The sequence below is a fragment of the Hippopotamus amphibius genome, chromosome X (assembly GCF_030028045.1).
Source record: "Hippopotamus amphibius kiboko isolate mHipAmp2 chromosome X, mHipAmp2.hap2, whole genome shotgun sequence".
Lineage (NCBI taxonomy): Eukaryota > Metazoa > Chordata > Mammalia > Artiodactyla > Hippopotamidae > Hippopotamus > Hippopotamus amphibius.
In genome coordinates, this window is record NC_080203.1 from 58,632,919 (window position 1) to 58,777,097 (window position 144,179).

The window sequence follows — 144,179 nt, forward strand, 5'->3', positions numbered from 1 at the left end:
CTTGGAAAGGGGACTGTTTGCTACAGTCCGGAAGAATATGTTATTGGAAAACCTGATTTAAAACTCTGGTCTCTTGGTCACCATCAAACACATTTCATTTTGATTCAGTAGTTACTCAATCTAAGGTTTGGGATTAAATAAATATTCTTTTTCTTATTTTTTCTGACACCAACTATGACCAGTACATTTTTGGATGAAAAAAATGTCTGCAAATTTTTAGATAAATCAGCAGCATAGAATTATGATTTTTAACCTAGGGGTGGAATTAATATTATTGATGTGTTAATAAAACCCATGCAAGGTTTTTATTCAAGGTTTTTTTTTTTAATATATACTGAAATTATGGGACACAAACAATAGTAGGGCAACAATATATTTGAATAGCATGTACATGATTTAATAATAAATATCATAATTTGAAAAACAGAGCTGACCTTTGAAATAAAAATATTTTGTTACTGATTTTCATTGTTCTTCTTTTTCTTATTCCTTTAGGTGTTAGGTTAGGTTGTTTGAGATTTTTCTTGTATCTTCAGAAAGGCCTGTATCTCTATGAACTTCCCTCTTAGAACTGCTTTTGCTGCTTTATGTATATTTTGGAAAGTTGTGTTTTCATTTTCATTCATCTTGAGGTATTTTCTGTTTTCCTCTTTGATTTCATTATTGACCCATTGGTTTTTTAGTAGCATGATTTTTGGTCTCCATGTTTTTTTTCTTTTCCAGTTTTTCTTTCTGTAGTTGATTTCTAGTTTTACACCATTATTCTTGATATAATTGCTATCCTCTTAAATTTTGTGAGGCTTGTTTTGTGACCTAGTATATTACCTGTCCAGGAGAACTTTCCATGTGCACTTGAAAAGAATGTGTATTCTGCTGCTTTGGGGTGTAATTTCTTATAAATATCAACTAAGTCCAACTGGTTTATTATTTACATTAGATCACTGTTGCCTTATTGTTTTTCTGTCTGGATGATCTGCCCATTGATGGCAGTAGGTTGTTAAAGTCTCCTACTATTTTTGTATTATTGTCAATTTCTCCCAATTTTGTCTGTTAGTATTTGCTTTATATATTTAGGTGCTCCTGTAGTGGGTGCACATATGTTAATGAGTGTAATATCCTCTTATTGCATTTATCACTCCCTCTGGCATTATATAATGCCCTTTTTTGTCTTCTCCTTATAGGCCTTGTTTAAATGTTTATTTCTTCTGTTATGAGTATTGCTATCCCCACTTTCTTGTTGATTCAGTTTGCATGAAATGTATTTTTGCATTAACTCACTTTCAGTCTATGTGTGTCTTTAGCTCTGAAGTGAGACTCTTGTGGGCAGCACAATGAGGTCTTGGATTTTTATCCAATCAACCACCTTGTCTTTTTATTGGAGCATTTAGTCCATTGGCATTTAAGGTAGTTATTGATAGGTATGTACTTACTGTCATTTTATTACTTCTTCTCCAGGTGTTTTTGTAGTTCTCTATTCATTACTACGTTTTGTTTTTCCCATTGTGGTTTGATGATTTTCTTCTGTACTATGCTTAGGTTCCTTTCTGTGTGATTTTTTGTGTATCTACTGTAGGTTTTTGACTTGTAGTTACCATGAGGTTCATATATTTTGCCCAATAAATATAACAACTTGATTTAAATTGTCATTTAAGTTCAAACATATTCTAAAAAATCTACATAATTTTTACTCCCATCCCCTACATTTTGTGTTTTTAATGTTATATTTTACATATTCACGCTTAGCCTTTTACTATTTATTATAGTTATAGCTATTTTTATATTATTTATGTCTTTTAATCTCTGTACTGAATTATTTAAATGGTTTTCAATCGTTATCATATATATACTTTTCCTATTGGGATTTCTCTTTCCCTGTATATTCTTTTGTCCACTTAGAGGTGACCCTTCAACATTTCTTTAAGATAGGCTTAGTATTGATGAAATCTGTTAATTTTTGTTTGCCTGAGAAGTTATCTTACTCTGCTTTAATTCTAAATGATAAGCTTGCTAAGTTTAGTATCCTAGGTCACAGGTTTTTCCCTTTCAGCACTTTCAACATATCTTGCCACTCCTTTATGGCCTGCAAAGTTTCTTCAGCAAAATCAGCCATAGCCTTCTGGGAATTCCCTTGTATATGACTCTGTTTTTCTCCTGCTGCCTTTAGAATTATCCCTTTATATTTAACTTTTGCCATTGTTTTTTGTATTTTAAAATATTTTATTATAAAGTTCTGGGATATTATTTTTCAGTGCAGTTTTTTATTATTATTATTATTATTTTGGGGGTACACCAAGTTCAATCATCTGTTTTTATACACATATCCCCATATTCCCTCCCTCCCTTGACTCCCCCCCCTCGAGTCCCCCCCAACGTCCCTGCCCCAGTCCTCTAAGGCATCTTCCATCCTCGAGTTGGACTCCATTTGTTATATAACAACTTCCCACTGACTATCTATTTTACAGTTGGTAGTATGTATATGTCTATGCTACTCTCTCGCTTCATCTCAGTTTCCCCTTCACCCCCCGACCCCTCCCATACCTCGAGTTCTACAGTCCATTCCCTGTATCTGCATCCTTGTTCTTGTCACTGAGTTCATCAGTACCATTTTTAGATTCCGTATATGTGAGTTAGCATACAATATTTGTCCTTCTCTTTCTGGCTTACTTCACTCTGTATGACAGATTGTAGTTCTATCCACCTCATTACATATAGCTCCATCTCATCCCTTTTTATAGCTGAGTAATATTCCATTGTGTATATATGCCACATCTTCTTTATCCATTCATTTGTTGATGGGCATTTAGGTTGCTTCCATGTCTTGGCTATTGTAAATAGTGTTGCAATAAACATTATGGTACATGTTTCTTTCTGGATTATGGTTTTCTTTGGGTATATGACCAGGAGTGGGATTACTGGATCATATGGTAGTTCTATTTGTAGGTTTTTAAGGAACCTCCAAATTGTTTTCCATAGTGGCTGTACCAACTTACAGTCCCACCAACAGTGCAGGAGAGTTCCCTTTTCTCCATGCCCTCTCCAACATTTGTTGTTTCCAGATTTTGTGATGATGGCCATTCTGATTGGTGTGAGGTGATCCCTCATTGTGGCTTTGACTTGCATTTCTCTGATGATGAGTGATGTTGAGCATCTTTTCATGTGTTTATTGGCCATCTGTATGTCTTCTTTTGAGAAATGTCTATTTAGGTCTTCTGCCCATTTGTGGATTGGGTTATTTGCTTTTTTGGTATTAAGCTTCATGAGCTGCTTGTATATTTTGGAGGTTAATCCTTTGCCCGTTGTTTCATAGGCAATTATTTTCTCCCATTCTGAACTTTTGCAATTTTAATTATGGTATATCTTGGCGTCAGTCTTTTGAGGTTCATCTTGTTTGGAACCTCTGTGCATTCTGTATCTGGATATCTGTTTCCTTCTTTAATTTTGGTAAGTTTTCAGCCATAATTTATTCATATACACTTTTGATACCTTTATTTATCTCTCCTTCTTCTGGAATCAATACAATGCTAATGTTGGCATATTTAATGTTATTACATAGATCTTGTATGTTGATTTTTTTTTTTTTTTTGGCTTGTCTTCCATCTGCTGTTCTGATTGGGTGGTTTTCATTATTCTATTTTCCAGATCACTTATGCTTTATTCTTTGTCATTTACTCTGCTATTCATTACTTCTATGGTTCTCTTTATCTCAGATACTGAATTATCTATTTTTGATTTGGTCTTCTTTATATTTTCTAGTTTCTTTTTAAATTTATGTGTTTAGACCAATTATCTTCCTTATTTCAGTTAGCATTTTTATTACCAATATTTAAATTCTTCGGTAGACTGTTTATTATTTTTATTCTTTATTTTTAATGGTTTTCTCTTTCAATTGAGAGTACTTCCTCTGCATTTTCATTTTAATTAACTTTCTCTGTGTCTATGAATGTAGGTGAAACTGTGACCTATTGTAGTCTTGAAGTGGTGCTCTCTTGTGGGAGCATCTGGACATAGACTGCATGTGCCCAATGCCTTTTTTTGGGAAGTCTGGATTTGATATGGATACCAGTCCCATTTTTAGTCAGGGTTTGGTGGCCAGTATCACCTTAGTAGGGTGTTTGGATGGTTATGGAGAAACTAGAGCCTGTGCTGTGTGTGAGGCAGGATTTCCTCTCTGCTCAGTGTTCATTACTGCCCTGTCAAGGATGGGGTCTGCTCCCAAGTTGCTGGAGTAGAAGCCCTGAGTGTCAGACTTGAGCTGGTTCTGTTCCCCTTAAGTGTGTGCTTTTCCTTCTCCCTGTACCCGGGCCTTTGCCCCAAAGGAGGGGTGCCCTGAAGCAAGTGGGGCTCATGTGCTTACAGATATACTGCCTGAGTAGCTATCTGTAGCTTTGCTCAGATACAGCCTACACTCCCATCTTTTCCCCCTGTTGTGAATGTCCCTGATCTATTTTCAGGATATTGCATGGAGTGGGCTGAGCTGGACCTTTCACTCCACTTGTACTGGGGGACATATTGAGGCAGTCACAGGAATTTCAACAGCCACACTGTTGTCGGACGTCTAGGCTGCTTCTGGTACACTCTTTGAGCAAGCACCAACAATGGCCACTGCTGCTTCACCTGGGCTACACTGTGATCCCCTGGATCTCCTCTGCCTCTTTAGATTGAGTCTTTTTCCAGATCCTGGCCACCCTAGATCCAGTGCTGTGGCATGGAGTCAGCAGGTCCAGGGTTTTTGCTCAGCTTGGACTGGGGAGTGCAACAAGGTGATGGCTGCTAGGTGGCTCTCTTCACCCTGCCTGGGGGCAAAGCAGCAACTGAACACTCCTCACAAACAGGGTATTGGCTTTTCTAGCCTTTCTATCTGTCCCAACAGTTATCCAAGCAGCCAGGGAGGCTTATCTCTTGTGTGTAGAACTCCAGAACTGGAATGCCCAATTTGTGGCTCAGCCTGTTCACTCTGCAGTGTGAGTGTCCACATGTGCAATCTCCCTTTTCCTCTTAGTTCTCTTCTAGCAGCACAAGGTCCTACTTGATGCTTTTCTTCCTGTGTTACCTGATTATGTATGTGTCTTTCTTATAGCCTTAGTTGTATAGGAGTCCTTCTGCAAGTTTCCAGTTAGTTGTTCCACATGTAGATGTAGCTTTATGTGTTAATGGGGGGAGGTTCGTTCTATGTCCTCTTACTCTACCATCTTGATCTCCCTCTTCAGAATAGACTTTTTTTTTCCAAAGAAGACATATAGAAGGCCAATGGGCACATGAACAGCTGTTCAACATTACTAATTATTTGAGAAACACAAATCAAAACCACAATGAGTTATAACCTCACACCTGTTACAATGGCTATTATCAAAAAAGCAAGATGGCAAGGATGTGGAGAAAAGGGGACCTTCATACACTGTTGGTGGGAATGTAAGTTGGTGCAGCCACTATGGAAAAAAAACATATTGAGAATCTTCAAAAACGTAAGAATGGAATGACCATATGGTGCAGGGATTCCACTTCTGGGCAATCATACAAAGAATCAAAAAAAAAACTAATTTAAAAATATGCACCCCTATGTTCATCACAGAATTATTTACAATAACCAAGTTATGAAACAATGTATGTACTCACCAATGAATTAATGGATAAAGAGGAAGTGGTATATGTATTCAGTGGAATACTACACAGCCATAAAAAACAGTGAAATCTTGTAATTTGCAACAACATACATGGACATTGAGGGTATTATGCTAAGTGAAATAAATTAGATGGAGAAACACAAATACCATATGATTTCACTCACCTGTGGCATATAAAAAACAAAAATAAATCAACAAACTAAATGAACCAAAAACAAACATGTAGATACCAAGTACAGAGTAGTGATTATTAGGGAAAAAGGGCAGAGATGGAAGAAGGGTGAAATGGGTAAATGGAGTCAATAGTATAGTGAGGAATGGCAACTACATTTTTGGTGATGAGCACACTGTAATGTATACAAAAGTAGAAATATAATGTTGTACACATGAAACATATAATGTTATAATCCAATGTTTCCTTAATGAGAAAAAGTAACCAGTGATGATTTTTTAAAAGGTGCTTAACACCACTAATCATTCGGAAAATGAGTATTGAAACCACTATGAGATATTACCTCACACCTGTAAGAATGGCAATCATCAAGAAAAGAATAGATACATTTTTGCAAGGATGTGGATAGAGGAAATCCTTGTGCATTGCTGGTGTGATTGTAAACTTGTTCATCCAGTAGAGTGAACAGTATGGAGGTTCCCCAAAAATTGAAAATAGAGCTACTGTATGATCATTTTTTGTTTGTTTTTGCTTGTGGATATCTAGTTATAACTCTTCATTCCTTCACTGTGGGCTGTACATGGTGATTTTCGTGCAAAGAATACAGTGTGTAAAGAAGTAACATGTGAATTTTATGAATGAGAAATCTGACACTTATTTTGACAAGTGATCAAGGTTAAATCATCAGTAGTAAGTTGTGTCGATAGCATGTACACTTGGTTTGATGTAATGATACGCACTTTACCACCATAGTCTTCTGAAAAATCAGTAACAGAATCTAATCATGAGAAGAACTTTAGACAAATCCCAATTAAAGGGCATTCTTCAAAATATCTGATTAGTACTCTGCAAGCCTGTCAAGGTCATCAAAAATAAAGAAAGTCTGAGAATCTCTCATAGGCAAGATATGTCTAAGGAGATGTGATTACTAAATGTAATATGCTATCTTGGATGAAGCTCTGTAACAGAAAAAAGACAACAGGTAAATATTAAAGAAATCTAAAAAAAAGAATGAATCTTAGTTAATATTAATGTATCAATACTGACTCATTATTTTTGACAACGGTACCATACTGATATATTAACATAAGGGGAAACTGAGTTTTGATTATTTGGAAATATTATATTATCTTTGCAACTTTTCTGCAAATGCAAATCTATTCTTTAAAAAAGTGATTAAAAATAGGTTATTATCAATGTCATCTTCTCTCTAGATTCGTTTCTTTTTTTAAATTTCTTCTTCCCTAAAGCTATCTGATTATTCTTCGATAAATCACCTGCTGTCAGAACCCTCTTGGTGTAATCCCGCCTCATAGTATATTTTCTATATATTTAGAGAACACATTATTTCTTTTTATATCTTAGATCTTGCCTGTTGTGTTCAATTATACCATAAGTTATATAATTCCTGTTTAGGTTTACTCTTTTCTATATTTTCCTTAGAGCTTACATAGTTTATACTTTCAAAGATCTTTCACTTAAATATACTTGCTGGGTACCTAATATATATGGAGACATATGAAGGTACATATATATATCCAATACTTTGTTAGATGTTAGGGAGAGAATAATGAAGAAAATAGATATATTCCTAATGTAAAAAAGAGGATAAGCTAGAAGATGCAGTGTGTGAATTTATTAAGAATCTAGCTTAGTATCTCTCTCTCGCTCTCTCTCTCCATATATATATATATATATCAGGTTAGGTTTAAATGCTGACTTTATAATTTATTAGTTAATTTATCGTGACTAAGAGACACAATCTCCATAAACCTCAATTTCCCTATCTCTTATATTAGTAAACAATCCCTGCCTTATGTGGTTGTATTGCATTTTAATACGATAATTCATACAAAAGACTTACATGCAGGTTAACAATGCTTAAGAAAATTTGGCAGATATTTTCAATATATGGCTTACCCCAGGCAAATTTGCTTTTTAAATAAATGCTTAGAGGGCAGAGTTCTTATTTTGCTATTTTCCATTAAGTTCTGCCTGGTCAATTATCAACATTTATATTATTTTTTTGCATATGTGTTTCTTGTTTCCTATGCTAGAGCAATGTTTTCATCCTCATTTTTATACCCTACTTAGCACAGTGCCATGAACATATTGATGCTGTTGATTACATGTATGTAATTAGTAGCTCTAATGTTTTCGTAAAAATAATCTATGGGGCTATTTATTCAGCTAAATACCACCACTCCTAGTAATAAATCCCTATGGAAAGGACTGTGCCAATGCACTGAAAAGGTGCCATATGTATTCTTAATTCCACTAATATTTATTTTCCTTACCATCTATCAGTCAGAGGAATTGGTTTTCATTCCACTAAAGTCAAAGTTCTTAAAGGACCCCCATTATTTTTATTTTTAAAAGTGGACATGGTATAGAAAGAGAGAGGACAATATCAGATATTAATTCAAAACGAAGAAAAAGTTGTGTATTATTCTGTAGAGAATGAGAGAATTATATTCTCAAGAAATTCAATTTTCTTTAATAATAAAAGATTAATTTAAGATAATAGAAAGAAACTTAGTTTCTTTTGAAATTGAAGAGGCTGCCATGGTCAGTGTTAAGCAAACTTGATGGTCAATATTTTATATCTGAGCTGTCATTAGACAGTATTACCAAGTCCCTGGTTATAGATGGTATTTTTATTTGGTGCTGATTGAACTATTCTGTTTAACATGGATATTGTGAAGGACCTTTTTTTTGTTAACCATTTGTTTCAAAACATCATTGACAAAGGTTTTCAACTTACATTTCTTGTTCCTGAGAAGAAAATAAAGAGGCATGGTTACTACTTATGAAAAAAACAAAATATTACTTGCAATACTGCCTGAGAACTCTATGTTATGTCAGTTCTGACACATTTATATGTTTTCTCTCAAATCATGTCAGTTGTCTTATTGTTATATACAAAGCTGTTTTTTATTCATTTTTGAAAATTAGCCTGCTTTTGTTTTAAGCAATAATAACATTTATCATATAATTTATTATGGTAAATTAAAATAAACTCCATGCTTTTCAGACAAAATATCATAGCCTACATTGAAGTCAGTTTGTGCACATTCATGACAAAATTATGTCTACTTTCATGTATAGTTAAAAAAAAACTGCAAAAAATGTCATAGTTTCTGCTTCCTCACCTGTAAAATAGAGTTGTATGAGATTTTCTCTAAGATGCCTTAAAATTCAGACATTTTGTACAGAATAGAGAACTCAGAAGTAAGCCCAAAAACATATGGGCACCTTATCTTTGACAGAGGAGGCATGAACATACAATGGAAAAAAGACAGCCTCTTCAATAAGTGGCGCTGGGAAAATTTTACAGCTACATGTAAAAGAATGAAATTAGAACACTTCCTAACACCATACACAAAAATAAACTCCAAATGGATTAAAGACCTACATGTAAGGCCAGACACTATAAAACTCCTAGAGGAAAACATAGGCAGAACACTCTATGACATACACCAAAGCAAGATCCTTTTTGACCCATCTCTTAGAATCATGGAAATAAAATCAAGAATAAAGAAATGGGACCTCATGAATCTTAAAAGCTTTTGCACAGCAAAAGAAACCATAAACAAGACTAGAAGACAACCCTCAGAATGGGGAAAAAATAGTTGCCAACGAAACAATGGACAAAGGATTAACCTCCAAAATATACAAGCAATTCATGCAGCTTAATACCAAAAAGCAAGTAACCCAATCCACACATGGGCAGAAGACCTAAATAGACGTTTCTCCAAAGAGGACATACAGATGGCCAACAAACACATGAAAAGATGCTCAACATCACTCATCATCAGAGAAATGCGAGTCAAAGCCACAATGAGGGATCACCTCACACCAATCAGAATGGCCATCATCACAAAATCTGGAAACAACAAATGTTGGAGAGGGTGTGTAGAAAAGGGAACTCTCCTGCACTGTTGGTGAGAATGTAAGTTGGCACAGCCACTATGGAAAACAATTTGGAGGTTCCTTAAAAAACTACAAATAGAACTACCATATGATCCAGTAATCCCACGCCTGGGCATATACCCAAAGAAAACCATAATCCAGAAAGAAACATGTACCATAATGTTTATTGCAACACTATTTACAATAGCCAGGACATGGAAGCAACCTAAATGCCCATCAACAAACGAATGGATAAAGAAGATGTGGCATATATATATACAATGGAATATTACTCAGCTATAAAAAGGGATGAGATGGAGCTATATGTAATGAGGTGGATAGAACTACAATCTGTCATACAGAGTGAAGTAAGTCAGAATGAGAAAGACAAATACTGTATGCTAACTCACATATACGGAATCTAAAAATGGTACTGATGAACTCAGTGACAAGAACAAGGATGCAGATGCAGAGAATGGACTGGAGAACTCGAGGTTTGGAAGGGGGTGGGGGGTGAAGGGGAAGCTGAGACGAAGCGAGAGAGTAGCACCGACATATATATACTACCAACTATAAAATAGATAGCCAGTGGGAAGTTGTTGTATAACAAAGGGAGTTCAACTCGAGGATGGAAGATGTCTTAGAGGACTGGGACGGGGAGGGTGGGGGGGACTCGAGGGAGGGTGGGGGGAAGTCAAGGGAGGGAGGGAATACGGGGATATGTGTTTAAAAACAGATGATTGAATTGGGTGTACCCCTAAAAAATAGTAAATAAATAAATAAAATTTAAAAAAAAATTGTGACATTTTGTAATCTATGAAAGATGGAATTAGAATAAGAAGTTTCCAAAGAGTTCAAGAATTGTACTAATGCTTCAAGAAAAAAAAAATCTTCAGGTACTTTGGAGGTTAGCCAGGTAGGTTACACATCCTGTAATAATACATATTGTACTTTCTAAGGAACATATTTAAAATACACGCAGGACCTGTTAAGTTGTATGTTCTTGCTTGAAATTCAAAATTTTTTCATGCTTATGAGCAACTCTTTGCAGACTACTTTTGAGTCTATTTCTTTATCCAACTTGAACAGAGAGCTACTAATACATAACCAATTTTTTTCTTGCCAACATTTGCTTTAACCTGTGACTTTGAGATAATCATTATGATGGAGTGTAGGGAAATGTTCTGATATAGTTATTCTAATTAAAAAGTATGCTTCTAAATTATACCAAGTCAAAAAAGTGAACTTGGTCACTGTTAAATCTTTTTGTGTCCAGAGAGTGCTAGCTTGTTTAAAGTGTTTAATTTTTAGAAATTCTAACTTTTCTAAAGATTCTCTTTCTGCCCACTTGGAAATAGTGAGGATGAGTTGCTTGGCCTCACCAGAAATTTTATCCTTACCCAAGGTCACATTTTACCTAAGTTTAGCAGTCATTCTTTTACATAAGGTGCTTGATTCATTTGGAGTGGGTGTGTGTGTGTTTTTTTTTTTCCTCTTAGCTTTTATCATTTTACCAACCATTTGCTTTTGTGTTGAAATCAAATGTCCCAGGAGCCAGATTGTGCACTATAGGAGATGACCAAGAATAGATGGTGCTTCCACTCTACACATATTGCTAAAATGCTCTGATACAGAGGTATAAAAATTCCTAATTAGTGCATGAAGCCTGCAAATTTATTATAGATTTATTATGGATTATTATAAATTTATTATAGATTATTATCCTTATGTCTTATTTACTTCAACTTTCTTAAAATATTCTTAAAACTTATTGTGGCCTCAATGAGAGAAGACAATAGTTCTATCACACAATTATTGATAAATCATTAATTTTTATCCCTAATATAGAGCTACTGATATTTTAAAATTTAATTTCCCAAGATGATATATATTAAATTGTACATATATACAATATGTATATATATGTATATAGGTACATATATATGTGTATATGCATATACACAAGGGTGAGTCAAAAATTATCTTTGCTCTGGTTGTAGAATTTATTTTAATTAACTTTTAGAAAGGACAAATACATCATTTTTTGACATAATTGCATTGCTTTTCAATACACTTTGTCCATCTGTCAACAAGATTTCGTATTCCCTCATTAAAAAATGTTTTAGGCTGAGCTGCGAGACATGAATGCACTGCTGTCTTCACTTCTTCATCAGAAGTGAATGCTCATCCTTGTAAGGCTGCTTTCAGGGGACCAAACAGGTGAAATTCTGATGGATCAAGATCAGGACTATAGGGAGGATGCTTTAACACCTCAAAACGAAGTAATCCAGGACAGACTTAGGTTCCAGGACAGACTGAGGTTTCAAAAAATTTATGCAAGATTGCCAAAACAACTCACAGAAGAGCAGAAGCAGAAGCATTTGGATATCTGCAAACAAAATTTGGACTTTAAGGAAGGTGAAAGTTTCTTCAAGAGAATAATTACTGGTAATGAAATATGGATTGGTCACTACAAGCCTGAGAGTAAATGGCAGAGTATGGAATGGAAACATCCTCAATCACTGAACAAGAAATAATTCAAAAGTCAACCTTCAGCTTGAAAATTGATGCTTATAGTTTTCTGGGATTCTCAAGGGCCAGTATTGGAAAATTAACAGGAAAAAAATAAACAATCAACAGTGCTCAGTACAGTGAGATGTTTAATGAAGTGATGAAGCCTAAACTTTGTATTAAATGCAGAGGACTGCTAGCCAAGTGCGATGTGATCTTTCATGACAACACACCTCCGCACATTTCTGCCCACACTGTTGACACCCTGCAAAAAATTCATTTTGAGGTGTTAAAACATCCTCCCTATAGTCCTGATCTTGCTCCATTGGCCTTTCACCTGTTTGATTCCCTGAAAGCAGCACTACAAGGATAGAGATTTACTTGTGATGAAGAAGTGAACACAGCAGTGCATTTGTGGTTTGCAGCTCAGCCTAAAACATTTTTTAATGAGGAAATACAAAAGCTTGTTGACAGATGGACAAAGTATAATGAAAAGCAATGCAATTATGTCAAAAAATGATGTATTTGTCTTTTCTAAAAGTTAATTAAAATAAATTTTACAGCCAGAGTACAGATAGTTTTTGACTCACCCTCATACAAATATTCATATATATTACATGTATGTAATTGTGTTTATATATACAATTATATATTTATACACAACTATATATATGTATAACTCATGCTTCTCAGTAAATTAGATTGTAAATTATTAATGTATATATATATACACACACACACATATATATATACTTATATATAAGTGAAATGAATGAATGACAGCAATGGGAGGGAAGAATTAGTAGTATTTGTTATTATAAGATATTTATTTTCATTTGAGTTTTTTACAAGCTCTTTATTGGAGTATAATTGCTTTACACTTTTGTGACAGTTTCTACTGTACAGCAAAGTGAAACAGCTGTATTATTTTAAATGTACAGATCCTTCTGACTTTGAATGTACCTAGAAGTTGAGATAAACCTCAAAGTATACAGCATGAGCAACACATAGATCCTTAATTATGTGGGTAGGAAATAAACTCAACCAGGTCATCAGTTAATCTGCAAATTTGAGATATCTACTGTATAGTCAAGAAATATGAGAAGGAAAATCCTCTATCTCAGGCAACATGTGGGATCCTTGAAGATCTGAAGTATGACAGAAAAAGACCCGAGAGTTACCTATTTTATTCTTTTTAGGATATTTTTGTAGATTTTAAGAATTGTACTTGAAAAAATGATAAATGTAAGCATTAAAGGTACAAAGTAAATTTTTACAAAAAAAAAAGATTATCAGATGTTAATTTTGAGATGACAGAAATTACAGAATTATCAAAAACTTTAAAATATTTCCTATAAGTAATGTTCCAACAGGTTAAGGTAAAACAGCTTGAATGGAAAGATAGATGTTCTCAGAAACTAAACTGAAACTCTGAACTAACTGGAAATATTATGACTAAGTAATACAATATCTTAAATGAAAAATTCACTGAGTGGACCTACTAAAATAATGGGGAGAACAGAGAAAAGAGTCAGCGAACATGAAGATAGATCAATAGAAATTACACAATCTGAAGAACAGAGAGGAAGTTTGATTAAAGGATGAAGACAGATTCAGGGAACAGTGCAACATTATATAAATATTTACTATATGTGTCATTGGAGTTACAGAAGGAGAGAAGATATTGGGGCAGAAAGTAAATATTGAAGAAATAATGACAGCAAACCTCCCAAAAGTGGACAGAAAATGCAAATTTAAAGATTCAACAATTTCAACCTCAGCAAACCCCAGATGACCTCAAAGACAACCATACCTAAATGCATAATAACAAAACTGCTAAATATATAATGATAAAGAAATAAAACTATTGAAAACAGATGCAGGGCTTCCCGGGTGCTGCAGTGGTTAAGAACCAATCTGTCAATGAAGGGGACATAGGTTTGATCCCTGGTCCAGGAAGATCCCACATGCCACAGAGCAAACTAAGCCCATGTGCCACAACTACTGAGCCTGTGCTCTAGAGCTCACAAGCCACAACTGTTGAGCCCATGTGCTGCAACTACCAAAGCCTGCACATCTATAGCCTGTGCTATGCAAGAAGAGAAGCCACCACAATGAGGATCCTGTGCACCATAATGAAGAGTAGTCACTACTCTGTGCAACTAGAGAAAGCCCACATGCAACAATGAAGACCCAACACAGCAAATAAATTAATTAAAAAGAAAAAGAAAACAGATGCAGAAAACCAATATATATTACACACAAGGGAGAAATCATTCAAATGTTTCTATATTTCTCACCAGAAACCACAGAAATAAGAAACAAAACAATATCTTTCATGTACATAGAAAATATCAAGTGAAAATATTCTTCAGGAATGAAGTTTTTTTTTTTTTTTCTTTTCTTAAAAGGCATTATCAACTAAAGGAAAATTCATAAAATCAGTCTCCAGCAGAACTGCTGGCCATGAACATTTAAAGGAAACCATTAAGGATGGAAGATGATATCAAATAGGAACTTGAAAGCAAAATAACTAGAAATGGTAAATAATAGTATATGTTTTCTTTATTTCTCTATGGATAGATGCAAGTACCATATTGTTTTGAATATCATAGGTTTATAGTATAGTTTTAAATCAGAATGTGTGATGGCTCTAGCATTGTTCTACTTTTTCAAGATTGCTTTGACTGTTCAGGGTCTTTTCTGAGTCTGTATGAATTTTAGTATAGATTTTTCTATTTCTGTAAAAAAATGGGATATTTTATTGGAATATAATTGCATTACAATCTTGTACCAGTTTTTGAGGTACACCAATGTCAATCATCTGTATTTACACACATACCCCCATATGCCCTCCCTCCCGGTTCTAGTCCTCTAAGGAATCAACCATCATTGAGTTGTACTCCCTTTGTTATACAACAACTTCCCACTGGCTATCTATTTTACAGTTGGTAGTACATATATATATATGTCTATGCTACTCTCTCACTTTGTCTCAGCTTCCCATTCACCCCACGCCACCTCAAACCTGCAGTTCTCCAGTTCATTCTCTGCATCTGTGTCCTTATTCTTGTCTTCTCACTGAGTTAATCAGTAATATTTTTAGATTCCATATATATGAGTTAGCATACAATATTTGTCTTTCTCTTTCTGACTTACTTCACTCTGTATGACAGATTCTAGGTCTATCCACCTCATTATATATAGCTCTATCTCATTCCTTTTTATAGCTGAGTAATATTCCATTGTATATATATGCCACATCTTCTTTATCCATTCATTTGTTGATGGGCATTTAGGTTGCTTCCATGTCCTGGCTATTGGAAATAGTGCTGCAATAAACATTACAGTACATGTTTCTTTTTGGATCATGGTTTTCTTTGGGTATATGACCAGGAGTGGGATTACTGGATCATATGATAGTCCTATTTGTAGTTTTTTAAGGAACTTCCATACTGTTTTCCATAGTGGCTGTACCAACTTACATGCCCACCAACAGTGCAGGACAGTTCCCTTTTCTACACACCCTCTCCAACATTTGTTGTTTCCAGATTTTGTGATGATGGCCATTCTGATTGGTGTGAGGTGATCCCTCATTGTGGCTTTGACTTGCATTTCTCTGATGATTAGTGATATTGAGCATCCTTTCATGCTTTTTGTTGGCCATCTATATGTCTTCTTTGGAGAAATGTCTCTTTAGATCTTCTGCCCATTTGTGGATTGAGTTATTTGCTTTTTTGGTATTAAGCTGCATGAGCTGCTTGTATATTTTGGAGATTAATCCTTTGTCTGTTGCTTCATTGGCAAGTATTTTCTCCCATTCTGAGGGTTGCCTTCTTGTCTTGTTTATGGTTTCTTTCACTGTGCAAAAGCTTTTAAGTTTCATGAGGTCCCATTTGATTATTCTTGATTTTATTTCCATGATTGTAGGAGGTGGGTCAAAAAGGATCTTGATTTGATGTATGTCATAGAGTGTTTTGCCTATGTTTTCTTCTAGGAGATTTATCGTGTCTTGCCTTACATGTAGGTCTTTAATCCATTTGGAGTTTATTTTTGTGTAGGGTGTTAGGAAGTGTTCTAATTTCATTCTTTTACATGTAGCTGTCCAATTTTCCCAGCACCACTTATTGAAGAGGCTGTCTTTTTTCCATTGTATATTCTTGCCTCCTTTGTCAAATATAAGGTCCCCATATGTGTTTGGGCTTACCTCTGAGTTCTCTGTTCTATTCCATTGATCTTCCTTACTATTTTTGTGCCAGTACCATACTGTCTTAATCACTATGGCCTTGTAGTATACTTTGAAGTCAGGAAGCCTGATTCCACCAACTCCATTTTTCCTTCTCAAGATTGCTTTGGCTATTCGGGGTCTTTTGCGTTTCCAGCCAAATCATAAGATTTCTTGCTCTAGTTCTGTGATAAATGCCTTTGATAATTTGATCAGGATTGCATTGAATCTGTAAATTGCTTTGGGTAGTACAGTCATTTTCACTATGTTGATTCTTCAAATCCAGGAATATGTATGTCCCTCCATCTGTTTGTGTCGTCTTTGATTTCTTTCATTGATGTCTTAAAGTTTTCTGCATACAGATCTTTTGCCTCCTTAGGCAGGTTTATTCCTAGGTGTTTTATTCTTTTTGTTGCATTGGTGAATTTGAGAGTTTCCTTAGTTTCTACTTCTGCTCTTCCATTGTTATTGTATAGGAATGCAAGAGATTTCTGTGCATTAATTTTGTATCCTGCTACTTTACTAAACTCATCCAATAGTACTAGCAATTTTCTGGTAGAGTCTTTAGGATTTTCTATATATAATATCATGTCATCTGCAAAGAGTGACAATTTTACTTCTTCTTTTCCAATTTTGATTCCTTTTATTTCTTTTTCTTCTCTGATTGCTGTGGCTAAAACTTCCAAAACTATGTTGAATAATAGTGGTGAGAGTGGACACCCTTGTCTTGTTCCTGTTCTTAGAGGGAGTTCTTCCAGTTTTTCCCCATTGAGAACAATGTTGGCCTTTGGTTTTTCATATATGGTCTTTATTATGTTGAGGTAATTTCCTTCTATGCCCATTTTCTGGAGAGCTTTTATCATAAATGGATGTTGAACTATGACAAAAGCTTTTTCTGCATCTATTGAGATGATCATATGCTTTTTATCCTTCAATTTGTTGATATGATGTATCATGTTGATTGATTTGCATATATTGAAGAATCCTTGCATCCCAGGGATAAACCCCACTTGATCATGGTGTATGATTTTTTTAATGTGCTGTTGGAGTCTGTTAGCTAGTATTTTGTTGAGGATTTTTGCATCTATATTCATCAGTGATATTGGTGTGTAGTTTTCTTTTTTTGTGACATCTTTGCCTGGTTTTGGTATCAGGGTGATGGTAGCCTCGCAGAATGAGTTTGGGAGTGTTCCGCCTTCTGTGATATTTTGGAAGAGTTTGAGAAGGATAGGTGTTAACTCTTCTCGAAATGTTTGATAGAATTCGCCCGTGAACTCATCTGGTCCTGAGCTTTTGTGTGTTGGGAGGTTTTTAATCACTGCCTCAATTTCCATGCTTGTGATTGGTCTGTTCATGGTTTCTATTTCTTCCTGGTTTAGTCTTGGAAGATTGTATTTTTCTAAGAATGTATCCATTTCTTCCAGGTTATCCAATTGATTGGCATATAGTTGCTTGTAGTAGTCTCTCATGGTCTTTTGTATTTCTGAGGTGTCCGTTGTTACTTCTCCTTTTTCATTTCTAATTCTGTTGATTTGCATCTTCTCCCTTTTTTTCTTGATGAGTCTGGCTAATGGTTTATCAATTTTGTTCATCTTCTCAAAGAACCAGCTATTAGCTTCATTAATTTTTGCTATGGTTTCCTTCCTTTCTTTTTCATTTATTTCTGCTCTGATCTTTATGATTTCTTTCCTTCTGCTCCCTTTGGGGTTTCTTTGTTCTTCTTTCTCTAGTTGTTTTAGGTGTAAGGTTAGGTTGTTTATTCGAGCATTTTCTTGTTTCTTAAGGTAGGACTGTATTGCGATAAACTTCCCTCTTAGAACTGCTTTTGCTGCATCCCATAGGATTTGGGTTGTTTTTTTTTTTTCATTGTCGTTTGTTTCTAGATATTTTTTTGATTTCCTCTTTGATTTCTTTAGTGATTCCTTGGCTGTTTAAGAGTGAATTGTTTAGCCTCCATGTGTTTGTATTTTTTTGCAGTTTTCTTTCCTGTAATTGATATCTAGTCTCATGGCATTGTAGTCTGAGAAGATGCTTGATATGATTTCAATTTTCTTGAATTTGCCGAGGTTTGATTTGTGACCCAACATGTGATCTATCCTGGAAAATGTTCCATGTGCACTTGAGAAGAACGTGTATTCTGTCGTTTTTGGATGGAATGTCCTATATTATCAATTAAGTCGAGATGGTCTAATATGTCATTTAAAGCTTGTGTGTCTTTATTTTCTGTTTGGATGATCTGTCCATTGATGTAAGTGGGGTGTTCAAGTCTCCCACTATTATTGTGTTACTGTCGATGTCCCCTTTTATGGCTGTTAGCATATGCCTTATGTATTGAGGTGCTCCTATGTTGGGGGCATAGATACTTAACATTGTGATATCTTCTTCTTGAATGGATCTCTTGATCATTATGTAGTGTCCTTCCTTGTCTCTTGTAATAGTCTTTACTTTCAAGTCTAATTTGTCTGATATGAGTATTGCTACTCCAGCTTTCTTTTGACTTCCATTTGCATGGAATATCTTTTTCCATCTCTTTACTTTCAGTCTGTATGTATCCCTTGGTCTGAAGTGGGTTTCTTGTAGGCAGCATATAGAAGGGTCTTGTTTTTGTATCCATTCAGCCAGTCTGTGTCTTTTGGTTGGAGCATTTAATCCATTTACATTTAAAGTGATTATTGACATGTGTGTTCCAATTGCCATTTTCTTAATTGTTTTGGGTTTGTATTTGTAGGTGTTTTCCTTTTCTTGTGTTTCCTACTTAGAGAAGTTCCTTTAGCACTTGTTGTAAGGCTGGTTTGGTGGTGCTGAATTCTCTTCACTTTTGCTTGTCTGGAAAGCTTTTGATTTCTCCCTCAAATCTGAATGAGATTCTTGCTGGGTAGAGTATTCTTGGCTGTTGGTTTCTCTCTTTCAGGACTTTCAGTATATCCTGCCATTCCCTCTGGCCTGCAGAGTTTCTGTAGAAAGGTCAGCTGTTATCCTTATGGGTTTTCCCTTATATGTTGTTTGTTGCTTTTCTCTTGCTGCTTTTAATATTTTTTCTTTGTGTTTAATTGTTGTTAGTTTGATTAATATGTGTCTTTGTGTATTTCTCCTTGGGTTTATTCTGTATGGGACTCTCTGTGATTCTTGGAGTTGGTTAACTATTTCCTTTCCCATGTTGGGGAAGTTTTCCACTCTAACTTCTTCAAATATTTTCTCAGACCCTTTCTTTTATTCTTCTTCTTCTGGGATGCCTATAATTCGAATGTTGGTACACTTCATGTTATCACTGACGTCTCTGAGACTGTCTTCAATTTTTTTTATTCTTTTTTCTTTTTCCTGCTCTGTGGCATTTATTTCCCCCATTCTATCTTCCAACTCACTTATTCGTTCTTCTGCCTCAGTCATTCTGCTGGTTATAGCATCTAGAGTATTTTTAATTTCAGTTATTTTGTTATCCATTGCTCTTTGTTTTTCTGAGTTCTTATGAACTGTTTCTTGTACTTTCTCTATTTTGTTATTGAGATTTTGTATCATTTACTCTCTTTACTCTAAATTCTTTTTCAGGCATTCTTCCTATTTCCTCCTCATTTATTTGGTCTTGTGGGTTTTTTTCCTGCTCCTTTGCCTGCATGGTGTTTCTTGGTTTCCTCATGGTTGTCCAAACTTTTGAGGTTGCTTGTCCTGGTGATAGAGGTGTTTATAGAAGACTGTCCAAGCCTCAGACTAATGTCCAAGTATTGGATTAAACGAATATTAAGTCTAGGAAACACATACATGTATAAGACACGCAATTACTGATTCCGTTAGGACCTAAGACTCTAGAAAGACCTAACAGAACCCCAGTGTGCTCTCAGATATTCAAAGAGATACCCAACAGAAATTGACAACTGTAACAGAACAAATCAGAGACAAAAGCAAAAGCAAACAAACAAACAAATAACACCTTACACATACAAACATTAATCCAGGGAGATTTTGTAAGCTAGGATCAAATATATAAAAGAACCAGAGTACCACCAGAGAGAATGGAGATTCTCAGAATGTAATTAGACAACTGTACTAAGAACTAAGATATAGATGAAAACCTAGTATTAAATACCAAGGCAGTGTGTCATCTGGAGAATAGAGCAAGGTGTCTGAGCAGACTGATAGTGTTGCTTATAAGTATGTTAAGATAAAATAAACTTAAAATGGCTGGAAGTGAGGGGAACAGAAGAGTGTAATGTGGTTGGAAATATGCAAATAAAAAGAAAGAATAGAAATGTATAAAAGACAGGGATGAAAGGAAAGTATGAGAGATATATTGTCCGTACTACCAAAAACTTAGCTAGATATAGAAGTATATAAAAAGGCAAAAAAAAAAGAATAAAAAATATCATTAAAAAATTATGTCATAAAACTTGTAGATCCCTTAGTGCTAAGATTGTATTTAATAAAGAAAAAAAGAAAAAAAAAAAAAAAGACAGGGAGAAGAAGAAAAAAAAAATCCAGAACTGATCCCAGAATGGACCACTTCAATAAGTGTTGATACTACTCTTTCCGTTTCCTTAGCGTCTCAGCTGTAAGTGTCCTTCTCCTTGCCTTGGGTTTTTTTGCATTATTCTGTGACCATCAGAGGTTCCTTTATTGTTCATATGTAAGCATTGGTGTGTGGGGAGGTAGAGGGTACAATAGTGGCTCCTTCTCCTGGGAGTGAGTGAGCAGTGGTGCACTGTTGTTTCAGTTGGGCTTGGAGGTGCCTGTTGCAGAGGGATGCCGGTGGCTCAGGTGTAAACAGAAAGTCTTAGAGTTGGGCCTCTCTCAGGTTTTTTTTTTGTTGTTGCAGTTGTTGTTTTTTGTTTTTTTTTCTCTCGGCAGCATCCCTGCTGCTGGCGTTGCAAGGGGTTTTAATCTAGCCTGGCCCGAGCACCTGAGGGTGCTTGTTATTCCTGAGCGCGTTAGGTGGCCCAAGGGTGTCTCTCCACTGCCTGTTGCAGAGGCACTAATAGAGAGAGAGAGAGATGCTACGTGCGCAGCTCCTCCCCCCAGCCTGTTATCCTGCAGCCTGCAGCCGCCATCATGTCCGGGCAGCTCTCAGGGATGGGCACTCCTCTCCGCGGACCTCCTCCCTCCAATCCTCTCGGTCTGTCACCCCACTGGCAACAATGTTTCTCACCCTGAACCAGCTCTCCGGTTCCCACGCTCCCACTCCTGGACTCTCCGTTCAGCCGTGGATTGATGTCTTGGTCCGGGAACGCTGAGCTGCGCTGCGGACCCTCCATATGTTTCTCACTCCCTCCCATCTCTACCATTTTCTTAATTGTTTTGTTTTTGTTTCTGTATGTCCTCTTCTCTTATGTTTCTCGCTTAGAGAATATCCTTTAGCATTTGTTGTAGGGCTGGTTTGGTGGTGCTGAAGTCTCTTAGCTGTTGCTTATCTGTAAAGCTTTGGATTTCTCCATTGAATCTGAATGAGATCCTTGCTGGGTAGAGTATTCTTGGTTGTAGGTTCTTCCCTGTCATCACTTGAAATATATCATGCCACTCCCTTCTGGCCTGCAGAGTTTCTGCTGAGAAATCAGCTGTTATCCTTATGGGAGTTCCCTTGTATGTTATTTGTCATTTTTCCCTTGTTGCTTTTAATAACATTTCTCTGTCTTTAATTTTTGTCAGCTTGATTACTATATGTCTTGGCATGTTTCTGCTTGGGTTTGTCCTGCCTGGGACTCTCTGTGCTTCCTGGATTTGTGTTGATATTTCCTTTCCCATGTTAGGGAATTTTTCAACTAGAATCTCTTCCAATATTTTCTTGGGTCCTTTCTCTCTCTCTTCTCCTTCTGGGACCCCTATAATGTGAATGTTCGTGCATTTAGCATTGTCCCAGAGGTCTCTTAGGCTGCCTTCAGTTCTTTTCATGCTTTTTTCTTTATTCTTTTCCACATCAGTGATTTTCACCATTCTGTCTTCCAGGTCACTTATTCACCCTTCTGCCTCAGTTAATCTGCTATGGGTTCCTTCTAGTGTATTTTTCACTTCAGTTATTGTGTTGCATATCTCTGTTTGTTTGCTCTTTAATTCTTCTAGTTTTTTGGTAAACTTTTCTATATTTGCATCCAGTCTTTTTGCAAAGTCTTGGATCATCTTCACTATCATTATTCTGAATTCTTTTCCTGGAAGGGTACCTATCTCCTCTTCATTTAGTTGTTTTTCTGGGGTTTTAGTTTGTCCCTTCATCTGGTACAAAGTCCTCTGCTTTTTCATTATCTCTATCTTTCTGTGGCTTTGGTTTTCAGTTCTGCAAGATGAAATACTGCTGATAGTGCTTGATACTGCTGTCTGCCCTCTTGTGGAGGAAGCTATCTAGGAGCCTCTGGTGTGCTTCCTGATGGGAGGGACTGATGGTGGGTAGGACTGGGTGGGTGGAGCTCAGTAAAGCTTTAATCTGATTTGGTGGCTGGAGCTCAGTAAAACTTTAATCTGCTTTTCTGCTAATGGATAGGACTGTGTTCACACTTTGTTGGTTGTTTGGCCTGAGGCCACCTAGTGCTGGGGCCAACAGGCTCTTTGGTGGGGCTAATGGCAGACTCTGGGAGGGCTCACACCAATAAGCACTTCCCCAAGCCCCTGCTGCCAGTGCCCCTGCCTCCTCAGTGAGCAACAGATGCCCCCCACCTCTGCAAGCAACCCTCCAACACCAGCAGGCAGGTCTGGTTCAGTCTCCTATGGGGTCTCTGCTCCTTCCCCCTGGGTCCTGGTGAACACATTTTTTTTTTTGGTGTGCGCTCCAAGAGTGGAGTCTCTGTTTCCACCAGTCCTGTGGAGGTCCTGCAATCAAATCCCGCTGGCTTTCAGGGTCTGTTTCTCTAGGGATTCCTCCTTCCATTGCTGGACTCCCAGGTTGGGAAGCCTGATGTGGGGCTCAGAACCCTCACTTTAGTGGATGCACTTCTGCAGTATAACTGTTCTCCAGTTTGTGAGTCACCCTCCTAGCATTTATGGGATTTGGTTGTAACACAATTGCGCCCCTTCTACCATCTCATTGTGGCTTCTCCTTTGTCTCTCAATGAAGGTGTCTTTTTTGATGAGCTCCAGTGTCTTTCTGTCTATGATTGTTCAGCAGTTAGTTGTAATTCCGGTGCTCTTGCAAGAGGGAGTGAGCACAGGTCCTCCTACTCTGCCATCTTAATCCTATCTCTCCTGAAATTCTGTTTTTGTTTTCCTTTTTAACTTTTAATTTTATTTAAGAAACATTTATTAAGTACCTATTTGTACAAGTAACTTTACTAGGTACTATAGGGAATATAATTCACAACACACACATACACATACAAGGCAATACAGATTAGAGATTAACAAATACATTGTATAGAGCTGTTAGTGAGGAAGACACTAATTCTTCTAAAGGGATTCTCAGAGATTTCATGAAGGAAATGGGGCTTCAACTGATTTTACAAAAGAAGCATAAGATTTTCAGAGTTGATGCATTCTATAGCCAGAAGATTTTAAACAAATTCTAGTCTATGTAAGATAAAAAATAAATATCTTGGAAGTGAATGTCGACATGCATAAGAAAATGCACAGTGATGTTGAAGAATGATATTCGTTTGGTAAAAAAAGAAAACATGATGTAAAGATATGGAACTGGGAAACAAAAAAAGTATGTTTGGAGAAGAGTGAAGATCAAGACAATTGGAATACAATTTTCTAGGTACTTTATATGTAGGATGTTAATGGTAAACTGAATAAAATGGTAAACATTTTATTTCTTCATCAACATTGTGACATTAACTTGGAACATTTCTTGTATAGCTAGTTGTATTTTCCTGAATGTGCTTATTCTTTGACTTTCCTCAAGAAACATGGATTTTTTTTAACTCTACAATGAACAAGAAACACTTATCCTTTAAATACTCCCTTAGGTTACTAATAATGGAGAAAGGATGTAATTGTGCCTACACTGAGCAAATTGCTAAGTAAAGTGACATTTTATAGCAGGACAATCACAGACTTTATCCCATTTCTTTCCTCAGTGTGAAGAGAAGCACCACCAAACATTTGATTGCCTCCCATATCTTAAGACATAGGCTTCCATTTATTTTTTAGCATATTGAAAACTGTTTGCTCTTGTGTTCTTGATCTGTTCAACCACTGTTATGGCAGCACTATCAAAACTTGACAGTTTGTGTTAGAGAGATACTTATTTCCCAAGAGTAAGTCTAGTGATTTAAACCTCAACATTAGCAAACTGCTAACTAAAGACACAAAATGTCTCTAAATTGTTTTCTTTCATTATAAGAGTATCTATGCCTAGTTCCCTCAATTCCATGGACAATGTGTCCTTCCCATTTCTTTCCAATTCTCAGGAGTTCCTAAGCACTTATTCACAACTAATTTTGCTAAATTTATTTCCTCAACAGTGAGTAACCTCTGTTTTTCTTAATGATGTTTTCTCATTTTTAGCTTTTAGCTTGGCTACCTACTGTCACCCCTCAACCAGTTTATATCACTTATTTGTCAAAGGTTGTGCTGAAGATCTCTTAGGCTGTTATGTGGTTTCCTTTTACCTTTAGATATGTGTGTAGCTTGAAAGTTTTATTACAATTCAGGGAGTTTATGATGCTTCCCCATATCCAGGCAGTGACTAGTAGCGTGGAGTTTCTCTCTCTGATAGCTTTTGGGAGCGTACTTCCTTAGGCAGGAAGGACTATGATATTGCTTTTAAACCTGGCATCCTAGGAGTTTTTCCTGGGTCAAAATAGCTTGTTTTATTATAGAAATAAAACATGATAAATTGTCTTATGCCTGCCTTGCTATTGTGTTCCTTCAAATAAGTAGGGATTTCTAAAGTGTGATGTAGTTATTAAATTGATTTGGCAAATTTCAGTTCATGTAATCTGAAGAACAGAAAGAAAGAGGAATAAAGAAAAATGAGCAATGTCAGAAAAATATGGGACGCAGTTAAACATATCGATATACGTATATTGGATGTACACGAGGGCAAGAAGAGAGAGAGAAAGAGACAGAAAAGATCTTTAAAGAAATAATGGCTGACAACTTTCCTAAATATTGATGATAAACACTCAATTTAGACATCCAAGAAATTCAACAAGTTCCAAGTATGATAAACTCTAAAAGATCAACACCCAGACACTTTATAGTAAAAATGTTGAAAGACAAAAAGAGAAAATCGAGAAAATCTTCAAAAGTGAAAAAGAAAAATAAACTATCATGCACAAGGATAGAAGAACAACTGACTTCTCTTCAGAAATAACAGAAGCCAGAAGGCAGTAGGATGACATATTCAATGTACTAAAAGTGGAAAAAAAAAAAAAAAGGAAAGAAAGAAAAAGAAAAGAATGGCAATCTATCAACAAATAATTTTATATCAAGCAAGACTATATTCCAAAATTGAAGACAACGAAACTATACTCTAATAAGCAAAAACTGAAAGAATTAATTCCTAACCAAAAGTACTGGTAAAGATAATCATGTCATTAATTATAAAACAGTATAACTGAATATTTTTCTTTCTTTTAACTGATTTCAAAAGCAACTACATGTCTTATGCTTAAGTCTTTAAGCCATTGTGAGGTTATTTTTGTACATGGTGTGAGGGTGTGTTCTAACTTCACTGATTTACATGCACTTGTCCAACTTTCCCAGAACCACTTGCTGAAGAGACATTTTCCTGTTTTATATTCTTGCCTCCTTTTTTGAATATTAATTGACCATAGGTGTGTGGATTTATTTCTGGGCTCTTTATTCTGTTCCATTGACCAATATGTCTATTTTGTATCAATATCACAATGTTTTGATTACTGTAGCTTTGAAGTATTATCTGAAATCTGTGAGAGTTATACATCTTGCTTTGTTTTTGTTCCTCAGGATTGCTTTTGCAGTTCTTGGTCTTTTATGGTTTCATATAAATTTTTAGATTTTTTTTTGTTTTAGTTCTGTGAAAAATGTCATGGGTAATTTGATAGGGATCACATTAAATTTGTAGATTGCTTTGGATAGTATTACCATTTTAACAAAATTAACTCTTCCAATCCAAGACCATAGGGTATGTTTCCATTTCTTTGAATACTTTTTAATTTCCTTTACTAATGACATAGTTCTCAGCTTATAAGTCTTTCACCTCTTTGGTCAGGTTTATTCCTAGGTATTTTTCAGTGCAATTTTAAAAGATATTGTTTTTTACATTCCCTCTCTTATATTTCATTGTTAGTGTAAAAAAGTACAACCAATTTCTGAATGTTAATCTTGTGTCCTGCTACTTTGCTGAATTCATGTATTAGATCTAGTAGTTTTTGTGTGGCGTCCTTATGGTTTTCCAAATATAGTATCATGTCATCTGCATATACTGACAATTTTACCTCTTCCCTTTCAATTTGGATACCTTTTATTTATTTACATTATCTGATTGCTCTGGCTGGGACTTCCAACATGAAACTCAAAATGGCTTAAAGACTTAAACATAAAACATGACACCATAAAGCTCCTAGAAGAGGGCATAGGCAAAACATTCTCTGACATAAATCATATCAATATTTTCTTAGGTCAGTCTCTCAAGGCAATAGAAATAAAAGCAAAAATAAACAAATGGGAACTAATTAAACTTATAAGCTTTTGCACAGCAAAGAAAATCATAAACAAAATGAAAGGCAACCTACAGAATGGGAGAAAATGTTTGCAAGTGATGCAACGGATAAGGGCTTAATCTCCAAAATGTACAAACAGCTTATTCAGCTTAATTTCAAAACAACCCAATCTAGGCAAATGATCTAAATAGACATTTCTCCAAAGACGACATACAGATGGCCAACAGGTACTGGAAATGATGATCAATATTGCTATTAGAGAAATACAAATCAAAACTACAGTGAGGTACCACCTCACACTGGTCAGAATGGCCATCATTAAAAAGATCAACTCTGATGATTGATGATGACTTAGAGGGGTTGGAGAGGAATGGTGGGAAGGAGTCGCGGGAGAGAGGGGATATCGGGATATATGTATACATACAGCTGATTCACTTTGTTGTACAGCAGAATGTGGCACAACAGTGTAAAACAATCATACTCCAATAAAGAGCTTAAAAAAGAGAGAGAAAAAAAAGTCTACAAATAACAAATGCTGGAGATGAAGTAGAGAAAAAGGAACCCTCCTACACTGTGGGTAGGAAAGTAAGTTGGTGCAGCCACTATGGAAAACAGTATGAAGGATCCTTAGAAAATTAAAAATATAATGATTGTATGATCCAGCAATCCTCCTGGGCATATACCTGGACAAAACTATAATTAAAAAATATACATGCACCCCTATGTTCACAGCAGCACTATTCATAATAGCCAAAGCATGGAGGCAACCTAAATGTCCATTGACAGATATATGGATAAAGAAGATGTGGTACATATATGCAATGGAACATGATGCAGCCATAAAAAAAGGTCATTTTCAGTAACATGGATGCAATGAGAGATTATCATACTAAATTAAGTCAGAAAGAGAAAAACAAATACCATATGTATCACATATGTGGAATCTAAAATATGGCATAAATGAACCTATCTACAAAATAGAAACAGACTCACTACCTAGAGATCAGACTTGTGTTTACCATGGGAGAAAGGGAAAGGGAGAGGGATGGATTGGGACTTTGTGGTTGGTAGATGCAAACTATTACATTTAGATTGGGTAAACAACAAAGTCCTACTGTATAGCACAGGGAACAACATCTAATCTCCATAATGGAAAATAATATTAAAAAAAGAATGCATATATGTGTAAAAGTGAGTCACTTTGCTTTACAGAAGAGATTGGCACTACATTGTAAATCAACTACAATTTAAAAAAAAAGCACTACATAAAAACAGGTATATGATTGTATTGTTGGAACTATAGTATATAGAAATGTAACCTACTTGATAATAATAATACAGGGAAGCATATGGGAAAAAAGCTGTGTTTTATTAAGAACAAGACAAGAAGTGATAACTCATATCCAGAGGAAGAAATGAAGATAACTAGAAAGAAGAAATAAGAAGTTCAATATAACAAATTCTGAGTATGCATTAGTTTTCCTGTTTTCTCTAAGATTTTTAAAAATATAAGATTATATAAAATAATATACTTTATAATCAATTCAAAAATAACAGTTGTATGAGTCAATCTATATAGTGTTCAGAATAGGTAAATATATAGAGACAAAAAAATAGATAAGTGGTTTTGGAAGTTATGTCTAAGAGGTGGGAATTTCTTTATGAGTTCATGAAAGCATGCTAAAATGGACTGTGGGGCTGGTTGCACACAACCATGAATATATTAAAAATAATTGAATTGTACACTTTAAGGAGGTACATTGTGTAGTTTGTGAATTATATCTCAATAAACCTGTTAAAATAAAAATAGAAATGAAGTATGGTATGGTCAGTAAGACTTTATTAACCAAAGACACTATGTAAACTTTGGTTGAATTATGATTCAAATAAACCAGTTATGTATATAAAAAGCGCAATATCACAAAAATAATGTGAGACAATGCTGTTACATAGGAGTAAGTTTTCTGTATTTCAACCTATATTTCAATGGAATTGATTTAGTGTATATCCAAAGTAGATTCTGATAAATTAAGATTCTAGACATATTTATATAGCATAGAGCAATCATAAGTAATATAACTAAAACCTGTAGTTAAAAATCATTAACGGAATTAAAATTTACACAAGGAAATTGCACTAAATTCAAAAAAGGTAATTAAATAGTGTTGAAAAAACAAAAATGTATAGGTCATACAGAAAACTAAAAGCAAAATGGCATATGAAAACCTAGCCAAATCAATAATAATACTAAGTGGGAATATTTTACATAATTCTATCAAAAGACAAAGATTGTGAGACTGGTGAAAACAAATAGTTTAAACCATATACAGTCTACGTTAGACATTATTTAGAATTAAAGATATAGATTAGTTGGACATACAAGGAAGAAAAAAGATATACCTTCTAGACAACAGTTATAAAAGAGCAAGAGTAGCTATATTAATAATCGCACAAAATTTATTTAAAATAAAATGTTATTAGATATAAAGCAGACATTTCATAAGTATAAAAGGGTCAATGAATTAAGAAGATATTATGATTATAAATAAATATGCAGTTAGCATCAGAACCCTTCAGATACGTGAAGCAAATACTGATAGAACTAAAAAAGAAATATGCAATTCTGCAATAGTAATTTTAAACTAAACACTTCATTTTCAAGAATGGATAGAACATAAAAACAGAAAATCAACAAGGAAAAAAGGCAGATTGAAGAACATTATAAAATAATTAAGACCTAATATCAGACAAATACACTCTCTTTTTATGTACATATGGAAGTATCTCTAGGATAGATTAGGCCATTAAACAAACATCATAACTTCAAAATTACTGAAATAATACAAAATATGTTTTCTGACTACAAAGAAATTAAATTAGGAATGAATAATAGAAGGAAGTTTTGGAATTACACAAATATGTAGAAATTAAATAACACAGTTCTAAATAACCAAGGAGCCAAAGAGGAAATAGTACAACCAATTAGAAAACAGTTTGAGATGAATGAAATTACAAACACAACATACCAGACCTATGGGAGGCACATAGAGAAGTGCTCAGAAGAAAACAAATAAACAAATAAAAAACATCCAGTTTGGAAAGTTAGAATTAAAACTATTTTCAGATAGCAGTAACTTATATGTAGAAAATCCCAAGGACCTCACTATAAACTTGATTGAAATAATAAACTAGACATTTTTGCACAGCAAAGAAAAAAAAATCAATAGAATTAAATGACAACCTCAAAGAATTAGAGAAAATATCTGCAAGCCAGATACATGATAAGGGGTTAATTTCCAAAATATATAAGGGAGCCCTACACTCAATAGCAAAAACAAAACAAATAATGGAATTAAAAACTGGGCAAAAGACTTAGACATTTCTCCAAAGGAGACATACAAGTAAAAAAAAAAGGTGTTCAAGCTTATTAATTATCCGGAAAATGCAAATCAAAACCACAATGATATTTCACCTCACAGCTGTTAGAATAGCTATTATAAATTTTAAAAAAAGGAGGTGGGGAGGTGTTTGTGAGGCTGTGAAAAAAATTGGAACCCTTGTGCACTGTGGATGGGAATGTAAAATGGTGCAGCCCCTGTGGAAAAGAGTATGGAAGTGACTCAAGAAATTAAAAATAGAACTATTATATAATCCAGTAATCCTATTTGTGGATAATAGTGAAAATAATCAAAATCTCGATCTTGAAGGAATATCTGCCCTCCTATTGTTATTGTCTGAATGTTCGTGCCCCACCAAAATCCAAATTTTGAAATCCTAATGCCCAATGTGATCGTGTTAGGAGGTAGGGACTTTGGGAATTGATGAGGTCATGAAGAAAGAATCCCCATGAATAAAATAAATGCCCTAAAAAAAAGAGTCCCAAGAATGTGCCTTTGTCCCTTCTGCCAGGTGAAGATATAACAAGAAGTCTGCAACCTGGTAAAAGGACCTCGCCCCACTCTACTGGCATCCTGATCTCAGACTTTCTGCCATCAGAACTGTGAAAAATAAATGTTTCTTTTTTATAAGCCACCCAGTCTGTGGTATTTTGTTAGCCTGAATGGACTAAGATATCCATGTTCATTGTAACACTATTCACAATATCCAAGGATGGAAACAACCCAAGTACCCACTGACAGATAATGGATTAAAAAAATGTGGTATATACATTTAATGGAGTATTGTTCAGCCTTAAAAAAAGGAAAGCCTGCCATTTGCAACAACATTGATAAACCTTTAGGAATTTGTGCTAAGAGATATAAGCCAATCACAAAAAGACAAATAATGCATGATTCCACTAATATGAAGTATCTAAAATAGTCAAACTCATAGAAGCAGGGAATACAATAGTGGTTTCATGGAACTAGGGAAAGGCAAAAATGGGGGGAGTTGTTATTCACTAAGTAGAACATTTCAGTTATGTTAGATGAATAAGTCTTAGATATCTGCTGTACAACACTGACTACAGTTAACAAACTGTAGCATGCAGTAGAAAATTTGTTAATGGGGTAGATTTCATGTTAAGTGTTCTCACCACACATAAGCAAAAGGGGGGGAGGGGGGAGGTGAAGCTGGGACAAAGTGAGAGAGTAGCACTGACATATGCATACTACCAAATATGAAATAGATGGCCAGTGGGAAGCTGCTGCATAACACAGAGAGATCAACTTGATGATTAGTGATGACCTAGAGGTGCGGGATAAGGAGGATGGGAGGGAGGCTCAAGAGGGAGGGGATATGGGGATATATGTATAAATTCAGCCGATTCACTTTGTTATACAGCAGAAACTGGCACAACAGTATAAAGCAATTATACTCCAATAAAGATCTAGAAAAAAAAGAAAAGGACACAAGGAAACTTTGGGTAGTGTAGAATAGACATTCCCTTAATTATGGTGATGATATCCTAGATGTTGCCTATGTTCAGACTCAGCAAATTTATATATTAAATATGAGACATTCTTTGTATATGAATTATACCTCAGTAAAACTTTTAAAAAAGTAACAAAAACGTGCACACACACAAAGTACTAAGATCATAAAAGACAAATAACTGAGGAATTGTCCTAGATTGGAGGAGAGACTAATATACATGGTAATTCATGTAATGTTTAATTCTGGATAGGATTCTGAACCAGAAATAGTAGATTAAGGGGACCATTAGTAAAATCTGCTTAAGATCTGTAGATTATGTAATAGTACTCTACAAATGTCAATCTCTTGATTTTGAAAGCTGTACTGAGATTTTGAAAAGTGTTAACAAAGAGAAAAGGTTGGTAAAGATAAAGGGACATTCTTTGGATTAGTTTTACAACTTTTTGTAAGTTTAAAATTATTTCAAAATATTTTTTAAAAAACAATCAATATACCATCATCAATTATATTTCTATATATCCTCACTAAGCAATCAGAAAATAAAATTTAAAAATAATGATTTTTACATAACATCAAAAATAAAATGCTTATGTATAAATTTAGCAGTATAAGTGCAAGACTTGATTACTAAAAACTAAAAAATAAAGTCATACCATATTCATGGGTCAGAATACAATTTTGTTTTGGTGGCAACATTCCCTAAATTGATCTACAAATTAAACTCAATCCTAATCAAAATCACATCTGACTTCTTTGTAGAAATTTTCAAGATGATTCTAAAATTCATATGAAATTTCAGAGAACGAAAACAGTCAAAACAATCTTGAAAATAAAAACAACATTGGAGTATTAGACTTCTTGGATTCATAACTTACCACAGAGAACAGTCACAAAGAATTTGTGGTACAGGCATAAATGTATACATATAGATCAATAGGTTAGAATTTACAGTACAAACCCAAATCCTTATATATATGGTCAATTAATTTTTGACAAGTGTGCTAAGAAAACTCAATTTGAAAATGGAGTCTTTTCAACACATTGTGCTGAAACTACTGCATATCCACCTGCAAAATAATGAATTTGAACCCTTGCCTCACACCACAACAATTAACTTGAAATGAATCATAGACCTAAGTGGAAGAGCTAAAATATAAGACTTTTAGAAGTAACATATGCATAAATCTCTATGACCTTGGGTTAGTTAATGCTTTCTTAGATACAGCCTCAAAAGAAAAAACAACAAAAAATAAAATGAAAGAAAAGAAAAAAAAAGTTTAACTTCATCAAAATGAATAACTTTTGTTCTGCAAGCAAAGTAAAAGAAGACGCCCCACAGAAGATGAGGTAATATTAACAAACCACATATCTGAAGCATTTATATGTATATATATATATATATATATATATATATACCCTTTTACAAATGTATAATAAAAAGCCAGATAACCTAAGTAAAAGAGACTATGGATTTGAATAGCTTCTGCAAAAATGATATACAAATGGAAATAAGCAGGTGAAAAGATGTTCAATATCATTAATCATTAGGTAAATGTAAATTAGAAACACAAGGAAATACCACTTCACATGCACTAGGATGACTTGAATTAAAAAGATGTACAATAAAAAGGGTTGGCAAGGATGCAGAAAAATTGTGACCTTCTTATATTGCTTGTAGGAATGTAAAATGGTACAGCTTTTTGGAAAACAATTTTGCAGTTCCAAAAAAATTTAAACATATAATTAATTACCATATTACCTAGCTATTCCTCTCCTCAATATATATCCAAGTTAAAAAAAAAAAATCCCAACAAAAACCTCTAAAATAATATTCACAGCAATCTTATTCATAATAGCCAAAAAGTGGAAACAATCCAAATGGCCATCACTTGATAAATGGATAAATAAAATATAGAGCACTCATTTAATGGACTATCATTTGGCATTAGAAAGTAATAAAGTATTGATGCATGCAATAAAATGGATAAAACTTGAAAACATTATGCTAAGTGAAAGAAGCCAAACCCAAAGACCACATATTATATAATTTCGTGTATATGAAATGTCCAGAATAGACAAATCCATAGAGACAAATGTATATTAGTGGTTTGCCAAGTGATGAGGGGAAAGGGGGCAATTGGAAATGAGTACTTAATGGTACAGAGTTTCCTTTACGGATGAGGAAAATGATCTAAAATTGATTGTGTTGATAGTTGCACAACTCTACAAATACATAAAAATAACTGAATCTTCTCTTTAAATCAATAAATTGTATGGTATGTAAATTATTTCTCACAAAAAGCTGTTAAAATACATGTGCTCAGAAAAGAATGTAGAACTCTCAAAATCAGAAATAATTTTTAATAAAGGTGATCATAAGAGAAAGAAATAATTTACCCAATAGAGCTCATCAGGAAATTCCATTTCATTTTAATTAAACATCATTTTTGTTTTCTAAATATTTTACTTCCCATTTAAAATTCTATCTTAGGGATGATTTCAACATTTGAGATTCAGCATGTCAACTTAGTACACTGCAGAGAGAAAGGCCATTTATATAACTTGAAATTCACAGCCTTCTGAAGGGAGAAGTGATGGAAAAATGTGTGCTTACCTAAGGAAGAGTTAAGAAAATAAATCAACTAAATTAACACTTTAATCGTTTAACTTTTTATAGTTTCACTTCCACATCACTAAGCTGGCCTAGACAATGCACACATTGACTAAATGAAATAAAGACTAAACAATGTATACTATTTTTCAAAGAAATAAAACTGGATTTTGATGCCTGACATTTGCAGACAAAGGAAAATAAAAATGAAATCAAAATTGTTTCTATGTCTGTAAATCCCATTCTCTTTCCTGAACAATGATCTTCTTTACTATTCCAGCACATAAGATACTGCAATGCAGCTGTTGACTTTTGAAGACTCAAAACTTCTGAGAAATATATCCATGATTAGGATTTATCTTGCTTAAGGAGAAAAATGAGCATTACCATATTCCCTACAATTTGGAACTATTTTTTCACTTATACAAGTCATGTTTTGACTCCCATTGTCCTAATAAAATGCTAATGGAAAGAGGAAAAAAATAAAATTATAACCCAGAAAATGTAAACTAAAGAAAGTAAAATGCTGAAAGCTCAAATTGATGGATATTTCTTTATGACTGAGATGATTGAGTTGCAGTCAGATCCTTTTGCTGCTAGAAAGAATCCTTGCAGATACTTTTCTGGAGTCAGTGTCAGTCAGCACAAAGGGCTGATTTAACACTGCTATCAGCTCTTCACCAGAAACTCAACCCATCTTCATGATCTCTTTCAATGTAGGTCACAGCCGTGTACTCAATAACAATGCAGATTGTTGCTGATCTGAGAAAAGAAAACTGTATTCAGGGGCATTCAAAGGTATTCTCAAGGTATTATACATTCACAGTGATCCTTTTTCTCAAGTATCTCATTCATAAAAAAATTGGTGTACTTTATAAAGACAGTCACCCCAATAATAAAACTTTCCTTCCTTCCTGAGTTGACTGGCATATTACTTTGAGACTGCCAATTTGATTACAGTTGTACCTGTTGTAAATCATACCTCCAGCAGCTGGTAAGTCAGGCAGACAGAACATAGATTTTAACACCAGGATTAAAAGAGATGTTACCATTGATCTTCATGACACTTGATTTTAGTAATTGATTTTCTCCCTTTCTAAGTTATACATATGAAGTGATAACATAATCATCAATATTATTCCACCTCCCAGCCAAAGAATATATATCCCTGCAGAAGGTATTCACCCAAGCATTGGATCTCTTGATAAGAGATGCTGCATTGTAGTGTCCTAGATAAGGAATGTAATATCAAATGCATTCAATTTCTGGTTTGAGAAAATTGAGTTAAATTGAGAAAGTATGGCTGTCTTTTACTTCCTTTAATTTCAGGGTAGTCATAAAAAAGTTTTTTTTTTTTTTTTTTCTCCTTCTGACACCAGGAATTGGCATTACAATTTCTCTCAGAAGCCCCTTTCCACCTGGCATAAGAACACACAATACAATTTGATAACATAACTAGTAAATGTAGACTATTATTTTAACTACTCATTTGCCTTATGTCAACATGTGGTTTGCTAAATAAACTTGGATTATTTTATTATTATTAAATAAGTAGTCTAGGGCAAGACAAATTCACTTGTTGAAAGATGTAAAAAATTGATATCAGGAAAATCTTTGCATTTTAGGGGGAAGAAACAAGATGGTGGAATAGGAGGAAGTGTGCTCACTCCCTCTTGCAAGAGCACCAGAATTACAACTAACTGCTGAATAACCATCAACAGAAAGACACTGGAACTCACCAAAAATAAGCACCTCACATCCAGAGACAAAGGAGAAGCTGGAATGAGATGGTAGGAGGGGTGCAATTCCATTAAAATTAAATCCCATAAATGCTGGGTGGGTGACTCACAAGCTGCAGAACACCTATCCTGCAGAATTCCTGAGGGTTCTGAGCCCCACGTCAGGCTTCCCAACCTGGGGGTCCAGCAACGGGAGTAGGAATCCCCAGAGAATCAGACTTTGAAAGACAGAGGGATTTGGTTGCAGGACCTCCATAGGACTGGGGGAAATGGAGACACCATTCTTGGAGGGCACACAAAAAAGTGTGCTCACCAGGACTCAGGAGGAAGGAGCAGTGACCCCATAGGAGACTGAACCAGACCTCCCTGCTGGTGTTGAAGGGTTGCCTGCAGAGGTGGGGGGCAGCTGTGGCTCACCAAGGAGACAGGGGCACTGGCAGCAGAGCTTCTGAGAAGTGCTTATTGGCATGAGCCCTTCCAGAGTTGACCATTAGCTCCACCAAAGAGCCTGTAAGCTCCAATGCTGAGTCACCTCAGGCCAAAGGACCACCAGGGTGGGATCACAGCCCCACCCATTGGCAGACAAGCAGATTAAAGTGCCACTGAGCTCCACCCACCAAATCAGATTAAAGATTTACTGAGCTCCACCCACCCAGCCAAACCCAACTTCAGTCCCTCCCATCAGGAAGCACCCACGAGCTTCCTAGACAGCTTGCTCCACAAAAGGGCAGCCAGCAGAATCAAGCAGTATCAGTAGTATTTCAAATTGTGAAACTGAAAATCAAAGCCACAGAAAGACAGAGAAAATGAAAAGACAAAAGACTTTGTACCAGTTGAAGGGACAAGATTAGACACCAGAAAAAACAACTAAACGAAGAGGAGATAGGCACTTTTCTGGAAAAAGAATTCAGAATAATGATGGTGAAGATGATACAGGACTTTGAGAAAAGATTGGATACAAAGATCAAAAAGTTGCAAGAAAAGTTTACCAAAGACCTAGAAGAATTAAAGACCAAACAAACAGAGATATGCAACACAATAACTGAAGTGAAATATACACTAGAAGGAACCCATAGCAGATTAACTGAGGCAGAAGGGCGAATAAGTGACCTGGAAGACAGAATGGTGAAAATCACAGATGTGGAAAAGAATAAAGAAAAAAGAATGAAAAGAACTGAAGGCAGCCTAAGAGACCTCTGGGACAATATTAAATGCACCAACATTCGCATTATAGGGGTCCCAGAAGGAGAAGAGAGAGAGAAAGGACCTGAGAAAATACTGGAAGAGATTATAGTTGAAAACTTCCCTACCATGGGAAAGGAAATAGCAACCCAAGTCCAGGAAATGCAGAGAGTCCCATGCAGGATAAACCCAAGGAGAAACACACCAAGACATATAGTAGTCAAACTGACAAAAATTAAGGACAGAGAAATGTTATTAAAAGCAACAAGGGAAAAAAGACAACATACAAGGGAACTCCCATTAGGATAACAGCTGATTTCTCAGCAGAAACTCTGCAGGCCAGAAAGGAGTGGCATGATGTATTTCAAATGATGACAGGGAAGAACCTACAACCAAGAATACTCTACCCAGCAAGGATCTCATTCAGATTCGATGGAGAAATCAAAAGCTTTACAGACAAGCAACAGCTAAGAGAATTCAGCACCACCAAACCAGCCTTACAACAAATGCTAAAGGAACATCTCTAAGAGGGAAACATAACAGAAGAAAAGGATCTACAGAAACAAAAACAAAACAATTAAGAAAATGGTAATAGGAACATACATATTGATAATTACCTTGAATGTTAATGGACTAAATGCACCAACCAAAAGACTGGCTGAATGGATACAAAAACAAGACCCATATGTATTCTGTCTACAAGAGACCCACTTCAGACCTAGGGACACATACAGACTGAAAGTGAGGGGATGGAAAAAGATATTCCATGCAAATGGAAATCAAACGAAAGCTGGAGTAGCAATACTCATATCAGATAGAATAGACTTTAAAATAAAAAATATTACAAGATTCAAAAAAGGACACTACATAAAGATTGAAGGAAGAATCCAAGAAGAAGAGATAACAATTATTAATATATATTCACCCAATATAGGAGCACCTCAATACATAAGGCAAATGTTAACAACTAGGAAAGAGGAAATCAACAGTAACACAATCAGAGTGGGGGACTTTAACACCCCACTTACACCAATGGACAGATCATCCACACAGAAAATTAATAAGGAAACACAAGCTTTAAATGACACAATAAAGCAGCTGGATTTAATAGATATCTATAGGACATTACACCCAAAAACAGCAGATTACACATTCTTCTCAAGTGCACATGAAACATTCTCCAGGATAGATCACATTTTGGGTCATAAATCAAGCCCTGGTAAATTCAAGAAAATTGAAATCATATCAAGCATCTTTTCCGAGCACAACTCTATGAGATTAGAAATCAATTACAGGGCAAAATATGTAAAAAAAACACAAACACATGGAGGCTAAACAGTACGGTACTAAATAACCAACAGATAACTGAAGAAATCAAAGAGGAAATCAAAAAATACCTAGAGATAAATGACAATGAAAACACAATGATCCAAAACCTATGGAATGCAGAAAAGGCAGTTCAAAGAGAGAAATTTATAGCAAAACAATCCTACCTCTAGAGAAAAGAAAAACCCCAAATAAACAATCTAACCTTACATGTAAAGAAACTAGAGAAAGAAGAGCACACAAAACCCAAAGTTAGTAGATGGTGAAAAGTCATAAAGATCAGAGCAGAAATAAATGAAATTGAGACAAAGAAAACAATAGCAAAAATCAATAAAACTAAAAGCTGGTTCTTTGAGAAGATAAATAAAATTGATAAACCTCAAGCAAGACTCATCAAGAAAAAGAGGGAGAGGGCTCAAATCAATAAAAATACAAATGAAACAGGAGAAGTTACAACAGACAACACAGAAATAAAAAGCACCATAAGAGATTACTACAAGCAACTATATGACCATAAAATGGACAACCTGGATGAAATGGACAGATTATTAGAAAGGTATAACCTTCCAAGACTGAATCAGGAAGACACAGAAAATATGAACAGACCAATCACAAGTAATGAAATGGAAACTGTGATTAAAAATCTCCCAACAAACAAGAGTCCAGGACCAGACGGCTTCACAGGTGAAATTTATCAAACATTTAGAGAAGAACTAACACCCATCCTTCTGAAACTCTTCCAAAAAATAGCAGAGGAAGGAACAATCCCAAACTCATTTAATGAAGCCACCATCACCCTGATACCAAAACCAGAGAAAGATACTCCAAAAAAAAAAAAAAAAAAAAGAATATTACAGACCAATATCACTGATGAGTTTAGATGCAAAAATGCTCAACAAAATACTAGCCAACAGAATCCAACAACACATTAAAAGGATCATACACCATGATCAAGTGGGGTTTATGCCTGGAATGCAAGGATTCTTCAATATACACAAATCAATCAATGTGATACACCATATTAAGAAACTGTAGGATAAAAACCATGTGATCATCTCAACAGATGCAGAAAAAGCTTTTGACAGAATTCAACACCCATTTATGATAAAACCTCTCCAGAAGGTGGGCATAGAGGCAACCTACCTCAACATAATAAAGGCCATATATGACAAACGCACAGCAAACATCATTCTCAATGGTGAAAAAACACAAGCATTCCCTCTAAGATCAGGAACAAGACAAGGATGTCCCCTCTCTCCACTACTATTCAACATAGTTTTGAAAGTCCTTGTCACAGTAATCAGAGAAGGAAAAGAAATAAAAGGAATCCAAATTGGAAAAGAAGTAAAACTGTCAGTGTTCGCAGATGACATGATACTATACATTGAAAATCCTAAAGATGCCACCAGAAAACTAGTTGAGCTAATCAATGAATTTGGTAAAGTTACAGGATACAAAATTAACAAACAGAAATCTCTTGCATTTCTATACACCAACAATGAAAGGTCAGAAAGAGAAATTAAGGAAACAATCCCATTCACCATTGCAACAAAACAAATAAAATACCTAGGAATAAACCTAACCAAGGAGGTAAAAGACCTGTACTCAGAAAAGTATAAGCACTGATGAAAGAAATCAATGAGGACACAAACAGATGGAGGGACATACCATGTTCTTGGACTAGAGGAATCAACATTGTGAAAATGACTATATTACCGAAAACGATTTACAGATTCAATGCAATCCCAATCAATTTACTAATGGCACTTTTCATAGAACTAGAACAAGATATTTTATGATTTGTATGGAAACACAAAAGACACCGAATAGCCAAAGCAATTTTGAGAAGGTAAGACAGAGTTGGTGGAATCAGGCTTCCTGACTTCAGGCTATACTACAAGGCTACAGTGATCAAGACAGTTATGGTACTGGCACAAAAACAGAAATATCGATCAATGGAACAGTATAGAAAGCCCAGAGATAAACTATGGTCAACTGATCTATGACAAAGGAGGCAAGCATATATAATGGAGAAAAGGCAGCCTCTTCAATAAGTGGTGCTGGGAAAATTGGATAGCTACATATAAAAGAATGAAATTAGAACACTTCCTAACACCATACATAAAAATAAACTCAAAATGGATTAAAGACCTGAATGTAAGGCCAGACACTATAAAACTTTTGGAGGAAAACATAGGAAGAACACTCTTCGATGTAAATAACAGCAAGATCTTTTCTGATCCACCACCTAGAATAATGGAAATAAAAGCAAAAATAAATAAGTGGGACCTAATGAAACTTCAAAGCTTGTGCATAGCAAAGGAAACTATAAGCAAGATGGAAAGACAACCTTCAGAGTGGGAAAAAAAACATTTGCAAATGAATCAACAGACAAAGGACTAATCTGCAAAATATATAAACAGTTTATCCAGCTCAATATCAAAAAAAAAAAAAAACAACCTAATCAAAAAATTGGCAGAATATCTAAATAGGCATTTCTCCAAGGAAGACATACAGATGGCCCAGAGGCACATGAAAAGCTCCTCAACATCACTCATTATTAGAGAAAAGCAAATCAAAACCACAATGAAGTATCACTTCACACTGGTTAGAATGGGCATCATCAGAAAATCTACAAACAGTAAATGCTGGAGAGGGTGTGGAGAAAAAGGAACACTCTTACATTGCTGTTGGGAATGTAAATTGTTACAGCCACTATGGAAAACAGTATGGAGGTTCCTTGCAAAACTAAAAATAGAACTACCATATGACCCAGCAATCCCACTACTGGGCATATACCCGGAGAACACCATAATACAAAAAGACACATGCACTTGAATGTTCATTGCAGCACTATTTACAATAGCCAGGACATGGAAGCAACCTAAATGTCCATCAACTGATGAATGAATAAAGAAGATGTGGTACATACACACAGTGGAATATTACTCAGCTGTAAAAAGCAAGGAAACTGGGACATTTTTAGAGACGTGGATGGACCTAGAGACTGTCACACAGAGTGAAGTGAGTCAGAAAGAGAAAAATAAATATTGTATATTAACACATATATGTGGACTATAGGAAAATGGTACAGATCAACTGGTTTGCAAGGCATAAATAGAGACACAGACGTAGAGAACAAACATATGGACAGCAAGTGGGGAAAGAAGTGAGGATTGGGGAGGGATGAGTTGAGAGATTGAGATACCAAATTGTACACTCTAAATATATGCAGTTTATTGTAAAAAATAATAATAAAAAATATCTTTGCATTTTAAAGACTAAAAGCATTTAAGATGCTGCACATTTTCCCCTTAAAATATAATGAAGTCTAAAATTAGAATCTTGATTCGTGAATTGGAATCTAAGGTGGTGTAAACAAATTTTGGGAAGCATGTTTACCTCTTAGTAGTATTGTTAACTTTTACCATATTTACCTTTTGTGAATATATTGCTTTGCTTTGGGTTCTTTATTGTTTTTATTGATAGTTGCATAATTTCCATCTACAAAAGGATAAGCATTTAAAGGAGAGTAAAAAAAAGTCTATTGAGCATGTACAAGTTTGATTTTTCAATGTCGGAAATACAAAATGAGTATAGAACATGATCAAGCTTTTAAGATATTTATATATATTCTTAATTTTTGTATTTATCACCCTTCAAACCAAAAGGACAGAACAGTGACTTCCACAAGAAGAAAGTTCAAGTATTCAGTATCATCTATTATATTTCTTTGTCTGTGTGTATATCTATATAAATATATATAACATTGTGATAACCATTGAGTTGGATGCAATTATGAATAAAGTCCTATAAAGTCAGGGATTTCTACAGACAGACTCAGAACAAGATAATTTTTGCTGATAGTACTAATTCCTCTAAAGAAAATCACTAAAAGTTCCTTAGCAAAGATTTACATAGTAGATGCTAAACTTCCATTCCAGCTAGTAGTATATGAGACTACCAAGTAGGGATTATAGCTAGAAAATTTAAGTAAAAAGTTCATAAAATTATGTTCTGGATTCCAGTCTGGCATGTAAGGAGCTTAGATGTTGTCTCTACATCCTAACAAGTAGAAAGCTGAACAAGTTGAAAATCAAAAACTCATCATAGATTTATCAGAGAAATAAGGTCACAGGGCAAACTGCTGCCCCCCAAATTAGTGAGGCAGACAAAGTGAATACAGAGAATCACAACTTTAAAATGCAGACTGCCATGACTAGACACCACTACAAGAATGAGTACCAGGGTAGGAAACAAAGTGTAATCAACGGATTACTAGAGGCTCAGTGTGAAAAAGTCTGAGATTAACTCCAGGAGAGCCAAGTCATGAGAACTTTTGTAAGTTTTACCTCTAGGAGCTGCATCAGCCTCTCACAGTGAAGGTCAGAGAAAAATCCCCCGTGCTTCCAGCAGGAGAAGGAGGAAAATAAACATATTAAAAAACATGAGGGTGTTCTGCTCTTCCTAAGAAGGCTTACTCTCAAAGAGAAACTATTTATCAGAGCATAACCTATTGGGGCTTATCAGAGACTAGCCAACCTGAGGAAAGATAAATAATCAACCCTAGCCCATTCTAGTGTTCCTTGTAGGGGAAGGGAAATGCCCAACTCCAATCTCCTTTAGCCATTCTGTCCCACCTAAGTGGGGATGGTAGAAACGGAGAAGCACTAGTGACATTCACAGTCCAGGGCCTAGACTCGCTAAAAAACTGAGATCTAAGCATGTATAGAATGCTTCCTCTTCCCACACCTTACCACATCGCTAAAAGCCTATTTGCCAAGTACCTCTTCCCCAGAACATACATTATGTCCAGCTTTCAACAAAAATTCAATGCATGCCAAAAGGGAAAAACAGAACAAAACATCAAACAAACAAACAACCTATTGAAAGAGACAGAGCAACTATCATAACCAGGCATATATTGCAGTAATATTGGAGTTATCAGACAAGAAACTTAAAACAACTATGGTTAATACACTATAGGCTTTAATAGAAACAACAACAACAACATACAAGGACATATGTGTAATGTAAGTGCAGAGATGGAAATTCTAAGAAAGAATCAAAAAGAAATGTTAGAGATTTAAAAAAAAATAACAGTGCAAAAGAAATGAAAAATGCTACTAATGGGGTTATTAGTAGACTAGATACAGCTGAAGAAAGAACCTTTAAGCTTGAAGCTATGTCAACAAAAACATCCAAAATAGAAAAGCAAAGAGAAAAAAGACTGACAAAAAAGAAAATATATATCCAAGGACTGTGGAACAACTAAAAAAGTTATATATGTATAATTGGAATACCAGAAAGAAAAGATAAGAAAGAAAGAAAGAAAGGAAGAAAGGAACAAGAAAGAAAGAAAAAAGAAAGAAAGAAAGAAAGAAAGAAAGAAAGAAAGAAAGAAAGAAAGAAAGAAAGAAAGAAAGAAAGAAAGAAAGAGAAAGAAAGGAAGAAAGAAGGAAGGAAAGAAAGAAAAGAAAGTAAGAAAAAGTTTTTATTGAATTTTTTACAACATTGCTTCTGTTTCATGTTTTGGTTTCTTGGCTGCGAGGCATGTGGGATCCTAGCTCCCTGACCAGGGATCAAAACTGCACCCCCTGAATGGAAGGTGAAGTCTTAAACACTGGACCACCAGGGAAGTCCCAGGAACTCTTATTCATTGCTAGTGAGAATGCAAAATTATACAGCCACTTTGGAAAACAGTTTGGCAGTTTTGTACAAAACATAGTCTTACCATATGATCCAGCAATTGCACTCCTTGGTATTTACCCAAGCATAAGCTACCATCGTTTGAGCACTGCAACACTATAAAGTAGAAATCATTTAATATTCTTTACAGATGATAATTTTAATGATAGTCTGTGAGGTTATATAATCAAACAATTTAAAATGGTATAAGAATTTAAACTGAGATTTGTATGACATGAGTAGCTATAGTCTTTTAACTACTCTATTTTTTCTATTTTGACTATTATTATGATTACTAATTTTATTTCACTATAATTATAAATCACATCCATTTCCTGACCATCTTATGGAATGTTTTGCTAGTCTGGAAACCAAAGAATAGAAACCACAATGATAGACTTCTACAGTCGATGGGTTATAATGTATATCTCATTGAATTCTGCATATTCACACTACACCTGAGGGGAAAGAATTGCTAGCAACCCAATTTTTGAAAGCCTGTTCATGAGGCTTGTGGCAGTGCTAGATGAAGTGGTCAAACACTTTGTGATCCCTAGTCTGTTAGAATTTATAGAATTCCTTACTTCCTTTAGGGTTAAAAGTTAAGCTGTGAACTCTCCATGCCTGCTTGTCTCTATGGACTAAAGAATTTATATATGTATAATTATATACACAAAGGAGTGTTTGTAATAATAATTACAAGACTTGCCTCTGCATGCATATAATGGGAAAAGCATACATGGTGCACTTGAAGAAGGAATGTTATGGAAAAGAGTAATTTCTTCTCCTGATTATTTAAGCCTTGGAGTTGGGACATTGTTTTTGCCTTCAAGATGTAAAGAGGTTGATAGTTTCCACTAGCATGCTTACAACAAGAAAAAAGGCTGAACTATCTGAAAATTAATGATTTTTATTAGCTCCAGAACAACTGAAATCACTCAGGAAACTGCCACCAAGAAATTTGGAGAGACAGGCAAGTACAGAGGATTCTAACTAAGACTACTTTACTGGAAGTAGAAGCTGTTAAATACCTAAACAGACAGAAACACTTAAATTATAACTTTGAGAAATTGATGGAAATGAAATGTGCACTAGTGTGAAAGTAAGAAACTCCTGGAACCACAATCTAAGGGGCCACCCACACTCTCATGTGTTTGAACTCCAGGAACTCTACCAGGTGCTCATGGTGAAGAATCAAGAAAAATCTCTCCTTTTTCTGGCAGAGAGGGAAAGTAGCAACTGCCAGACGTGTACAGAGCAGTCCCTATGACAAAGTCTAACACACCAAAAGAAACTTTACCTTATCCAATATGGTAGGGGGAAAATGCCCAATTTTAAGCCCCCTCTAAATATCTTGTATCACCTGAGAGTAGGAAGAGACTGAGAAACATTTGTGAACGTCACACTAAGGGACAGAGGCTCACTAAAATATTCAGAATTAGTCTTAAGATTATAAAATGCTTTCTATCTTCCTTTACCTTACTACCACATCAGCAGGGCTCCAGAATAATAAAAGTGGATTACAGCTGAAAGATCTGTAAGGGTAAGACCTTTCTTAAGAAGTTTTTAGGAAACTCAAAGACAATAAGGAAGAAAAAAAAAGGACACTAGGAAAATTAAAGCCTCTGATACCTTTACTTACGGCAAACCTTTTTAGCACAAGCCAACTCACAGTGAGATTAACACAAAATATTACTCTAAGACCAGTTTATCTAGATTCTTATTACTGTATCACCTATATATCACCAGACTCAGATATGGCAGATATTATGGAACTGAAAAACCAGGAATTTAAGATATTTATGATCAATATGTTAAAAGCTGTAATGGAAGAGACAGAAAGCATACAAGAACAGATGGGTAATGTGAGTAGGGAGATGGAAACTCTAGGAAAGAACCAACAGGAAATATTAGAAATCAAAAATGCTATAACAGAAATGCAGAATGTCTTTGATGGGCTCATCCATAGACTGGACATGAGAAAGGAAAGAATCACTAAGCTTGTAAATAAAAAAAAATTCCCAAACTTAAATAGAAATTTAAAAAATTAAAATAAAGAACAGAACATCCAAAAACTCTGGGATAATTTATGTATTGTGGAAATGCTGGAATAAGAAAGAAATAATAATTAGAATAACATTTGCAATAATTATGACTGTTTTCTAAAATTAATGTAAAAAAATTAAACCACAGTACTAGAAAACTGAGAAACCCAGGAAAATACCAAAAAACTACACTTACACATATCATATTCAAAAATGCATAAAACTAAAGAAAAAGTGTAGAATTGGAAATCAGACAAAAAAAAATACCTTACCTTGAGGAATAAGAGTGAGAATTTTCTCAGACGTCCCCTCAGAAATCATGCAATCAATAAGTGAGAGGAGTGAAAAAAAACAAAAACATCAATTTAAATTCCTGTGTCCACCAATTTTTTTCCTCAAAAATGGAGAAATCAAAACTTTGCGATGCAAACAAAATTTGTCAAACAAAAAGAGAAATTCATTATCAGTAGATGTGTCCTTCAAGAAATATTAAAATATTTTCTTAGAGGATGTGTAAAATCATATAGGCCAGAAACATGGATCTACATAAAGAAAGATAAGAAATGTCAGAAAATGAATACATGAGGTAAAATAAAATATCTAACTTAATTCTTAATTTAATAGGTCATTGTTAACTGCAATAACACTAACGATGTATATTCTATAGATAGGTGAAAAAAATGACAACAATATTATAAGGAACAAAATTGGGGAATTGGGAGTATACTGTTTTAAGGTACCTGTACTTTGACATGAAGCAGTACAATGTTATTTGAACATAGATGTAGATTCTTTGTAAGAGTATATTGCAAACCCTAAAGCAAAGAGTAAAAAAATAATAATAATAATTGATAACAAGAGTAGAGACAAATGGTATCATACAACATTGAATTAAAATCAGAGAACACGGAAAAACAAGGGAATAAAAAACAAATACGACCATTGAATAGAAAATAGCTGCAAGCATATTAGAAAATAAACAAAGTATATCAATCAACAGAACTATGAATGATCTGAATAAACTAATTAAAATAGATTGTTAAAGTTTATTAAAAACACACACATTGACTAAAAGAGATCCTTTTAAAGTATAAAGACAGATAAATTAAAACTAAGGGGATGGAGAAGAATATACAATACTGACTCTAATTTATTTAAAAAGCAGAGTGACTATATTAATTTTAGACAATGAGAACTTCAGACCAAGAAAACATATGAGCAAAAGACAATCAATTCTTCAAGAAGATATAGTAGTCCTTAATGTGTATGTACCCCAAAACAAGATGTTAAATATTTGAGATAAGAAATGATACAACTGCAAGGAGAAACACAAAAGCCACTATTTTGGTTGCAGATTCCAATACTCTTCTTTTAATAATTGATAGATGAAGAAGGCAGAAAATCAGCAGAGATATAGGTGACCTGAACAATACCATCTATAAACATGATCAAACTGGTATTGTTAATTTTTTTTTATATATGCTTATTATAGTATAATTGCTTTACAATGTTGTATTAGTTTCTGCTGTACAACAAAATGAATCAGCTATATGTATACATATATCCCCAACTCTCCTCCCTCTTGAGCCTCCCTTCCACCCTCCCAATCCAACCCCTCCAGGTCATCACAAAGACCCGAGCTTATCTCCCTGTGCTATGCAGCAGCTTCCCACTAGCTATCTATTTTACATTTGGTAGTGTATATATGTCAATGCTACTATCTCACAATGTCCCAGCCTCCCCTTCCCCCAACATGTCCTCAAGTCCATTCTCTACATCTGAAATTTTATTCCTGCTCTGTCACAAGGTTCATTAGTAACATTTTTCTAGATTTCATATAAATGCATAAGCATATGGTATTTGTTTTTCTTTCTGACTTACTTCATTCTGTATGACAGTCTCTAGGTCCACCCACCTCACTACGAATAACTCAATTTCATTCGTTTTTAAGGCTGAGTAATATTCCATTGCATATATGTGCCACATCTTTACCCATTCATCTGTCAATGGACATTTTGTCTGCTTCCAGGTCCTGGCTATTGTAAATAGTGCTGCAATGAAATTTGTGCTTCATGTTTCTTTTTTTTTTTTTTTAAGCTCTTTATTGGAATATAATTGCTTTACACTCCTGTAGCAGCTTTTGAGGTACACAAAAGTGAATAGGCTGTATTTATACATATATCTCCATATCCCTTCCCTCCTACGACTCCCTCCCACCCTCCCTGTCCTGGCCCTCTAAGGCATCACCCATCACTGAGTTGATCTCCTTTTGTTATACAGAAACTTCCCACGAGCTATCTATTTTACAATTGATAGTGTAAATATGTCAATGCTACTCTCTCACTTCATCCCAGCTTCTCCTTCACCCCCCAACCCCCCAATCCTGTGTCCTCCATTCCATTCTCTGCATCTGCATCCTTATTCTTGCCCTGTCACTGGGTTCATCAGTACCATTTTTTTTTTTTTTTTTTTTTTTTAGATTCCGTATATATGAATCAGAATACAATATTTGTTTTTCCCTTTCTGGCTTACTTCACTCTATATGACAGAATCTAGGTCTATCCACCTCATTACATATAGCTCCATTTCATTTTTGAATTATGGTTTTCTCAGGGTATATGCCCAATTGTGAGATTGCTGGTTCATATGGTAGCTCTATTTTTAGTTTTTTAAGGAATTTCCATATTGCTTTCCATAGTGGCTGTATCAATTTATATTCCCACCAAAAGTGCAAGAGAGTTCCCTTTTCTCCACACCCGCTCCAGCAATTATTGTTTCTAGATTTTTTTGCTGATGGCCATTCTGACTGGTGTGAGGTGATACCTCATTGTGATTTTGATTTGCATTTCTCTAATGATTAATGATGTTGAGCATCTTATCACGTGTTTGTTGGCCATCTGTATGTCTTCTTTGCAGAAATGTCTATTTAGGCCTCCAACCATTTTTGGATTGGGTTGTTTGTTTTTTGATATTGAGCTACATGAACTTCTCATATATTTGGAGATTAATCCTTTGTGAGCTGCTTCATTTGAAAATGTTTTCTCCCATTCTGAGGGTTGTCTTTTTGTCTTGTTTATGGTTTCCTTTGTTGTGCAAAAACTTTTGTTTCATTAGGTTCCATTTGTTTATTTTTGTTTTTATTTCCATTACTCTAGGAAATAGGTCAAAAATGATCTTGCTGGCATTTCTGTCAGAGTGTTCTGTCTGTTTTCCTCTAGGAGTTTTATAGTGTCTGCTCTTACATTTAGGTCTTTAATCCATTTTGAGTTTATTTTTGTGTATGGTGTTAGGGAGTATAAGACATCAACCAACTACAGCAGAATACACACTTCTTTAGGCTCACATGGCCCAGTCACCAGCATAGACTTTATTAGAGTCCATAATAAACATATGAACATATATAAATAATAGACATTAAAAAATTGTTCTCTAACAAAAAAAAATTAAACTGTAAACAAAGAGACAGATGAAATCACAAAAAGACTTGGCGATTACATAAAACACTATTAAACAACATATAGGTCAAAGAATAAGTCTCAAGAAAAAATAAAATTATTTTGAATTAAAAAATAATATTGCAACTTACCAAAATTTGTGTGCTATGGCAAAAGAAGGGCTTAGAAAGAAATTAACAGCATTACCTGCTTATACTAGCTGAAGGGGAAAAAAACAACTAAAATCAAGAATCTAAGTAAGATTACACCTTAGAGAACTAGAGAAAGAAGAGCAATTTAATCTTAAAATAATGCGGGGATATGTGTATAAAAACAGATGATTGAACTTGGTGTACCCCAAAAAATAATAAATAAATAAATAAATAAATAAATAAATAAATAAATAAAATCTTAAAATAAGCAGAATAAAATCAATTACCAAAATTAGATAAGAAATCAATGAAATTGATACCAGAAAACAGTAAAGAAAATAAACACAATTAAAACTTGGGTATTTAAAACAATCAAATCTGATAAACATTTACCCATGCCAAGCAGAAAAAATAAAGAAAGTAGAAAATACAAATTTAGAAATAAAAGTGGGGTCATCATTACTGAGATAATGGACAAAGGATAATAAATACATGTTTATTATGAACAACTCTATGTCCACAAATCTGATATCTTAGAAGAAATAGATAGCTATCTTGAAATACACAAATTATCAAAACTCACAAAAGGGGAAATATGTAATCTGAAAAGGCCTATAATTATTAAAGACATTGAATCAATAATTAATAATTTTCAAAAAAATTAAGCAACAGGCCCAGATCGTTTGGAGAATTCTACCAAACTTTTAAGAAAAAAAAATAGCAATTCTTTATAATCCAGAGAATTGAAGCAGAACAAATATTTTCTAATTTATTCTATGAAGCCACATTACCCTAATATCAAAACCAGAAAAAGATACAAGAAAGAAATACTATAGATCAATATTCCCCATGAACATAGATGCAAAATCCTCAGCAAACTATTAGAAAATCTAACAATGTATAAAAAGAATTATACACTATGATGAATAAATTATTCAAAATATGCAAGGCTGGTTCATCATTTAAATATCAGGTAAGGTAACCCAGCACATTAACAAACAAAAGAAGAAAAGCATATGGTTATATCAGTTAATGCAAAAAGAAAAATCTGACTAAATCCAAAATTTATTCATGATGAAAAACAGTCAGCAACCTAGGTATAGAGAGGAACTTCCTCAACTTGTTGAAAATATCTACAAATATCCCTGCAACTAATATCATTCATTATAACTGGATATTTTCTCCCTTAAAATTAAAAATAGGGCAAGGATGTGTCTTCTCATGATTTTTATTTAACATTGTGCTAGAAGTCCATTATAACACAACAAGACAAGAAAAGGAAATATAAAATATATACATTGCTAAGGAAGAAATACCAACTTTATTTGCAGATCTTATGATTGTCTATGTGGAAAATCCCAAAGAAATAACAAAAACTCCTGGAATTAATAAATGATTAAATGAAGTTTTCATTATACAAGATAATATTCAAAATTAAAATTTAATACAATTTGTAATAGCAAAAATAAATATGTATAAATCTAAAAAAAGTCACAGGATTCACACAAAGTATAAAATTCTGATGAAAGAAATCAAAGATCTAAATAAATGGAGAGAAATTTCATGCTTGTTCATAGATCAGAAGACACAGAATCATACTATTGATTCTTTCCAACCTAATCTATGTATTCAGTTCAATCAATAAAAACACCAGCAACATATTTTGTGACTAGTGACAAACTGGTTGTAAAGTTTATTTGGGGAGGCAAAGACCCAGAATAGCTGACACAACACTGAAGAAGAATAACGTTGCATTACTGACACAACCTGGCTTCAAGACCTACTATCACATTACAGTAATAAATAAACAATGCAACATGCTATTTGTGAAGAAAAAAATAGGCACATAGCTCAGTGGAGCAGAGTAGACAGCTTAGAAATAGACCCACACAGATACAGAGTCTTTGGATCTTTGACAAAAAAGCAAAGGCAATACAATGGAGATAGTATAGTCTTTTTAACAATTGGTACTGGAATTATTCAACATCCATATTCAAAAGTGAATTTAGACATCATACTTGCAACTTTCAAAATAGTTAACAAAGCATGTATCATGCACACAGATATAAAAGTCAATAGTACAAAACTTCTTGAAGAAAACCTATGGGGAAACCTATGAGAAATCTTTTGTTTGTTGATGAGTCCTCACATACAATATCAAAAGCATAAGCCATAAATTAAAAAAAAAGATAAATTAGACTTTTTTAAGTTAAAATATGTCTACTCTTTGAATAACATTTTAAGTGAATCAAAAGACATGCCACAGTCTGGGGGAAAATACTTACAAAACATATATCTGATAAAGGATTTGTGTCAAAAACATATGAAATATTCTCAAAACTCAACAGTAAGAAATTAAACTGCCATGTTTAAAAATGGGCCAAGAGCTGAACAAATATCTCTCAAAAGAAAATGAACAGATGGTAAATAAACATATTTAAATGATTCTCGTAATTTCTCATCAGCAAATTGAAAATTAAAAAACAAAAACAAAAATAAAAACGTACCCAACCAAACACCTACAAAATGTTAAAAAAAAAAAAATGGTACTGATCAACCCAGTGATAAGACAAGAATAAGAATGCAGATGCAGAGAATGGACTGGTGAACACGAGGTTGGGGGGGCCGGGAGTGAAGGGGAAGCTGCGACGAAGTGAGAGAGTAGCATAGAAATACATATACTACCAACTGTAAAATAGATAGCCAGTGGGAACTTGCTGTATAACAAAAGGAGATCAACACGATGATGGATGACGCCTTAGAGGGCTGTGCCGGGGAGGGTGGGGGGGAGTCGCGGAAGGGAGGGAATATGGGAATATGTGTATAAATACAGCTGATTAACTTTGGTGTACCTCAAAAACTGGTACCAGAGTGTACAGCAATTATATTCCAATAAAGAGCTTAAGAAAATACTGACAAAAACAGGGGACTTCCCTGGTGGTGCAGTGGTTAAGAATCCACCTGCCAATGCAGGGGACACGGGTTTGAGCCCTGGTCTGGGAAGATCCCACATGCCACAAAGCAATTAAGCTTGTGCATTACAACTACTGAGTCTGTGCTCTAGATCCCTCAAGCCACAACAATTGAGCCCATGTGCTGCAGCTACTGAAGCCCGTGTGCCTAGAGCCTGCGCTCCACAGTGAGAGTACCCACCTCAATGAGAAGCCTGTGCACCCCAACAAAGAGTAGCCCCCACTTGTCGCAACTAGAGAAAGCCCACGCACAGCAAAAAAGACCCAACTCAGCCAATAAATAAATAAATAAATAAATTAATTAATTAAAATACATTTATAAAAAATAAATAAAAAGATAAATAGTACTGACAATAACAGATGCTGAAAAGGATGTAGAGCAATAGGAACAATAATTCATTGCTGGTGGAAATACAAAATAGTAGAGGTACCTTGGAAGAGATTTTGGCAGTTTCTTATAAAACTAAACATAAACTTGCCATGTGATCCAACAATTGCACTCTCATGTATTTATCAATTGGTTTGAAAACCTATATCCACACAAATCCTTCACATAATGTTTATAGCGCTTATATTTGTTCAAAGCTGGATGCAGCTGAGATGTCCTTCAATAGGTGAATGGATAAACAATCTGTAGTTCACCCATATAGTGTACATTAATAGTACTAAAAATAAATGAACTATCAAATCATGAAAGAACAGAAAAATCTTAAATGTGCATTGCTAAATTAAAGATGCTAGTATGAAAAGGCTACATATTGTAAAATTTCAATTGCATGACGTTATGGAAAAGGTAAAAGTAAAGAAACAGTAAAGCACTCAGTAGTTACCAAGATTTTAGGGGTAAAGGAGAAGAACAGATAAGTAAATATCAGGGAATTAAGGGAAAAGTAAAATTATTCTCTATGATATTTTAATGGATACAACACATGCATTTGTCAGAGCCATTGAACTTTACAGAATAAAAAGTAAAACTTAACTTGTGCAAATTAAAAAAAAAATTCAGATGGTCAGGGGATCCCTTACAAAAGCAAACGGTGACAGGATAATCTAACTGTATTAGAGATGTATGAAACATCTTTAACATAGAATAAAAGTTTATGTCCTTGGAGAAGTCAGTTTTCTTAAGCAGAAGAAAGAAAATATATTTATGAAACAATCTCACTTTAGGGGATGGGGAGAAAAAGTGCTGACCTAAGTAACTTTGGAAATGATTTGGGTCTGTAAGGCTAAAGACAGAAAGAACTGTACATAAGCATCATACTCTAGTTGATAAAATTGTTTCCCGTGGGTATATGGGTTAACAGCTCTGTTATACATGTATGCTGGATACTAAAACGGGAGGGTTATGGCTGGTTGTTGCAAACTTTTTGGTGCTGGCCAGAACCCAGAGGGGATATGATAGTCCTTTGTTCTTGCATGGGTCCATGTATGTCTGGTCACGATGTTCTTCGAAGACCAAGGTGCCAGCAACTTTAGTGTGTAGTGAGAGCTCTCTTCCTGGTTTGCAAATGGCTGCCTTCTCACTGTGTCCTAACATGGTTGGGGTGGGGATACAAGAAAGAAAGAGAGAGAGAGAGATCTTCTGTTTCCTCCTCTTTTTATGAGTTTGAATCCCATCATGAGGCCCCCACCCTCAGGATCTCATCTAACCCTAATTACCTACCAAATGTTCCACCTCCAAATACCATTACATTGGGGGTTAGGGCTTCAACATATGAATTTTGGAGGGACACAAGCATCCAATCCATAGAAGTCATATATGAGCAATTTATATTTTTCCCTACAGATTTAGGCTTCATACACTTTTGGTATATGGGCAGTAACATTCCAATTCACATTCATTAAAACTTTGTTTCTGTATTTCTAGTTCTACAAATTTGTGGAGGGGAAATTGGTGTTGAGAGTGTCATTACACACAATTGGCCCAAATTAACAAGACACATTAACAAATGTATCAATTTATGACAGAAACAAAGTCTGTTCTTTTGTTCTGAGTTGTAGATTTTTTCTTTTTAAGGAAGACTATAGCAGGGCCAGTGTCTAACCATTTTCTTTTGCTTTCACTCCTAAGATTTAATTAAAAGATGTCACAGCATTATCTGTTGATATGAAATCCTGAAAATGAAAAAAAAAAAAAAAAAAAGAGGAAGCAGGTTGGTTGATCATAGAAAAAGAGAAAAACAACCTAATAAATTAATGCGACAGAAAATGTGACTGCAGGTTAGGAAATGTTCAAATAGCTCATGTGTGGCTTTTGATAACTGTGTTTTTCTGGATATAGTTGAAAGATAAACCTAAATTATAACTGAATCCCATGGGAAGGATAAGAAAGGGAAACTTCACCTCTTTATCACACTCTTTATCTTATTCCCAAGTTAGAAAAATGATGACCCAGCAGGAAAAAAAAAAATAACGTAACCTTATATTGAGGAATATCTATGAAATCTTAAGGCACAGGCCTAGCAAATGAAGTTCTCAATGGAACTGAAACCTCTAATATGTGTGATCTTGGCCAATTTAGGCCCCCTACAAGATGGTAACAAATAATAGAAGGATTTTTTTTAACTATTCATGAAATCTTTCCTTTGCTTAACCACCCCACTTCCCATTCTTCCTTGCCAAACCTTGGCACTAGAAATTGGGTTGAAGACAATCAGGCAATCTGTTTTACTTTCTGACTCTCTTGCCCCTTTCTCCTCTTTTACTGAAAGATAGGACATAGTTAACATTTTCATGCATCTCAGTGGTGAGTTCGGGAACTCAGGTTTCATTTTGCTTTGATTCATCTCTTTTTATACAGAAATGACTAGGGGAAAAATGAGCTTTCCACGTGGTTTATACTAACTTACTAGAGTTCAACATTTAGTTTTGGATCAAAGCACTAGCAATCAATAAGGCACTATTTTTCTTTTTTTTTCCTTTTCATGCATTTATTTCACTCAGAAACCTCATAAGAAGAAATGCTGTCAGACTTAAATTAGAATTTGGTTTTCTTTTGTTTGCTGGCTAAATATCCTCTAAATACCATTCAATTTTAATAGGCAGGATCATGAATGCAAGTGACTGAAATAAATGGCCTAGATGTCTATCCAATATCCTGAAATGTGTGCTTCGGGGATCATGGCTATATGAAGGTAAAACAAGCAAACAAACAAACAAAATAATGAGGAAATATGGAATGTGGTAATACATGGCATTGTTTAGTTTGCAAACATGACGCTTAACCAGTTACTTTCTTATAACAAGAGTAGGTTTCCAGGATTAAGGGTTTTCAGGATTAATATTCACACAAGTGAGTCACGCTTTGCGTTTGCTTTATAGTAATGGCTTATTGATCTATGCACCCCTAGCAACATTTAATTCCACATTATTCATGATATACCAGAAAATTACAGAAATACAATAGACTATAAATTTATCTAACATATTGACTTTTAATTTTATAATTACTTTTTTTTTAATGAATTTCAATCCCAGAATTTTTAAGTGAGTCACCCATGACATTGTTGAAAGAACTAGAATATAACACAATCCTTCAGAATCTCAGTCCTGGCTACTTTCCTCTAAACTCCACTGCTTTATTGCAATTTCAACTGTGAATACTAAAATGTAAAATATAAGCTCTCTAAGGATGAATCATAATTACTAAAGTTACTATAGGAAGAATACCAAAACCAATAGAAATCTTCCTGTTAACACTAAACATAAGGGAAAATCTTCTGATATCTATCAACAGAATAATGAAGAGAATATTCTTCATATATAAAGAGCTATTAATTTTAGTATTTCCCTTTTATTTTATTTAGTTCATAAAAATTTCATATGCACATAATTCAAATAATCAATTAGCTTTATAAGATGTGGTAAGGAAAGCAACAACCCTCTAATTGTACCTCCATTTTTATCTCCTCAGAGGCATTTTTGATCCTATTAGCTGATATTTTAAATATTTGTCTTGATTTCTCAAAATAAGATTGAGTGTTGGTACTTTTTGATTTTGTAGTTTGAGGCATTAGTCATTGATTTTCCACTGCAGAAGATGAGGCTTTTGCTTTATTTTATGTCTCTATCCTACAATGCACACAGGCACATTTCTCACTCACCTATCAACCAATATAGTTTTATCTTAAGTTTTAGTTAGATCAATATTTAGCTTTTATCATTTGCCTGTGTAAGGTTTATTGATAGCTGTGGTATACTGTAAATACTTTCATGTAAATCATTTTATTTTTCCTGGCTTTGATAATTGTCTTGCTTATTTTTTACATTCTGTTTTGTTTGAATTTGATTTGCTTATGTTTGCACAATTTTATTCAAATTTCAATTCTAGGCTCTCTAAATGTAATGTAAATTTCCTCCCAATATGTCCAGACACAGTAGGCATTTTATCTTTTTATCCTCCTAAATAAATTTTCCTGGGTTTTTCTATTTCACTCCAGTTTGAACTGTATTTGTTTCTGAGGTCTTTTGCACAATTTTCATCTTTAGATCATCTTTCACCACCATTCCTATGTCTCTCTTTGGTGTGATCCCCTAAATCCTGGATGGCTAGTCTTTTCTTAGTTGGATTTCTCTCATGTTTTGATGAAGCTTATGCTCCAAATTTTTCTTGAATTGAAGTCCATTGGATATAATATTTAATAATATTTTATGTCTAAATATGTATTTATAGAACCACAATAATTTACTTATAGTTTACTTGGCTGTAGAATTCAAGGTTTTATAGTATTTTTCCTCAGATTTTTTACTCTATTTTCCATTGTCTTCAAGCTTCCTAAGGGACTGCCCAGAGGCTGGTGTCAATCTGATTTGTTGCTTTTAATATAAATCCTGTTCTTTTTATTCTTTCTGGGATTTTTACAATAGTTTCAGTGTCATTTGCAATTGTACATTTCATGGTAATGTTTCTTGATGTGGGTCTATTTTAATTAATTTTGTTGGGTGGACATTTTCAATCTGAATACTTATGTCTAGAAAATGTTCCTAAGTTTCTTCTTTGATGATTTATCTTTTCTTTTTTATTACTTTTTTTTTTTTTGCAAATCCTATTATTCAGATGTTGAAACTTTTGATTGATTCTCTACTTTCCACATAATTTGCCTCTTATTTTTAATTTCTTTTTATTTTTTCTAATTTTTGGGAGATTTTCTCAATTTAATATTCCAATGATTCTACTGAGTTTTTTCATTTCTGTTTTTATAATTTAAGTTTTTAAGAAATCATTGTTGTTGTTTGGTCCTTTTGGAAATATACTATTCTGCTTTGTGGATGCAATCTTTATTCATCACTCTGAGGATATTAACGATATCATTTCATGTTTAATTTCCACAGGATAGTTTACTTTTTCTTCAAGTTGATTTTTGCTATTTATTTGCTTAGATCAAGGTCTTTTATATTAGATGTTTTGCTAAAAAACTTGGGCTCTTGACCATCTACTCATAATTGAGAGGGAAATAGCCTAAAAAAAGAGATATTTATAGCAGCATGAGAGTGGGGCTTGTTAACTATGGTGTTTACTATATGGTAGTACAGCTGGAAAGTTTAACTTAAGAATTCTTAATGTCAATGTCAATGTCATTTTTTCATTTATTTATCTTTATTTTATTTTTTAATTTGTACTGGTCAGATTCTACAGGGAAAACTTTTTTTCCAATCTCGGAGAATATAATCCTGCCTACCAAAGTCCTAGAAGCTAAGTGAAGAAAAACATCTAAGAGATCTCAATATCCAGTAGGCATACTTTCGCTTAAGCCCACTTTTGGTATGCTGCTGCTGCCATAAATTGTGCCTCATGTCTCATAGTAGAGAGACTCTCTGTGTAACCCTCTTCACAGAATAAACATTCAACTTTCTGCAGGGATGGTGAAGGAGCAGTCACCTACTTGCACAGAATAATAGAGGGAATCTGGAGGGGTTTTGTAATTTATTCTCAGTGATTTCTTTAAATTAGACTGCTTTACAGTTTTCTCCATTGCCAGCTTGAAATTCATTTTTCTTACGATTCCCTTTTTGAGAATTATCAGGAACTCAATTACCACTGACTTGTCTGCTTTTTAGTTTCCAGGGTTTTTTTTTTTTTTTTTTTCTATTTTCTCTTCTGTTATTTAATTTTTATGAGGTTATGTATTAAAAATGGTTTGACTAGGGCTTCCTAGGTGGCCTAGTGGTGAAGAATCCACCTGCCAATGCAGGAGACACGGGTTCAAGCCCTGCTCTGGGAAGATTCCACATGCCATGGAGCAACTAAGCCCATGCACCACAACTATTGAGCCTGTGCTCTAGAGTCCATGAGCCACAGCTGTTGAGCCCATGTGCTGCAACTATTGAGCCCATGTGCCACAACTATTGAGCCCATGTGCCACAACTATTGAATCCCATGTGCCTAGGGCCCATGCTCCACAACAAGAGAAGCCACTACAATGAGGAGCCTGTGCACCACAATGAAGAGTAGCCCCCACTCACAGCAACCAGAGAAAGCCCTTGTGCAGCAACAAAGACCTAATGCAGCCAAATACATAAATAATTAAATAAATAAATAATTTTATTTAAAAAAGACCCAATGCAGCCAAATAAATAAATAAATAAATATTTAAAAAATGGCTTGACTATAATATTAGTGGTGTTTGAGAAGAGACCATAGGTAAAATGATATTTTCAATTAACCATCATTAACTGAGATTCAAGTAACATGATTTTCTCAGAACTTTCTCACATCATGTTCTTAGCTGAAGCACCCTGGGCCTCCCTCCCCTAATCACATGCAATTAATGGCTGACAAATCCAAATCTATCTCAGAATTGCCCTAGGTGTGTTTGCAGACCATAATGCAAACTTATTGATAAATTCAAATTAATGTATTTTCTCTTTGCACTCAAGAAAATTGTTGTCAAAAAGGGAGAGGACTAACACAGTCCAATTGTATGAACAGAGTTAGAGTCATTTCAGAAGGCTATTTCTGAATGTTATTACTACATTCAGTTGATTGCCATAGAGAAATTTCTCTCAACAACAAAATGTTCTTTAAAAGGCAACATATACCTATTTCGAGAAAGAAGCCATAAACCTTTAATGATTGACACTGGAATACATAGGTTAAGTCCAGTTATGACTGTTCTTATATCACTACCATTCATGCCTTTAAAAAAATTCCCTTACATCAAGTAATATGTACAAAAAGTTTTAAGACAGCAGAACTTGAACTCTCTTCATATTTTCAGTAATGGAATACGACAAGTATCTGTCTTTTTAGTCAGCAAATATGTTTTACCCACCATGTAACATATTGCTACTTCTATCTTGCAGTATCAATTGAGTGTCCACAATGTTTAAAGGGAATGAGGTTTTATGTACTTCTGGTTAGTAGATATAGAGCTTGTATCTGACACCCATGCAGGATTCAATAGTGTAACAAAGGATAACATTGTTTAGTATATAGCCTCTGGTGAATTGAAGCCAGATAGAGCTAATCTCTCTCTTTTCCTTAAATTTGAATGTTATTTGACTCCTTCCTTATGTTAAGTCTGATTTAATTTTACATTTCACTAAAGCAGCAAAACTCCCAATATTTTGGTCAAATCTATTGATTTATTAAGGGAAATTTTGAATGGAATCCTAGCTGATTAAAGGAACACTAAATCTTAATATCACTATACAATTGCACTAGGAGAAGTGAAGAAAGTTTACAAAATTTATTTTTTGGAACTGCTAGAAATCAGGGGCTGAAATACATTTTCTTTGTATCCACCTATGCTCTAACCTAATTCTGAAGTTCAACACCTAAACTCCCTGAGATATACTTAAAATATGATGCAAAAAAAAAAAAAAAAACAAACAAAACTTACATGCTGTGAATAGAAGTACATGTAGGCAATTTCAGGGACCCTTCCCCCGCAACAACAATGGGTACACAGACTTTTGCCTTGCGAGAGAAGCACAAGGGTCATTCATATTGTGCAGCATGAAATAAGCTCTCTAATGTGTAATATGGAACTTCCAAACATGTAGCATCACTAGTGACTGTCAGGATTATGCCCTAGGATTTGTAAAAGCAAAGGATTAACAATTTGAATACAGACAGATTGAGAATGCTTGATCAATCCCACCACACATGGACCTGAAAATTAAGAAAATACATGGAAAAGAGGGAACTTTCAGAGTCTGTGATGTCACCTTTGGGATCTCCATACAACAGACTCCTGCCAGAAGACAAAATTGTGTGCTTATTGATTGCTAATACTACTGAGTCTATGTAGGGAGTGTGGGAAAATTCTCTTGTTACTATTTAGCATGCTGAATATACTCAAGACTATTTTGATTTGGGATATATGATTCACAATAACTGTGCAGAGAACAAAAAATGTACGCTATGGGGAGGCAAAAAATAAGATTCCAGCCTGAGTATTTATGGACTTGGACAAGAGATTTGCAATTTTTTTTATTCCTCCAATATTGCAGATGACATGCCATGCACAAGCTTGGCGTATTCTTGTGGATGTACTCAGAGTTTAGCAAATAAGGAAAACCCTCAATTTTGTGGAAAATGAGGCACAAGGCTTGTAGTTTCTACCTTTATTAAAAGCATATCAATTAAAATGGAGGAAGGGTTGCAAATGATCAGATGTGGCATAATGGGGAAAATGTACAATATGATACAATGGACAGGAAATTATTGCAAAATACTGGTGCTATATTTATCAATTGTAACAGATTTTTGTTGCTGTTGCATACCTCAAAACTGCTACTAGAAATGTTACAATTTCATGCTTGAAAAATGCTGTTTGACTAGGTTTGTCTACAGCTTGTATCTAAAATGTGTGCCATGCTTATTGAATAAGCATGAATTATCCTTGAAAAGCAAGGATAAGATATGAATTAATAAACTCATTCATCTAAAAAATCAAACAGTTGATAGAATCTCAAAAAAAATAAAAAGACATGGATTGCCAAGCTACAGAGGTCTTCAGAACAGCTATTCTTAGAACAATGCTATGTATATTAAAGTTTTTGGTCAATAATTTTATTTTACATTAGGCAATACAATGCAGACATAAGAATTTTGGAGCTCTGGATCTATAGTTCCTGGGTTCAAATCATGTCTCTTCCATTAACTTAATCTATGACCCTGGCAAATTAACATACCTGTGCCTTAGTTTTCTCTGGGAAGTTATTTGTAATATAATATTTATGGTGTAGTTTTGAGCATTAAATGGATTAATGTTTACATAACATATATGAAGTGCTCCATAAATGTCATTTACTATGTGTGATATTAATGCAATATGCCCTAAACTGTGCTTCATACCATTGGAATTGGAATAGTGGCTTCATTTTTAAAATTCATATATTTGAATTTATGTGTCTGTCCACCTGAACAAACCTAATAAGAAAATAAATTCTATGCTTGCTATTCAAGAATCATAAGCAAACAAGTTTTACCAGTTTGGAATAATGTGATTTTGTATACCTGCAGCAAATAGCAAAATGAGCTTCCAAGGCTTAAAAGTCCAAATAACTAAAATTCTATTTATTTAGAAGTGATAACCATTAAAATTATTTTGAACACTGAGGAAAATTACAATAGTTCTATGCCCCTAGAGGCACTTAATTTTATATGTATATTCATATTTTTCATATATTGGTTACAGTCATCAACATTATAACAATACAAAAAGCAGATGGTTAAGTCTCACCATGTTAGTAATGAATCAAAATTAATATGCATATTTCTCCATTTTGGGATGCCCAGATAAGCCTGAATAAACTATGAGATAATATTTAAGTTATATATTTTATCAAACATAGTCAGATAGTCATTATTAAAATATATTATGGTTCCTTTGCATTGTAAATAAAATAATTTCTAGGAATCTCACTGTATGACACATCTGAATTGAAAAGACAAAATATAAAGTAATAGTAATTTATTGACTTAGACACTGAGAATGAGAAAATGGATATGTTTTTGCTTTAATGATGCACAGACTCTTTTGTAATTCCAAAATAGGATTAATGGCATAAGAGCCCTTCATTGTGTAATCTATTTTCTCAGTATCTAATATCTAGAGTTTCAAACTTTTAGAAAAGAAATATGCTTGTTTACAAATCAGAAGACAGAAATTTTCATGTCCATTTATTTTATACAATAAGCCCCTTGGTGGAATGTCCCTAAAAATGAAAAACAAAAAAACACATTTTAACATTACCTCTTAACATTCCAAAAAATTCTTAGTGCTCAAAATTGAACTCTATAATCAAAGAGATCTTTAATTTACTGCCACATTTTAATGCTTATGAAAAATGATTAATTTCCACCTGGAAAGGGTAAAAAACTCACTCATTCAAAATGAGAGAAAGTTTTGTTTAGGAAAATCCATCCATATTTATTTCAATTGAACTACAAAATGAATATTTTTATGGAGTCACAGTCATCAAAACAGATTATTAGAGACTGATAATTAACTTTTCACAAATGGAAATTAGCATAAAGTATATGAGTATTGTGTATTAATCAACTAATACCTAGCAAGGTACGCAGCCAGGATTTCTAGCTTAATGAAAGATGGCAGCAAATAAACTAACTAAAGAGACACCAAAATTCTATAGATGATTGACTGAGGAAGTTGGGTTTTAATTATTACAATTTTAGTTTTCCCATTCAAGTCTTCAAATTACTATTTGAACACTTATGTAGTACTCCAAATTAATATTCAAACATGTTTAATCTAATGATGTATTTCATTATTTGGAGTTTTCTTTTTAATTTCTTTCATTTGCAGTATTTTACAAATGACCTTACAGATACTGCAAGTCATTAGATAAGAATGAGCAAACAGGGAGTAAGCATGCAGTTCATGATTAGAAACATTAATATGCTTTATTTTTTAATCATATTCTGGTTCTAATCAATTTTCATTGTACAGAGAAAAAGGAATACAGTCATAATGGACAATAGCGCTAGGGAAAGTAAAAAGGAATTAGAACTTTGTTTTGCTGCTTTCCTTCTGTTTTTATTGTTCTTTTGTTACAGTATTAGTTGTTGTTATTGATGTTACTGTCCTTGTTCTTTTTCTCCTCCTCCTTATCCTCCTCTTACTCACTTTGATTTGGATTGGCACAACTGGGCTGGTGAAGCTAAACTCCTTGAAAGTTAAAAACACCAAAAGCAAACAAAATTTGTTTCTTGGAGTAAATATATTCTGGCAAGCAGTTATTGGTATCTCATAATGACAAGAAATGTGAACATGAGGGAAACTCAGTCCATCTTCAAAGTAGTTAATGTACATAGAATATTTGGAAAATTTTGATTTTAAAGCTGGACTTTAACTCTCTGTGGGTTTAAGATTTAGTTATATATGTACATCTTTATTGGTATGTTGGTCCCATTCATTGCTCCAGCTTTGCTATAAACTTTTTCTCCAGAATAGCACCATTTCAGCTCTTGAAAAATCAGGCAACTCTCCACTCTGTTCTTAAATCCCTTTCCTGCACTCAGGAATATAGTTTTGAAAACAAACTAGAAAGTTTAAGATTTGATCAAATAAAAAAAAGTAATGATTTTGTTTTGTTCATATCAATATATCTAAATATTTCTTATGTGCATGTGCGAATGAAAGCAGTCAAGATGATCATTTATTTCTTATTTATTTTATTTGTATTTCCATATCTACTCAGCTTAAATTGTCAGAGCAATGTTTAGAATTCATAATAAAATATACTCCCAATCTTTCAAGTTCTGAAAAAAACAATCAATTTCTATGGAGCTTTGAGCAAACAGAGGCTGATTTATTTCCACAATAACTTCTCTGATATATAAGGCTCTTAAGAAGCTGTTCTGTGGACATTAATGTATAAATATATTAGAACATTTACACCTGAATAGTAACTCTCATTATAATAGATTTTTCTCTTTAGTCAGAACTATTGTTATATCCATACACAAATGTGATAAGATAGCTGTTGTTAAAGAATAGCATGGATAAAAGCTGTTTCACTTTTTCTTTACATAGCATCAGAAAAGTCGCAATAAGTGTTGTAGAATTTCTGGCAAAAGCTTTTTCTCATGAATAGCAGGAATTCCTCATAATGTAGTTATTTAAAATGTTTGCCATTACAATTATAGGTACTACATGGAATATCTAAATAGCTTATAGATATAAATTGTTGAAAATATTGAAGTGAATCTCAGGAGAACAATCTTTATATCATACTCATCTTGCCTAGTATTCCATCATTAAAAAAAAGTTTAGGTATCAGATTACTCTGAATTTATTAATTTTTTCTGCAATTTGACTTGCAAATATTCAAATTAGAAACTGCTTTTTGTGTTGTGTTTTTGCATGTGCTATTTCTGTTACTGTGATGGGCTGATTCTGAATATTGCCCTATAGTAGAGGGGCAAAATAAGTACTGAATGCAATGATAGGTTTACTTATGTACATAAAGTGTGCTTTATTCTACTAACAAATAACCCCTCCACAAAATCAGCATCTTAATACAATGCAAGCTTACTTCTTGCTCACACCACATATTTCACATGGAGGACTCTGTTCTACACTGTCACTCAAGGACTCAAGCTGAAGGAAGCACTTATTGTTTTAGCTGCTTATTTTAAACACCTGGGCTTAGAAAGATTCTGCACACAAATCATAACAAGAATAACAACAAAATCCAAATTTGAAAATGGGCAGAGGAACTAAATAGACATTTTTCCAAAGAAGGCATCCAGATGGCCAGTAGATATATGAAAAAAAAATTCTCAAAATAACAAAAGATCAAAAAGACAAAATAAAGAGACAACCCCATTTACCATTGCAACAAAAAGAGTGACATGTCTAGGAATAAACCTACCTAAGGAGGCAAAAGACTTGTAAGCAGAAAACTATAAGATACTAATGAAGGAAATAAAAGACAACACACAGAGATGGAGAGATATAAAATGTTCTTGGGGTGGAAGAATCAATATTGTGAAATGAGTATAATACTCAAAGCAATTTATAGACTCAGTGCAATCCCTATCAAATTACCAATGGCATCTTTCACAGAACTAAAACAAAAAAAAATACAATTTTTTTATGGAAACACAAAGGAATCTGAATAGCCAAAGCAATCTTGGAAAGAAAAGCAGAGCTGGAAGAATCAGGCTTCCTGATTTCAAACTATACTACAAAGCTACAGTAATCAAGACAGTATGGCACTGGTACAAAAACAGAAATAGAGGTCAATGGAATAGGATACAAAGCCCAGAGATAAATCCATCCACCTATGGTCACCTAATCTATGACATGGAAACAAAAATATACAATGGAGAAAAGACAGTCTCTTCAACAAGTGGTGCTGGGAAAACTGGATGGCTACATGTAAAAGAATGAAGTTAGAACACTCCTTAACACCAGACACAAAGAAAAACTCAAAATGGGTTAAAGACCAAAATGTAAGGCCAGACATTATAAAACTCTAGAGGAAAACATAGGCAAAACACTCTTTTTCATAAATCATAGCAAGATTCTTTTTTGACCTTTTCACCCACCTCCTAGAGTAATGAAAATAAAAACAAACATAAATAATTGGGACCTAATTAAACTTAACAGCTTGTGCACAGCAAAGGAAACCATAAAAATGATGCAAAGACAACCCTCAAAATGGGAGAAAATATTTGCAAATGAAGCAACTGACAAAGGATTAATCTCCAAAATATAGAAGATACTTATGCAGCTCAATATCAAAAAGCAAACAGCCCAATCAAAAAAATGGGTGGAAGATCTAAACAGACTTTTCTCCAAAGAGGACATACAAATCACCAACAAACACATGAAAAGATGCTCAACATCACTAATCATTAGAGAAATGAAAATCAAATCTACAATGAGGTATCACTTCACACTGGTCAGAATGGCCATCATAAAAAAATCTATAAACAATAAATGCTGGAGAGGCTGTGTAGAAAAGGGAACACTTTTGCACTGTTGATGGGAATGTAAATTGATACAACCACCATGTAAAACAGTATGGAGATTCCTTAAAAAACTAAAAATAGAACTACCATATGACCTAGCAACCCCACTACTGGGCATATACCCTGAGAAAACCATAATTCAGAGACATGTGCACCACAATGTTCATTGCAACACTATGTACAATAGCCTGGGCATGGAAACAATCTAAATGTACATTGACAGATAAACGGATAAAGAAGATATGGTACATATATATATAATGGAATATTACTTAGCCATTAAAAGGGATAAAACTGGATTATTTGTAGAGATGTGGATGGACCTAGAGAGTGTCATACAGAGTGTAGTAAGTCAGAAAGTGAAAAAGAAATATCATATGTTATTGCATATATGTGGAATTTAGAAAAATGGTATAGATGATCTTATTTGCAAAGCAGAAGTAGAAATACAGATGTAGAGAACAAATGTATTGATACCAAAGGGAAAATGGGTGTATAAGGGAATTGAGAGATTGAGATTGACACATATAAACTATTGATACTACATATAAAATAGAAAACTAATGAGAAGATACTATATAGCACATGAAACTCAACCTAATGCACTGTGGTGACCTAAATGGGAAGGAAATCCAAAAAAAAAAAAAGAGGAAATATATGTACATATACAGCTGATTCATTTTGCTGTACATTAGAAACTAACACAACATTGTAAAGCAACTCTACCCCAATAAAAATTACTTTAAAAAAAATGCTTAACAATACTAATCATCAGAGAAATGCAAATCAAAACCACAATGAAATATTACCTTACACTTGTTAGAATGGCTATCATCAAGAAGATGAGATAACTAACAAGTGTTGTTAAGGTTGTGGAGAAAAGGGAATCCTTGTGTACTGATGGTAGGGATGTAATTTGATTCAGCAACTATAGAAAACAGTATGGGGCTTCTTCAATAATTAAAAATAGAACATCCATATGATCCAGCAATTCTACAGCTGAGTTTGTATCCAAAGGAAATCAAAACAGGAGATTGAATAGATATACATATTCTCATGTTTATTGCAGCATTTTTTACAACCAAGAAATGGAAATAACCTGTGTCCCTCAATGGATGAATGGATAAAGAAAATAGAAAATATGATATACATATGTGTGTGTATATAAATATATATATATACATATATATATACTGCACTGAATATTCATATATATATATATATATGAATAGATAAATAGATAAATTGTATTTTCCATGCCCTTACTGGTACATGGGTGTGCAGTAGAGGAAGGGAGTGGAGGTGGAGGAGCATTAGGGTAAATATCCAATTCAAATTAGCTTTAAAAATAATACAATTTATATTTTTATGATTGGAATGCTTAAGTATGTTTTGGAATTTAGGGAGAAGCATTTTTTCTAAGCTAATTTGAATTGAGATTTGTTACTTTTAAGAAAAGAGTTCTAATCTGTTTACCATATGGTTTTTGGATGTAGTATGCATTTTTGTTCTAGTTCTTTAAAACTTGGGAGTATATATAAGGAATAATAATAAAAGTGATTATAAGAGCTTTGTTTTAAAGCAATCGCTATGTTTTGTGTACTATACTAAATGCCTTGTATATTTTATCTCATTTAAAATTTTTTCATGCTTATGAGATGTTTATTCCATTTCACCACTGTGGAAGCTAAGCACCACAGGGTCAAATAAATCACTCAATATTATATAACTGGTGAGTGTTAGAGTTCATCTTTTAAAGCCAGGTTTGTCTGATCGAATGTTTCCAATGTCCATGCACTTGAATATCATACTACATTTCTTCAAATATGTATGGAAATACTCTAAAAAGTTTAATAATTGGTCATTAGAAAATCTCATTTCCCAGTCTTGCCAGGAAGCAAAGAGTTTTCCTACCTATATCGATTGAAATTATATTTAACAAGGAAATCTAATCACACTTTAGGCAATGAAACATAAATAACCTAAAACTTAAAAGTAACCATTGAAGAAATGTCTATTCAGGTCGTCCATCCATTTCTGGATTGGGTTATTTGCTTTTTGGTATTAAGCTGCATGAGCTGCTTGCATATTTTGGAGATTAACCCTTTGTCCGTTGCTTCATTGGCAAATATTTTCTCCCATTCTGAGGGTTGTCTTTTCATCTTGTATATGGTTTCTTCTGCTGTGCAAAAGCTTTTAAATTTCATTAAGTCCCATTTGTTTATTTTTTATTTTATTTCCATTGTTCTAGTTGGAGGGTCAAAAAGGGTTTTGCTCTGGTTTATGTCATAGAGTGTTCAGCCTATGTTTTCCTCTAAGAGTGTTATAGTGTCTGGCCTTACATTTAGGTCCTTAATCCATTTGGAGTTTATTTTTGTGTATGGTGTTAGGAAGTGTTCTAGTTTCATTCTTTTACATGTAGCTGTAAAATTTTCCCAGCACCACTTATTAAAGAGGCTGTCTTATTTTCTATTGTATATTCTTGCCTCCTTTATCAAAGATAAGGTGCCCATATGTGCATGGATTTATCTCTGGGCTCTCTATTGTGTTCCATTGATAAGACATGCAGATAGCTAACAAACACATGAAAAGATGCTCAACATCACTAATCATTAGAGAAATCAAGTCAAAGTCACAATGAGGTATCACCTCACACCAGTCACAATGGCCATCATCAAAAAAAATCTAGAAACAATAAATACTGGAGAGGGTGTGGAGAAAAGGGAACCCTCCTGCACTGTTGGTGGGAATGTAATTCGATACAGCCACTATGGAAAACAGTTTGGAGGTTCCTTATAAAACTAAAAATGGAAATACCATATGACCCAGCAATCCCATTACTGGGCATGTGCCCTGAGAAGACCATAATCCAAAAAGAAACATGTTCATTGCAGCACTGTTTACAATAGCCAGGATGTGGAAGCAACTTAAATGCCCATCAACAGAGGAATGGATCAAGAAGATGTGGCACATCTATACAATGGAATATTAGCCCTAAAAAAGAATGAAATTGAGTTATTTCCAATGAGGTGGATAGACCTACAGTCTATCATACAGAGCGATGTAAGCCAGAAAGAGAAAAATAAGTACTGTATGCTAACTCATACATATGGAATCCAAAAAATAAAGGTACCGATGAACCCAGTGAAAGGGCAAGAATAAAGATGCAGATATAGAGAATGGACTTGAGGACACAGGGTGGGGGGACACAAAGGGGAAGCTGGGATGAAGTGAGAGAGTAGCATTGACATATATACACTACCACATGTTAAATAAAGAGCTTGTGGGAATTTTCTGCATAACATAGGGAGATAAACTCGATGATGGGTGAAGACTTAGAGGGCCAGAATACTGAGGGTGGGAGGGAGTTGTTGAGGGGGTGCAATATGGGGATATATGTATAAATAGAGCTGATTCACTTTGGTGTACCTAAAAAATTGGCAATACAGTGTAAAGAAATTATATTCCAATAAAGAGCTTTAAAAAAAAAAAAAAGGTAACCATGTAAGATGGTGTTTACACACTTTTATTGGTTTCATTGAGACAGAAGTAAACAAACAAAAAAAGAAGTTCTAAAGTGTCATGCAAATTTACTTCTCCATTCAAATTATTTGCACAGTTATGGTTTTATAGGGCCACTTCCTTGAAAATTCCCTGAAATAAATATATATGTGGTTCATCTCTTAACTTTTGTTTAACATCCACTAGGTAAAACTGTCTGTGCTATTGTATTAATGCAAATATAAACGTTTTTGAAACTTTTAATGAGGTATAGTTGACTTACAATATTATATTACTGTCAGGGATACAGCATAGTGATTTAGTATTTTTACATAATATGCTACATTTTAGGTTATTACAAAATAATAAACATATTTCCATGTGCTATACAGTAAATCCTTGCTGCTTATCTATTTTATACATAGAAGTTAGTATCTGTTAATTTCATACCCTTGATTTATCCCTCCCCACTTTTTCTCTCCCCTTTTGCAACCATAAATTTGCTTTCTATATCTGTCTATTAATTTTTTGAGTATATATTCATTTGTATAATTTCTTAGATTCCACATATGAGTAACATACAGTATTTGTCTTTATTTCACTGAGAATAATATTCTCTAGTTTCATCCATGTTGCTGCAAAGGGCAGAATTTCATTCTTTTTTTTATGGTTGAATAATATTGCATGATACAGATAGATGATAGATAGATGATTGATAAATAGGAGCTTCTTCCTTTTTAATTGGAAAATAATTACATTACACACTTGTACCAATTTTTGAGGTACACAAAGTACAGTCATCTGTATTTATACACATACTCCCATAGTCCCTCCCTCCCGTGACTGCCCCCCAACCTCCCGGTTCCAGTCCTGTAAGGCATCATCCATCCTCGAGTCGAACTCTCTTTGTTATACAGCAACTTCGCGGTGGCTATCTTTTTCACAGTTGGTAGTATATATATGTCTATGCTACTCTCTCACTTCATCTCAGCTTCCCCTTCACCCCCCACCCCCCTGAACCTTGAGTTCTCCAGTCAATTCTCTGCATCTGTCTTGTCACTGAGTTCATCAGTACCATTTGTAGATTCCATATATATGAGTTAGCATACAATATTTGTCTTTCTCTTTGAGACTTACTTCACTCTGTATGACAGACTCTAGGTCTATCCACCTCATTACATATAGCTCCATCTCATTCTTTTTTATAGCTAAGTAATATTCCATTGTATACATATGCAACATCTTCTTTATCCCTTGATTTGCTGATGGGCATTTAGGTTGCTTCCATGTCCTGGCTATTGTAAATAGTGCTGCAAAAAATATTAAGGTACAATTTTTGGGGTGATTATGGTTTTCTCTGGGTATATGCCCAGGAGTGGGGTTACTGGATAATATGGTAGTTCTGTTTTCAGTTTTTAAGGAACCTCCAAATTGTTGTCCATAGTGGCTGTACCAACTTACATTCCCAGCAACAATGCAGGAGAGGTCCCTTTTCTCCACACCCTCTCCAACATTTGTTGTTTCCAGATTTTGTGATGATGGCCATTTTGATCGGTGTGAGGTGATACCTCATTGGGGCTTTGACTTGCATTTCAATGATGATTAGTGATGTTGAACATCTTTTCATGTGTTTGTTGGCCACTTGTATGTCTTCTTTGGAAAAATGTCTATTTAGGTCTTCCGCCCATTTGTGGATTGGGTTATTTGCTTTTTTGGAATTAAGCTGCATGTGTTGCTTGCCTATTTTGGAGGTTAATCCTTTGTCCGTTGTTTCGTTGGCAACTATGTTTTTCCATTCTGAGGGTTGCCTTCTTGTCTTGTTTATGGTTTCTTTTGCTGTGCAAAAGCTTTTAAGTTTCATGAGGTCCCATTAGTTTATTCTTGATTTTCTTTCCATGATTCTAGGGGGTGGGTCAAAAAGCATCTTGCTTTGATGTAAGTCATAGAGTGTTCTGCCTAGGTTTTCCTCTAGGAGTTTTATAGTGTCTGGCCTTACATTGAGGCCTTTAATGCATTTTGAGTTTATTTTTGTGTATGGTGTTAGGAAGTGTTCTAATTTCATTCTTTTACATGTAGCTGTCCAATTTTCCCAGCACCACTTATTGAAGAGACTCTATTTTTCCATTGCATATTTGTGCCTTCTTTTTCAAAGATAAGGTGCCCATATATGTTTGAGCTTACCTCTGAGTTCTCTATTCAATTCTATTGATCTTCCTTACTATTTTTGTGCCAGTGCCATACTGTCTTGATCACTATGGCCTTGTAGTATAGTTTGAAGTCAGGAAGCCTGATTCCACCAACTCCATTTTTCCTTCTCAAGTTTTCTTTGGCTATTCCGGGTCTTTTGTGTTTCCATAGAAATTGTAAGATGTCTTACTCTAGTTCTGTGAAAAATGCCATTGGTAATTTGATCGGGATTGCATTGAATCTGTAAATTGCTTTGAGTAGTACAGTCATTTTCACTATGTTGATTCTTTCAATCCAAGAACCTGGTATGTCCCTCCATCTGTTTGTGTCGTCTTTGATTTCTTTCATCAACGTCTTAAAGTTTTCTGCATACAGATCTTTTGCCCCCTTAGGCAGCTTTATTCCTAGCTATTTCATTCTTTTTGTTACAATGGTAAATGGGAGAGTTTCCTTAATTTCTCTTTCTGCTCTTCCATTGTTAGTATATAAGAATGCAAGATATTTCTGTGCATTAATTTTGTATCCTGCTACTTTATTAATTCATCAATTAGTGCTAGCAGTTTTCTAGTAGAGTCTTTAGGGTTTTCTATGTATAATATCATGGCATCAGCAGAGTGACAATTTTACTTCTTTTCCAATTTGGCTTCCTTTTATTTATTTTTCTTCTCTGACTGCTGTGGCTAAAACTTCCAAAACTATGTTGAATAATAATGGTGACAGTGCATACCCCTGTCTTGATCCTGTCCTTAGATGGAATTCTTTCAGTTTATCCCCATTTAGAATGATGTTGGATTTTGTTTTCTCATATGTGGCTTTTATTATGTTGAGGTAATTTCCTTCTATGCCCATTTTCTGAAGAGCTTTTATCATAAATTGATGTTGAATTACGTCAAAAGCTTTTTCTGCATCTATTGAGATGATCCTATGGTTTTTATCCTTCAATTTGTTGATATGATGTATCACATTAATTTGCATATATTGAAGAATGCTTGCATCCCAGGGATAAACCCCACTTGATCATGGTGTATGATTTTTTTTAATGTGCTATTGGATTCTGTTAGTTAGTATTTTGTTGAGGATTTTTGCATTTATATTTACCAATGATATTGGTCTGTAATTTTCTTTTTTTGTGACATCTTTGCCTGATTTTTGTATCAGGGTGATGGTGGCCTCATAGAATGAGTTTTGGAGTGTTTCTTCTTCTGCAATATTTTGGAAGAGTTTGAGAAGGACAGGTGTTAGCTCTTCTCTAAATGTTTGAGAGAATTCACGCTTGAATCCACCTTGCCTTGGGCTTTTGTTTGTTTGTGGGAAGACATTCAGAAGTCTTTCTGAAACCTTGAAAATGTTACTAAAAGTAATTAAAGTATGTGGGCTGAGCAACTGGATGCAGAATGTCCTGCTTGAGCAGTGGAGGAGCTAAGGGTGCTGGGCGTGGAGACTATGGGGGCATACGCTACCATGGAAACAGAATATTGACCCTCTCTGGGGGCGCAGATCCTTTCTCACTTGCACACCTCATATCACCCTGTTTGGCCCTGGAGGATGGCTGGTTAGCCAGAGATGGGTAAGATTCCTCAGGGGAGGAACAACCTAAGACAGGCACAGTCGCAGAGGGGCCAACAGGGGTGGGGCACAGACCCTTAACCCTTCTGAGAGAGGTCTCCAGCCCCCAGGGCTGCTTTGCTCTCCACGCCCAGCTCAAATCCGCACCCTGCTCAGATCCACACCTGCTCAGATTGAACCCAGGAGGCAAACAAAAATCATTGCCCCAGTCATGTGAGGCCTTTGTTTGTTTATTTCAAAGATAGCCTTGTTTATGGGACTAAACTGGAAGTGTTAGACCCTTAGGCTATGCCAAGAACTCAATAAAAGCAACGTGGCATCAACCAGGAAGGCTCTTGATCCTAGAGGTCTTGAGTCCCCCGGTCCCATCTTTCTCTTAAATCTGTGTCTGTGTTTTCTTTAAGCTTGCGGCACCCGTCACTCACCTCGAGTCACCGAGCTGGTCTCGGCAAGTGGTGCCCAACGTGGGTCACGAAGGGCTTGAGTGACGAAGGCTCACGAAAAGTGAAATTGATAAAAGTAAAGAATTGGGAAGTGCTGTGAAGCCCCAAAGGAGAGTAAGAGGCCTCTGAAAAATCCTGCCAGTAAGTAAATCTCTTGGGTATTTTGTGTTTGGGGTAAAATATGGGAAATAAAGAAAGTTCAGATCAATATCGACCATATGTATGCCTGTTATGGCAGCTCCTAAGGGCAGGTGGAGAAAAAGCAAGTGAAGGTCAATTGTTAGAACTTCTGCAAATAATTAAGAAATACTGTACATGGTTTCCTTCTTCAGGAACACTGGATTTATGTACTTGGGATAAGGTTGGGAGCGAACTTAAAAAAACGTATTCTAAAGGGACTCCCATACCTTTTTCCGTTTGGTCAACGTGGTTTTTAATTAAATCAGTACTAGAGCCTCTACGAACTCCTGAAGGCTCAGATGATAGCTTTGATGAAGAAGCCGGTCCATCAGAGGACCGATGGGCATATGCGGTGCCAGGCAAAACTGGAGAACAAAAGGGAATGCAAATGGCTGAGGGATTAAGACCCTCCACTCCCTTACTTGTGGAGTAGGGTGAACTTCCTCTACTGCCCCTTCCTCCACCCTCTTTAATGCCGCCTGGGGGAGCTCATGCCCTTCCTGTGTCTAAAGGACACTCAGTTTTATCACCCTTACTGAAGGGCATTTTGCAAGCTAGACAAGAGGGAGATCTGGAAGCTATGCAAATGGCATTTCCAGTAACTATTCATGAAAGGGTGGCACCTGGAGTGGATCCTAATAATCCCAATGGAATTTATGAGGCAGTACATGAGCCGATACCCTTCAAAATATTGAAAGAATTAAAGCAAGCAGTACAAAATTATGGAGTAAATTCTCCATTTACCATAGGTATCATACAGGGAGTAGCCGAAGGCTCTCGTTTGATTCCAGCTGATTGGGCAACATTGGCTCCTGCAGTACTAGCCCTGGGAGAATTTTTACAATTCAAAACCTGGTGGTGTGATCATGCTGAAACTATGGCAAACCAGAACCAAGCAAGGCAGATTCCTATCTCCTTAGATCAATTGATAGGTAGTGGAAATTGGGGCAGGGTTCAAGATCAGATTCTGACGGAAGATCAGGCCATAGAACAGGTGAGATGTTGTTGCTTAAGAGCCTGGGGAAAAAATAGAAGCTAAAGGACAATCTCCTGTCTCTTCTCAAAAGATCATGCAGGGGGCGAGAGAGCCCTATACTGAATTTATTGCCAGATTACAGGAGGCTATCAAGCGGCAGATCACTAATGCTGAGGCTGCTGATACTATTTTGCAATTAATGGCTTTTGCAAATGTGAATACAGATTGTAAGAAGGTCATTGGGCCTATGAAAGGAAAGGGAACATTAAATGATTATATTAGAGTGTGTCAGGGAGTGGGAACTGAGAGCTTTAAAGCAACAATGATGGCACAAGCTATGGCTGGACTGAAAATAAATAACAAATTTCCAGGGAAATGCTTTAAATGTGGTAAACAAGGATATACAAAGAAATAATGTAGAAAGGGAGCAGATAGAAGGGCTGTTAATTTTCAAGATAATGTAACCAAAGAGCAAAAACAGCCTGGACTTTGTCCAAGATGTGGAAAAGGATTTCACTGGTCAAGCCAGTGTAAATCTAACTTCCATAAGCATGGAACCCCCTTGTCGGGAAACTATCAACGGAGCTCACTCCTAGCCCTGCAACCAAAGGGAGCCTATCAGATCTAGAAACAGGCGGAAGTGGCCCAATACTCTGCAGTGTCATGGAATTATCACCAGCCACAGCAGGCAGTGCAGCCTTAGACCTTCCTTGTGCAGAATCTATTATTATACTGCCTGGAGAAACTCCAACATTGGTCAGAACAGGAATTACTGGACCCTTGCCAAAAGAAACCATTGCCTTAATACTAGGAAGGTCTGGTTTAACATCAAAAGGAATTAGAATTCATACTAGAGTGATTGATAATGATTATACTGGAGAAATTAAAGTGATGATATCAACTTCAGTTCCATGGAAAGCCCATCCAGGTGATAGAATAGCACAGTTGCTTATTCTGCCATATTATAAGATTGGCAATAGTACAAAAGTAAGGGGAATGAAAGGCTTTGGAAGCACAGGAGAGGCCGGAGTTTTCCTCTCTGAAAAAATTTTAGAAACACACCCAATGTGCTCAGTAACTATAAATGGAAAAGATTTTAGAGGATTAATAGATACAGGTGCTGATGTTTCAATTATAAGCAGTAAGTATTAGCCTTCTTGCTGGCCTACTTGTCCTGCAGACATTACAGTGGTAGGTTTAGGTAGAGCTCATGGCTTGCAGCAAAGTGCTAAAATATTGCCTTGTATTGGCCCAGATGGGCAGCCAGCCCACTTACAACCCTGTATGGCAGACCTTCCAATTAATTTATGGGGAAGGGATTTATTGCAACAATGGAAAGCTGAAATCCACATTCCAACATTAGATACTTATAGTATGCAAAGTCAAGAAATGCTAGTAAATCAAGGATATCAGCCAGGGTTTTAGGTTTTGGTAAATATCATGAGGGGAAACTATTTCCCATTCCAGCTGAAGGTAATGTAAATAGAGAAGGTCTTGGATATCAGTCTTTTCACTAGTGGCCACTGTTCGTAAAAGCTTACTGCTTCCCCCAGCACCAATCCCATTGACCTGGAAAACTGATACACCTGTATGGGTTGAGCAGTGGCCTTTAACCATAGAAAAGTTAGAAGCTCTAACAGAATTAGTGACTGAACAGTTAGAAAAAGGACATATTGAAGAATCTTTTAGCCCATGGAACTCTCCAGTATTTCCAATAAAGAAAAAAAAAACTGGTAAATAGTGTTTATTAACAGATCTCAGGGCAATCAATGCAGTTATACAGCCAATGGGGGCCTTACAACCAGGCCTCCCATCACCTAATATGATCCCTGCTAATTGACCTTTAATAGTTATTGATCTGAAAGACTGCTTTTTCACCATTCCATTACATCCCAAAGATAAAGAAAAAATTGCTTTTTCTGTGCCTGCATTAAATAATAAAGAACCTCGAAAAAGGTTTCAATGGAAGGTGTTACCTCAAGGCATGCTGAATAGCCCTACTATTTCGCCATTAAAACAGATAATGGCCCTGCTTATATTAGTAAAGCATTTCAACAATTTCTGGATATGTGGTCCATATCACATTCTACAGGACATCCTTACAACCCCCAGGGACAAGCAATAGTTGAAAGAGCAAACCAACTACTTAAAAACATGCTCCAAAACAAAAAGGGGGAATCACCCAAGGGCAACAAACAACTTTAAATAAAGCCTTATTCACTATTAATTTTTTGAATGTATCTGCACAGGCTACAGATACAGCAGCTGAGAGGCATTTTCGAGCCTCGTCTAGGAATGTGACTCATTTTAATGATGCACAGCCGCTGATATGGTGGCAGGACCCATTGACTAATATCTGGTCATCAGGAAGGTTAATCACATGGGGAAGAGGGTTTGCTTGTGTGTCACCAGGACAAGGCCTGGAACCTGTGTGGATTCCATCTCAGAGAATTAAGCCATATCACGAGCATTCCAGAGAAATGCCATCTTGAATGGGATGTAGAATCTCCGGAGATGAACTTTCAAGGTCTGACTTTAAAGTCAACTAAAATCACAGGCCTTTTGCCGCAAACACGGATGATGTTTGGTCTGATTACTATTGCCGTGAGTATGCCCCTTGTCACAGCAAATGAAAAGAATTATACCTATTTGGCTTATGTGCCTAATCACCCATTATTAGGACCTGTTAATTGGGGAGAAAGATTTATACCTGTTTATGTTAATGATTCCTCTTGGATTCCTAGACCAGAGGATAAAAGATTGCCTAAACACAAAGGCAAAGAAGGAACCCAATTTAATAGCTCTATGGGTTTTGAAACATAGGCGCTAATAAAGCATGTCTGAATATGACAATACAGGCATGGCTGTCTATCAATTCTAAAAATAGAAACCATACCAAAACGCAATTACATTTGTTTTCAGGTTTGAGCTTTGGATATCAAGAGACTAGGTTTACTAATTATGCCATCACTGATAGACCTTTGTGTGAAATAAAACGGATATGGGCTGACAGACAAGATCAGATTCTTTGGGATGTTTGCCATGAGATGGAAGGTGTGATACTACTTAATGGTTCCTATGGAACAGTATGGGACTGGTCCCCTAAGGGGTATGCAGTCTCTAATTGTTCACATCAAAAAACTCCCCCTGCAATCCCTATAAAAGGTTGTGATGGCATATATATAAACATAATTATACCAATATTGCCATGCACTCGCCCTATCCCATCTTATGGCTTAGGACCAGATTGGTACCTCCTTGGCCTCAATTAGAGAATGGCAGAGCTCAAAGAGAAATATGGAAACTTCCCTTAAGTTTAAAAACATTACAAATCTGGGATGGCCATGATGCCAGTGACACATCTGCTGGGATATGGAGGGGATGGCTTCACACTGGACATACAACAATTACAAGCTAAAATAACTGGCATGTAATATGCATCTTTGCAATCTCTACACCAAATTGCTACTTTACAAAGTATAGCCAATGGAATAAAAGCATTGCATCCATTGGATTGGATAAAATGCATGAGTAACAGTCTCCTAAGCATTTTGATACTTTTGTTGCCTTTTGACTATCTTGTTTTTAGTTCTCAGATGCGCAAGAAAAATGCTCCAAGGACTGACAGAAAAAGAAGTAACTCAAATGGCTTATCTTCTCCTACGAAAACAAAAAGGGGGAAATGTGGGAAGACATTCAGAAGTCTTTCTGAAACCTTGAAAATGTTACTAAAAGTAATTAAAGTATGTGGGCTGAGCAACTGGATGCAGAATGTCCTGCTTGAGCAGTGGAGGAGCTAAGGGTGCTGGGCGTGGAGACTATGGGGGCACAGGCTACCATGGAAACAGAATATTGACCCTCTCTGGGGTTGCAGCTCCTTTCTCACTTGCACACCTCATATCACCCTGTTTGGCCCTGTTGGATGGCTGGTTAGCCAGAGATGGGTAAGATTCCTCAGGGGAGGAACAACCTAAGACAGGCACAGTCGCAGAGGGGCCAACAGGGGTGGGGCACAGACCCTTAATCCTTCTGAGAGAGGTCTCCAGCCCCCAGGGCTGCTTTGCTCTCTGCACCCTGCTCAGATCCACACCTGCTCAGATCAAACCCAGGAGGCAAACAAAGATCATTGCCCCAGTCATGTGAGGCCTTTGTTTGTTTATTTCAAAGATAGCTGTGTTTATGGGACTAACCTGGAAGTGTTAGACCCCTAGGCTATGCCAAGACCTCAATAAAAACAACGTGGGATCAATCAGGAAGGCTCTTGATCCTAGAGGTCTTGAGTCCCCTGGTCCCATCTTTCTCTTAAACCTGTAACTGTGTTTTCTTTAAGCTTGCGGCACCCGTCACTCACCTCGAGTCACCGAGCTGGTCTCGGCATGTTGGGAGATTTTTAATCACTGCCTCAATGTCCCTAATTGTGATTGTTCTACTCATAGTTTCTATTTCTTCCTGGTTCAGTCTTGGAAGATTGTATTTTTCTAAGAATTTAACCATTTCTTTCAGGTTATTGAATTTATTGGCATATAGTTGCTTGTAGTGGTCTCTGGTGATCTTTTGTATTTCTGTGGTGTCCATTGTTACTTCTACTTTTTCATTTCTAATTCTGTTGATTTGCATTATCTCCCTTTTTTTTCTTGATGAGTCTGGCTAATGGTTTATCAATTTTGTTAATCTTCTCAAAGAACCAGCTCTTAGTTTTATTAATTTTTGCTGTTGCTTCCTGTCTTTCTTTTTCATTTATTTCTGTTCTGATCTTTATGATTTCTTTCCTTCTGCTCACTTTGGGGTTTCTTTGTTCTTCTTTTTCTAATTGTTTTAGGGTAAGGTTAGATTGTTTATTCAATATATTTCTTGTTTCTTAAGGCAGGACTGAATTGCTGTAAAATTCCCTCTTAGAACTGCTTTTGCTGTGTCCCATAAGTTTTGGGTTGTTGTGTTTTCATTGTCATTTGTTTCTATATATTTTTTTGATTTCCTCTTTGATTTCTTTAATGATTTCTTGGCTGTTTAATAGTGAATTGTTTAGCGTCCATGTGTTTCTATTTTTTGCAGTTTTTTTATCCTGTAATTGATATCCAGTATCATGGCATTGTGGTCTGAGAACATGCTTGATATAATTTCAATTTTCTTGAACTTGCTGAGGTTTGATTTGTGACCCAAGCTGTGATCTATCCTGGAAAATGTTCTGTGTGCACTTGAGAAGAAAGTGTATTCTGTCATTTTTGGATGGAATGTCCTATAAATATCAATTAAGTCAAGATGGTCTAATGTGTCATTTAAATCTTGTGTGTTTTATTTTCTGTTTTGATGTTCTGTCCATTGATGTAAGTGGGGTTTTCACATCTCCCACTATTATTGTGTGCTGTCAGTTTCCCCTTTCATGGCTGTTAGCATTTGCCTTATGTATTGAGGGGTTCCTATGTTGGGGGCATAGATAATTACCATTGCAATATGTTCTTCTTGGATGGAACCCTTGATCATTATGTAGTGTTCTTCCCTGTCTCTTATAATAGTCTTTACTTTGAAGCCTAATTTGTCTGATATGGATATTGCTAGTCCAGCTTTCTTTTGACCTCCATTTGCAGGGAATATCTTTTTCCATCCCTTTACTTTCAGTCTATATGTATCTCTTGGTCTGAAGTGGGTCTCTTGTAGACAGCATATATATGGGTCTTGTTTCTGTATCCACTCAGCTAGTCTGTGTCTTTTGGTTGGAGCATTTAATCCATTTACATTTTTTTATTTTTTTTTATTTTTTTTTATTTTTTTGGGGGTACACCAGGTTCAATCAACTGTTTTTATACACATATCCCCGTATTCCCTCCCTTCCTTGACGCCCCCCCTCGAGTCCCCCCCACCCTCCCCACCCCAGTCCTCTAAGGCATCTAATCCATTTACGTTTAAGGTGATTATTGACATGTTTTTCCTATTACCATTTTCTTAATTGATTTGGTTTGTTTTTGTATGTGTTTTCCTTCACTTGTGTTTCCTACTTAGAGAATTTCCTTTAACAATTGTTGTAAGGCTGGTTTGGTGGTGCTGAATTCTCTTAACTTGTGCTTGTCTGGAAAGCTTTTGATTTCTCCATCGAATCTGAATGAGATTCTTGATGGGTAGAGTATTCTTGGCTGTAGGTTTCTCTCTTTCAGGGCTTTCAGTATATCCTGCCATTCCCTTCTGGCCTGCAGGGTTTTTGTAGAAAGGTCAACTGTTATCCTTATGGGTTTTCCCTTATGTGTTATTTGTTGCTTTTCTCTTGCTGCTTTAATATCTTTTCTTTGTGTTTAATTGTCATTAGTTTGATTAATATGTGCCTCTGTGTACTTTTCCTTGGGTTTATTCTGTATGGGACTCTCTGTGCTTCTTGGACTTGGTTAATTATTTCCTTTTTCATGTTGGGGAAGTTTTCCACTATAACCTCTTCAAATATTTTCTCAGACCCTTTCTTTTTTTTTTTTTTTTTTTTATTCTTCTTCTGAGATGCCTATAATTCGATGTTGGTATACTTAATGTTATCACTGAGGTCTCTGAGACTGTCTTCAATTCTTTTTATTCTTTTTATTTTTTTCCTACTCTGTGACAGTTATTTCCCCCATTCTATCTTCCAAGTCACTTATTTGTTCTTCTGCCTCAGTCATTCTGCTGGTTATACCATCCAGAGTATTTTTAATTTCAGTTATTTTGTTATCCATTGCTGTTTGTTTTTCTGAGTTCTTATGAACTGTTTCCTGTACTTTCTGTATTTTGTTATCAAGATTTTGTATCATTTTTACTATTACTGCTCTGAATTCTTTTTCAGGCATTTTTGCTATTTCCTCTTCATTTATTTGGTCCTGTGGTTTTTTTTGTTTGTTTGTTTTTGTTTTGTTTTGTTTTTTTGTTTTTTTGTTTTTGTTTTTCCTGCTCCTTTGCCTGCATGGTGTTTCTTTATTTCCTCATGGTAGTCCAAACTTCTGGGGTGCTTGTCCCAGTGATAGAGGTGTTCATAGAAGACTGTCCAAGCCTCAGGCTAATGTCCGAGTGTTGGGTTAAACAAATACTAAGTCTAGGAAACACATACATGTATAAGACACATAATTACTGAATCCACTAGGACATAAGGTTCTGGAAAGACCTGACAGAATAACCCCAGTATGCTCTTAGATATTCAAAGAGTAACCCAACAGAAATTGAAAACCAAAACAACAAAACAGAAACAAAAGCAAAAACAAACAAACAAAAACACCCTACACATACAAACACTAATCCAGGGAGATATTGAAATCTAGGATCAAATACAAAAAAGAGCTAGAGTACCACCAGACAGAATGGGGATTCTCAGAATGATATTAGACAATTTTACTAAGAACTAAGATAAAGACAAAAACCTAATATTAAATACCAAGGCAGTGTGTCATCTGGAGAATATTGCAAGGTGTCTTAGCAGATCGATAGTGTTGCTTTTAAGTATGTTAAGATAAAATGAACTAAAACTGGATGGAAGAGAGGGGAACAGAAGAGTGTAGTGTGACTGGAAATGTGCAAATAAAAAGAAAGCAATAGAAATGTATAAAAGATAGAGATGAAAGGAAGGTAGGAGAGATATATAGTCCATACTACCAAAAACTTAGCTAGGAATAGAATTATATAAGAAGGCAAAAAATAAAATAAAATAAAAAATAAAATTAAAAAATGTTATAAAACTTGTAGATCCCTTAGGGCTAAAATTGTTAGTAATAAAGAAAAAAAAAAAAAAAAAACTAGATCTGATCCCCAAATGGACCAGTTCAATAGAATTGATACTAATATTTCTGTTTCCTTCAAGTCTCAGCTGTAAGTGTCCTTCTACTCACCTTGGGTTTTTTGTATTATTCTGTGACCAGCAGAGCTTCCTTTATTGTTTGTCTGTAAGCATTGGTGTGTGGGGAGGGAGAGGGTACACTAGTGGCTCCTTCCCCTGGGAGTGAGTGAGCAGTGGTGCACTGTTGCTTTAGTCAGGCTTGGAGGTGCCTGTTACAGAGTGATGCCCGTAGCTCAGGTGTAAACAGAAAGTCTCAGAGTTGGGCCTCTCTTAGTTTTTTATTTTTATTTTTTTTCTCACAGCCTCCCTTCTGCTGGTGTTCCAGTCCTCCTCTCGGCTGCTTTCTGGGTCTTTATGCTAGCCCCATTCAAGGGCATGAGGGTACTTGTTATCACTGTTTGCCTTAGGTGGCCCACAGTGGTCCTTCCACTGCCTATTGCAGGTGCAGAAAGAAAGAGAGAGTGGCTATGCCCATGGCTCCTCCCCTCCACCTGTGAGCCTGCAGCATCCAGCTGCCATCATGGCCAGGCAGCCTTCAGGGGCAGGCTCTCTTTTTCATGGACCTCTTCCCTCCTGTCCTCTTGGTCCATCACCTTACTGGCAACAATTTTTCTCACCCTGAACCAGCTCTCCGGTTCCCATGCTCCTGCTCCTGGACCCTCTGTTCAGCTGTGAATCGACGTCTCAGTCCAGAATGTTGAGCTGCAGTGTGGACCCTCCGTGTGTTTCTCACTCCCTCCCATCTGCCACAGCTCAGCAGCTTCACCCTCCTTGATCCATCATAGATACTTCCCTCCCAGTTATGTTGGGATCCTTGCAGTCCTTTCTGGTGTCCAAGGTCATCTGCTGGTGTTCAGTTGATTCTCTGTGAGAATTATTGCATCTTTTGGTGCATTCCCATTGCATCTATGGAGAAGAATGCATTCCATGTCCCTCTACTCTGCTGCCATCTTTTCACTACTTGATAATAGCTTCTTAATCCAGTCATCTGTTGATTGGCTCTTTGGTTCCTTTGATGTTTTGGCTATTGTAAAGAGTACTGCTATGAACATTGGGGTGTATGTATCTTTTCAAATGAGTGCTTTTAATTTTTTCTGGTTTTATACCCAGAAGTGCAATTATTGGATCATATGGCAGCTGTTTTTATTTTTTGAGAAAACTCCATAATGTTTTCCATCGTGGCTGCACCAATTTACATTCTCACCAACAGTGTACAAGAATTCCATTTTCTTCTCATCCTCTCCAACAGTTGTTATTTGTAGTCTTTTTGATGATAGGCATTCTGAAATGTGTGCGGTGATTACTCATTGTTGTTTTGATTTGCATTCCTCTAACAATTAGTGATGTTGAGAATCTTCTCATGTGCCTATTCACCATCTGTATGTCTTCTTTGGAAAAATGTTTCCACTTAAATCTGCATTATTTTCTCATTAAGCAACAATCATTCGTATGTGATTATATAATTACTGATTTGAAAAAGACCTTAGGGTAAGATGTGTATCATACTCAGAATGGAAGAATGTAATTACTATCATTTCTGCTTACAGAGTTGCTGGGTGAATGTTAGACAAAGGTGTCTTGGTAGCTACTTTTTGTTCTGTGCTTTGATGAATGGTAAAACTGTCTTTAAAGCAAAACCAGCCCTGCCACTATCCTCATTTTGTATTTGAAACACCTAGAAAATTGTGAATTTTAAGGTCTTTTCTAAAATTGCTTGTTTGTTATGCAATTATGTAATGAGAGAATTATCTGTATTATCAATGTAACCTCAACTAAATATGCTTTCCTAGAGCCATTCTTGACCACTGGTCACCTAGAAAAGAGGAGAGGGCTTTAAGGAAAGGAGAAATAAGATAGGAGAATTTTAATGCTTAAGAAGAAAAAGTCTATAACCTCAGGCTAACTTAGTACAGAAATATAGATTATAGCCCTAAGCCCGCAAAAACAAAGATTGAAGACACTGGTGGAGAAGAAAATGCAATAAAGAAATACACACCAAAAATAATGTGAAGTTGAAGTACACCATTAGAGAGGTAACTGTAACAGAACAAGAGGTATGCCCTGAACTTAAGCCATAATCTTTATTTTGATTTCACCTAATGCAATATTACTCCTTTCAAAATTTTTCTAGCATAAGTGTGATACTCACAATATATTAAACAGAATACGAAGATTGATCTGATAACCACTGAGTTATACAATGGATTCCTCTTTTCAAGTGGTATGCCCTGAACTCAAGCGATAATCTTTAGACATTAAATTTTGTGTACCTTTATTTTATTTTATTTTATTTTTTTATTTTAAGGACTTTTATTGAAATATAACTGACATACAATAAACTGAATATAAAGTATAAAATTTGATATGTTTTTCTTATTAGTAATGTATATATGGCAATCCCTATCTCCTAAGTCATCCCAACCCAACCCCCCCTTCTTCCACTCCTTGGTGTCCACCTGTTTGTTCTCTACAACTGTTTCTATATTTCTGCCTTGCAAACTGGTTGATCTGTACCATTTTTGAAGATTCCGCATATATGTGTTAATATATGACATTTGTTTTTCTCTTTCTGACTTACTTCACTCTGTATAATTCTGTATGTCTCTAGGTCTATCCATGTCTCTACAAATGTCCCAGTTTCATTCTTTTTTATGACTAATATTCCATTGTGTATTTGTTCCACATCTTCTGTATCCATTCATCTGTTAATGGACATGTAGGTTGCTTCCATGGCCTGGCTATTGTAAAGAGTGCTTCAATGATCATTGGGGCACACGTTTCTTTTTGAATTATGGTTTTCTCTGGGTGTATGCCCAGTAGTGGGATTGCTTTGTTATGTGGTAATTACATTTTTAGATTTTTAAGGAACTTCCATACTGTTTTACATAGTGGCTGTATCAATTTATGTTCCCACCACCAGTGCAAGAGAGGTCACTTTTCTCCACAGCCTCTCCAGCATTTATTGTTTGTAGATTTTCTGCTGATGCCCATTCTAACTTGTGTGAGGTCATACTTCATTGCAGATTTGAATTTCATTTCTCTAATAATTAGTGATGTTGAGCAGCTTTTCATGTGCCTTTTGGCCATCTGTATGCCTTCTTTGGAGAAATGCCTATTTAGGTCTTCAGCCCATTTTTTGATTGGGTTTTTTATTTTTATTTTTTTGATAATGAGCTGTATGAGTTGCTTATATATTTTGGAGATTAATCCTTTGTCTGTTGATTCATTTGTAAATATTTCCCCCCTTTCTGAGGGTTTTCTTTTTGTCTTGTTTATAGTTTCTTTTGCTGTGCAAAAGCTTTTAAGTTTCATTAGGTCCCACTTGTTTTTTTGTTAGTTTGTTTGTTTTTTCATTTCCATTACACTAGGAGGTGGGTTGTACCTTTATTTTAAGGACATGTCCTTTCTTCAAAGTCATTTTGGAGTCTGCTTTTGTGGGAAGTAAGACAGAGAAACATTCTGATGTATTTCTTTAGTGTATCTGAATTCCCAGTAAACAAAGGTGTTTTGTAGCACTGTAATGTATTTAGTAATCTCATATTACATCTCTTCCAAAACACAAGATAATCACACTATAATTTATGATAGAATAACATGAATATGTTAATATCTGAAACTTACTACCATGATTAAAGTAAGAGATTCAAATAAGGATGATTAGATTCCTAAATTATTTTCCTGTGGGATTGAACATGCAACCAATGATCAGAAGGTAATACAGATGCTTAGCTTGAACAAACAATGATATAGTAATTGTATACTTTTATATTTGTATTGATCTCTGACTATACTCATAGAATTATTTTTAATCCTATTGGGCTTAGGTTAAGGAAACAGAGAAATTTACATGTATTTGAAAAATGATGTATATGAGCAAAAATGAATATGGTTATACTCACTGTTTGTAAAAAAAAAATTGAAAATAAAATACCCAATCTCACAGTTTATTATCTTCTCCCCACAGTGCAGTGTAATCATTTAAGTAGAAGTCAAAAGACCTTGGTTGTTTTCCATGTGTGAAAATAGATTTAACTTCTCTGAACTTTAATTTTCTCATCAATTAAATGAGGAAGATATATAACTATCTCTAGAATAGTTTTTGAAATATCTTTTGTTGTGAAATCAGTTCAGTTGATTATGACCAGGATTTGTTAATAACATAGAATATAAAAGAAAATACTAATGTCTCCTGAATATTAGAAGGATGCATATTGTTTCATGAATAATTTTCATCAGTTGTGTGTGTGTGTGTGTGTGTGTGTTTGTTTACTGGTTAAAAAAAAAAGTAAAAGGTTTTTCATACTATGGGTCACAGTAAGAAACATATTTAATCCATTAGACTACATTATTTCTTAAGTCTTTTCTACACCTAATCATAATCATACTTCCCAAAGACATATTTATAAGCATACTATAAAGCTACAGTAATCACAACATTGTGATTACAGACTAAGTAATTGACTGAATTACAAAGACCAGCAACAGACCCGCACAAAATATTTACCTGAATTTCAAAAAAGGCACCAATAAAATTCAAGAAAAAAATAACGTATTTTCATAAATTGTCTTGGAGCTACTAGTAATCTGTATAGAGAAAAGTGAATTGTGGCCCCTATTTCATATCTTTGAACAAAAGCCCTAGAATTGATTTTCAGGATGATAGGGTTAGGAACATCAATGAACTCAGCTCTGTGAAACTCATGAAATTGTGAGAAAAATAAATAAATTGAAATGGTTAAGGGCAAAGAAGTAATGAAAAAATCCATTCAAAAGAATTTGTGAAGATTCACTAAGAAATATGAGAGTCTGTGGTATTTGAACCAAAACTGCCCTTCCCATCCCTCCCAGAGACTCTAATTTGGACTGTTGCCACCAAGAACATAGGTCACAGTGTCACCCCAGCTCCTAGTCACAGTGTAAATAGATAGGTTGGGGGTGGGGGGTTCAGCAGAGGAAAAGAACCAGATAAAGCTTTTTGATATGAGAAACCATTTTAGGCCTAAGTCATTTTGTGATCTAAGCCTGGTCACAATGCTTGCCTTTGAACAGGTCTCACTTAATAATGATCTTAAGGAAACAAAAAGATAAAGGATTGTTATCAGGCAAGAGAAGTAACAATAGCAAAGATAACAAATCACTTGTAAAGATTAGCCTGAAGAACTTTCTTGAGCTGTTTTGCAGAATTTAACCCCCACTTCTAGTGCTCAACCACCAGATCAACTGGAATTTAAGGGATGATGATATTGACCTTTTCTGACCCTTGTGACTTCAGTGAACTAACGCTTTGACTCTATAGGCCTTTGCCCCAATTTTTTTGTTTAATTCTCCTCTGCTCAAGTCTCTTCATGCATATACATATACTACCCAATCCTCTTCATGAATATACATGTACCATTAACTTAAAACTTCCCCAACTTTGCTGTTCGTGTAGACACTGCTTTGGGAAAGATCCCCAGTGTCCTCCTTACTTGCTGCAAGTATGATAAATCCTTCTTTTTCCAATTCTGTGGCCTGGATGTGTCTTTTTATTCAATACACACCAAGAGGCAAACCCACTTTTGGAGTAACAACAGGGCTTTCTCCCTAGCAGGAATGGGACATCAGTATTTGTCTTCCTGTGACCAGCTACATGTTACTACACTAAGTCCCAAGTGAAAGCTACTGATAGGCAGAGATTTTCTTTTTACATCCTACTCATGGAATTACAATGAGTAATTACTCATGGAATGAAAGCTTTAACTTGGATGTGGCACAATAAGAAGACTGGAGCTCTGATAATCTTGGCTCATAACATTATGTTCCCATGTCAATAAAGGCAAACCATGAGAACCTCAGATAACTCCCTCCAGCAAGCATTAAGTTCCTAGACTGGGGATGTTACTCAGATGGAGCTTAACATGTGCTGACCACCAGTTAGAGAGTTTTGGATCAAAGATTTTGCCTGGGAGGAAGAGAAAGCCATAAAACAGACAGTTTCTCTTCCTAAAGGACTGACATCATTTGTAATGAAAAAAAAAAAAAAGTTGAAGCTTAAGGGCACTTTCAAGAACAGTTGAAGTTGTTATGAAAGGCCATTGAGAAAATAATTAAAATATATACTAAATTATAGGTCTTCTAATTTTCAGGAGAGTACCTGAGAAAAAGACTCTTGGAGGATGTATCTTGGGATCAAGACAAATATCAAACACTGACCTCAGAAGCTATTTCTTCTTAAAGTGACACAATTTGATCCAATCAATTTGTAGACCAGCTTATGCTCCAGGGCATGGTGAAAAGGAATTAATCAATCAGCCAACAATTAGTGAAGTTTAACAACTAAATGTGATCAGGGAAAGAGAGGAAGAGAGTTCTTTGAAAAACACAATCATCCCAGGGTTATTGTGAGTATATGAAAACCTGTGTCTCCCCAAAAACTAACATTAGAGGCTGAATATCATGAGGGGAGACCAGATTTCACTAAAAGAGTTTAACCAGTTACTAAAGAAATAATCAAGCAAATAACAAGAGGAAGCCCCCAATGGGAGAAGGCTAGTACCCAGAGTTGCTAAAATATATTATTTTAAATTTCCATTTTTGAACAAAGTATGATGAGTCATAAAACAACAGGTGAAGATATCAGAATACGCTACCTAAAAATATGCTACTTTGGCATAAGGATTTTTTTGAGCTGAAAACAATTAAGGAACTGCAAACATGGGAGGAATCTTCAGTCCTAAAATAAGAAGATAAAAAAAAGTTACTTGTGTAAAGGAAATTTACATTTGTATCTGTGTCCTCCTCTCCCATAGCAAGAAGAGGAAGACAACTCCAGAAACAAATCTTACCACCCAAGATGACTGTAAGCCTGCATAACACACCTTATAAAACAATCTTTACTTAGAAAACATTTTCTAGTTCCCTTCCCACAACCTACCCCCACTCCCAGAACTCCAAATTCACTTTTCCTTATCTAGTGTCTTATCCATACTTTATCATCCTTTGTTAATATAATACATAAGCCCCTGAATCTAAGTGCTTCTTTGGGGTTTTGACTTATTTTCTATGAGACACTCATATGTGCATACAAAATAAACCTTTTCTCCTATTAATATGCCTTCTTTAAAAATTTAATTCACAAGTCTCTGCTACTGAACCTAAGAGGGTAAGAAAAAAGTTTTTTCTGCCCTTCAAAGGAAAGTTATAGCTCATACATTGTGAAAAATGCAGGCAACAGAAATTGTCTATGTGGATGACTAGATGTCATATTTATCAGAAAAAGACTTCAAAATAGCCATTATAAGCATTTTCATAGAACATATGTAAACTATGTTTATGAAAGCAAAGGATGGTATGATGAGAATACTACGTCAAATAGAGGGTATCTAAAGATAAATATAATAAATAGAACAAAATGAATATTTTGGCGTTGAAAATTGAAGTTACAAAAAAAATTATGTGAGTCTGAAGAGTTGATCTGAACTTACAGAAGAAGAAATAGGCAAATTTAAAGACAGACTAATGGAGCTTATGCAAGTCAAAAAAAATAGAATGAAAGGATGAGAAAAAAAATAAAGATATCCTTAGACAAATGCGGGACACTATCAGACTACCAAAATATAATGAGTACCAGAAAGAGAGAGCATAAATAATATTCAAAGAAATAATGGCCAAAAACTTCCAAAATTTATTAAAATACAAAAACCTATACATTCAGGAAACCAAACAAACTCAACTACCATAGGTAAATAAAGATCCAAAAATAAAATGCATCTTGGTAAAAACACTGCAAGTTGAAGACAAAGACAAAAATGCTGAAAGTAGCAAGGGAAAAAGACTGATCAGTCACAACTCATCAGTCACAACAACCAATAAGATTAAAAGCTAACTTTTCAACAGTTATAATAGAGGCCAGGAAAAACAGTGGGATAACTTATATAAAGTGCTCAAAGAAAAAATAAAACTGTCAGCCAACAATCCTATATCCACAAAGCTATCTTTCAAAAATGAAAGCAGAATGAGGAAAACTTTCTCACATAAACAAAAATTCAGGAAATGTCTGTCTAATATATCTGTTGTTAAAAATACTAAAGGAAGTTTCTCAGCATGAAAGCAGGTGGTTCCAAATGATAAATTGAATTCACACCAGGATAGAATACCAAGGAAGTTCTAGCTAATGAACAAGACAAGAAAAGGAAATGAAATATAAACAGATTACCAAGAAAGAAAAAAAAAAGTCTTTGCAGATAATATGATTATCTATGTTGAAAGTACAAAATAATTCAAAAAAACTTCAAATATATGATTATAGCAGGGTTGCAGGATACAAGGTTAATATAGAAAAGTCAATCACTTTCTTATAGCTAACAAAGAACAAATGGAATTTGAAATTAAAAACAATACCATTTACATTAGCATTCCCCAAAATAAAATAATTTGTTATAAATCTAACAAAACATGCACAAGATCTATGTAAGTGATATTATCATATACTATTCTCAATATTTTATGGTAAAAGAATAATTGACACAACTTTTTTGAGAGGCATTTGGTAATACCTCTTAAAATTTCAAACATGCACATATTTTGTCCTTTCAATTTTAATACTTGTAATTCACAGGTACACTCACACATGTATTCAAAGGTAAGTGTAGAAGGATAATAAGCAAAGGAACATTTAAAAATAGCAAAAATACAATGGAAACTGGAAGAATTGTAAAATCCAATAATAGAGAACTGAAAATTGCCTTCTGGAATGGAAGAATGAGGAAATTGGTGAAATCATTCTTCCTCAAAACAAATGAAAATGTGAGAATACTAAAATCAACCATTTCACAACTCTGGCAATTAATCAAATACAGAGAAAACTGAAAAATCACATAGAAAACTTACTAATTCTTTGTAAGAGAGTGAGGTGACAGTTTAACCTGCTGTTATTATCCCATTCCCTTCCCAACACAGAGATACAGTAGCCAAAAACTCACAACATTGCAGACAACTTAGATAACTGAGTGCTTCTTGGATTTCATTAAAAATCCACTCCCTAGGGAATAGTCAATATTTTATCCAAACTTGTAACAGCATGGGAAATCTCTTTTATCAGAGTGTAATGACTATTAGCTTTGAGCTCAGCAGTGTGGTGGGGGTGTATGGAGTGTGCAGGAAAGGAGCCACCTACCCCATGGCATTACCAGAGGTGCTGGCAACATCTCAAATGTCCAAAACTTTAAGAAAGACTCTGCATGAGAATTTAAAATAAAAAATCCTGAGAAATTAGAAGATTATAGGCAACTTTGAAAATCTCCAACATATTAAATGGGGTTTTAAGTAATCGCATGTGTGCAAGGCTATGTGCAAGCCATGAGAGACCTGGGAAAAAGGCACTAGTCACCCATCTTTGGCTGTCTCTGCAGCCCTGAGCTGCAGGAAGTGAAAACTAAGGCTGTTTTGTTAACTGCATGAAGTGTGAAAGCATGTCTTTTCACACAGATACCCTTAGCAAATGGTACAGGTCATACAGGCAAGATGCTAAAAGAAAATTTCTGTTTCATTATTTGCTCACCTCTAAATTAAAATGACACAGGTGTTATCACCAGGAATCCAGGCTTATTTTTGGATATGTCTCCTAAGGCAAAATATACAGAAGCAAAAAATAAACAAATGGTACCTTATTAAACTTAAAAGCTTTTGCACAGCAAAAGAAACCATTAACAAAATGAAAAGACAACCTATGGAATGGGAGAATATATTTGCAAACGATATGAATGACAAGGGGCTAATATCCAAAATATATAAATAGCTTATACAACTCAACGTGCAAAAAACAGACAATCCAATCAAAAAATGGGCAGAAGACCTGAATAGAAAATTTTCCAAAGAAGACATACAGGTGGAACATGAACAGATGTGGCACAAGAAAGGGCACATGAAAAGATGCCCAACATCACTAATTATTAGAGAAATTCAAATCAAAACAACAATGAGATATCACCTCACACCTTTCAGAATGGCTATCGTCAAAAAGACTACAAATAACAAATGTTGGAGAGGATTTGGAGACAAAAGAGCCCATGTATACTGTTGGTGAGAATGTAAATTGGTGTAGACACTGTGGAAAATAGTATGGAGATTCCTCAAAAAAAACTAAAAGTAGAACTACCATATGATCCAGCAATTTCAGTCATGAGAATATATCTGGAAAAAATTAAAACACTGAGTTGAAAAGATATATACATCCCGATGTTTGTAGCATCACTATTTACAATAGCCAAGATATGGAAGCAACCCAAATGCCCATCAACAGACTAGTGGATAAAGAAGATGTGGTGTGTATACATACATACACACACACACACACACACACACACACACACACACACATATACACACATATATATATTAGATATATATCTATTACTTAGCCATAAAAATAAAATTCTGTAATTTGCAGCAATATGGATGGACCTAGAGTATTATGTTTGGTGAAATATGTCAGACAGAGAAAAATAAATACTATATGATATCACATATGTGGATTCTAAAACAATAATACAAATAAATGTATATTCAAAACAGAAACAGATTCACACTTATAGGAAACAAACTATCAGCTACCATAGGGGAAAGGGAAGTGGTGGTGCAAATTAGAGGTATAGGATTAAGAGATACAAACTACTATGTATAAAATAGATAAGCAGCAATTTATATACATATATATATATATATATATATATATATATATATATATATAGTATAACACAGGGAATTATAGCCATTATCTTACAATAACTTTTAATGGAGTGTGATCTATAAAAATCCTGAATCACTATGCTGTACTCCTGAAATTGATACAATATTGTAAATCAACTCTACTTCAATTAAAAACAAAGAGAAAGAGAGAAAATCTGGACCCAAGAAGAAAAGAACTTTAAAATAAACTGGTAAAGCACCCAGAAATCTTATATTACAGGAGATATAGAATCTATATAATTAGTTCAAGAACTAATTCAAAAAAGAAAAATAATAGAGAAATCAACATAATATCAATTCTTGTGGGACAGAGGAAACTAATACAAGGATTGTTAAAATATAGTATCTAAAATGTCCAGTTTTCAGTTAAAAATATGAGCCATGAAAAAGAAAAAAGAAAGAAAGAAAGAAAGAAGACCATATACACAGGAAAAAATAACCAATATAAAGCACATCTGAAGGGGCCAGATTTTGGATTTAGTGAACAAAAACTCTGAAGTCAGTATTGTGAATATGCTAAAAGAAATAAAAGAAACCACATCTAAAGCACTAAAGGAAAGCATAAAAATGATATCTTACAAATTAAAAAAATGAATATAGATACAAAAATTATAAAAATTAACAAACCGGAATTGTTAGCAAAATAACTGAAGTGAAAAATTTACTATAAGGGCTCAATAGAGCTGACAGAAGAAATAATTAACAAACATGAAAACAAAACAATAAGAATTATCCAGTCTGAGTAGCAGAGAAATACAAAAGTAGAAAAAAAAAAAAAAAAAAAAAAAAAAAAGAACAGTACCTCAACAAACTATGGAACACAATCAAGCATACAAATGTGTATATGATATGGTTACTAGAAGGACAAAAGAAAGAAAAGGGACAGAAAACCATTTGGAGAAGGAGTAGCAAAACACTTTCTGACTGTGATTTTAAAATGTCAATTTATATTTTCAAGAAGCTCAATAAACTCCAAGTAGAATAAAGTCAGAGATTGATACCTCTGCACATTGTTGTCTCATTTATGAAAGTTAAAGATAAAAAGAAAATCTTGAAAGAAGCAAAAATAATACAAATTATCACATATAAAGAATCCTCAATAGAACTAAGTAAGGCAAGACATCATCAGAAAGCAGAGGTCACAAGACAGTGGAATAACATATTTATGGTGCTGAAAGGGAAATTGTATCCACCCAGAATTCTATATTCAGATAAAGTATCCTTCAGAAATTAAAGATAAATTAAGATATTCCAAGATAAAAAATCCTAAGAGAATTTATTACTAGTAGACTTGAAATTGAAGGGCATTGGGCAGTAACTCAAATCCATACACAGAAATAAAGTGCACTGGTCAATGTAACTACATAGGTAAATATCAAAGACAGTATAATGTATTTTTTGTTAGTAAATTTTTCTCCAATTTAATTTTTAAAAAGTACATAAAAGAATGCTTATAAATCTGTGTTGATGGGCATAAAGTCTATAAAAATGTAATATTTATGACAAGACTACAAAGGAAGAGAGATGTAATGTAGTATTATTTAAAGGCAAAATTTTTCTATGCCATTGAAGTTAAGGTGGAATTAATAAAAATTAAATTGTTATGAGTTAAGATCTTTTTATATGTATGTCACGCATTTTTTTATCTTTTTAAAATTTTATTTATTTATTTATTTATTTATGGCTGCATTGGGTTGTCCTTGCTACGTGGGGGCTATTCTTTGTTGCAGTGCATGGGTTTCTCATTGTGGTGGCTTCTCTTGTTGCGGAGCACAGGGTCTAGGCACTCAGGCTTTGGTAGTTGTGGTACATGGGCTCAGTAGGTGTGGCTCATGGGCTTAGTTGCTCCATGGCATGTGAGATCTTCCTGGACCAGGGATTGAACCCACGTCCCCTGCATTGGCAGGTGGATTCTTAACCAATGCACCACCAGGAAAGTCCCATGAGTTAAGATATTAATTGTAATCTCAAGGTATGTACTAAAGAAATAGGTTTTAAAATATGCTAAAAGAAACAACAAGGGAATTAAAAGGTACACTAGAAAATATATATTTAACACAGAAGATGAGATGAATTAAAAAACTATAACATCGAAAACAAATAGAAAAATGGCAGAGATAAACTGACCTGTTCAGTCATTACATTAAACATAAATAAATTAAATACTCCAATCAAAAAGCAGAAATTAGCAGAATGAATTAAAAAAAACTAACAAAATATCAAAAAAGACATGTCCAACTGTATGGTGTTTAGAACACACACTCGTGTTCAAAGACACAAAAAGTTTGAAAGTAAAAGAATAGAAAAAGATGGAATGTGCAATAAGTAGCCAAAAGACCTGAAATGGCTATATTAATATCAGACAAATAATATTTTAGAAAAAAGTCAATAGAGACAAATAAATACATAAAATGCCAATGTATTAGAAAGACATAATTATTGTAAACATATATGCACCTAACAAAATAGCCCTCAAAATATGATACAAAAATTGACAGAATTAAAAATAAGAAATATATAATGCAAAATTAATTATTGGAGATTTCATAACACCTTTAATAATGGGCAGAAGAACTAGGTGGAAGATTAAAGGACATAGAAGACTTAAACAACACCGTAAAACAACTAGTAGTAAAAGACACCTATAGAATTCTCTACCAAACAACATCAAAATATACATTCTTTTCAAATCACATGGAATATTTTCCAGACAAGATTATATGCTAGCCCATAAAGCAAGGTACAGATATTTAAGAAAATGATATTATAAAATACACCTTCTCCAATTGCATGGAATTAAATTAGAAATAAAGAACAGAAAGAAATTATGGAAATTTACAAATATACAGAAATAAAACAACACTCCTAAAAAACCAATGGGACAAAGAAGAAATTAAAAGAGAAATCAGAAAATAATTTGAGATAAATGAAAATGAAGACACAGCATACCAAAACTTATTGGAGTTACATAGGGAAATGCTTAGAAAGTTATAAGCTGTATCTATTAGGGAAATAAACAAAACAAGAAGAAGAAGCTAGATTTCAAATAAAACAACCTAACCTTCCACCTTAAAAAGCTAGAAAAAAAAAGAAAAAGACCAAACTAAACATAAATCAAGCAGAAGGAAGGGCATGTAAACGTATACATACAGTGTAAGTATAATAATGAAGAGGAAAAAAAAAGAGAGAGAAAACCAATGAAACCAGAAGTTGTTTCCTTGAAAATCAGCAAATTTAGCAAATCTTCAGCTAGAATGACTTAAAAGATGAAAAGAGAAGAAAATTCAAATTACTACAATCAGGATTGAAAGATCTGACATCACTATTAATATTATAGAAATAAAAATAAGAAAATTTTGTATAAAAATAAATTTAAAAAATATAACAAATGATATCAATAATATGAACACATTTATACCAGCAAAATAAATAAATTAAATGTAGTGGACAAATCCCTGGAAAGAAAAAACTCAAAACTGACTTTTAAGAAGTAATAGACATGTGAAAGTCTTTTTTAACAAGGAAAGATTTAATTAGTAATTTAAGAATTTCCAGTAAAGAATATGTCACACCTGAATGGTTTCGCTGGTGAATTGTATTCAATACTATTTTTTTAAAAATTAATACTAACTCTTCACAGATTCTTCCAAAAAAAAAAAAAAAATAGAAGAAGGGGAATACTTCCCAACTCATTCTGAGGCCAGTGCTACCTGGATACTAAAAACAAAGAGATCACATGAAAAGAAAAGTAAACCTATCACCCTTATGATTATAGAGGGGAAATATTCAAAAAAATTCTTAGCAGACTGAATCTAGCAACAGATTTACATCATGATCAATTCAAAATTATCCCAGGAATGTAGTTATTTGAACAGCTAAACAGTCAACTAATGTATACACCATATTAATAGAACAAAGGACAAAAATCAGATGATCTTCTCAAAGGATGCAGAAAGAGCATTTGACAAAATTCAACACATTTTTGTGATAAAGGAAACAAAAAGAAAAGCAGGAAAAGGAAATCACTTTGACTTGATAGTCTCTACAAAAAATGTACAGCTAGCATTATATTTAATAGAGAAAGAATAAATGCATTCTTTCTAAGATCAGAAACAAGCAAAGATGTCCATTCTTGCAGGTTTTTTTCCATCATCAACTAGATGCTTTTGCTAGGGAAAACAGGCAAGTAAATAAATAAAATGCACTAGAAAGAAAGAACTATTTCTAGTTTTAGATATTATCTTATACATAGACAATATTAAGAAATATACTACAAGTATAACTAATAAACAATTTTACCAAAATTTCAAGATACAGGATCAATTTACAAAAATTAATTATATTTTATATGCTAGCAAAGAACAATTCCCAAGTTGAAATTAAGTAAATAATCCTATTCATAATAGCAGCACAAAGAATAAAATACATAGTAATAAGCTTTTTAAAAAAGAAATACAAGACTTGTACACTAAAAACTACAAAATATTGCTGAACGAAACTTTAAAACCTAAAACAATGGAAAAAATACAATTTCATGGAGCAGAGTACTTAACAGGTTATTAATTAAATCATTAATTCTCCACAAATTGATCTACAAATCAATTAAATTTGTATCAAAGTCTCAGATGCACTTTTTGTAGAAATTGTCAAACTGATTCTAAAATTTATGTGGAAATGCAAGAGACCCAGAATAGTCAAATCAATCTTGAAATAGTGCAAGTGTGGAAAACTCATACTTTCTGATTCCAAAATTTACAACAAAGCTATCATTATCAAAATAGCATTGTACTGGAATAAGGAAAAGAAAATAGAATAGTATTAAAAATACAGTAATAAAAACTCACATTTAAGGTAAATTAATTGACTTTTGACAGTAACACCAAGATAATTCAATAAGAAAAGAATAATCATTTCTCAGATGTCCCATTCTGGGACAACTGGATATACACATATTAAAAAAAATGAATTTGGAGACCAAATTTATAACACACACAAACACACACACACACACACACACACCAAAAAAACTAAAAATGGATAGTATACCTAAGAGTAAGTGCTAAAATTATAAAACTGCTAGGAGAAAACATGCAAGTAAATCTTTGCAACTTTGGGCTTGCAAATGTTTTTTGGATATATCACCATGAGCACAAACAATAAAAGAAAATATAAATTAAACTTCTTCACAATTAAAAACTTTTGTACTTTAAATGTTACCTTGAAGAAAGTGAAAAGGCAGTATACATAATGGGAGAAAAAATTGCAATCACTCTATCTGATAAAGGCTTTATATTTGGAATGTATAACGAATGTTTTTAACTCAACTGTAAACAATGAAACAATAGAAATAAAAATGAGAAAAATTATTCAATAGGCATACTTGCAAAAAGGATATGCATGTGTCCAAGAAAATCAATAAAAAATGCTCCACATCATTAGTTACTGGCAAAATGCAAATCAAAATCATCATAAGGTACCATTTCTCATCCTTTGAGATGGCTATAATCAAATATATAGATTAATAACAAATGTCGATGAGAATGCAATAATTTGAATCCTTATTCACTGCTGATGGAAACATAAGATGGTGCAGATGCATTGGAAAACATTTTGGCATTTCCTTAAAATACAAAATATAAAGATGCCATATGCCCCAGCAATTCTCCTTCTAGGTGTATATCCAAGTGAAATTAATACATACTTTCAAAAAAATTTGTCTGCAAATATTCTTAGCAGCATTGGTCATATAGCTAAAACAAGGAAATAGCACAAATGCTCATCAACTGATGAATGGAAAATAAAATGTAGTATTATTACCAAACTCCCTGAAAGACAGGCCAATAAATAGAATGACAAGGTGTTGAGGCAAGGAAAGTGACTTTATTTGAGAAAGCCAGCTAATCGAGAACATGCTGGACTGGTGTCCTTAGAAACCATCTTAACATCTTGGCTCAGGCAAAAGGCTTTTAAAGGGAAGGTATAACGAAGAAGCAAAAAGAGGAAATGGGTGCTGGTAGTTACTCTTTGGCTCTGGATGTCTTGTGAAAGTCCAGACACTTCCTATGTGATGTAGGAGATATAGTCAGCAACCTTGAGTTCTTGCATGCATCAGCCATTCTGAAATGTTTCTTAATAACCCATCTAAGATTAAGTCTGTTACTTTCAAAGACAGCAGTTTGGGGCTAAGGTGAAGAGGGAGCTTTCTCGAATTTGGACAGGGAGACTGCCTCTCTCTCCTGTAGATGGAAAACTTTTGTTGAAGGTTTCTATCTCTGCCCCTTAGAGGTTGAGCTGTTTTGGGGAGCTCCTACAAAATTTGTTAGCTTAAATAGGGACATACTGACAAGCAGAAAGGAAAACAAAGGGACAGGTTTAAAAACTGGGGTAATTAAAACTACAAGCTGAGCACCACTACAGTATAGCAGTAAAATGGAATGTTATTTGGCAATAGAAGGATATATGGTACTGATACATAATACAACATGGATCAATCTTGAAAGCCTTAGGTAAGTAAAAGAAGCAAGTGACAGAAGACCACATATTGTATGATTTCATTTATGTGAAATATTCAGAACATTCAAATTCAGAGAAAAAAGTAGTTTAGAGTTGGGGTAGGGAGTGGGAATGGGGAGTGACCTCTAATAAGTATTGGATTTTATTTTGAGGTATTGTTCTAAAATTAGATCATGATGTTGGTGAACAACTCTGTGAATATACTGAAAAGCTCTGATATATATATTTTCAATGAGAGAATCTTATGTTAAATACATATAAATGAACCTGTAAAAAATGGTCAAAACTTCCAAAAAAGTCAATATATAAATGGCTAATCTCTGTTTATGTAAAAAACATTGTATGTACATAGAGAAAAAATGAGAAGGAAATATATCAATCTGTTAATATTAATATGTGAGTCAGACTATGGTTAAATTTTTGTTTTCTTTTAATATGTACCTTAGTCACTTTGTGCTGCTATAATGGAATATTGTGGACTAATGGCTTAAAACAGCAGAAATTTATTCCTCACATTTCTGGAAGCTAGAAGACTGAGATCAAGTGCCAGCAAGTTTGGGTTCTGGTTAGGCTCTTTTCTGGGTAGCAGTTGCCAACTTCTCATTATAACATCTCATGGTAAAGAGCAGAGAGAAAGCAAGCTCTCTTGTAACTCTTATAAGGGCATTAATTTCATTTATGAGGATGCCACTCATAATTTCATCTAACCCTAAGTACCTTCCAAAGGCCAACCTCCTAATACCATTACAAGGAGGTTGCAAGGTTTCAACATATGAATTTGGTGAGGGGAACAAACATTCAGTCCATAACAATGTCTATATAGACTAAACATTTTACAATGTAAGTTATTGTAAAAATGATGGTTTATCATTTAAAATATATGGAAAGGGGTAAATTATTAATTTCACCACCAAGCACTAGATAGCATTCAACAGAATAAAATAATGAGGTGAGAGTTAAGATGATAACAGAGAAGAAGGTTGTGAAGTTCATCTCTCTTCATGGATGCATCAGGTATACATCTATAGATGCAGTAATTCTTACAGAATACTGGCTGAAGACTAGCAGAAGATCTTAAACACCAGAAGGGACTATAAAGATTCCTGCATAACTGGGTAGTTTGAAAGAAAAGGGAGAAGGAGGAGGAGAGGAAACAAGATGTGACCTGCACCCTAGGGCGGGGGAGCTGAGGCAGAAGAGAGAGTACCAAATTCGGGGAAAACCCCTATCTGATGGGACAACCCCATCTCCAACAGGGAAATTGACTAGGACAGAAGGGAGCCATTTGGGGCTATCAGAAGAGAGTGAAGCAGCCAATCTGTGGCAGACAGGACAGAATGAGAAATACATAGATGGTCCATACCATGGCCCTGCATACCCCAGACTGAGACGTGTGTTCACAGGTGTGCAAGGGGGCTGGGAGCTGGAGTGTGGGGACCAGAGAAGAGGCCTATGGTGAGAACTGCTGTTGGGTATGTGGAGAAGGACTGAGGGGATGGGAGGGAGAAAATCCACAGCAGGGAATTCCTACCAGGGAAGACAGGACTACCATGGAAGCAGGGTGATACAGCTGAGTCACACACATGGGGAGGAGCACTATTGTAACCTTGCTCTAGTCATCTGCTGATAAACAATAAAGGAAGCCCTCTCCATGGCTAGCTGTCACACACAGGTCAATGAGTAATAGAAAAGGCCCCCTCAAGGGCTTGCCCTTGCGTGCCTACTGTTGAGTGCTAGAAAAAGACTAGCCAGGGCTGGCCCTCACTAGGGCCATATCTCTTACATCCATGGCCACTGGCTTCCCTGCATATTTGGCACCACCACCAGGGCTCCCACAATCCAAATAGTCATACCACCTCTGTGCCTTTTCCTCACAGAGGCAGACCCAAGAGCTCAAAGGCAGCCTCAGGACCAGACTCCTGTGAGTAGACCACATGCAGAGGTGGGGATAAAATCAAAGCTGAATGCCAGGGACAGGGGAACTAAGGAAAATTATCAAACATCTTTCCATCAGCTGTACAAGCTGCAGATTAAATCCCTGCAATCAGCTAGGTAAACCATGTGTCTATGGAATATCTGAGTAGACAGTGAATGTTGCCACAAATGAAAAAGGTCTACTTTAGCTGGCTGTGGACATTGGGGGCAAGCACACAAAGGAAATGGGCCAGATCATAGTCTGAGTGGTCCCTGCAGAGCTCACAGCTGTTCCAGAGTCCAACCCAGAGGCAGACTAGGCCTCTTGGGTAGGTAGAGGTGGCCTGCAGCTCAAGGCATGTGCAAGGAACTTACAGCTGAGATCACAAAGAAACATAATTATTATTATTAATTCTACTGTTTTGATTCATTCTGTTGTTGGTTCTGGTGGTGCTGGGTTTTTTTTTTTTTTTTTTTTTTCTTTTCGATTCTGTCTTTGTTGTTGTTTTAGTATTTTTTTTAAATTTATTCTTGTGGGATCTTCATATTTTATAACATATTTTTGATTTCTTCTTTTTTATTTTTATTTTTTATATATTTCTGTTTCTACTTTGCTTTTCTGTTGTACTATCTCTTCCCTTATTTTTTTTTGTTCTTTTTCTTTAATACATTCAATTTTATTTTTTTATATTTTCATTTCCACTTTGCTTTTCTGTTGTTTTGTGTTTTATTTCTGTTTATTTTATTTTATTTTATTTTATCTGATTTTATTTTTAATCATTTTTTATCAGTTTGTTATGTTTCCTTGCTTTATTCTTCAATTGACCCACTGCTTTGGTTTTTGTTTTTAGGTTTTGTGTTTTTCTTAGTTCTGTTTCAGATTGGTTGATTTCATTTTGGGATACTTCTGTTTATCTGGTTCTTTTGCTTTTTGTTTTATTTTATTCTTTTTTGTTTGTTTGTTTCTTTTACATGAGTGTGTGCTTCCTGGTTTCTGTTTTTGTTTGATTTATTTTCACCATTTCTCTGGGATTTTGCTTGTCTTTTTCTTTTTTTTTTTCTTCATCATTTTTTATTTCATTCTTTTAGATACCTATTTCTACATTACACTTCTTTTGTTCTGTCTTCTTTCACCTTTCCCTCCCTCCCTCTCTCTTTTTTAAGTCATTTTTGTTGGTTTGTTTTGTTTCTTTGCTTCATTCTTCAGTTTGCACTCTGTTTTGGTTTCGTTGTTTCGGTTTTGTGTTTTTGTTGGTTTTCTATTTAATTGTCTGATTTCATTCTGGGGTTCTTTTGTCTGGTTGTTCTCTTGCTTTTTGTTTTACTTGGTTCTGTTTTTGTTTCTTTTGTGCATGTACCTGTTCCTTTGTTTCTGTTTTGGTTTGTTTGATTTAACATTTTACCATTAGTCTGGGGTGTGGTTAGTGTTTTTTAATTCCCTTTATTGCCAGGATTAGCAACCTGTGGGGTCTTGGTTCCTCAACCAGAAGTCAGGCCTGAGGCTCTAGGGTGGAAGCAGTGTATCCAGGATGCTGGACCACTAGAGAATTCACAGCCACAGGAAAGATTCATAGCTAAGAACTCTCATGGAGGCCTCTATCAGAGTCCAAGACCTGGCTCCTCCCAAATACCTGCAGCTCCCAGCACTGGATGCCTCACACCAAACAACAAAAGAGACAGAAACACAAACCCACCCATCAACACAAAGACTAGCTAAAGTCACACTAAGCTCTCAGAGACCCTAAAACACACCACCTGACACAGCCCTGCTAATCAGATGGAAAAGACTCAGCTCTAATCATCAGACCAGAGCCACCCATCCCTCCCATCAGGAAGCCTACTCAAGACACTGGTCAACCTCACCACTGGGGGCAGAGAAGAGAAACAAGAGGAACTATGACCCTGCAGCCTAGGGAAAGGAGACCTCAAAACTGTACATTAAATAAAATTAGAAGACAGAAAAAATATCTTGCAAGTAAAGGAGCTGGATAAAAAATCCACAAGACTAAGTAAATGGATATGAAGTTGGCAAATTGCCTGAAAAAGAATTCAGAGTAATGATAGTAAAGATGTTTCAAAATCTCAGAAACAGAATACAGAAAAAACAAGAAATGTTTAAGAAAGACCTAGGAGAACTAAAGAGCAGTAATGAACAGTAAACAGTAATGAACAGCACAGTAACTGAAATTAAAAATATGCTAGATGGAATAAATAACAGGATAACTGAGGCAGAGCAAGCAAGTGAGCTGGAATACAGAAGGTGGAAATAACTGCTGCACAGCAGAATAAAGAAAAAAGAATGAAAAGAATGGAGGACAGTCTCAGAGAACTCAGGGACATTAAGTGCACCAACATTTGAATTATAAGTGTCCCAGAAGCAGAAGAAAAAAGAAAGGGTCTGAGAAAATATTTGAAGATATTATAATCAAAAACTTCCCCAACATGGGAAAGAAAATAGTCAATCAAGTCCAGGAAGTTCAGAGAATCCCATATAGGAAAAACCCAATGAGAAACACACTGAGACATACATTAATAAAACTGACCAAAATTAAACACAAAGAAAAAATATTAAAAGCAGCAAGAAAAAAAGAAACAAATAATACACAAGGGAACCCCATAAGGATAACAGCTGATCTTTCTGCAGAAACTCTGCAGGCAGAAGGTAGTGGAAGGGTATATTTAAAGTGATGAAAGGGGAAAACCTACAACCAAGATTACCCAGCAAGGATATTGTGAGAAGACATTCAGGAGCCTTTCTGAAACCTTGAAAATGTTAAAATATGTGGGCCGAGCGATGGGATTCAGAATGTCCTGCTTGAGCAGTGGAGGAGCTGAGGGTGCGGGGCGTGGAGACTAATATCACCCTGTTTGGCCCTGAAGGATGGCTGGTTAGCCAAAGACGGGTAAGATTCCTCAGAGGAGGAACAACCTAAGACAGGCACAGCCGCAGAGGGGCCAACAGGGGTGGGGCACAGACCCCTAATATCTGAAAGAGGTCTCCTGCCCCCAGGGCTGTTTTGCTCTCCACGCCCAGCTCAAATCCACACCTGCTCAACTCGGACCCAGGAAGCAAACAAAGATAATTGCCTCAGTCATGTGAGGCCTTTGATTGTTTATGGGTGTAACCTGAGAATGTTAGCCAAAGAACTCAATAAAAGCAACCTGGGATGAGCCAGCAGGGCTCTTGATCCGAGAGGTCTTGAGCCCCCCAGTCCCACTTTTCTCTTCAGTCTGTGTCTGTGTTTTCTTCAAGCTTGTGGCACCCGTTACTCACCTCGAGTCTCTGAGCTGGTCTCGGCAAGTGGCGCACAACGTGGGGCCTGAAAGTCTTGAGTGACGAAGGCTCACGGAAAGTGAAATTGATAAAAGTAAAGAATTGGGAAGTGCCGTGAAGCCCCCAAGAGGAGAGTAAGAGGCCTCTGAAAAAATCCTGCCAGTAAGTAAATCTCTTGGGTAGTTTGTGTTCGGGGTAAAATATGGGAAATAAAGTTCAGATTAATATTGACCAGATGTATGCCTGTTACGGCAGCTCCTAACGGCAGGTGGAGTAAAAAGCAAGTGAAGGTCTTGTAAAAAGCAAGTGAAGGTCGATTGTTAGAAATTCTGTAAATAATTGAGAATATTGTATGTGGTTTTCTTCTTTAGACTAACACTGGATTTATGTACTTAGGGATAAGGTTGGGAGCGAACTTAAAAAACTGCATTCTAAAGGGACTCCCATACCTGTTTCTGTTTGGTCAATGTGGTCTCTGATTAAGTTAGTACTAAAGCCTCTACAAACTCCTGAAGGCTCAGATGATAGCTTTGATGAAGAAACCGGTCCGTCAGAGGACCGATGGGCATGTGCAGTGCCGGACGAAACTGGAAAACAAAAGGGAATGCAAATGGATGAGGGATTAAGACCCTGGGCTCCCTCACTTGTGGAGGAGGGAAAACTTCCTATACTGCCCCCTCCTCCACCCTCTTTAATGCCGCCTGGGGGAGCTTATACCTTTCCTATGTCTAAAGGACACTCAGTTTTATCACCCTTACAGAAGGGCATTTTGCAGGCTATCAAGTGGCAGATCATTAATGCTGAGGCTGCTGATACTATTTTGCAATTAATGGCTTTTGAAAATGTGAATACAGATTGTAAGAAGGCCATTGGAGCTATGAAAGGAAAGGGAACATTAAATGATTATATTAGAGTGTGCAAGGGAGTGGGAACTGAGAGCTTTAAAGCAACAATGATGGCACAAGCTATGGCTGGACTGAAAATAAATAACAAATTTCCAGGGAAATGCTTTAACTGTGGTAAACAAGGACATACAAAGAAACAATGTAGGAAGAGAGTGGATAGAAGGGCTGTTAATTTTCAAGATAATGTAATCAAAGAGCAAAAACAGCCTGGACTTTGTCCAAGATGTGGAAAAGGATTTCACTGGTCAAGCCAGTGTAAATCTAACTCCCATAAGGATGGAACCCCCTTGTCGGGAAACTATCAACGGGGCTCACTCCTAGCCCTGCAACCAAAGGGAGCCTATCAGATCTAGAAACAGGCAGAAATGGCCCAATACTCAGCAGTGCCATGGAATTATCACCAGCCACAGCAGGCCGTGCAGCCTTAGACCTTCCTTGTGCAGAATCTATTATTATACTGCCTGGAGAAACTCCAACATTGGTCAGAACAGGAATTACTGGACCCTTGCCAAAAGAAACCATTGCCTTAATACTAGGAAGGTCTGGTTTAACATCAAAAGGAATTAGAATTCATACTAGAGTGATTGATAATGATTATACTGGAGAAATTAAAGTGATGATATCAACTTTGGTTCCATGGAAAGCCCATCCAGGAGATAGAATAGCACAGTTGCTTATTCTGCCATATTATAAGATTGGCAATAGTACAAAAGTAAGGGGAATAAAAGGCTTTGGAAGCACAGGAGAGGCCGGAGTTTTCCTCTCTGAAAAAATTTTAGAAACACACCCGACGTGCTCAGTAACTATAAATGGAAAAGATTTTAGAGGATTAATAGATACAGGTGCTGATGTTTCAATTATAAGCAGTAATCATTGGCCTTTTCGCTGGCCTACTTGTCCTGTAGACATTACAGTGGTAGGTTTAGGTAGAGCTCATGGCTTGCAGCAAAGTGCTAAAATATTGCCTTGTATTGGCCCAGATGGGCAGCCAGCCCACTTACAACCCTGTATGGCAGACCTTCCAATTAATTTATGGGGAAGGGATTTATTGCAACAATGGAAGGCTGAAATCCACATTCCAACGATAGATACTTATAGTATGCAAAGTCAAGAAATGCTAGTAAATCAAGGATATCAGCCAGGGTTTTAGGTTTTGGTAAATATCATGAGGGGAAACTATTTCCCATTCCAGCTGAAGGTAATGTAAATAGAGAAGGTCTTGGATATCAGTCTTTTCACTAGTGGCCACTGTTCGTAAAAGCTTACTGCTTCCCCCAGCACCAATCCCATTGACCTGGAAAACTGATACACCTGTATGGGTTGAGCAGTGGCCTTTAACCATAGAAAAGTTAGAAGCTCTAACAGAATTAGTGACTGAACAGTTAGAAAAAGGACATATTGAAGAATCTTTTAGCCCATGGAACTCTCCAGTATTTCCAATAAAGAAAAAAAAATGGTAAATGGTGTTTATTAACAGATCTCAGGGCAATCAATGCAGTTATACAGCCAATGGGGGCCTTACAACCAGGCCTCCCATCACCTAATATGATCCCTGCTAATTGACCTTTAATAGTTATTGATCTGAAAGACTGCTTTTTCACCATTCCATTACATCCCAAAGATAAAGAAAAATTTGCTTTTTCTGTGCCTGCACTAAATAATAAAGAACCTCGAAAAAGGTTTCAATGGAAGGTGTTACCTCAAGGCATGTTGAACAGCCCTACTATTTGTCAGAATTTTGTTGCTAAAGCCATTGAACCAGTATGACTAGAATTTCCTAATTGTTATCTTATCCATTACATGGTTGATATCTTGTGTGCTGCTCCTAATCAAGATTTACTTACTTCTGCATATATTAGCATGCAGCTTTGCCTTGATAGCAGGACTTAAAATAGCTCCAGAAAAGGTACAGATGCATAGCCCATATCAATATTTGGGCACAATAGTTGATAGAACAACTATTAGACCACAAAAGGTGGAGCTGAGGACAGATCAAATACCAAACTCTTAATGATTTGCAAACACTCCTAGGAGATATTAATTGGCTTTGTCCATGCATAGGAATCCCCACCTATGCATTGTCTAACCTATTAGCTTTATTAAAAGGGGATTCAAAATTAAATAGTCCAAGAACATTAACATCAGCTGCTTTAGAGGAACTAAAACTTATAGAAAATAAAATTCAGTCTTCTCAATTACAGACAGTAACTGTTAATCAGCCACTGTAATTAATTATATTACCTTCTCCTCATTCACTTACGGGGATATTAATGCAAAATGAAGGAATTGTGGAATGGTTGTTTTTAGCAAATACTATGGTAAAATCCTTGTCACCTTATTTAGAATTATTAACTCAGTTGGTTCTAAAGGGAAGAACTCGAAGTAAGCATTTAATTGGAACTGACCCTTCACATATACTTATTAATTTAACTACTAAAGAAATTCAGGCTTGTTTCCAAAATTGTGTAAGTTGGCAAATTGCCTTTGCTGATTGTATTGGGAAAATTGATAATCACTATCCGAAAAATCCCATTTTGCAGTTTCTTAAGAGAACTCAATGGATTCTACCTCGAATAACAAAATCTGATCCTATACCAGATGCTTCTATAATTTTTACTGATGGCTCTAGTAAGGGCCGAACGGGATATACGGGATTTAAAACATGACAAATACCTGTAGCTCACTTTTCACTATTAATTTTTTGAATGTATCTGCACAGGCTACAGATACAGCAGCTGAGAGGCATTTTCGAGCCTCGTCTAGGAATGTGACTCACTTTTTAATGATGCACAGCCACTGATATGGTGGCAGGACCCATTGACTAATATCTGGTCATCAGGAAGGTTAATCACTTGGGGAAGAGGGTTTGCTTGTGTGTCACCAGGACAAGGCCTGGAACCTGTGTGGATTCCATCTCGGAGAATTAAGCCATATCATTAGCCTTCCAAAGAAATGCCATCTTGAATGGGATGTAGAATCTCCGGAGATGAACTTTGTACATTTGTTTTCAGGTTTGAGCTTTGGATATCAAGAGACTAGGTTTACTAATTATGCCATCCCTGATAGACCTTTGTGTGAAATAAAACGGATATGGGCTGGCAGACAAGATCAGATTCTTTGGGATGTTTGCCGTGGGATGGAGGGTGTGATACTACTTAATGGTTCCTATGGAACAGTATGAAACTGGTCCCCTAAGGGGTATGCAGTCTCTGATGGTTTACACCAAAACAACTCCTCCTGCAATCCCTATAAAAGGTTGTGATGGCATATACCAATATTGCCATGCACTCGCCCTATCCCATCTTATGTCTTAGGACTGGATTAGTACCTCGTTGGCCTCAATTAGAGAATGGCAGAGCTCAAACAGAAATATGGAAACTTCCCTTAAGTTTAAGAACATTACAAATCTGGGATGGCCATGATGCCAGTGGCACATCTGCTGGGATATGAAGTGGATGGTGTCACACTGGACATACAACAATTACAAACTAAAATAACTGGCATGCAATATGCATCTTTGCAATCTCTACACCAAATTGCTACTTTACAAAGTATAGCTGATGGAATAAAAGCATTGCATTCATTGGATTGGATAAAAAGCATGAGTAGCAGTCTCCTAAGCATTTTGATACTTTTTGTTGCCTTTTAATTATCGTATATTTAGTTCTCAGGTGCACAGGACGAATGCTCCAAGGATTGATGGAAAAAGAAATAACTCGAATAGGCTTATCTTCTCCTACGAAAACAAAAAGGGGGAGATGTGGGAAGACATTCAGGAGCCTTTCTGAAACCTTGAAAATGTTAAAATATGTGGGCCGAGCGATGGGATTCAGAATGTCCTGCTTGAGCAGTGGAGGAGCTGAGGGTGCGGGGCGTGGAGACTAGTATCACCCTGTTTGGCCCTGAAGGATGGCTGGTTAGCCAAAGACGGGTAAGATTCCTCAGAGGAGGAACAACCTAAGACAGGCACAGCCACAGAGGGGCCAACAGGGGTGGGGCACAGACCCCTAATATCTGAAAGAGGTCTCCAGCCCCCAGGGCTGTTTTGCTCTCCACGCCCAGCTCAAATCCACACCTGCTCAACTCGGACCCAGGAAGCAAACAAAGATAATTGCCTCAGTCATGTGAGGCCTTTGATTGTTTATGGGTGTAACCTGAGAATGTTAGCCAAAGAACTCAATAAAAGCAACCTGGGATGAGCCAGCAGGGCTCTTGAGCCAAGAGATCTTGAGCCCCCCAGTCCCACTTTTCTCTTCAGTCTGTGTCTGTGTTTTCTTCAAGCTTGTGGCACCCGTCATTCACCTCGAGTCACTGAGCTGGTCTCGGCAGGATATCATTCATAGTTGACACAGGAATCAAAAGCTTTACAGATAACAAAAGTTAAGAAAATATGGCACCACCAAACCAGCTTTACAACAAATGCTAAAATAACTTCTTTAGGCAAGAAGCACAAGAGAAGGAACAGACCTACAAAAACGAACCCAAGACAGTTAAGAAAATGGTAATAGGAACATACATATCAATAATTACCTTAAATGTAAATGGATTAAGTGCTCCAACCAAAAGACACAGACCAGCTGAATGGATACAAACACAAGACCGATATATATGCTGTCTACAAGAGACCCACATCAGATCTAGGGAAAAATATAGACCAAAATTGAGGGGGTGGAAAAGATATTCCATGCAAATACAGTTTAAAAGAAAGCTGCAGTAACAATACTCATATAAGAAAAATATTAGACTTTAAAATAAAGACTATTACAAGAGACAAAGAAGGACACTACAAAATGATCAAGAAATCAATTGAAGAAGAAGATATGACAATTGTAAATATCTATATAGCCAACATAGGAGCACCTCAGTACATAAGGCAAATACTAACAGCTATAAAAGGGGAAATTGACAGTAACACAATAACAGTAGGTGATTTTAACAGCCCACTTACACCAAAGGACAGATCATCCAAACAGAAAACAAATAAGGAAACATAGGCTTTAAATGACACATTAGACCATCTAGACTTAATTGGTTTTTATAGCACATCCTATCCAAAAACAACAGAATACACTTTATTTTCAAGTGCATGCAGAACATTCTCCAGGATAGATCACATGTCAGGTCACAAATCAAGCCTTGGTAAAAGTAAGGAAATTGAAATCATATGAAGCATCTTTTTGACCACAACACTATGAGACTAGATATCAATTAAAGGAAAAAAATGTAAAAACTACAAACACATGGAGGCTAAACAATATGCTACTAAACAACCAAGATATCAGTGAAGAAATCAAAGAGGAAATCTAAAATTACCTAGAAATAAATGACAATGAAAGCATGATGACCACAAAGCTATGGGATGCAGCAAAAGCAGTTCAAAGAGGGAATTTTATAGCAATAAAATCCTCCCTCAAGAAACAAGAAAAATCTCAAACAAACAACCTAACATTATACCTAAAGCAATTAGAGAAACAACAACAACAAAAACAAAGTAAAGAACAAAGCTAGCAGAAGGAAAGGAATCATACAAATCAGAGCAGAAATAAATGAAAAAGAAATGAAAGAAACAACAGCAAATTTCAATAAACCTAAAAACTGATTTTTTTGAGAAGATAAAGATATTGATAAACCATTACCTAGACTCATCAGGATAAAAAGGGAGAAGACGCATATCAACCAAATTGGAAATGAAAAAGGAGAAATAACAATGGACATTGCAGAGAAACAAAGGATCATGAGAGACTACTACAAGCGACTATATGCCAATAAAATGGACAACCTGGAAGAAATGGACAAATTCTTGGAATAGTACAGCCTTTCAAGTCTGAACCAGGAAGAAATAGAAAATATGAACAGACCAATCACACACATTGAAAATGAAAGTGTGATTGAAAATCTTCCAACAACAAAAGCCCAGGGCCAGATGGCTGCACAGCCTAATTCAATCAAACGTTTGGAGAACAGTTATCATCTATCCTCAAACTCTTTCAAAAATTGCAGAGGGTGGAAAGCTTCCAAAGTAATTCTATGACACTATCATCACCCTGATACCTAAACCAGACACAGATATCACATAAAAGAAAATTATAGGCCAATATCACTGATGAACATAGATGCAAAAATTCTCAAAAAAATATTAGCAAAATGAATTGAACAACACATTAAAAAGATCATATACTATGATCAAGCAGTATTTATCCCAGGGATACAAGGATTCTTTAATATATGCAAATCAATCAATGTGACACATGGCATCAAAAAATTGAAGAATAAAAACCATATGATTATCTCAATAGAAGCAGAAAAATATTTTGACAAAATTCAACACCCATTTATGATAAAAAGAACTCTCCAGAAAGTGGGCATAGAGGGAACATACCTCAACATTACAAAGGCCATATATGACAAACCCACAGCAAACATCATTCACAATGGTAAAGGAATGAAAGCATTTCCGTTAAGATCAGGAAGAAGAGAAGGGTGTCCAATCTCATTACCATTATTTAACATAGTCTTGGACTTCCAAGCCACAGCAATCAGAGAAGAAAAATAAATAAATGGAATCCAAATTGGAAAGGAAGAAATAAAAATGTCACTGTTTGTGGATGACATGATCCTACACATCAAGAATCCTAAAGATGCCACCAGAAAACTACTGAATTTGGGAAAGTAGCGGGATACAAATTTAATGCACAGAAATCACTTGCAGTCCTATACAATAAAAAAAAAAAATCATAAAGAGAAATTAAGGAAACTGCCATTTACCATCACAACAAAAAGAATAAAATACCGAGGAATAAATCTACCTAAGGAGGCAAAAGACTTGTATGCAAAAAACTGTAAGACATTGATGAAAGAAATCAAAGACAATACAAACAGATGGGGAGATATACCATGTTCTTGGATTGGAAGAATCAACATTGTGAAAATGACTATATGACCCAAAGCAACCTACAGATTTAATGCAATCCCTACGAAATTACCAATGGCAAGTTTCACAGAACTAAAATAAAAAGTTTTACAATTTGTTTGGAATCACAAAAGACCCTGAAGAGACAAAGCAATCTTGAGAAAGAAAAGTGGAGCTGGAGGAATCAGGCTCCTTGACTTCAGACTATACTATAAAGCTACAGTAATCAAGACAGTATGGTACTGGCACAAAAACACAAATAGAGATCAATGGAAAAGGATAGAAAGCCCAGAGAAAAACCATGCACATATGGTCACCTTATCTTTGACAAAGGAGGCAAGAATATACAATGGAGAAAAGATAACCTCTTTAATGTGTTGTTGGGAAAACTGGACAGCTACATGTAAAAGAATGAAATTAGAACACTTCCTAACACCATAAACAAAAATAACCTCAAAGTGGATTAAAGACATAAGTGTAAGGCCAGACACTATAAAATTCTTAGAAGAAAACATAGGCATAACATTTTATGATATAGATAACAGCAAGATGCTCTTTGATGCACCACTTAGAATAATGGAAATAAAATCAAGAATAAACAAATGGGACCTAATGAAACTTAAAAGCTTTTACACAGCAAAGGAAACCATAAACAAGACCAAAAGACAATTCTCAGAATGGGAGAAAATATTTGCAAATGAAATAACTGACAAGTGATTAATCTCCAAAATATACAAGCAGCTCATGCAGCTCAATTAAAAAAAAATCCAAATATGGGTGGAAAACCTAAAGTGACATTTCTCTAAAGAAGACTTACAGATGGGCAACAAACACATGAAAAGATGCTCAACATCACTAATTATTATAGAAATGCAAATCAAAATCACAATGAGGTATCACCTCACACTGGTCAGAATACCCATCATCAAAACATCTAGAAACAATAAATTCTGGAGAGGGTGTGGAGAAAAGGGAACCCTCCTGCACTGTTGGTGGGAATGTAATTTGATACAGCCACTATGGTGAACAATATGGAGATTCCTTAAAAAACTAAAAATATAACTACCATATGACCCAGCAATGCCACTGCTGTGCATATACCCTGAGAAAACCATAAACCATAACTCAAAAAGATACATGTATTACAATGTTCATTGCAGCACTATTTACAATAGCCAGGACATGGAAGTAACCTATATGTCCATTGACTGATGAACAGATAAAGAAGACATGGTACATATATACAATGGAATATTACTCAGCCATAAAAAGAAGTGATATATATATTGAACCTATTGACAGGGCAGAAATAACAACACAGACATAGAGAACTGACTTGAGCACACAAGGGGAGTAGGGATGCTGGGATGTTCTGACAGTCACATTAACATATATACTCTACCAAATGCAAGATAGATAGCTAGTGGGAAGCTGCTGTGTAGCAAAAGGAGATCAGCTTGGTGCTTTGTGATGAACTAGAGGGGTGGGATGGGGAGGGTGGGAGGGAGGCTCAAGAGGCAGGGGATGGGAATGTATGTATAAATAAAGCTAATTCACTTTGTTGTACAGCAGAAACTAACACAACATTGTAAAGCAATTATACTCCAATAAAGTTATATAAAAAAGATTAAAAACCAAACATAAGAAAACAAGGAAAAAACATAAAACACTTAAAAAGTAAAGTAGAAATAGAAAAATAAAAAATATATTTAATTTTCTTAAAAAATTAAAAATAATAATGAAACAGCAGAACAAAACAAAACATCATCATCATAATAATAACAATAACAATAATAAAAATAATATTTTGCTGGTGTCTCAGCTCTCATTGTCCCCATCGTGAATCACAGGCAACATCCGCCTCCCTAGGAGGCACTCCAATATCTCTAGGTAGGACCTTCTGTGGGCACTGTGTGGGCAGCTCAGTCTCTGATCTGGCCCAGCTCTCATGTGTACTTGCCCCCATTTACCAATCTCAGTTGTGGGAATACCCATTGTCCATTCAAATACTCTATATATGCAGATTTTGCCAAGCTGATCATGGGGATTTAATCTGCAGCTTGTGCAGCTGCAAGGAAAGATTTTTGTTCCTTTTCCTTAATTACCCAGCCCCTGGGGCTCAGGTGTGATTTTAGCCCCACCTCTGTGTGTGAGCCACCCACATGTCTCTGCTTCCATGGCTGCCCTGGAGCATTCGGGTCTGTCCCAGTGAGGACATGGTGCTGAGGTGGCACAGCTTCCAGGCTTGCTGGAGGCCAATCAGTGACAGGTGCATGTTGGGGGTGTTGGCAGCTGGGAGAGATCTGGTCCCACCAGAGAGGAGGTATGTGGGGAAGCTGGCGGCCATGGCCATGATAGATTCTGCCCTAGTGAGAGCCTTTCCCAGTGCCTGGTGGCAGGCATGAGAAGGCCATAGGGGCTTTTCCTGATGCCTGGCAGCAGGTGCATGTGTGCCAACCTTGGGGAGAATCTTTCCTAGTGCCTATTAACAAGTGTGAGAAGGCCAGTCTTAGTAGGGGCTTTTCTTAGCTCCTGGAAGCAGATGTGTGTGTGCCAGCCTTGGCAGGAACTTTTCCTAGCACTTGTGGGGGCAGGGGATGGTGCGTGAGGAGAGAGAGTCTGCGATGGCTGTTCCACCTCCTGCATGTCACTGAACAGTGGTGCCTTGCTTCTGTGTCAGTCCCGGTTTTCTCCACAGGCATTCCTGATTGTGGATTTCCTCCCTCCCATCCTCTCAGGCTGTCTCCTCACAGCCAACAACAGTCTTCTCCCTGGGTTTGTTCTCCAATCCCAATGTTTCAGGTCCCAACCCTTGTGCACACCAGTGGACACATGTTCCATTCTGAGGCAGGCACGGCTGTGGCACAAACCATCTGTGTAGGTCACACTATCCTGTCGGCCACAGACAAGCCATTTCACCCTCCTCCAACAGCCTCAGATGCTCTCTTTCTGTCCCAACTGATTATCCCATCAGTAAGGGGGCTTCCCTGGATGTGGGAACCTTTCCTCTTCCTCAGCTCCCCTGCCCATGGGTTACAGGTCCTGCCCCACTTCCTCTCCTCTTCTTTTTTCCTTCTTCTTTCATTTGTCCTACCTGGTTATTCAGGCCTTTCCTGTCCTTTCCAGTGTCCAAGGTCTCCTGCTAGTGTTCAGCTGATGCTCTTTGAGAGGTATTCCACCTATAGGTATATTCATTTTTTTTTAAATTCTATTTTTGGCTGCATTGGGTCTTCATTGCTGCATGGGCTTTCTCTGATTGCAGTGAGCTGGGGTTACTCTTCATTGCAGTAGGTGGGCTTCTCGTTGTGGTGGCTTCTCTTGTTGTGGAGCACAGGCTCTAGGTGCACGGCCTTCAGTAGCTCTGGCACACAGGCTCGGTAGTTGTGGCACACGGGCTTAGTTGCTCCAAGGCATGTGGGATCTTCTCAGACAAGGGCTCAAACCTGTGTCTGCTGCATTGGCAGGCGAATTCTTAACTGCTGCACCACCAGGGAAGTCCTGTAGATGTATTCTTGATGCATTTGTGAAGAGAGAGAAACTACACATTCTCCTATTCCTCTGCCATCTTGACTTCTCCTCTGCACTTTTGTATGTTCTTTATTATGACCATTATAATAGATATTTGTTTGTTTGTTTACCTGTTTTTTAACCAGCTCATTAATTTACTGTATTTTTAGAATTACAGTTGGCTGAAGATAACAGAAAAATTCAAAATAACACTAGTAAAAAGTAGTTTTATCTTTCATTACCAAGAAGTCCAGATGTCCATAGGGCTGTTACATAACTCTGAAAAGTTGTCAGGGACCTAGGCTTCTTCAAACTCTCTCACTTGCCATTTCTGAAGAGTCTGTGTGATAGATGAGCTGTGAAAGTTTCACCTCTCCCATTTAAAGAAACTTCCTGAAAGTCCAAAACAACTATACTTCTATTTATAATATAGTCATACCTGCTTTCTTTTGTTTAATGTTGGTATAATATATCTTTTCCATCTTTTTCCTTTCAAACTATGTATATCATTATATTTAAAGTGAGTTACTTATAGATAGAACATAGTTGGGTTGTGCTTTTTTAATCCAATCTGTCTTTTAATTGGTGTATTTAGACCATTTACACTTAATGTTATTATTGATATGTTAAGGCTTTAGTCTCCCATCTTATTGTTTACCTCTTTGTTTACCTATTAGTATGTACATTTTCATACAAAAATAAAAATTTAAGTTTTTTTGTTTGTTTTTTAGATAAACCCCATTCTAATTTTAGCCCATCTGATTCCAGTGACATAGACCTCTCAATTCCAAGGTTGAGCATGTGATTCGGCCTTAGCTAAGAAGATAACCTCCTTATGATGACAATGACAACTTCCAGGAAATTTTAGGCATTAGAACCAATACAATGTGATGACAATCTTGAGAAGTTTGCTGTGTTTCTTGAAAGGGAGCAAAAGTTGGCTGTATAGTTGTTAGGAATCACCTTGTTCATGAAACCTGCTTTAAAAATAAAGCCAACATTGAAGGAATCTCAGCAGAAAGATGGAAAGAGACTGGAAGTACAAGATATTAAAATGATCCCTGAATCAAGAAATAATTGAAGATCTAACTAAAGATTTTCTAGATGCAAGAGTTAAAAGAGTCTCTTCATTACTTACAGCAGTTTTAAATGGATTTCTTTTGATTACTGAGATACAAAGATACCTCTTTGAAAATTTAGGAATGTATTTTATACTAAAATATATAATACTCTGTGTGCAGACAGCATGCATGGACTCCTACTATACTACTCAGAGATTAGAAATTTAGTATCATGATAGCAAATATTAGAACCCTACCTATGGCTGAGTTATTTGTTTGCTTTTCCTGTCAGCAAATTTAGGGAATTCCAAAATAAGTGATCCTTCCCTTTCCTTCCCTTCCTTGATATCGTATGCATAATAATAATAGCAACAATAGTTTTAACCAATATTTTACATAAATGATGTACTTTCTTAACTGCTTTCAAATTTAAATTAATTGCCATATACTCATTCTGAAAAAAGAAAAGGTAAAATATTTTATTACCAAATTCAAATTCCTTGTTTTAATTAAGAATCATTCAAGAGTTCTCAGCAATGAATTGACAAAGAGGAAATATTTGACTATACTTTTGTCTCATTAAGCTAATTTAAACTGCTGTTACATTAAAAAATGTACTTTTATTGCATTATTGTTACCTCTTTTAGATGTCTAGGAAAAAAAACTCACAAACACAGACACAAATATTGAAAAAGAAGTTATAAAGTGCTAGTAAATGTGAACCAAGTTAATGAATACTAGAAAAAACATAAAATTGTTTTAAAGAACCTTAAATGGAACAAAAACACAATTTACATTAAGAAACAATACACCAGCCACAAAATTTCAAAATATAAAAATAAATTAAATAAATTAAATAAAAAATACAAGATAGTGAAAAATGTATGATAATAGTGAGAGACTTTTACATCCTAGTCTAAAAGTTTGTCAGATCAGGAAGACTCAAATAAGTTCAAGAAGACCCAAATAAGTTAAAGAAACTTTGAAATATATTGAACACAAGAAAATTTTCATGAAATTCAAAATGTGAAATTTATATAAACCACATTCTTTGATGAGAATGCAATTGAAACAAAATAAAAAGTGATCATAAGGAAACACTAAATAGCCCATCCCCTGACTCCTGCTGCTGCCAACACACAATCCTTGGCTCCATTGCTCACCTTACAGAGATTCAGGAAGGAAGGTGACAAAATGGCAGAGTAGAAGGACTTGAGCTCACCTCATCTCACAAAAATGCCAAAATCACAACTAACTGCTGAACATCCATTGACAACAAATATTGGAACCTAACAAAAATAATATTCTACATGCAAAGACAAAGAAGAATCCACAATGAGTTGGTAGGAGGGGCACATATGTGATAAAGTTAAATCTCATATCAACCAGGTGAGCAATCCACAAGCTAGAATATAATTATATCATAGAAGTTCTCCCACAAGGGTGAGAGTTCTAAGCCCCATGTCAGGCTCCCTAGCATGGGTGTGTGGCATCAGGAGGGGGAGTCCCAGAACATTGGAATTGAAGGCCAGCAAGGCTTAATTGCAGGAACTCCACAAGACTGAGGGAATCAGAAGCTTCACTCTTGGAGAGTGCACACAAGGTCTTGTGCACACTAGGACCCAGGGGAAAAGCAATGACTTCATAGAAGCCTGAACCAGACCCACTGGCTGGTCTTGGAGGGTCTCCTGAAGAAGCAGCAGGTGGCTGTGGCTCACTGTGGGGACAAGGACAGTGGTGAAAGAGGTAATGGAGACTACTCATTGGCATGAACTCTCTTGGAGGCTGCCATTTTGACAATAAGTCCTGGCCCCACCCAACAGCCTGTAAGCTCCAGTGCTGGGATGCCTAAAGCCAAACAACCAACATGGTGGAAACACAGCCCCACCCATCATCAGATAGGCTGACTAAAGTCTTACTGGGTCCACAGCTGCTTCTATACACAACCCTTCACATAGCCCTCCCCACCAGAGTGACAAGACTCAGCTCCACCCACCAGTGGGCAGTTACCAGTGCCTCCCATCAGTAAGCATGCACAAGCTTCTAGACCAGCCTCACCTACCAGGGGAAAACACCAGAAGCAAAAGGAACTACAATCTGCAGCCTGTGGAAGAGAGACCATTAACACAGAAAGTTACACAATATGAGATGACAGAGGAATATGTTCCAGATGAAGTAACCAGATAAAACCCCAGAAGAAAAACTTAGTGAAGTGGAGATAGGCAATGCACCCCAAAAATAATTCAGAGTAATGATAGTAAAGATGATCCAAGAAATTGGAAAATGGTGGAGGAACAGACTTAAAAGATACAAAAAGTGTTTAACAGAGAACTAGAACATGTAAAGAACAAACAGAGTTGAACAATACCATAACTGAAATGTACAATACACTAGAGGGAATCAATAGTGGAATAAATGAGGCAGAAGAATGGATAAGTGAGCTGGAAGACTGAATGGGGGAAATCAGTGCTGTTGCCATAGAATCCATCTAAGAAGTGGATTCATGATGTCTGAAGAAAAAGAATTTCTCCTCGAGATCAATAACAAGGTGTTGCTCAGGTTTAAGCCACATAATAACAGTTTATTAAGAAGAGAGTATAACAGCTTCTGGCACAGACACCAGAAGGGGGTGGAGAGGCCCGAGAAGGGGTCTTACATGAGCATGTTATATACCTTCAGAGCAGAGTTAATTACAGTCCCCACCTTAGGACTGATTGTTGGGGTTGATTGTTAGGATTGATTGTTTCTTTAGAAACATTTGTGATATTTATCAGAACAAAGAATTTTGGTACTCAATGAACTGTGACATCCCAGTTAGCCACTACCCTAGTTTATAATGGAGATCACAAGTGAGAGTCATAAGAATGTCTTAAAGAATGAGTTAGGTTAAGTCACATTTTTCCAGTTCTTCCACCCCTCCCCCAGCCAAGTCAGCCTCTGAAACTCTCACTACCATGAAATAGAATAAAGAAAAATAATGAAAATAAATTAAGACAGTTTGAGAGACCTCTGGTACAACATTAAATGCACAAACATTCATATAATAGGGGTCCCAGAAGGAGCGCAGAGAGAGAAAGGGCCTGAGGAAATATTTGAAGAGGTAATAGCTGAAAGACTCCCCAATATGAGAAACGAAAAAGTCACTCAAGTCCAAGAAGTGAAGAGCATTCCATACAGGAAAAACCCAAGGAGGAACACACCAGACACACATTAAACAAATTGACAAAAATTAAACACAAAGAGAAAATATTAAAAGCAACAAGGGAAAAGCAACAAATAACATAGAAAGGAATCCTCAGAAGGGTATCAGCTGATTTTTCAACAGAAACTCTGCAGGCCAGAAGGGAGTGGCAGGATCAGGATATATTTAATGTGATGAAAGGGGAAAACCTACAACCAAGATTACTCTACCCAGTAAGGATCTCATTCAGATTCAATGGAAAAATCAAAAGCTTTACAGACAAGCAAAAGCTAAGAAAATAGAGCACCACCAAACCAGCTTTACAACAAATGCTAAAAGAACTTCTCTAGGTGGGGGAAAAAGGAGGCCACAACTAGGAACAAGAAAATAACAAAGGGGGAAGCTCACCAGTAAAGGCAAACATACAGTAAAGGTAGGAAATCACTGACACACAAATATGGTATCAAAACCAGCAATCTTGAGAAAAGGAGAGTACAAATGGAGGATATTGAAAATGCATTTGAAATTGAAACCAGAAGCTGAAAACAATCATATATATATATATATATATATATATATATAATGTGTGTGTGTGTGTGTGTGTGTGTGTGTGTGTGTGTGTGTGTGTGTGTGTGTATTAGACTGCTATATATCAAAACCTCATGGTAACAACAAACCAAAAATCTACAATAGATATACACACAAAAATGTAAAAGAAATTCAAGGAAAACACTAAAGATAGTAATCAAATCACAAAAGAGGAGAAAAAAAAGAGAAAGGGAAGAAAAAAAGACCTACAGAAACAAATCCAAAACAATTGACAAAATGGCAATAAGAACACATGTATTGGTAATTACCTTATATGAAAACAGATTAAATGCTCCAACCAAAAGACATAAACAGGCTGAATGGATATAAAAACAAGACCCAGATATATACTGTCTATAAGAGATCCCCTTCAGATCTAGGGACACATACAGACTGAAAGTGGGATGGAAAGAGGTATACCATGAAAATGAATATCAAAAGAAAACTGGAATAGCAATATTCATATCAGATAAAACAGACTTTAAAATAAAGACTCTTGCAAGAGACTAAGAAGGACACTATGTAATGATCAAGGGATTAATTCAGGAAGAAGATATAATGATTGTAAATATATATGCACCCAACATAGGAGCATCTCAATATATAACACAAATGCTAACAGCCATAAAAAGAGAAATCAACAGTAACACAATAATAATGGGGGACTTTAACACACCACTTGCAATTAACAGACAGATCATCCAGACAGAAATCAATAAGGAAACACATGTCTTAAATACACATTAGGCCTGATGGACTTAATTATTACAGAAAATTCCATCCAAAAGCAGCAGAATACACATTCTTTTCAAGTGCAGCTGGTGCATTCTTCAGGATAGATAACATGCTGATCCAAAAAAAAAGCCTCAGTAAATTTAATAAATTTGAAATCATAGCAAACATCTTTTCTGAGTAGAACTATATGAGATTAGAAATCAAGTACAAGAAAAAAAAAAGCTGTAAAAACACAGATACATAGAGACTGCACAATATGCTGCTAATGGATCACTGAAGAAATCAAAGAGGAAATTAAAAAAATACCTTTAGGCAAATGAAAACTAAAGCACATGATTCAAAACTTATGGGACACAGCAAAAGCAGTTCTAAGGTTGAAGTTTACAGCAATAAAAGCTTACCTCAGGAAATAAGAAGAATCCCAAATAAATAGCATAACCTTACACTTAAAGCAATTAGAGAAAGAAAAACAAATAGAACCCAAAGTTAGCAGAAGGAAAGAAATCATAAAGATTAGAGCAGAAGTAAATGAAATAGAGAGGAAGAAAATAATAGCAAAGATCAATAAAACTAAAAGCTGGTTCTTGGAAAAGATAAAATTGATAAACCTTCAGCCTGACTTATTAAGAAAACAAGAGGGTTCAAGTCAATAAAATCAGAAATGAAAAAGAAGGTACAACTGACACCACAGAAATACAAAGGATCATAAAAGACTACCACGAGCAACTATATACCAATAAAATTGGACAATCTATAAAAAATGGACAAATTCTTAGAAAGGTACAACCTTTCAAGTCTGAAGGAGGAACAAATAGAAGTATGAACAGACCAATCACAAATCCTGAAATCGAAATTGTGATTAAAAAACTTCCAACAAACGAAAGTCCAGGATCAGATGGCTTCACAGGTGAATTCTATCAGACTCTATTTAGAGAAGAGTTAACATCTCTCCAAGAGTATTCCAGAAAATTGCAGAGGAAAGAGCACTCCCAAACTCATTCTATGAATCTGCCATTATCCTGATTACAAAACCAGAGCAGGATACCACAAAAAAAGAAAATTACATGTCAACATCACTGATGAAAATAAACACAAAAATCGTCAACAAAATACTAGTAAAACAAATCCAACAATACATTAAAAGCATTATGCACCATGATCCCGAGGAATTTATTTCAGGGATGCAAGGATTGTTCAATATACACAAAATTAGTCAGTGTGATACACTGCACCAAAAACTTGAAGAATAAAAACCAAATGATCATCTCAATAGACACAGAATAAACTTTTGACAAAATTCAGCACACTTTTATAAGAACTCTCCAGAAAGTAGGCATAGAGGGAACATACCACAACATAATAAAGGCCATATATGACAAACCTACAGATAACGGTGAAAACTGAAAGCATTTCCTCTAAGATCAGGAACAAGACAAGGATGTCCACTGTCACTGCTTTTATTCAACATAGTTTTGGAACTCCTAGCCATGACAATTAGAGAAGAAAAAGAAATAAAAGGAATCCAAATTGGAAAAGAAGAAATAAAGCCATCACTGTTTGCAGATGACATGATACTATATATAGAAAATCCTAAAGATGCCACCAGAAAACTATTGGAGCTAATCAATGAATTTGGTAAAGTTGCACAATACAAAATTAATGCACACAAATCTCTTGCATTCCTATACACTAACGACAAAAGATCAGAAAGAGAAATTAAGGAAACAATTCCATTTCCCACCACATCAAAAGGAATAAAATACCTAGGAATAAACTGACCTAAGAAGGCAAAATACCCATACTCCAAAAACTATGAGATGTTGATGAAAGAAATCAAAGATGACACAAGCAGATGGAAAGATATACCGTGTTCTTGGACTGGAAGAATCAATAATGGAAAAATGACTATACCACTCAAGATAATCTACAGATTGAAAGCTATCCCTATTAAATTACCAATGGCATTTTTTGCAGATCTAGAAAATCTTAAAATTTGCATGAAAACACAAAAGACCTCAAATAGCAAAGCAATCTTAAGAAAGAAAAATGGAGCTTCAGGAATTAAGCTCCCTGACTTCAGACTATACTATAAAGCCACCATAATCAAGGCAGTATGGTACTAACCCAGATACAGACTTATAGATCAATGGAACAGGATAGAAATCCCAGAAATAAAACCACCCACCTATGATCAATTAATCTATCATAAAGAAGGCAAGAATATACAATGGAGAAAAGACAGGCTCTTCAATAAGTGGTCCTGGGAAAACTGGACAACTACATTTGAAAGAGTGAAATTAGAACATTCTCTAACACAGTACACAAACATAAACTCAAAATGGATTAAAAAATCTCAATGTAAGACCAGATACTATAAAAACCCTTAGCAGAAATCATAAGCAGAACACGTTTTGACATAAATAGCAGCAATATCTTTTTGGATCCAACTCCTAGAGTAATGAACATAAAAACAAAAATAAACTAATGAGACCATATTAAACTTAAAAGCTATTTTTTTTTTTTTTGCACAACAAAGGAAGCCATAAACAAAAAGAAAAGACAACCCACAGAATGGGAGAAAATATTTTCAAACAATGAGGCCAACAAGGGATTAATCTCCAAAATATGCAAACAGCTCATACAGCTCAATATCAAATAATGAACAATCCAATCATACAATGCGCAGAAGATCTAAAAAGACATTTCTCTAAAGATGACATATAGATGGCCAAAATGCACTTGGAAAAATGTTCAACATTGCTAATTATTAGAGAAATGCAAATCAAAACCACAATGATGTATATTACCTCACACTGTTCAGAATGGCCATCATTAAAAAGTCTACAAATAATAAGTGCTGGAGGGGGTGTGGAGAAAAGGACAATACATTTCAAAATATGGAAGAATTGGATTTGGAGGAGGGAAACACATGTTATTATATGTGATCCAAAAATAGGTTCATTCTTTCATGCACTTTTGAAAATATAAACTTTTGTATGATTAGAATATAGGTGATTAAGTATAGACAGATCTTTAAGACAATTCAATCTGTAAATATCATAAAATCTCAATTGTGCATATTTCTTTGATATTTAAATAGACACCTTCCTTTGAGTATTTTGTTGAAAAAGGCTAAAATTGAATTTTTACATAGTTTAAAATATTTGATGGCTTCATAATAAGGGATAAAATTCCAAAGTTCAGCATGTATTTTAAACAAAAGCATTAATATATCAGAACTCTTAACATCAATGTTTTTATTGTGATTAGAAAGAGATCACTTTGCCTAATGTTATTATGATGACCTCCTAGTTTTAGATCCAATAATGGGGTTAACTAAATACATTTCATTAAATCCTCAATCTAAAAAAACTATCACCATTTTCTAGCCCTTGCACATGCTAACAGCTTTATCTAGGATATGTGGTAATTTGTGTACTGCACAGAAAGTTGGAAGCAACTCAGTTTTTAATTGAAGTTGCATGTAAAGAAGTTTATCTGTCATCAAAAAATCAACAAAACTGTGGAATGTCTGAACTTTAGAATATTTTCTTTTCACTTGCAGCTTAATTTATTCATGACAATTACTAATTATCAATGTATTCTAGGCAAAAAAAAAAAAAGTCCAGTTTTTACTGGAGTAGTAGGGTATGATGTGTAAAAGCAATGGAATATTAAGGAACATTTGCACTGCATTTTAATCTATTCATTTCTTCTGTAAGAATGAAATAACATTGTGTATGATTTTATTTTCGGTATTAAATTTTCTTCAAGGACTTAGTAAAAACTTTCAGGCTTCCTGAACTTCCAATAATTCAAATGTATTTAAGGAGATTAAATGATATATTCAGTGCTTTTTGATAATTTTTTTTTTTTATTTTGTTTCAGTTTTGCTTCTTACTGGAAGTTGAGTGGAAAATATACAACTTATTTTTAAAGGTTTAGGGACAAAGTAAATTGCTAACAAGTTTGAAGCTTCATGTACCTCATTTTAGCTCATAACAAGGCAAATATTTTGCTTTTTCAAGGAAACACTAAAAAAGTGTAGGACAAAAAAATAAATTGAAAACAAGGATGGAAAATTTGCATGTCATGTTACATGTTTATAAGGTGCAATGTAGCATACTAGACTTTAGTAGTTTAGAATCTCGGGAAAAGAATACTTATTTAGTGGAAAAGTCAACACAATAATTTATGATTTAAGTAAATAAATGCTACATAACTAAAACAATAAACCTAAGGACAAGAATTGAAAATAAATATTTAATTCATGCTTTCATTAACAATATTTCATTAACAAACAATAAAGCTAACTGGCTAATAGTGAGTGTGGGAATTGAACCTTTTTAGTTTCTAATAGGGAACCATATGGTCAAGGGACAAGACAGGAACATTTCCTAAGTATATCTTCATAGTCCTTTTCTTAATAAGGTCTCCTCTTGGCCATGGAACTTAAGTTATCATGAATAAAGAGTATATTGAAGGAATCAACCACTTCCTATTCCCCAATTTCACAGCTTCTCCACCACTGCCTGCTTTGAATCCCACAACTGAAACCTCATTATGCTCTTTACTTCTGTTAGTACCAGCCACTGTAAAAGATCCCAGTTTCTCAGTCTCTGTACATCTCCCACCGCCTACTCTGACAAAATCATATGTTGCCCCAATTGTGTTAATTTTTCATATTCTTCTGTACTCTGGAAGTATTTTCTTTGTGTTTGTTGGGATTCCTGGTCAACCATCTTAAAAATGAAGCTATATGTGTAACATCTTTTGTTATATTCTCTTCTTACTGTAACAAAAACCTGGCTATCCCCTGAGGATACTTTATCCCATGGTATCTTCTAAAATGGTGGCTGTTTTGTTTTGTTCTTTATATTACTGGACCTGAAGGGATGATGAGTTTCTTTCTTGTTCTTCATTTCAGTTTTCAATTTATTTTCTCTCCTTTTTCCTTCTCTCATGTCAACACATTACATCACCCATCACTTCTTATTACTACTGTCATCTGCCTATCCTCTGGAAATTTATTCTATTTTTAAAGATATCAATTTTTTTCTCCTTGATTAATGTCACTCCAAAACTACTCTTATCTTAATATTTTTCAATTTAATTATTCATGAAGATAATCTTTCCAACATATAGGTGTTTCAGTTTTTTTAGTTTGTAACACCCTATAATTATAACCTAGAACTCTTCATTACCAACATTTATAATCCCCCATAATCTTAATTTTATTGTTTCCACTTGTTGACCATCTTCACTCTTGTTTACAACTCCATTAACTAGCCCAACTTCAGTAATTCTCCAACCCCTTTTATTTATTGATCTTAATCTTTTAACTTTTCCTTGCCTCCTTGTCTTCTCTTTTATTCTCTAGTCAATATTCATAATTACTGACTTTTATTCTGTCTTCTTAACTTCTCTTTATACTCATCTAGTAAACTCATGACATTGTTTAATCCATCTCTGTCTTCTTATGTGTGGCTAAGGAAAAAAAAAAAAAAAACAAAACAAAACCCTGCTGACTGGTCTCACTTTACACTTGTGAACATGAACATTGAATGGGCTCTCAATGCTTCTAGGCAATCATCTATAGACTACTTCCCAAACACTTAGGTCTCCCACTATCTTGGACTTTATCACATGTTTTCTTCTTTCCTCTCACACTAAACTAATGGCTTTGCTTCCTATTTTACTGAAAAAACTAAAGCAATCAAAAAAGAACTCCCGAGCTTATAGGCTCTTTGGTGGGTCTAATGGTGGACTCCGAGAGGGCTGACACAAATGAGCACTTCCCAGAACCCCTGCCACCAGTGTCCCTGTCCCTGCAGTGAGCCACAGTTACCCCCCACCTCTGCAGGCAACCCTCCAACACCAGCAGTTGGAAGACATCCAAGAATTAGAATACTAGAGCAAGGAGCTTAAGAAAGCTCCAGTAATCAATTTCTTAAATGGCAATTTCAGCAAGTCGGATTAACAATGAAATATACAAATGATAGGTGGACTTCCTAGGTGGTGCAGTGGTTAAGAATCTACCTGCCAATGCAGGGGACATGGGTTCAATCCCTGCTCCAGGAAGATCCAACATGCCATGGAGCAACTAAGCCTGTGTGCCACAACTGTTGATCCTGTGCTCTAGAGCCCATGAGCCACAACTACTGAAGCCCACACACCTAGAGCCCATGCTCCACAGCAAGAGAAGCCACAATAATAAGGAGCCCATGCACCACAATGAAGAGTAGCCCCTGCTTGCCACAACAAGAGAAAGCCTGCATGCAGCAAAGAAGCCCTAACACAGCTAATTAAAAAAAAAACAAAACAAAACAAAACAAAACAAAAAAACTAACTAACTAAATAAATAAATAAGTAAAAATCTATTAGAAATAGTTTTGGTGCCTCTACAAGGCATCCAATAATCAAGCACACAATGTAACAATTTGATAATCACAGTTTTAAATAACCCTAGTAAAATCTTATTTCTCTTAACCTAAAGATCCTGTTGTGTGGCCACACTGTTTTGGACCAGAGTTCCAATCCATTCTCTAATCAATTTGGATGTTATCCATTGCTCCACTCAGATGTCTAAATTTACAAAATATATTCTATACCACTCTGGTAATTTTAGTCTTATTATTTTAAGCATAGTCACAAAGAGAAAGGGGAAAATAGATTTGATACTTCTCTCTTTAAACTGTGGTTTGTTATATCAATTTATTTTATGTAATTCAAACAAATAACTTTTGTAGGCTATATTATCTATGTCAGATAGGTAAAGTGAACACATTAATGCCATAGTCTTTCAGATTCTAGTTGTATTCTTACTACACATAATGATTGTTGAAGTTTGTAAGGAGTTGAACTTTGCTAGTATAAGCTGGTAGTTTGTCTAACATGATGGACAATTGACTTGAAAATTTCCATGCAAGTAAGTACAAAATATCTTGAAGATCTTGCCTACAATATGGGCAGTAACAGCAGCAGAGACCAAAATTGTGCCATCAATTATCCTAATTTGCTTCATGCAGAGATTTAAGAAGAGGGACAAAGTCAGGGTTTGTACTCTTGACTTGTATGAAGAACTTATTATAATGCTTCAGAAATAAAGAGAAGAATCCACACCAAGGAAGACAAATATATACTTTGTTACATTATTTCACCCTCTTTGTATTTTTTTTTACTCTTTTGAAAAGAATCACTGAATTAAAATATTCTATCTAAAAAGAGAGAGAGAGAACTTTCACAGATCTGTCTACCCTAAGCTATCCACCTACCAGCCTTTGCAGCCAAACACTATTTTCTACTACAGAAGTATATAAACAATGCATGCTTCTACTAAAGCCAATGCCTTTGCATGAATATTACACAGCATTTCCTCTTGCTTCATCAATGCTATTGCACTTATGTCTCCCCTCTTTCCTATTCTATTGACACTCACAATTTGATGATTTTCTTTATTTCATTCTGTCAAGTTTTAAAATAATATCTTTCTGGTGATGACTTCCATATCCAACCAAAACCACTTTATCCAACTTGAGGCTCCCACCTTGCGTGCAACTTGGATATCTAGTAAATATGTTTCATTCAAAATGTCTAACAATTTCTGATTTTTTCCTCCAAACATTTTTCACCTGTGGCCTTCCCCATCTCATTTGATAGCAATTCTATCCTTCCAGGTGCTCAACTCAATAATCTGGGAATTATCACTAACTCTCCTTTCTCACACCACATGTGCAAAATTTCAGGAAATCCCATTGGCTCTACTTTCAAAATATAGCAATATCGTGACTATATTCTTTCACCTAAAATGCTATAACAGATTGGTAATTGTCAACATCTCTCTTCTAGATTACTGTGATAGTCTTCTAAATATTATCTCAGCTTCTACCTGGAACCTATATAAAAATACTATCAATACACAATAAACAAAATAATGCTTTCAAAACCTAAATCACATAATATTGCTTTCTTATTCAAAATACTCCATTTTATACAGAATAAAAGTTAAAGTATTAAAAAAAGTCTTTAAGATTTCAGTGATCCTTTCTTAATCCTCTGACCTAATTTTCAACTGCTACTCTGCTCTAACTTAATGTCCTCTCACTTCTGGCCCCATTCCCTTAGTTAAATTTGCACAAATAATGCCAGGGCCTAAAATTGTTTCATTGACTATTCATGAGATGTTTTATCATATAGATAAAACCTTTGATTTGGTATTAATTTATTTAATTTAAACAATTCACTAACAAAATATATTTTGAGTACCTATTATGTGTTGAAAACTGTTCTCAGTTTTGAGAATTTGATAGGATACAAGACAGATAAAACTTCTTTTATCATGGAGAGTATAGTCTTAATTCAAAATACACTGAGAATAAAGCTGGGTAAGAAGATAATAAATGGTTATGTATTTATTTAGATATAAATGCATTTACATTTATTGCCTAATGAATTTGGCATATAACATCATTGGATCATTATTAATGTACCTATGATATAAAATATCCAAAATATTTTTCCATTTTGTAAAGAGTGACATCATTTGTTAATGAATAAAGAACATTACACAAAGAGATGATTGTTTCTATGCATACATGAAATGAAATGACCTTAAAATACCAGAATTTTTTTTGATCTTATATCTAGAGACATTGAATAGAAATGAATGACAGATTACTTCCAATATGGCATTAGGAGAACTTAAAGAGTAAATACCTGGAAAATATAAAGTTTTTTGGCTTTAATTAATAATCATTTTTCAACTTCAAGATTTCTCTTTCTTTCTTTCTCTCTGAAAATATGTAGTACAAATTCAGAGCTGATGAAAGAATGAAAAGCCCATTATCTAAATTTTAAAACATGCAGCCAAGGGGATAAAAGCCTGAGTTACTGATTGAGAGTAATATTTTACTCTTTATTAATAGTAATATTTTTCAAAAGCAAATACCAAAAAACCTTGTTTAGCAAAAATAATTAGTGTTTGTTATTTTGTGGGCATGAAGAGAAGTCATTGAAAAGATTCTTTCTTTAACCAAACTTTAGTCAGGTTCTTCTTAGCCTTCTTTTCAACTAGGTCGTGTCCTTGAGCCCTAGTCCATTTGTAGTAGAATCTTTCTATGTCAGTTTAGTGACAATCCCCCACCATTGATATTTGATCACCCTGGCTTGCCTTCAGCAGGATTTCTGTGAAGTAACTTTAGCAAGAATCCCCCCACTTTTGATGTCTCCTCTTAGCAATGTTGCATTTACTCACCCCTTATTCTGCTCATTGGCCATAAAACTCCAGCTGTCTTTGCTGTATTCAGAGTTGAACCTGATGCCTCTTCCCCATTACAATAGTTTTGATACCTATTGCAAGAGTTCCAAATAAAGTCTTGCATACCATTTTAATACATCAGAATAATTTTTCTTTTACATCAGTAATTTTTTTAAGGCTGAAGGGTAGCAAATCATGCCACCCCAAACTATTTCTCTTTGGCATAGGATTATTTGGGCTGATTATTTTGAGAAAGAAGAGACAAAGGAAAAGCTCTAAAAACAGAGTAGGATTCACATTTTTGTAAGAAAAATACACATTTATAAAGGAAATGTCCATTTGTAAAGCTGTTTCCTTTTCTGTACCAGGAAGAGAAGGATGACTAATCACAAGAGATTTTTTCAAGGGAGGAAATACCTTTAAAATACAAACTGGGACATATTAAAGAAAATTGTAAGAGTTTACTTGACAAAAATCAATTCAAATTGGGCAATACCCAATCTAGTAGATAGAAAGAAACTCTGAGGAGCTGTACAAAATAAAAGACTTTCATGAGCAAAAGGTAGCAGGAATCAGGAAATTATATTAGGTGAAAAAGTGGATTGGTTATTAAAAAATTACCTTCCTTTAGGGGAAGGCAGTTGTCTATCAGATTACCTAACTAGTGCTGATCAGGTAATTCCTGCTTGACTGGTTTAAGATTCCATTCTGGGAGAGCCAAAACTGTAACTTAGTTAAGTCTTGGTTTGGTGATGTGGGGCTTAGCACAAGCTGTTCCATTTTGGGCACTTACCTTGTTTGTAACAGTACCCATTTAAATCTGCATAGCAAACTATACCTTTGCCTACTGTTATTTTCCTGGCAACTTCCCCATAACTGGCCTCTCCACACCTTTTTTTTTTTCTTTTTTTTTTTTTTTTTTTTGTCCACACTGCTTGTGGCATCTTAGTTTCCCAACCAGGGACTGAACATGGGGCATGGCAGCACTGAGAACTAACCACTGGACCACTAAGGAATTCCCTCTCCATACCTTTCTTTCTTTTATCTCTAACTGAAGATGGTATTTACTCTAGTGGCTTATACCACCTCCAGGAGTTACTCATTTTCCCCCATGTGTCTCTCATGTGTACATGAAGTATACATATTAAACTTATGTTTGCTTTTCTTTTGTTAAGGTATCTTTTATTACAGAGCTCTCAGCCAAGACCTCAGAATGATAGAAGGAATTTTTTTTTTTTCCTCCCATACAGAATATACTACTAATGAATGATTTTCCAATCTTCTACAGAACTAAAATACAGAAATTACTTTTTGATCTACAATAAAGTTAGAAGTCCTTCTGAATCTGTAGTTTAGGACACAAGTCTATATCTTTTGGGGGAAGTAAAAACTGTGAATTCAGATACTTCTAAGTAAATTTGAGCCCAAATCCTCCATCCTCACCCAACTTCAAGGGAAAAAAACTGGATCAAGGTGGAGTTCAATAGTCCCTCCTAAGAGATATCTGGAAACAGGGACTAAATCACATCATAAGAGTATATTAATAGACTATTCATTCACAAGAGAATAAGTTGACGGTTTCACTTTAGAGTGTTACTAAGTATACATAATCTGTTCCCAACTGCACTTATGGTCTTCATAAACACATACTTTTAATACCACAAGAGGTATTTTTGTAAAAGTCATAAAATTATGAAGCTATTCTTTTTATCATAATTATTTCATTTGAAAATGTAATTTAAATAAAAATGAAAATGTGCATGATTTTGCTAACCCACTGTCTTCCTCTCAAGCAACTTTGAACAGATTCCTCAAAGTTTGTTTTATACACAAAGGAGGTTCAAAAAGTACCCTTCCGATTCTCTCATGACCTATCAGAAGGTAATACTAAATGTCACTTCCGAGCTGCCTTTACAACTTTATGTAAAACAAGTCGACAACTTTGTAACAGAACAAGCCAAAGAAGCAGGGCATAAAGTCAAGCACCAGTCTTGGAAGGATCCAGAGCTTTCTATCTTAGTCAGATATTTACTGATCTTTCTCCATGTGTGGCCTGGAAAATCCATTGAGGAAACTGAGTAACTTAATTGCCATTATTCATTGTTTCTTTTTGCCCAGATCTTTGTGTATCTATTTGTCTTGGCCCATAAATTTTCAGGAAAAATAAACTAAATTGATTGAAGGAGATGGGTGGACTAAATAACCTCCCAAGCTTTCTCCAGAAATAAGACTGTGTAGTTGGAAAGAATTTGGAGATTTTAGCTACAACTTCTCTTTCCTACATTTTTTTTTTCTCCACATATGAAGCCAACAATATAATTTCCCCATAGGGAGAGTACAGATAGAATCAAGAATAATAAGTCATTACTCACAAATGATTTTAAGATACAGCTTAAGTTAATTGTAAAGGAAATAGTCTGACAGTCAATGCATTTTGATTTGTAAAGCCAAATTATTGAGAACAAAAAGTCTATTCTGGAAATTTAAAAAGGCGTTTTGTTGCTCACGAGCTACCATCTTATATTGAATCATCCCCTTATTCCTAAAATAAACCCTATTTAGTCATAGGACTTTCTCTTTTACTATATTGCTCAAATTACCTACTCCTTAATTTAAAATGTTTACATCTATATTAATAAACAAAATCTGTCTACACTTTTACTTTTGTATTCATCACCATTTAGAATTAAAAACATTGTGCCCACACAAACTATAGTAGAGAATTATTTATAGTTTTCTATAATCTCATATAATATTTCACTACTCCATTTTTTAAAGATTAGATAGAACTCACCTGTGAATACATCTTGTAGTGTTTCCTTTATCAATAGAAAAGCCTTGATCACTTTCATTGATTTTAAAGTAGCACTTGTTATTTTTTCTCTTCTCATTGATAGTCTTAGCTATTATTGTTATTTCCTTCCTCTTGTAAAGTATTTATTTAGTATTTTTTTAAAAGAGAGAGATTTTTCTATATATCCATCCAATCCACTATTTTAATATATTTTCTATTTCATTAACTTAATGTCATCTGTTATGTTTACTAACTACTTCTTCCTATTTTATTTAGGTTTATTTTGTCATGTTTTTCTAATTTCTAAAGAGGGGTACTAAATTCTCATGTTTTGCTTTCTTTTTGTAGTTAAATTTAGAGTTACTGATTTTTTTTAAGATTTACTCATTTATTTTCCATAGTCGTGGGTATGAAATGTTATCAATTTATTCTAACTTTAATCTAATTTTTGTATATTCTTTTTCATTAAAGGATTATCTAGGGATAAGTTTCTATTATCCACATAGCTATTTTTGCATAATTTTTATTATTCCATTCTAACAGTATTGGATTATCATCAGAGGATGTGTACCATGTGTTTTATAATTTTCAAGTTCACATTTTCTTGGGGACAAGCATATAATTAGTATTTCTTCCAAATGTTCCAGGGACCAAAGAAAGGTATATATTTTGAGATTATGAAGTTTTATATGCTGTATCTACATATATATTCAACCTATAATTACATAATTTATATATAGAGAGATATATAAATCAATGTTTCTATATCATATGTAGAAATACAATCTAGGTTATTTTGAATTATTCATTTTATTTATTCCAATTTTTATGTTTTAGAAGTTTAACACTCTTAATTCTGAAAACCAGAAATATATTTTTTTCTTATTTAAGTTTTTACATGGTCTTTTTGCATTTCTTACAATGTTTAGTATACTGTTTCTATGATATTTGGTGTATACTGAGCTTATATGCCAATTAGGAAAAGATATCCATAGTGATTTACACAGCCTCACAGGCACATATCCTGATGGCTGGATGCAGATACATTCAAAATAAAAAGAGGTGTGCTAACTCAAATATATAGAACCTAAAAAAATGGTACAGATGAACCCAGTGACAAGGCAAGAATAAAGATGCAGATGTAGAGAATGGACTTGAGGACACAGTGCGGGGTTGGCAAAGGGGAAGCTGAGGCAAAGTGAGAGGGTAGCACTGACATAGATACACTTCCAACTGTAAAATAGATAGCTAGAGAGGGGAGAGGAATGCAACCTCCAACCCTGCCCAAGGCCACACCGCCACCTCGCTAAGGAGGGACCCCACCAGCTGGAGCACCGTCCACCCTCCAGGGCCGCCAGGAGACTGAGCTGCACTACAAGAAGCTCCAGGCTTACCCCTGGGTCCTGACGGTCACATGGCCAGAGAAACTGTAACTCCCACAAAGAACCAGCTGAACACCAGCAGATGGTCTCGGACACCAGAAAGGACTGCGGGGAGCCCGACATAGCTGGCATAATATTCATTTAATCCAATACTTGCACATTAGTCTGAGGCTTGGACAGTATTCTATAAACACCTCTATCACCAGGACAAGCAACCCCAAAAGTTTGGACAACAATGAGGAAACAAAGAAACACCATACAGGCAAAGGAGCAGGAAAAAAACCCACAAGACCAAATAAATGAGGAGGAAATAGGAAAAATGCCTGAAAAAGAATTTAGAGTAATGATAGTAAAAATGATACAAAATCTCAATAACAAAAAAGAGAAAGTACAAGAAACAGTTCATAAGAACTCAGAAAAACAAACAGCAATGGATAACAAAATAACTGAAATTAAAAATACTCTAGATGCTATAACCAGCAGAATGACTGAGGCAGAAGAACGAATAAGTGAGTTGGAAGATAGAATGGGGGAAATAAATGCCACAGATCAGGAAAAAGAAAAAAGAATAAAAAGAATTGAAGACAGTCTCAGAGACCTCAGTGATAACATTAAGCATACCAACATTTGAATTATAGGCATCCCAGAAGAAGAAGAAGAAAAGAAAGGGTCTGAGAAAATATTTGAAGAGGTTCTAGTGGAAAACTTCCCCAGCATGGGAAGGGAAATAATTCATCAAGTCCAAGAAGCACAGAGAGTCCCATACAGAATAAACCCAAGGAGAAATACACCAAGACACATATTAATCAAACTAACCACAATTAAACACAAAGAAAAAATATTAAAAGCAGCAAGAGAAAAGCAACAAACAACATATAAGGGAAAACCCATAAGGATAAGAGCTGACATTTCTACAGAAACTCTGCAGGCCAAAAGGGAATGGCAAGATATACTGAAAGTCCTGAAAGAGAGAAACCTACAGCCAAGAATACTCTACCCAGCAAGAATCTCATTCAGATTTGAGGGAGAAATCAAAAGCTTTCCAGACAAGCAAAAGTGAAGAGAATTCAGCACCACCAAACCAGCCTTACAACAAGTGCTAAAGGAACTTCTCTAAATAGGAAACACAAGAAAAGGAAAACACCTACAAATACAAACCCAAAACAATTCAGAAAATGGTAATTGGAACACACATGTCAATAATCACCTTAAATGTAAATGGATTAAATGCTCCAACCAAAAGACACAGACTGGCTGAATGGATACACAAACAAGACCCTTCTATATGCTGCCTACAAGAAACCCACTTCAGACCAAGGGATACATATAGACTGAAAGTCAAGGGATGGAAAAAGATATTCCATGCAAATGGAAGTCAAAAGAAAGCTGGAGTAGCAATACTCATATCAGACAAATTAGACTTGAAAGTAAAGACTATTACAAGAGACAAGGAAGGACACTCCATAATGATCAAGGGATCCATTCAAGAAGAACATATCACAATGGAAAATATCTGTGCCCCCAATATAGGAGCACCTCAATACATAAGGCAAATGCTAACAGCCATAAAAGGGGACATCGAAAGTAACACAATAATAGAGGGAGACTTTAACACCCCACTTACATCAATGGACAGATCATCCAAACAGAAAATAAATAAAGACACACAAGCATTAAATGACACATTAGACCATCTCGACTTATTTGATATTTATAGGACATTCCATCCAAAAATGACAGAATACACTTTCTTCTCAAGTGCACATGGAACATTTGCCAGGATAGATCACATCTTGGGTCACAAATCAAACCTCAGCAAATTCAAGAAAATTGAAATCATATCAAGCAACTTCTCAGACCACAACGCCATGAGACTAGATATCAATTACAGGAAAAAAACTGCAAAAAATACAAACACATGGAGGCTAAACAATTCACTCTTAAACAACCAAGGAATCACTAAAGAAATCAAAGAGGAAATCAAAAAATATCTAGAAACAAATGACAACGAAAACACAACAACCCAAAACCTATGGGATGCAGCAAAAGCAGTTCTAAGAGGGAAGTTTATCGCAATACAGTCCTACCTTAAGAAACAAGAAAATTATTGAATAAACAACCTAAACTTACACCTAAAACAACTAGAGAAAGAAGAACAAAGAAACCCCAAAGTGAGCAGAAGGAAAGAAATCATAAAGATCAGAGCAGAACTAAATGAAAAAGAAAGGAAGGAAACTATAGCAAAAATTAATAAAACTAAAAGCTGGTTCTTTGAGAAGATTAACAAAATTGATAAACCATTAGCCAGACTCATCAAGAAAAAAAGGGAGAAGATGCAAATCAACAGAATTAGAAATGAAAAAGGAGAAGTCACAAAGGACACCTCAGAAATACAAAACATCATGAGAGACTACTACAAGCAACTATATGCCAATCAGTTGGTTAACCTGGAAGAAATGGATAAATTCTCAGAAAAATACAATCTTCCAAGACTGAACCAGGAAGAAATAGAAACCATGAACAGACCAATCACAAGTACATAAATTGAGGCAGTGATTAAACATCTCCCAACACACAAAAGCCCAGGACCAGATGGGTTCATGGGTGAATTCTATCAAACATTTAGAGAAGAGCTAACACCTATCCTTCTCAAACTCTTCCAAAATATTGCAGAAGGTGGAACACTCCCAAACTCATTCTATGAGGCTACCATCACCCTGATACCAAAACCAGGCAAAGATGTCACAAAAAAAGAAAATTACAGACCAATATCACTGAGGAATATAGATGCAAAAACCCTCAACAAAATACTAGCTAACAGACTCCAACAGCACATTAAAAAAATCATACACCATGATCAAGTGGGGTTTATCCCTGGGATGCAAGGATTCTTCAATATATGCAAATCAATCAACGTGATACATCATGTCAGCAAATTGAAGGATAAAAACCATATGACCATCTCAATAGATGCAGAAAAAGCTTTTGACAAAGTTCAACATCCATTTATGATAAAAGCTCTCCAGAAAATGGGCATAGAAGGAAATTACCTCAACATAATAAAAGCCATATATGAAAAACCAAAAGCCGACATTGTTCTCAATGGGGAAAAACTGGTAGAACTCCCTCTAAGAACAGGACAAGACAAGGGTGTCCACTCTCACCACTATTATTCAACATAGTTTTGGAAGTTTTAGCCACAGCAATCAGAGAAGAAAAAGAAACCAAAGGAATCCAAATTGGAAAAGAAGAACTAAAATTGTTCACTCTTTGCAGATGACATGATATTATATATAGAAAATCCTAAAGACTCTACCAGAAAACTGCTAGCACTCATTGATGAGCTTAGTAAAGTAGCAGGATACAAAATTAATGCACAGAAATCTCTTGCATTCCTATACACTAACAACGGAAGAGCAGAAAGAGAAATTAAGGAAACTCTCCCATTCACCATTGCAACAAAAAGAATAAAATACCTAGGAATAAACCTGCCTAAGGAGGCAAAAGATCTGTATGCAGAAAACTTTAAGACATTGATGAAAGAAATCAAAGACGACACAAACAGATGGAGAGACATACCATGTTCCTGGATTGGAAGAATCAACATAGTGAAAATGTCTGTACTACCCAAAGCAATTTACAGATTCAATGCAATCCCGATCAAATTACCAATGGCATTTTTCACAGAACTAGAGCGAGAAATCTTATGATTTGTATGGAAACGCAAAAGACCCCGAATAGCCAAAGCAATCTTGAGAAGGAAAAATGGAGTTGGTGGAATCAGGCTTCCTAAATTCAAACTATACTACAAGGCCATAGTGATCAAGACAGTATGGTACTGGCACAAAAATAGAAAGGAAGATCAATGGAATCGAATAGAGAACTCAGAAGTAAGCCCAAACACATATGGGCACCTTATCTTTGACAAAGGAGGCACGAGTATACAATGGAAAAAAAGACAGCCTCTTCAATAAGTGGTGCTGGGAAAATTGGACAGCAACATGTAAAAGAATGAAATTAGAACACTTCCTAACACCATACACAAAAGTAAACTCCAAATGGATTAAAGACCTACATGTAAGGCCAGACACTATAAAACTCCTAGAGGAAAACATAGGCAGAACACTCTATGACATACATCAAAGCGAGATCCTTTTTGACCCACCTCCTAGAATCATGGAAATAAAATCAAGAATAAACAAATGGGATCTTATGAAACTTAAAGGCTTTTGCACAGCAAAAGAAACCATAAACAAGACTAAAAGACAACCCTCAGAATGGGAAAAACTAATTGCCTATGAAAAAATGGACAATGGATTTACCTCCAAAATATACAAGCAGCTCCTGCAGCTTAATACCAAAAAAGCAAATAACCCAATCCACAAATGGGCAGAAGACCTACATAGACATTTCTCCAAAGAAGACATACAGATGGCCAACAAACACATGAAAAGATGCTCAACATCACTCATCATCAGAGAAATGCAAGTCAAAGCCACAATGAGGGATCACCTCACACCAATCAGAATGGCCATCATCACAAAATCTGGAAACCACAAATGTTGGAGAGGGTGTGTAGAAAAGGGAACTCTCCTGCACTGTTGGTGGGACTGTAAGTTGGTACAGCCACTATGGAAAACAATTTGGAGGTTCCTTAAAAACCTACAAATAGAACTACCATGTGATCCAGTAATCCCACTCCTGCGCATATACCCAAAGAAAACCATAATCCCAAAAGAAACTTGTACCATAATGTTTATTGCAGCACTATTTACAATAGCCAGGACATGGAAGCAACCTAAATGCCCATCAACAAATGAATGGATACAGAAGATGTGGCATATATATACAATGGAATATTACTCAGCTATAAAAAGGGATGAGATGGAGCTATATGTAATGAGGTGGATAGAACTACAATCTGTCATACAGAGTGAAGTAAGTCAGAAAGAGAAGGACAAATATTGTAAGCTAACTCACATATACGGAATCTAAAGATGGTACTGATGAACTCAGTGACAAGAACAAAGATGCAGATACAGAGAATGGACTGGAGAACTCCGGGTATGGGAGGGGGCGGGGGGTGAAGGGGAAACTGAGACAAAGTGAGAGAGTAGCACAGACATATATATACTACCAACTGTAAAATAGTCAGTGGGAAGTTGTATAACAAAGGGAGTCCAACTCAAGGATGGAATATGCCTTAGAGGACTGGGGCAGGGAGGGTGGGGGGAGACTCGAGGGGGGGAGTCAAGGAAGGGAGGGAATACGGGGATATATGTATAAAAACAGGTGATTGAACCTGGTGTACCCCCAAAAAAATAAAAAAATAAAAAAATAAAAAATAATAAAAAAAATAACCCTGGAAAAAAATAATAAAATAAAATAATATAGCTAGCTAGTGGGAAGTTGCTGCCTAACATAGGGAGATCAACTCAATGATGGGTGATGACTTAGAGGGCCAGAATGGGGATGCTGGGAGGGAGTCACAGGAGGGAGGGAATATATATGTAAATACAACTGATTCACTTTGGTGTAACTCAGAAATTGGCATAACAGTGTAAAGCAATTATATTCTAATAAAGAGCTTTAAATTAAAAAACAAAAAGAGGTACCTTTGCTTCCAGCATGGGCTGGATATTAATTTCCATATATGCTTGCAGCCAGGCCCTTATGCAGTAAACTATCTTCACAGTTATGCACAGCAGCTCCACGTACTTTTTCATTCTTATAGCTTGATTAAAAATATTGTTCTTCTTATTATAATATAACACCTACCTAATAATAATATTTTACTTCTACATTATTTTAATTTGTATTTTTCAGTGTCAATTTCTGATTTTTATTTTCAACCTATCATGTATCACTTTGCTTTTAGTGTATTCCTTAGATTTTTTTTCAGTGTAACTCAATCTTTAAGGGCTTATAATTGGAGGACTCAGACATTTCACATTAGAATTGTAACACATAAACAACTTTAATTCTTCCATCTTACTCTACATATATTATTAATCTTACTTTACTTTTTTTCTTTCCCCTTATGTTGTTATTTCACTGCTTTGATCAAGGTTGCTTTAAACGTCAAAATTTTCCTTTGTGTATTTGACTGTACAAGTGTATTTTTCCATGTTCTTAATGGTTATCTTACTTTTTTTGTCACTCATATGCATACATATATTTGTCTATTATTTGAACAATTGGATACAAATTATTTCTCCATTGGAGACACTTTTATTCTACCTGATTTTCCTTTTTGAAAGTGAACATTTAAAAATTGTTTAATTTTTATCCCTTTAATTCTCCACCTCAAAGTGAGGGAATTCTTTTACTCCCCATATGTACTTCCTCAATCCTTCAATGTTTTAATAAAGTTAACAATTTTACTTCTTGTTTATCATTATACAGTTTCTTTTGGTTTTCCCTTCTATGTAAATGCTTATTGGCATTTATGCTAAATGTAAAATTGTCTGCCATTAACTATTTGGAATTAATTATCTATGTAGAAATGTTTATTTTTCCTCATTTGTTTACTGTTGGCTTCATCTTTTCTACCTGATAGTGTCAGTATTGATTTATGCTATGTTTTGTTAGAATCTTTTTGTTTTTGTTTTTGTGTTTTGTTTTAATTTTGTTTTTTATTGAATTATAATTGATTTACAATGTAGTGTTAGTTCCAGGTATATGATAAAGTGATCCAGTTATATATACATATGTATGTATATAGACAGATAGATATAGATAATTTTTCAGATTCTTTTCCTTCATAGGTTATTACAAAATATTGTTGAGTGTAGTTCCCTGTGCTATACAGTAGGTCCTAGTTGGTTATCTATTTTATATATAGTAATGTGTATATTTTAATCCCAAACTCCTTATTTATCCCTCCCCCCCTTTCCACTTTGGTAATCATAAGTTGTTTTCTATGTGTGTGAGTATATTTTTGCATTGTGTATAAATTATTTTGTATCCAAAAAGAAACATGTACCATAATGTTCATTGAAGTACTGTTTGCAATAGCCAGGACATGGAAGCAACCTAAATGCCCATCAACAGATGAATGAATCAAGAAGATGTGGCATATATGTACAATGGAATATTAATCATCCTTAAAAAGGAATGAATTGAGCTATATGTAATGAGGTGGATGGATGTAGAGAGTGTCATTCAGAGTGAAGTAAGCCAGAAAGAGAACAAATACCGTATACTAACTCATATATACGGAATCTAAAAAAATGGTACTGATGAACCCAGTGACAGGGCAAGAATAAAGATGCAGATGAAGAGAATGGACTGGAGGACATGGGGTTGGGGGGGCAAAGGGGAAGCTGGGACTAAGAGAGAGAGTAGCATAGACATATATACACTACCAACTGTAAAATAGATAGCTAGTGGGAAGTAGCTGTATAACAAAGGGAGATCAACTCGATGATGGGTGAGGCCTTAGAGGGCCAGGACAGGGAGGGTGGGAGGGAGTCATGGGAGGGAGAGGATATGGGGATATATGTATAAATACAGATGGTTTACTTTGGTGTACCTCAAAAACTGGTACAAGAGTGTAAAGAAATTATGTTCCAATAAAGAGCATAAAAATTATTTTGTATCTATTTTTTTTTAGATTCCACATATAAACGATATCATATAATATGTGTTTTTCTCTGCCTGGCTTACTTAGTATGATAGTCCCTAGGAAAACTTTTGTGTTATTGTTGGCAGTAATGCCCAGAAAGAGAATACTTTCAAATATTCTAGATGAAAATATGAATTGTTTTAAGCTTTTGTGGAAAACAATCTGATTTCATTTTAATAAAATAAAAATTATC